Below are 144,179 nucleotides of genomic sequence, written 5' to 3'. Positions count from 1 at the left end.
CCCGCTGCCTAATCCTAACCTCTCCCCACCCACAGCCTAAACCTAACCCCCCACCTGATGCCTAAACCTAACCCTTCCTCCCCTGCAGCCTAACTACCCCCCCTCCATCCCTGCTGCTTAAACCTAACCCTCCCTCCCTCCCTCCCTCCCTCCCTCCCTCGCAGCCTAACCACCCCCGGGGGTGCCTAACCCTAACCCACCCTACCCGCAGCCTAACGCTAACCTCCCCCCACACGCAGCCTAAACCTAACCCAGCGCCTGATGCCTAAACCTAACCCCCCGCCCGATGCCAAAACCTAACCATCCCTCCCCCGCAGCCTAACCACCCCCAGGGGTGCCTAACCCTAACCCACCCTACCCGCAGCCTAACCCTAACCTCCCCCCACCCACAGCCTAAACTTAACCCCCCGCCTGATCCTAAACCTAATCCCCCTGCCTAAACCTAACCCTCCCTTCCCCGCAGCCTAACCACCCCCGGGGGTGCCTAACCCTAAGCTCCCCCCACCCACAGCCTAAACTTAACCCCCCTGTCTAATGCCTAAACCTAGCCCTCCCACCTGATGCCTAAACCTAACCCTCCCTCCCACGCAGCCTAACCCTAACCTCCCCCACCTGCAGCCTAACCCTAACCCCCCACCTGATGCCTAAACCTAACCCCCCCCGCCTGATGGCTAAACCTAACCCTTCCTCCCCCGCAGCCTAACCACCACCCCCCCGTGCCTGATGCCTAAACCTAACCCCCCTTGCCCAGTCCTAAACCTATGATCGTGGGGATACGGGCGTCGGTATCCTTGCCCATTTGGAGTTCCAACGTCGGGATTCTGAAGAGTGTCGGGATCCCAGTCTCAGTATTCTGACTGCCGTAAACCCGACAGCCGGCATCTTTACCGCATCTCCTAATAGGTAATGCCTATGTCCCAACATTTGGAGCATGTGTCCGCAGCTCTCCTCCCAGGGCAGCTATTCAGGGATCACCCACTGCGTGTAGACGAAGAGGAAGAGATGAAAAATCATTGTTAGTGGATGAACAAGCAGAGAGACAAACTGCAAACTGTGGTGTGGTTGTGTAGAGAGAAAAAGCTCTCTATATAAATATGTTACTCTAACTACTGAGGACACGGAAAATACCTAAAATAAGGACAATTATCCCAAAGGGCCAATTGTTTTTATACAATACACACATTGGGGGGAATAAGTTCTTTCTTATAGTAATTAGTGGGTACCTTCAGAAAAGAAATTTGACAAGTAAATAATAAAAGCTATAAATTGCTAACATTAGGGGTCCAGTATCGGACTGGGGCATGAAAGGCCCATCGGAGGGATGCTGTTGTAGGGGCCCATGCTTAAGGGTGTGGCCAGCCACCACAGAGGTTTGGCTAACCATTACAGAGTACATATTCTGTTCCTCTTGGTAACTATATAATAAACCATATTCTTGTGAAGTATAATGTAACATAAGTATAATGCATAATTCAAGTGAACTAGAATAGAGTCTGAAACCTGATCCCTAGAGGAGGAGTGGGGCCCACAGGCAGTGGGGCCCACCGGTGGTGTCCCCTGTTCCCCTGTGGGCCAGTCCGACCCTGTAGGGGTCAATCCAATTAGGTACGAGTTACCATTGCTGCAACGTTTCAACAGCATCCAAACTCACACCCTTCGTGGCCAGATTCAGCCTATGGGGCTACCGGAAAGTGCGGCTGTAAGAGAAGCTCACACCTAATTAAAGTGACCCCTTAGTTGTTAAATGTGATAAAATAGTAAAATATAATGGTGTAATTATGGGCCTGATTCAGTTGTGGTTGTTGAAGCGATCGCTGCTGCAATCTTGCAATTCACAATTGCATTGTGAGTCTGAGCAGTCGTAGGCTGAGCAAGTCTCCTAGACACAGGGGGCTCTCCAGCAGCAAGTATGGTAACTTACCTCCTGCATGCTATTCTCCAGTCATTAATTCCTCTGCGACCCCTCCCGTCTTCTTCAACTGACACTTTGCAGATCTCTTTGCCGGTCACCCGACACTCTGCAAATCTCTTTGCCAGAACTTTGCCAAATGATGATCTAAATAACCAGAATTTCCTGGTCAGACATACTATGTATATAATTATACTACAGGTTGAGTATCCCATATCCAAATATTCCGAAATACGGAATATTCCGAAATACAGAATTTTTTGAGCGAGAGTGAGATAGTGAAACCTTTGTTTTTTGATGGCTTAATGTACACAAACTTTATTTACTACAAAAAGTTATTAAAAATATTGTATTAAATGACCTTCAGGCTGTGTGTATAAGATGTACATGAAACATAAATGAATTGTGTGAATGTACACACACTTTGTTTAATGCACAAAGTTATTAAAAATATTGGCTAAAATTACCTTCAGGCTGTGTGTATAAGGTGTTTATGAAACATAAATGCATTCTGTGCTTAGGCTTAGGTCCCATCACCATGATATCTCATTATGGTATGCAATTATTCCAAAATACGGAAAAATCCGATATCCAAAATACTTCTGGTCCCAAGCATTTTGGATAAGGGATACTCAACCTGTACTACATTTTGTTACTACTTTCATTTTTATTCATTTGCAATTTATCTATTTTATTGACTTTTTATCCAAAACCCAAGATCCTTTCTCATAGAGATCCAAGTTATCTGCTCCAGGTCTTCCCTAGTGCTAGGACCATGTTAGTATCATAAACTGGGCCTAATTCAGACCTGATTGCAGCAGCAAATTTGTTCTCTAATGGACAAAACCATGTGCACTGCAGGTGGGGCAGATGTAACATGTGCAGAGAGAGTATGGTAACTTACCTCCTTCATGTTATACTCCAGTCGTTGCTACCTCTGCGACCACTCCCGTCGTCTTCAAATGACACTTTGCAGATCTCTTTGCCGGTCACCCGACACTCTGCAAATCTCTTTGCCAAATGATCTAAAAAACACAAAAGACTATTATTAAGCACAGTACTAGTCTAAGTACAATAAAATGTCCATGAGTCAACCAGTTTCCCAATTTTCCTTAAACCAAACAAGATACTTTCAAAGTTATCAATATCCCATTTATCTATTTTATTAACTTTTTCATCCCAAAGCCATGATCCTGCCTCATAGAGACCCAGGTTATCTGCATCCCCTGTATGTGTACTTATCCTCCATACTGCCCTCTTTATTCCTGTAACGCTACATTTTTATTCCTAAATATGTTGTTCCTTCTCCTTTTTATGTGTCCTTGTACCTGTATTCCCTGTTCTGTCTATCTTGTCTTGCCTTTCAGCTGACTATACTGCACTCTGTCTTCCTTACCCCTCTCCATCATACCCTGCTATGTAGGACTCACCTCCTCCTACCTGTCTTCCTGCATGGAAACTGGAAACGTCAGCAGCTGTAGACAGAATGTTACAGGAAGAAGCATTGTGATGTCACGGGCTAGTAATGTCACAGGCTAGGTGTGATGTCACAGTAACCAGCAGCAAAGCTACAGAGTTACAGCTATCTTACATATTCATTTTCTACATCAATTACAACTGGATATACATGAGTTTCTAGTTTAAAAAAAATGAGACTAGTGTAGAAAATGAAGTATAAGGCAATGTTGTACAGAGAGCCTCAATATATAGGTAAAGGGAAAACATAAGTGACAGGAATTTCTAGACTAAATCACCACTTATATTTTTATAAGGAAATAAATCTCTTTATCTAAGAGACCGTTGTGTATGTGTGTGTGTGTGTGTGTGTGTGTGTGTGTATATATATCTATATATATCTATATATATATCTATATATCTATATATATATATAGAGAGAGAAGGAGAGAGAGAGAGAGAGAGAGAGAGAGAGAGAGAGAGAGAGAGATAGCTATACAAACTATACTATCCCATTAAACCAGGAAACTCACAAATTATACAGTTTCCGTGGCTGGCTGACCTCAAGTCTGCATTTCACCTGGTTTAATCAGCCACAGAACCTGTGTAACGCATGAACATATAAAGAGGAGAAGAAATAAGAGTTGTCTTTTTTGTGGCGCACTAGAAATGTATTATTCAATACCAGCATATATAAAACTGAATCTAAACAAGAGAGCGCAGGCAGACTTCGCTGAAATATCACAATTTTAATATACACAGTGATCACATATTATGGTATACATAATTAATACTAGATTAAAGCCAATAAAAATCAATAAAATCCGCACTAAAACTTCATATAATTCCACACAATTTAGTGCACTGGTAACCTGATATGATGATGATGTATGGATTAATATGTCCTGAAAGTTGGCAGCTGATATTTAGATGCTGAAAGTCTGGATATTATCCATAAAGCAAACTGATATTTGAAATTGCTTTGTTCAGGTTAAAGTCAGATGAATATAAAACAAGTGCACTGTTGATTATAGATTAGACCTCTATTACCCCAAGTCAACACCGCACCAGTTCTGCTCTGTTTAATGTAGCAGCATATTGTGGTGATATCGCTTACCACTTCCTCAGTGTATAGGTGTAACACTGACAGGTGCTCGGGTGCCGCTAGCTCCGGCGGCTGAGTCCGATGCTCTCTCCTTACTGCAGCGTATCAGACCAGTGATCGCTCGCCGCTTCTACGGATCATCTGGCAGTGCTGTAATTATCCAAGATACCGCTGATCCGAGGCGATGAGCTGGCAGCCACGGTCCCCGTATTGCAAAAGGGACCAGTGCAGGTGGCTTTGCTCGGGCAGATTTAACCCGACAGTGGAGTAGAGCTGGAACGGGTGAAAGGCCGTAAGAAGTTAAGGTGGTCAAATGAAAAGTAGTCGGATCCTGAAACAGCCCTGACGCGTTTCTCGACCGGCACAGTCTGGTCGTTTCCTCAGAGGGTTATCAAGATCCCATCCTACTGGTTCCTCACATTTAAAGGACTCCTGGGATGGTCATTATTACAGGCACCTGGAAAGCACCTGTTTGGCTCATTAATAGACGTGTGTGCAGGCGGAGTCATAATCAGCTCCACAGACAAACAAGCATATCTATACATACTCATTCCTAACTGAATAGATAAACAATTAAATAGAATAAAATACCATAAAATAGAATTTACTTATAATTATTATTCTGATATAGTTCTCTAATATATTTCTTTCTTCTTATTACTAGCGGAGCGGGAGACAGCAGTATAACACTCTTAGTACATTTATTATAACAAATCCATATTCATAAATTAAATTAAACATACATATAATGGATAAGTCAATACAACTGAAACAGTCACTAGTCAAATATATTCTTGTCAATGCGATATGACTGTTCCAGTAATAGATCAGACATATTTATATGTATAATATTGGTAGGACTCTCTAAGCCTTATATCTATAGGGGAGATATTCCCACTCGAATTTATCTGACCATAAAGATATCGCACCTTATAGGGCACAAATAAAGAGGAATCCATATGCACTCCATATAGATAAAACTAGAAAAATTAGAATGCACATAGAAAAAAATATACATTCCTATTTGCTACATCTAGACAATTGGATAGGTAAATACAGATAACATTACCTTAATGGCACAGAGATTGATAGGGAAAAAAAAAACATAAAAAATTGATACTGAATCGGGGGAATGGACGAACCCACCCCAAGAGGGCAGAGAGATATATTTAAACTCAACCTGACAAAATTTGTTGTGATAATTCTTTTAATATCCTTTGCAGCTGTATTGTACTGCGTAATAAACGCTATTTGTCTATCATTAGGTTCTTGTTTCTTAACTACCGGATGGACCAATGTATTCCTAGATTTAAATTGGGTCTCTACGAGGGCTTTATCCAAAATCTGTGCAGGATATCCCTGCCTTCTAAATGCATTATACATACTTTCTACTTGATTCTTAAAGGCCTCCTCAGTGGAACAGTTCCGTCGTAACCGTTGGAACTGTCCTTTAGGTATATTTAGTTTCCATGGTTTATAGTGACTGCTAGTAAAGTGTAGATAATTGTTACAATCCACATCTTTGATGTATGTGGTAGTGACTAGTCTACCATCCTGAATAGTGACAGTGATATCAAGAAAATTGATAGATACTTTACTAAAAGTGTTAGTGAATTTTAAACCAATTGTGTTTGAGTTAAGAAGACCAGTGAGATGTGAAAAAGGTGAAACATCCTCATCCCAAATAAAAAACAAGTCATCTATGTATCTGCCATAGAGGACCAGGCCCGCACCGAGACCCCCACCCCAGATGAGGCGCTCTTCAAAACACCCCAAAAAGAGGTTGGCAAAGCTCGGTGCGAATCTGGTCCCCATGGCAGTACCCTTGATTTGTGAATAAAACTGTGAATCAAATGAAAAATAATTGTGCTCCAAAATAAACCTCATAGCTGACAAAATAAAAGTGCGAAGAGAAACATTAACCTCTGTGTCATAATATAGATAATGATTAACCGCCAAAAGACCCAAATCATGTGCTATATTAGTGTAGAGGGATTCCACATTGTATGTCAAAAGTATGTAGGAATCCTTCCAAAGTATATCATCCAGTTTTTGAAGGAAATGTGTCGTATCTCTAATGTAAGAAGGCAGGGCCTGAACATATTTTTGTAGGTGTGCATCTATATATGCAGATAGATTAGATGTCAGGGATCCCACCCCTGATATAATGGGACGCCCTGGTGGAGATACTAGAGACTTGTGTACCTTCGGCAGATGGTAGTATATGGGGACAACCGGGTATTTAACCATCAGAAACAAATACGTTTCTTTGTTAATAATCCTCTCATCTAGTGCCATTTCTAATAGGGACTTTAATTCACCCTGATAGACGCTTGTGGGATCTTTCGAAATTTTCTTATAAAAGGTGCTATCATTAAGTTGTCAATGCGCCTCAAAGAGATAATCACCAATGTTCTGGATCACCAGGCCGCCACCCTTATCGGCTTGCTTGATTATCATCATATATCATATATCACCTACAAAAATATGTTCAGGCCCTGCCTTCTTACATTAGAGATACGACACATTTCCTTCAAAAACTGGATGATATACTTTGGAAGGATTCCTACATACTTTTGACATACGATGTGGAATCCCTCTACACTAATATAGCACATGATTTGGGTCTTTTGGCGGTTAATCATTATCTATATTATGACACAGAGGTTAATGTTTCTCTTCGCACTTTTATTTTGTCAGCTATGAGGTTTATTTTGGAGCACAATTATTTTTCATTTGATTCACAGTTTTATTCACAAATCAAGGGTACTGCCATGGGGACCAGATTCGCACCGAGCTTTGCCAACCTCTTTTTGGGGTGTTTTGAAGAGCGCCTCATCTGGGGTGGGGGTCTCGGTGCGGGCCTGGTCCTCTATGGCAGATACATAGATGACTTGTTTTTTATTTGGGATGAGGATGTTTCACCTTTTTCACATCTCACTGGTCTTCTTAACTCAAACACAATTGGTTTAAAATTCACTAACACTTTTAGTAAAGTATCTATCAATTTTCTTGATATCACTGTCACTATTCAGGATGGTAGACTAGTCACTTCCACATACATCAAAGATGTGGATTGTAACAATTATCTACACTTTACTAGCAGTCACTATAAACCATGGAAACTAAATATACCTAAAGGACAGTTCCAACGGTTACGACGGAACTGTTCCACTGAGGAGGCCTTTAAGAATCAAGTAGAAAGTATGTATAATGCATTCAGAAGGCAGGGATATCCTGCACAGATTTTGGATAAAGCCCTCGTAGAGACCCAATTTAAATCTAGGAATACATTGGTCCATCCGGTAGTTAAGAAACAAGAACCTAATGATAGACAAATAGCGTTTATTACGCAGTACAATACAGCTGCAAAGGATATTAAAAGAATTATCACAAAAATTCTGCCATTCTGAAATCAGATAAACTTCTAGAGACAACATTAACCGGAAAAAATCTGGTGGTGTTTAGAAAAGCTGATTCATTGAAGCAAAAACTAGCACCAAGTTTATTTAAAAGAAAATCTAAAGAAATGGGAGAAAATATTTTGAGATTACCACCTAAACCCAATGGATTCTTTAAATGTGGTAAGGACAGATGTGTAACCTGTCTTTTTGCAGAAAATAAGTGTACAAAGATCAAATCCTTCAGTAGATCAGAAGAGTTTGAGATAAAAGGTTTTATGAACTGTAGGACCAACTTTGTGATATATGTCATTCAATGCAAGTGCGGCATACAGTATGTTGGCCGCACTATTCGCCCCCCTCCATGAAAGGTTTATGGAACATAAGAGGAACATCACAAAGAATATTAAAACCCATAGTCTGTCCAGTCATGTTTCTTGGTGTCAGAACGGTGCTGTTAATGGTTTGACCATTAGAGCAGTAGAACACGTAAAAGTAACCATGAGGGGAGGCGATAGATATAGAAAACTTTGTATGCGCGAAGCATTTTTGATTTTTCAATTACACACATTGAGTCCACACGGTTTTAACGACACGGTGGAACTCAATGCTATCTAATTAGCCTCTCCTTCTACACTAATTTTGATAGGCAATGTGAGTGGTGGGGGAAGGTTTTGTCCCCAATTATGGGGTAAAGTATAGTTATCCCCATGAATTGCCCTCTATAACTCTGTACTTGGTTGTCTGTTTGTCCCTCTGTGGGTGTCGGGGGAGTGGACGATTTACCCATCCCATTTTGGCAGGTTGAGTTTAAATATATCTCTCTGCCCTCTTGGGGTGGGTTCGTCCATTCCCCCGATTCAGTATCAATTTTTTATGTTTTTTTCCCCCCTATTAATTAGTGATGTGCACCGGCAATTTTTCGGGTTTTGTGTTTTGGTTTTGGGTTCGGTTCCGCGGCCGTGTTTTGGGTTCGAACGCGTTTTGGCAAAACCTCACCGAATTTTTTTTGTCGGATTCGGGTGTGTTTTGGATTCGGGTGTTTTTTTTCAAAAAACCCTAAAAAACTGCTTAAATCATAGAATTTGGGGGTCATTTTGATCCCATAGTATTATTAACCTCAATAACCATAATTTCCACTCATTTTCAGTCTATTCTGAATACCTCACACCTCACAATATTATTTTTAGTCCTAAAATTTGCACCGAGGTCGCTGGATGGCTAAGCTAAGCAACACAAGTGGCCGACACAAACACCTGGCCCATCTAGGAGTGGTACTGCAGTGTCAGACAGGATGGCCCTTCAATAAAATACTCCCCAAACAGCACATGACGCAAAGAAAAAAAGAGGCGCAATGAGGTAGCTGTGTGACTAAGCTAAGCGACCCTAGTGGCCGACACAAACACCTGGCCCATCTAGGAGTGGCACTGCAGTGTCACGCAGGATGGCCCTTCAAAAAAATACTCCCCAAACAGCACATGACGCAAAGTAAAAAAGAGGCGCAATGAGGTAGCTGTGTGACTAAGCTAAGCGACCCTAGTGGCCGACACAAACACCTGGCCCATCTAGGAGTGGCACTGCAGTGTCACGCAGGATAGCCCTTCAAAAAAATACTCCCCAAACAGCACATGACGCAAAGAAAAAAAGAGGCGCAATGAGGTAGCTGTGTGACTAAGCTCTGCGACCCTAATGGCCGACACAAACACCTGGCCCATCTAGGAGTGGAACTGCAGTGTCACGCAGGATGGCCCTTCAAAAAAATACTCCCCAAACAGCACATGACGCAAAGTAAAAAAGAGGCGCAATGAGGTAGCTGTGTGACTAAGCTAAGCGACCCTAGTGGCCGACACAAACACCTGGCCCATCTAGGAGTGGCACTGCAGTGTCACGCAGGATGGCCCTTCAAAAAAATACTCCCCAAACAGCACATGACGCAAAGAAAAAAAGAGGCGCAATGAGGTAGCTGTGTGACTAAGCTCAGCGACCCAAGTGGCCGACACAAACACCTGGCCCATCTAGGAGTGGCACTGCAGTGTCAGACAGGATGGCCCTTCAAAAAAATACTCCCCAAACAGCACATGACCCTTCCAAAAAACACTCCCCAAACAGCACATGACGCAAAGAAAAATGAAAGAAAAAAAGAGGTGCAAGATGGAATTGTCCTTGGGCCCTCCCACCCACCCTTATGTTGTATAAACAGGACATGCACACTTTAACAAACCCATCATTTCAGCGACAGGGTCTGCCACACGACTGTGACTGAAATGACTGGTTGGTTTGGGCCCCCACCAAAAAAGAAGCAATCAATCTCTCCTTGCACAAACTGGCTCTACAGAGGCAAGATGTCCACCTCATCATCATCGTCCGATTCATCACCCCTTTCACTGTGTACAGCCCCCTCCTCACAGATTATTAATTCGTCCCCACTGGAATCCACCATCTCAGGTCCCCGTGTACTTTCTGGAGGCAATTGCTGCTGGTGAATGTCTCCACGGAGGAATTGATTATAATTCATTTTAAAGAACATCATCTTCTCCACATTTTCTGGAAGTAACCTCGTACGGGGATTGCTGACAAGGTGAGCGGCGGCACTAAACACTCTTTCGGAGTACACACTGGAGGAAGGGCAACTTAGGTAGAATAAAGCCAGTTTGTGCAAGGGCCTCCAAATTGCCTCTTTTTCCTGCCAGTATACGTACGGACTGTCTGACGTGCCTACTTGGATGCGGTCACTCATATAATCCTCCACCATTCTTTCAATGGTGAAAGAATCATATGCAGTGACAGTAGACGACATGTCAGTAATCGTTGGCAGATCCTTCAGTCCGGACCAGATGTCAGCACTCGCTCCAGACTGCCCTGCATCACCGCCAGCGGGTGGGCTCGGAATTCTGAGCCTTTTCCTCGCACCCCCAGTTGCGGGAGAATGTGAAGGAGGAGCTGTTGACGGGTCACGTTCCGCTTGACTTGACAATTTTCTCACCAGCAGGTCTTTGAACCCCTGCAGACTTGTGTCTGCCGGAAAGAGAGATACAAGGTAGGTTTTAAATCTAGGATCGAGCACGGTGGCCAAAATGTAGTGCTCTGATTTCAACAGATTGACCACCCGTGAATCCTGGTTAAGCGAATGAAGGGCTCCATCCACAAGTCCCACATGCCTAGCGGAATCGCTCTGTTTTAGCTCCTCCTTCAATGTCTCCAGCTTCTTCTGCAAAAGCCTGATGAGGGGAATGACCTGACTCAGGCTGGCAGTGTCTGAACTGACTTCACGTGTGGCAAGTTCAAAAGGTTGCAGAACCTTGCACAACGTTGAAATCATTCTCCACTGCGCTTGAGACAGGTGCATTCCACCTCCTTTGCCTATATCGTGGGCAGATTTATAGGCTTGAATGGCCTTTTGCTGCTCCTCCATCCTCTGAAGCATATAGAGGGTTGAATTCCACCTCGTTACCACCTCTTGCTTCAGATGATGGCAGGGCAGGTTCGGGCGTTTTTGGTGGTGCTCCAGTCATCTGTACGCGGTGCCTGTACGCCGAAAGTGGCCCGCAATTCTTCTGGCCACCGACAGCATCTCTTGCACGCCCCTGTCGTTTTTGAAATAATTCTGCACCACCAAATTCAAGGTATGTGCAAAACATGGGACGTGCTGGAATTTGCCCAGATGAAATGCACGCACAATATTGCTGGCGTTGTCCGATGCCACAAATTGGAGAGTCCAATTGGGGTAAGCCATTCTGCGATGATCTTCCTCAGTTGCCGTAAGAGGTTTTCAGCTGTGTGCGTATTCTGGAAAGCGGTGATACAAAGCGTAGCCTGCCTAGTAACGAGTTGGCGTTTGCGAGATGCTGCTACTGGTGCCGCCGCTGCTGTTCTTGCAGCGGGAGGCAATACATCTACCCAGTGGGCTGTCACAGTCATGTAGTCCTGAGTCTGCCCTGCTCCACTTGTCCACATGTCCGTGGTTAAGTGGACATTGGGTACAACTGCATTTTTTAGGACACTGGTGACTCTTTTTCTGACATCTGTGTACATTCTCGGTATCGCCTGCCTAGAGAAATGGAACCTAGATGGTATTTGGTACCGGGGACACAGTACCTCAATCAAGTCTATAGTTGGCTCTGAAGTAACGATGGATACCGGAACCACGTTTCTCACCGCCCAGGCTGCCAAGGCCTCAGTTATCCGCTTTGCAGCAGGATGACTGCTGTGATATTTCATCTTCCTCGCAAAGGACTGTTGGACAGTCAATTGCTTACTGGAAGTAGTACAAGTGGTCTTCCGACTTCCCCTCTGGGATGACCATCGACTCCTAGCAGCAACAACAGCAGCACCAGCAGCAGTAGGCGTTACACTCAAGGATGCATCGGAGGAATCCCAGGCAGGAGAGGACTCGTCAGACTTGCCAGTGACATGGCCTGCAGGACTATTGGCTTTCCTGGGTAAGGAGGAAATTGACACTGAGGGAGTTGGTGGTGTGGTTTGCGGGAGCTTGGTTACAAGAGGAAGAGGTTACAAGAGGAAGGTGGACTGCTTCCGCTGTCGCCCAAAGTTTTTGAACTTGTCACTGACTTATGATGAATGCGCTGCAGGTGACGTATAAGGGAGGATGTTCCGAGGTGGTTAACGTCCTTACCCCTACTTATTACAGCTTGACAAAGGCAACACACGGCTTGACACCTGTTGTCCGCATTTGTGTTGAAATAATTCCACACCGAAGAGCTGATTTTTTTTGTATTTTGACCAGGCATGTCAATGGCCATATTCATCCCACGGACAACAGGTGTCTCCCCGGGTGCCTGACTTAAACAAACCACCTCACCATCATAATCCTCCTTGTCAATTTCCTCCCCAGCGCCAGCAACACCCATATCCTCATCCTGGTGTACTTCAACACTGACATCTTCAATTTGACTATCAGGAACTGGACTGCGGGTGCTCCTTCCAGCACTTGTAGGGGTCGTGCAAATGGTGGAAGGCACAAGCTCTTCCCGTCCAGTGTTGGGAAGGTCAGGCATCGCAACCGACACAATTGGACTCTCCTTGGGGATTTGTGATTTCGAAGAACGCACAGTTCTTTGCTGTGCTTTTGCCACCTTAAGTCTTTTCTTTTTTCTAGCGAGAGGATGAGTGCTTCCATCCTCATGTGAAGCTGAACCACTAGCCATGAACATAGGCCAGGGCCTCAGCCGTTCCTTGCCACTCCGTGTCGTAAATGGCATATTGGCAAATTTACGCTTCTCCTCAGACGCTTTTAATTTTAATTTTTGGGTCATTTTTTTACTGATCTTTTGTGTTTTGGATTTTACATGCTCTGTACTATGACATTGAGCATCGGCCTTGGCAGACGACGTTGATGGCATTTCATCATCTCGGCCATGACTAGTGGCAGCAGCTTCAGCACGAGGTGGAAGAGGATCTTGATCTTTCCCTATTTTTTTAACCTCCACATTTTTGTTCTCCATATTTTAATGCGCACAACTAAAAGCCACCACAGGTATACAATGTAGATGGATGGATAGTATAGTATTATATTACTTATGGAGGACGAGTGACGACACAGGGGTAGGTACAGCCGTGGCCTACTGTACTGCTATATATATATAATATACTGTATAATATAATAACGGACCTGGTGGACACTGTCAGCAGACTGCTAAACTAGTATGAAGAAAAAAAAGCCACCACAGGTATACAATGTAGATGGATGGATAGTATAGTATTATATTACTTATGGAGGACGAGTGACGACACAGAGGTAGGTACAGCCGTGGCCTACCGTACTGCTATATATATATATATAATATACTGTATAATAATAACGGACCTGGTGGACACTGTCAGCAGACTGCTAAACTAGTATGAAGAAAAAAAAAGCCACGACAGGTATACAATGTAGATGGATGGATAGTATAGTATTATATTACATATGGACGACGAGTGACGACACAGAGGTAGGTACAGCCGTGGCCTACCGTACTGCTATATATATATATATAATATACTGTATAACAATAACGGACCTGGTGGACACTGTCAGCAGACTGTTAAACTAGTATGAAGAAAAAAAAAGCCACCACAGGTATACAATGTAGATGGATGGATAGTATAGTATTATATTACTTATGGACGACGAGTGACGACACAGAGGTAGGTACAGCCGTGGCCTACCGTACTGCTATATATATATAATATACTGTATAATATAATAACGGACATGGTGGACACTGTCAGCAGACTGCTAAACTAGTATGAAGAAAAAAAAGCCACCACAGGTATACAATGTAGATGGATGGATAGTATAGTATTATATTACTTATGGAGGACGAGTGACGACACAGAGGTAGGTACAGCCGTGGCCTACCGTACTGCTATATATATATATATATATATATATATATATATATATAATATACTGTATAATAATAATGGACCTGGTGGACACTGTCAGCAGACTGCTAAACTAGTATGAAGAAAAAAAAAGCCACCACAGGTATATAATGTAGATGGATGGATAGTATAGTATTATATTACTTATGGACGATGAGTGACGACACAGAGGTAGGTACAGCCGTGGCCTACCATACTGCTATATATATATAATATACTGTATAATATAATAACGAACCTGGTGGACACTGTCAGCAGACTGCTAAACTAGTATGAAGAAAAAAAAAGCCACCACAGGTATACAATGTAGATGGATGGATAGTATAGTATTATATTACTTATGGAGGACGAGTGACGACACAGAGGTAGGTACAGCCGTGGCCTACCGTACTGCTATATATATATATATATATAATATACTGTATAATAATAACGGACCTGGTGGACACTGTCAGCAGACTGCTAAACTAGTATGAAGAAAAAAAAAGCCACCACAGGTATACAATGTAGATGGATGGATAGTATAGTATTATATTACTTATGGACGACGAGTGACGACACAGAGGTAGGTACAGCCGTGGCCTACCATACTGCTATATATATATAATATACTGTATAATATAATAACGAACCTGGTGGACACTGTCAGCAGACTGCTAAACTAGTATGAAGAAAAAAAAAGCCACCACAGGTATACAATGTAGATGGATGGATAGTATAGTATTATATTACTTATGGACGACGACTGACGACACAGAGGTAGGTACAGCCGTGGCCTACCGTACTGCTATATATATATATAATATACTGTATAATAATAACGGACCTGGTGGACACTGTCAGCAGACTGCCAAACTAGTATGAAGAAAAAAAAAGCCACCACAGGAGTGTTTTTCAGGCAGACAAACGTATACTGGACTGGTGGTCACTGTCAGCAAAACTGTGCACTGTACTCCTGCTATAACTGCTCCCCAGTCCCCACAATTAGGCAGTGTGAGTAGTGCACTCAGCACAGATATATCATGCAGCAGTGCAGCACACTGAACACAGATATGGTGGAGCGTTTTTTTCAGGCAGAGAAACAACGGATTAAACTCACTGGTGGTATTATAATCAAAACCCTGCACTGTACTCCCTAACAGCTGCTCCCCGTCCCCAATCCTCCCCACAATTATAACTTAGTCACTCTTTTCTACTATAACGGAGAGGACCCAGCCACGTCCTCTCCCTATCAATCTCAATGCACGTGTGAAAATGGCGGCGACGCGCGGCTGCTTATATAGAATCCGAATCTCGCGAGAATCCGACAGCGGGATGATGACGTTCGGGCGCGCTCGGGTTAGCCGAGCAAGGCGGGACGGTTCGAACCTGCCTCGGACCCGTGTAAAAAGGGTGAAGTTCGGGGGGGTTCGGTTTCCGAGAAACCGAACCCGCTCATCACTAGTATATATATCTATATATCTATATATCTATATATATATATATATATATATCTATATATATACACAGTATATCTATATATATAGAGAGAGAGAGAGAAGGAGAGAGAGAGAGAGAGAGAGAGATAGCTATACTAACTATACTATCCCATTAAACCAGGAAACTCACAAATTATACAGTTTCCGTGGCTGGCTGACCTCAAGTCTGCATTTCACCTGGTTTAATCAGCCACAGAACCTGTGTAACGCATGAGCATATAAAGAGGAGAAGAAATAAGAGTTGTCTTTTTTGTTGCGCACTAGAAATGTATTATTCAATACCAGCATATATAAAACTGTAAGGCAGGCCCGCAAGGTGACATTCACAGGGAATAGGTGATGACATCCACTCGACTTGTTCACACCCGCTAGATGTGTTGGAAAGAGGTTGAGTGGACAGTGAGAGTGGCTGTGCCCTGTGGCACCATGTGGCACCATTGTACCGACAGCCGGACTGCTGAGAACAGAACCTGGAGGGTACATAACTTTTTGGTTTTCACTTCATCTCATGATACTCCACCCAAAGCTACTCTTTTGATTATCCTATCAACTAGGACAACAATGAAGGTGACTCCATAACATTTCTTCCATTGTTTTTCCATGTCACAGAAACATTGCATGTGTGTTACAGGTGACCATCCTAATCATCTCTCCTTCACTTCACAATAATGTCATTGTTAGTGATACATTATTTGGATCAAGCATCAAAAGGAAACTTAGGTATAAGAGTCTGGCCGGCATATCACTTATTGCATGACGACCTTGTGCCTGCGCTGTACTGTATGTAGACGGAGCATTTGGTTTTGCTAATGACTTACATAGATTCCATAAGAGGGCATGCCGACAGAGCATATTGTTGAATGTTGTTAACATGTATGATCTTAAACTCAATCTATAAATGTTCTGTTGCGAGACTTCCAATATACTCAGAATATTGCTACTGTGACAGATGATATATACTAGCTGGAGTACCCAGCGTTGCCCCAGATTTTAAGAATGTCTGTTTACAAAAATAAATGGAAATATTAAACACACAGTATAAATAACATTGTAGATAGCTGAATACCCATGCTTTGGTACGGGATGAGGATGGTAAATTAGATTGATAGTTTGTTAATTTACGTTGATTGGAGATCTAGTACATATCCTCCAACATTTTACACATAAAAATCGGTTCAAAGTAGGAAAAGGGGCCTGGTCACGTGTAAAGGGGGCGTGGTCACGCCCCTTTTCCTATACTTTCAATGGAAGTTTGGAGAGCCAAAAATCGGTACAGACCATAAAAAAAGGTACTGTACCTGCCAAAAAGATACAGTTGGAGGGTATAATGGCATATCTTGCTTCCCTGATGTACTTTGTGTAGTGGCCGCACCCCTTTTTGGTCCCCCAAGGGACCCTGCTCTTCCCACTATACAACTCTCAGTCTGTAGCTTCCTGCTGCCTCCATTCCCCACCTCACATCATGTCACTGGCCCTGTCACATGCAGCCCTGTCATCACTGAGATATCATGCATGTCCTGATACATACCCTCCAACATTTTACACATAAAGATTGGTACAAATTTGAAAAGGGGGCGTGGTCACGAGTAAGGGATACCCCTTTTCCTATACTTTCAATGGAAGTTTAGAGAGTCAAAAATTGGTACAGATCATAAAAAAAGGTACTGTACCTGCCAAAAAGGTACAGTTGGAGGGTATGTTGATATAGTGTGTGCTGCTGGCCCACTTCTATGGGTGCTAGTGGTGTGTTACCCTCACAGTGTTTGTTCCCAGAGTGTAAGGGTGTGTACACACGGTGAGATAAATCTGTAAGATTTTGACTATATAGTCAAAATCTTATGAAAAGTTAGTGCATATCTCATGGTGCTAGGCAGCTTGCGATACAGATTCGATCCCGATGTGCGCTCCCGTGGGGTCGGTATCGTAAGGCTAGATAGACTGTGCAGGCAAGTCAATCTTGACTACCTAGTGTACTATCTAGTATAAAGTATAGTCAAAATTGGCACTTAGTCAAAATCGTACATAGACAAAATCTCAAGCACAGATAGTCAAAATCTGTCCTATCTGTGCTATCTGGGCTCTGGGGGATTTCAAGGGAAATCACATACATGCAAGATAGGGGCAGTGTGCGCCGTAGGCGTGTAAAAAATATATAGGGTGTGGCTCACGGGGAAGGGGCGTGGCCCCAAAATAATACCAATTCATACTACGGTGCACAGTAGTCTCCATTATTCAAATTACGCTGCACAATAGCGCCACTACACCGGGTAGAGCCCCTTTTACACATTACAGCAGACAGTCCCCCTTTTTACACATTACGGCAGACAGCGTCCCCTTTTTACACATTATGGCAGACAGCGTCCCCTTTTTACACATTACGGCAGACGGTGTCCCCCTTTTTCAGAATAGATAGAGAAATAGAAAGAGAGAGAGAGATACTTACCATCGCTCCTCGTGCTGGCAGATCCCTCGGTGCAGGCAGGGGAGAAGGAGGAGGAGGGAGGGGGATGGGAGCCGCAGCAGCGCTATGGAATTGGTAGAGGCGCTGCTGCAGCAGTCCCCTCTCCTTCCGTATTGGCTGCCCGCCACCGCTGTGTATGCTGGGATGAAGGAACCGCATCCCAGAATTCACAGCAGCGCCGGGCAGCCAATATGGAAGGAGAGGGGACTGCTGCAGCGGCGCTACTACCAATTGCATAGCGCTGCTGCGGCTCCCGTCTCCCTCCCTCGTCCTCCTTCTCCGCTGCCTTTGGTGCTGCAGCTCTCCTCCCCTGTGCGGCGCACCCAGCAGAGGCGGCACGTAATGAGTCAATTGACTCAGTACATGCCGCTGGCCATTGCGCCCTCAGGGCAACTGCGCTGTGTGCCAGGCACACCTGGCACACACGTAGTTACGGCCCTGCGTGTGAGTAAAGTGTAGTCTGTGTGTGAGAGCAATGTGTAGTGTCTGTGTGTGAGAGCAATGTGTAGTGTATGTGTGTGTGAGCAAGGTGTAGTGTGTGTGAGCAAGGTGTAGTGTGTGTGTGTGTGTAACTTACCTTTACTTGCAGGATGTGGCTAGGGGAGGAACCCTGTATGCTTTCTTGTCCCACAGGCTGGGGCAGAGTGGAGGAGGCTGGGCTGCTGGGGAAATGAAGGTGAGGAAAGCTGCTGGGTCATCCGAGGCCAGGCACACCGCTAGCAGAGCAGGTATCACAGCGGGTGCCTGGCAATTAGGCCTCCGGTGGTTGCGGCAGCTGCTGGTCTTGGTGGGTGGACGGAGACAGCATTTCCCCATCCCTGCAGCCTGCTCTGTCTCCATTACAGCCAGCGCGGCCGCGGCACTGCTAGATACTGAGCCGCGCTGTGTGACACACAGCAGACACTGCCCAGCGCAGCCCCAGTGCTCACCTGCTCCAGACGAAGCTGCTACCAGCTGCCCCTCCCAGCAGCTGAACCCGCAGACAGGTGTGCCCGCGCGCGCAGCGAATCACACTTCTCCTGCACAGTGGGGGACTCGCCAGTGCTGCCTGCCACTATGGAAGTTATGAAACACAGCAGGGGAGCCAAGCGTGGGGTCAGTGCACAATGTGCCACCATCACAAGTGCGCTGTGGGCAAAGCACACTTAGAACACACGTGGTTATGGCCCTGTCATGTACTGTACTAGATAAGTGACAAGATGATTGGGTGGTTTGGACATCTGCACTTTATCTCTCTCCAAGGCTTGATACATCTCCCCAAGAGTGCTGTATATAAAATATATGTCTGGCTGCTATACAGCAGGCCAGGAGCACCAGCAGGACAGTAGAGTAACAGTCATATCAGTAATAATTTGCATACCCTGTGAAATTAGCATTCAGTAAAGACGGGAGACTCAGTCAATGAATACACAAAACATTTTTTAGTTTATGTGAAAATATAAAAAGTTTATTAAGTGGAATATTTAATAAATAATATTTGCGAGACATCTCCAAAAACAGTCTGTTTTGGGGGCTGCCCACAAATATTAACCAGCCCCTGAATGTATGTATTGGGGACTGCAATGGATATTTGAGATATCTATTGCGTTCCTCCTATTTTGAACACAAAAGCAGCCACCAAAAGTTTCTACGGCAGATGGTAAACTGTGAAACTCACCAAGCTCCAGAATGCAAAGCATTTCTGAGCTTGGCCCGGCAGCTAATGCCATTTCTAAATGGCTTTTGTAGCCTGTGGGCTACATTATGCAATAATTCCCAGGAGAAGGATCCTTGGGATCCCTCTTCATTACTGTCTGCTCTCACATACGCAGTCTGACGATTGCACATGTGAACTAGCGCAGCCGGGGTCTAAACCCAGAAGTAAAGTGATCGCATTAGCAATTATTTTACTTCTTATACATTGCAGGGATGGGCATGAGATTGGTACTCATTATGGTATAAAAGCTACACCTCTGGACTCACAAAGAGTCATCCTTCAGCACTCAGGAGAGGAAAACCCCCTTGGGGGGAAACCTCTGGGGAACCATGGCCTCAGGATCGCCCTTCCCTCTGGGCATTAAGAGGTGTACTAATAGAGGGGTCAGTATGCTATCCCAGCGCATGGGATCCCGGTGGTTGTCATACCGATGCCGGGATTCTAGTACAGAAAAGACCGACAGGGGTGAGTAAGGGGTGTTCTCCCCTCTCCCCAACCCCCTAACCCTGCCTATCCGCAATCTAACCCTATCCTTCCCCCTTTCTGCCTAACCCTCCCGCAGAGGTGCATAATCCTAACCTCCGTCCCTGCTGCCTAAACCTAACCGTCCCTTCCCCGCAGCCTAACCACTCCCGGGGGTGCCTAACCCACCCTACCCACAGCCTAACACTAACTTACCCCCACCTGCAGCCTAACCCTATCCTTCCCCCACCCGCAGCCTAAACCTAACCCTCCACCGGATTCCTAAACCTAACCCTCCCTTCCCCGCAGCCTAACCACCCCCGGGTTTGCCTAAGCCTAACCAACCTTACCCGCTGCCTAATCCTAACCTCTCCCCACCCACAGCCTAAACCTAACCGCCCACCTGATGCCTAAACCTAACCCTCCCTCCCCTGCAGCCTAACTACCCCCCCTCCATCCCTGCTGCTTAAACCTAACCCTCCCTCCCTCGCAGCCTAACCACCCCCGGGGGTGCCTAACCCTAACCCACCCTATCCGCAGCCTAACGCTAGCCTCCCCCCACACGCAGCCTAAACCTAACCCAGCGCCTGATGCCTAAACCTAACCCCCCGCCCGATGCCAAAACCTAACCATCCCTCCCCCGCAGCCTAACCACCCCCAGGGGTGCCTAACCCTAAGCCACCCTACCCGCAACCTAACCCTAACCTCCCCCCACCCACAGCCTAAACTTAACCCCCCGCCTGATCCTAAACCTAATCCCCCTGCCTAAACCTAACCCTCCCTTCCCCGCAGCCTAACCACCCCCGCGGGTGCCTAACCCTAAGCTCCCCCCACCCACAGCCTAAACTTAACCCCCCTGTCTAATGCCTAAACCTAACCCTCCCACCTGATGCCTAAACCTAACCCTCCCTCCCACGCAGCCTAACCACCCCCAGGGGTGCCTAACCCACCCTATCCTCAGCCTAACCCTAACCTCCCCCACCTGCAGCCTAACCCTAACCCCCCGCCTGATGCCTAAACCTAACCCCCCCCGCCTGATGGCTAAACCTAACCCTTCCTCCCCCGCAGCCTAACCACCACCCCCCCGTGCCTGATGCCTAAATCTAACCCCCCTTGCCCAGTCCTGAACCTATGATCGTGGGGATACGGGCGTCGGTATCCTTGCCCATTTGGAGTTCCAACGTCGGGATTCTGAAGAGTGTCGGGATCCCAGTCTCAGTATTCTGACTGCCGTAAACCCGACAGCCGGCATCTTTACCGCATCTCCTAATAGGTAATGCCTATGTCCCAACATTTGGAGCATGTGTCCGCAGCTCTCCTCCCAGGGCAGCTATTCAGGGATCACCAACTGCGTGTAGACGAAGAGGAAGAGATGAAAAATCATTGTTAGAGGATGAACAAGCAGAGAGACAAACTGCAAACTGTGGTGTGGTTGTGTAGAGAGAAAAATCTCTCTATATAAATATGTTACTCTAACTACTGAGGACACGGAAAATACCTAAAATAAGGACAATTATCCCAAAGGGCCAATTGTTTTTATACAATACACACATTGGGGGGAATAAGTTCTTTCTTATAGTAATTAGTGGGTACCTTCAGAAAAGAAATTTGACAAGTAAATAATAAAAGCTATAAGTTGCTAACATTAGGGGTCCAGTATCGGACTGGGGCATGAAGGGCCCATCGGAGGGATGCTGTTGTAGGGGCCCATGCTTAAGGGTGTGGCCAGCCACCACAGAGGTTTGGCTAACCATTACAGAGTACATGTTCTGTTCCTCTTGGTAACTATATAATAAACCATATTCTTGTGAAGTATAATGTAACATAAGTATAATGCAGAATTCAAGTGAACTAGAATAGAGCCTGAAACCTGATCCCTAGAGGAGGAGGGGGGCCCACAGGCAGTGGGGCCCACCGGTGGTGTCCCCTGTTCCCCTGTGGGCCAGTCCGACCCTGTAGGGGTCAATCCAATTAGGTACGAGTTACCATTGCTGCGACGTTTCAACAGCATCCAAACTCACCGCCCTTCGTGGCCAGATTCAGCCTATGGGGCTACCGGAAAGTGCGGCTGTAAGAGAAGCTCACACCTAATTAAAGTGACCCCTTAGTTGTTAAATGTGATAAAATAGTAAAATATAATGGTGTAATTATGGGCCTGATTCAGTTGTGGTTGTTGAAGCGATCGCTGCTGCAATCTTGCAATTCACAATTGCATTGTGAGTCTGAGCAGTCGTAGGCTGAGCAAGTCTCCTAGACACAGGGGGCTCTCCAGCAGCAAGTATGGTAACTTACCTCCTGCATGCTATTCTCCAGTCACTAATTCCTCTGCGACCCCTCCCGTCGTCTTCAACTGACACTTTGCAGATCTCTTTGCCGGTCACCCGACACTCTGCAAATCTCTTTGCCAGAACTTTGCCAAATGATGATCTAAATAACCAGAATTTCCTGGTCAGACATACTATGTGTATAATTATACTACAGGTTGAGTATCCCATATCCAAATATTCCGAAATACGGAATATTCCGAAATACAGAATTTTTTGAGCGAGAGTGAGATAGTGAAACCTTTGTTTTTTGATGGCTTAATGTACACAAACTTTATTTACTACAAAAAGTTATTAAAAATATTGTATTAAATTGCCCCACTTCACACGTTCCCCACATTTGCTGATCTGCGATCCCGTTTCTCCCTCCCGCGCTCAGCCTTTTACCAATTCCTACAGATACGTCACTTTTTCACCTCTACCCCTAGACCATCATCCATGGGAGGTAAATCGAGCTTTGAATCTTTGTGTTTTACCTCTCGATCGACCAAGGGCTTGCTCTCAGCTATATATCAAATCTTGTTGGCTCACAATTTGCCCCTGAAGGAACCACACGAGACAGCTTGGGAACGGGAGGTGGGGGAATCTCTGACACCTGAAGACTGGTCTGATATCAAGCAAGAAATTTCCACGAGCTCCATATCAGTTCGAATTAAAGAAAACGCCTACAAGTTATACTACCGCTGGTACCTGGTGCCTTTGCGTCTCCGCTCAATCTATCCCTCCTGCTCGGATGGATGTTGGCGTCTATGTGGTCAACGCGGAACCCTGCTGCACATTTGGTGGAATTGCCCGCGGATTAGGGGATATTGGACTAGGGTCCATAAACTTATTTTTAACATCCTTGGCCTAGCGATTCCGATATCACCTTTCTACTCCCTGCTCTCTCGTCCAATTCCACACACTCCCCGCCAACAACAGAAGCTAGCTAAGCATATTCTAAATACGGCTAAATGTCAAATTGCGGCCAACTGGAAATATATATCACCCCCTACTGTTCCTGCTACCATAAACGCTATATGGCAAACCTATAGACTAGAACATATTACTGCGGTACTTCGTGACACCCCAGACAACTTCATTGCCACGTGGTCTCCCTGGACGACATATTTTGGTGCTGAACCTCCGTTAGCTACTATATAATATATAGTATAATATAATATCCTATTCAATTTGTATCACCCTGACGCACTGTTCCAGCGGTTGGGACCGACCGGCTATCCCCCCCCCCCTCTATTTCTCTCCCCCTCTTTCGCTCTTTTTCCTATTGCTAGAATTTACTTATTATTCCTCTCTTGTAGTTTGTATTGTTTCATAGAGAGGTATTCCTCTGCCCTTAGCTACGGTTTTTACTTTAGGCGCATTGCCATTTGCCACCCTTTCGTGGTTCTTCATGCATGGGCATACCTATTTGTGTGGCCTACCGCGCTCCCGCTCTCATTTCCATGCAGATATACTGTTACTGTTATTTAGCGACTGAGTGCGATATGTGCCATTGTTTGTTGTCTGTACTCCCTGCTTTACGAATATCTTTTTAAATGTTAAAAATCAATAAAAACTTTTTCTCAAAAAAAAAATAAAAAAATATTGTATTAAATGACCTTCAGGCTGTGTGTATAAGATGTACATGAAACATAAATGAATTGTGTGAATGTACACACACTTTGTTTAATGCACAAAGTTATTAAAAATATTGGCTAAAATGACCTTCAGGCTGTGTGTATAAGGTGTTTATGAAACATAAATGCATTCTGTGCTTAGGCTTAGGTCCCATCACCATGATATCTCATTATGGTATGCAATTATTCCAAAATACGGAAAAATCCGATATCCAAAATACTTCTGGTCCCAAGCATTTTGGATAAGGGATACTCAACCTGTACTACATTTTGTTACTACTTTCATTTTTATTCATTTGCAATTTATCTATTTTATTGACTTTTTATCCAAAACCCAAGATCCTTTCTCATAGAGATCCAAGTTATCTGCTCCAGGTCTTCCCTAGTGCTAGGACCATGTTAGTATCATAAACTGGGCCTAATTCAGACCTGATTGCAGCAGCAAATTTGTTCTCTAATGGACAAAACCATGTGCACTGCAGGTGGGGCAGATGTAACATGTGCAGAGAGAGTATGGTAACTTACCTCCTTCATGTTATACTCCAGTCGTTGCTACCTCTGCGACCACTCCCGTCGTCTTCAAATGACACTTTGCAGATCTCTTTGCCGGTCACCCGACACTCTGCAAATCTCTTTGCCAAATGATCTAAAAAACACAAAAGACTATTATTAAGCATAGTACTAGTTTAAGTACAATAAAATGTCCATGAGTCAACCAGTTTCCCAATTTTCCTTAAACCAAACAAGATACTTTCAAAGTTATCAATATCCCATTTATCTATTTTATTAACTTTTTCATCCCAAAGCCATGATCCTGCCTCATAGAGACCCAGGTTATCTGCATTCCCTGTATGTGTGCTTATCCTCCATACTGCCCTCTTTATTCCTGTAACGCTACATTTTTATTCCTAAATATGTTGTTCCTTCTCCTTTTTATGTGTCCTTGTACCTGTATTCCCTGTTCTGTCTATCTTGTCTTGCCTTTCAGCTGACTATACTGCACTCTGTCTTCCTTACCCCTCTCCATCTTACCCTGCTATGTAGGACTCACCTCCTCCTACCTGTCTTCCTGCATGGAAACTGGAAACGTCAGCAGCTGTAGATAGAATGTTACAGGAAGAAGCATTGTGATGTCACGGGCTAGTAATGTCACAGGCTAGGTGTGATGTCACAGTAACCAGCAGCAAAGCTACAGAGTTACAGCTATCTTACATATTCATTTTCTACATCAATTACAACTGGATATACATGAGTTTCTAGTTTAAAAAAAATGAGACTAGTGTAGAAAATGAAGTATAAGGCAATGTTGTACAGAGAGCCTCAATATATAGGTAAAGGGAAAACATAAGTGACAGGAATTTCTAGACTAAATCACCACTTATATTTTTATAAGGAAATAAACCTCTTTATCTAAGAGACCGTTGTGTGTGTGTGTGTGTGTGTGTATATATATCTATATATCTATATATATATATCTATATCTATATATATATAGAGAGAAAGAGAAGGAGAGAGAGAGAGAGAGAGAGAGAGAGAGAGAGAGAGAGAGAGAGAGAGATAGCTATACTAACTATACTATCCCATTAAACCAGGAAACTCACAAATTATACAGTTTCCGTGGCTGGCTGACCTCAAGTCTGCATTTCACCTGGTTTAATCAGCCACAGAACCTGTGTAACGCATGAGCATATAAACTAAAGAGGAGAAGAAATAAGAGTTGTCTTTTTTGTGGCGCACTGGAAATGTATTATTCAATACCAGCATATATAAAACTGTAAGGCAGGCCCGCAAGGTGACATTCACAGGGAATAGGTGATGACATCCACTCGACTTGTTCACACCCGCTAGATGTGTTGGAAAGAGGTTGAGTGGACAGTGAGAGTGGCTGTGCCCTGTGGCACCATGTGGCACCATTGTACCGACAGCCGGACTGCTGAGAACAGAACCTGGAGGGTACATAACTTTTTGGTTTTCACTTCATCTCATGATACTCCACCCAAAGCTACTCCTCTGATTATCCTATCAACTAGGACAACAATGAAGGTGACTCCATAACATTTCTTCCATTGTTTTTCCATGTCACAGAAACATTGCATGTGTGTTACAGGTGACCATCCTAATCATCTCTCCTTCACTTCACAGTAATGTCATTGTTAGTGATACATTATTTGGATCAAGCTTCAAAAGGAAACTTAGGTATAAGAGTCTGGCCGGCATATCACTTATTGCATGACGACCTTGTGCCTGCGCTGTACTGTATGTAGACGGAGCATTTGGTTTTGCTAATGACTTACATAGATTCCATAAGAGGGCATGCCGACAGAGCATATTGTTGAATGTTAACATGTATGATCTTAAACTCCATCTATAAATGTTCTGTTGCGAGACTTCCAATATACTCAGAATATTGCTACTGTGACAGATGATATATACTAGCTGGAGTACCCGGCATTGCCCCAGATTTTAAGAATGTCTGTTTACAAAAATAAATGGAAATATTAAACACACAGTATAAATAACATTGTAGATAGCTGAATACCCATGCTTTGGTACGGGATGAGGATGGTAAATTAGATTGATAGTTTGTTAATTTACGTTGATTGGAGATCTAGTACATATTATCCTCCAACATTTTACACATAAAAATCGGTTCAAAGTAGGAAAAGGGGCCTGGTCACGTGTAAAGGGGGCGTGGTCACGCCACTTTTCCTATACTTTCAATGGAAGTTTGGAGAGCCAAAAATCGGTACAGACCATAAAAAAAGGTACATGCAGCCCTGTCATCACTGAGATATCATGCATGTCCTGATACATACCCTCCAACATTTTACACATAAAGATTGGTACAAATTTGAAAAGGGGGCGTGGTCACGGGTAAGGGATACCCCTTTTCCTGTACTTTCAATGGAAGTTTAGAGAGTCAAAAATTGGTACAGATCATAAAAAAAGGTACTGTACCTGCCAAAAAGGTACAGTTGGAGGGTATGTTGATATAGTGTGTGCTGCTGGCCCACTTCTATGGGTGCTAGTGGTGTGTTACCCTCACAGTGTTTGTTCCCAGAGTGTAAGGGTGTGTACACACGGTGAGATAAATCTGTAAGATTTTGACTATATAGTCAAAATCTTATGAAAAGTTAGTGCATATCTCATGGTGCTAGGCAGCTTGCGATACAGATTCGATCCCGATGCGCGCTCCCGTGGGGTCGGTATCGTAAGGCTAGATAGACTGTGCAGGCAAGTCAATCTTGACTATCTAGTGTACTATCTAGTATAAAGTATAGTCAAAATTGGCACTTAGTCAAAATCGTACATGGGCCCTCATTCCGAGTCGTTCGCTCGGTATTTTTCATCGCATCGCAATGAAAATCCGCTTAGTACGCATGCGCAATATTCGCACTGCGACTGCGCCAAGTAATTTAACAATGAAGATAGTATTTTTACTCACGGCTTTTTCATCGCTCCGGCGATCGTAATGTGATTGACAGGAAATGGGTGTTACTGGGCGGAAACACGGCGTTTTATGGGCGTGTGGTTGAAAACGCTACCGTTTCCGGAAAAAACGCAGGAGTGGCTGGAGAAACGGGGGAGTGTCTGGGCGAACGCTGGGTGTGTTTGTGACGTCAAACCAGGAACGACAAGCACTGAACTGATCGCACAGGCAGAGTAAGGTTGAAGTTACTCAGAAACTGCTCAGTAGTTTGTAATCGCAATATTGCGATTACATCGGTCGCAATTTTAAGAAGCTAAGATACACTCCCAGTAGGCGTAGGCTTAGCGTGTGTAACTCTGCTAAATTCGCCTTGCGACCGATCAACTCGGAATGAGGGCCATAGACAAAATCTCAAGCACAGATAGTCAAAATCTGTCCTATCTGTGCTATCTGGGCTCTGGGGGAGTTCAAGGGAAATCGCATACATGCAAGATAGGGGCAGTGTGCGCCGGGCGCGTAAAAAAATATATAGGGGTGTGGCTTCACGGGGAAGGGGCGTGGCCCCAAAATAATACAAATTCATACTACGGTGCACAGTAGTCTCCATTATTCAAATTACGCTGCACAATTGCGCCACTACACCGGGTAGAGCCCCTTTTACACATTACAGCAGACAGTCCCCCTTTTTTACACATTACGGCAGACATCGTCCCCTTTTTACACATTATGGCAGACAGCATCCCCTTTTTTCACATTACGGCAGACAGTGTCCCCCTTTTTCAGAATAGATAGAGAAATAGAAAGAGAGAGAGAGATACTTACCATCGCTCCTCGTGCTGGCAGATCCCTCGGTGCAGGCAGGGGAGAAGGAGGAGGAGGGAGGGGGACGGGAGCCGCAGCAGCGCTATGGAATTGGTAGAGGCGCCGCTGCAGCAGTCCCCTCTCCTTCCGTATTGGCTGCCCGCCACCGCTGTGTATGCTGGGATGAAGGAACCGCATCCCAGCATTCACAGCAGCGCCGGGCAGCCAATATGGAAGGAGAGGGGACTGCTGCAGTGGCGCCTCTACCAATTACATAGCGCTGCTGCGGCTCCCGTCTCCCTCCCTCGTCCTCCTTCTCCGCTGCCTTTGGTGCTGCAGCTCTCCTCCCCAGTGCGGCGCACCCAGCAGAGGCGGCACGGAATGAGTCAATTGACTCAGTACATGCCGCTGGCCATTGCGCCCTCAGGGCAACTGCGCTGTGTGCCAGGCACACCTAGCACACACGTAGTTACGGCCCTGCGTGTGAGTAAAGTGTAGTGTGTGTGTGAGAGCAATGTGTAGTGTCTGTGTGTGAGAGCAATGTGTAGTGTATGTGTGTGTGAGCAAGGTGTAGTGTGTGTGAGCAAGGTGTAGTGTGTGTGTGTGTGTAACTTACCTTTACTTGCAGGATGTGGCTAGGGGAGGAACCCTGTATGCTTTCTTGTCCCACAGGCTGGGGCAGAGTGGAGGAGGCTGGGCTGCTGGGGAAATGAAGGTGAGGAAAGCTGCTGGGTCATCCGAGGCCAGGCACACCGCTAGCAGAGCAGGTATCACAGCGGGTGCTTGGCAATTAGGCCTCCGGTGGTTGCGGCAGCTGCTGGTCTTGGTGGGTGGACGGAGACAGCATTTCCCCATCCCTGCAGCCCGCTCTGTCTCCATTACAGCCAGCGCGGCCGCGGCACTGCTAGATACTGAGCCGCGCTGTGTGACACACAGCAGACACTGCCCAGCGCAGCCCCAGTGCTCACCTGCTCCAGACGGAGCTGCTACCAGCTGCCCCTCCCAGCAGCTGAACCCGCAGACAGGTGTGCCCGCGCGCGCAGCGAATCACACTTCTCCTGCACAGTGGGGGACTCGCCAGTGCTGCCTGCCACTATGGAAGTTATGAAACACAGCAGGGGAGCCAAGCGGGGGGTCAGTGCACAATGTGCCACCATCACAAGTGCGCTGTGTGCAAAGCACACTTAGCACACACGTGGTTATGGCCCTGTCATGTACTGTACTAGATAAGTGACAAGATGATTGGGTGGTTTGGACATCTGCACTTTATCTCTCTCCAAGGCTTGATACATCTCCCCAAGAGTGCTGTATATAAAATATATGTCTGGCTGCTATACAGCAGGCCAGGAGCACCAGCAGGACAGTAGAGTAACAGTCATATCAGTAATAATTTGCAGATCCTGTGAAATTAGCATTCAGTAAAGACGGGAGACTCAGTCAATGAATACGCAAAACATTTTTTAGTTTATGTGAAAATATAAAAAGTTTATTAAGTGGAATATTTAATAAATAATATTTGCGAGACATCTCCAAAAACAGTCTGTTTTGGGGGCTGCCCACAAATATTAACCAGCCCCTGAATGTATGTATTGGGGACTGCAATGGATATTTGAGATATCTATTGCGTTCCTCCTATTTTGAACACAAAAGCAGCCACCAAAAGTTTCTACGGCAGATGGTAAACTGTGAAACTCACCAAGCTCCAGAATGCAAAGCATTTCTGAGCTTGGCCCAGCAGCTAATGCCATTTCTAAATGGCTTTTGTAGCCTGTGGGCTACATTATGCAATAATTCCCAGGAGAAGGATCCTTGGGATCCCTCTTCATTACTGTCTGCTCTCACATACGCAGTCTGACGATTGCACATGTGAACTAGCGCAGCCGGGGTCTAAACCCAGAAGTAAAGTGATCGCATTAGCAATTATTTTACTTCTTATACATTGCAGGGATGGGCATGAGATTGGTACTCATTATGGTATAAAAGCTACACCTCTGGACTCACAAAGAGTCATCCTTCAGCACTCAGGAGAGGAAAACCCCCTTGGGGGGAAACCTCTGGGGAACCATGGCCTCAGGATCGCCCTTCCCTCTGGGCATTAAGAGGTGTACTAATAGAGGGGTCAGTATGCTATCCCAGCGCATGGGATCCCGGTGGTTGTCATACCGATGCCGGGATTCTAGTAGAGATGTGCACTTGAAATTTTTCGGGTTTTGTGTTTTGGTTTTGGGTTCGGTTCCGCGGCCGTGTTTTGGGTTCGACCGCGTTTTGGCAAAACCTCACCGAATTTTTTTTGTCGGAATCGGGTGTGTTTTGGATTCGGGTGTTTTTTTCAAAAAACACTAAAAGACAGCTTAAATCATAGAATTTGGGGGTCATTTTGATCCCAAAGTATTATTAACCTCAAAAACCATAATTTCCACTCATTTTCAGTCTATTCTGAATACCTCACACCTCACAATATTATTTTTAGTCCTAAAATTTGCACCGAGGTCGCTGGATGACTAAGCTAAGCGACCCTAGTGGCCGACACAAACACCGGGCCCATCTAGGAGTGGCACTGCAGTGTCACGCAGGATGGCCCTTCCAAAAAACACTCCCCAAACAGCACATGACGCAAAGAAAAAAAGAGGCGCAATGAGGTAGCTGTGTGAGTAAGATAAGCGACCCTAGTGGCCGACACAAACACCGGGCCCATCTAGGAGTGGCACTGCAGTATCACGCAGGATGGCCCTTCCAAAAAACACTCCCCAAACAGCACATGACGCAAAGAAAAGAAGAGGCGCAATGAGGTAGCTGTGTGAGTAAGATAAGCGACCCTAGTGGCCGACACAAACACCGGGCCCATCTAGGAGTGTCACTGCAGTGTCACGCAGGATGGCCCTTCCAAAAAACACTCCCCAAACAGCACATGACGCAAAGAAAAATTAAAGAAAAAAGAGGTGCAAGATGGAATTGTCCTTGGGCCCTCCCACCCACCCTTATGTTGTATAAACAGGACATGCACACTTTAACCAACCCATCATTTCAGTGACAGGGTCTGCCACACGACTGTGACTGAAATGACGGGTTGGTTTGGACCCCCACCAAAAAAGAAGCAATTAATCTCTCCTTGCACAAACTGGCTCTACAGAGGCAAGATGTCCACCTCATCATCATCCTCCGATATATCACCGTGTACATCCCCCTCCTCACAGATTATCAATTCGTCCCCACTGGAATCCACCATCTCAGCTCCCTGTGTACTTTGTGGAGGCAATTGCTGCTGGTCAATGTCTCCACGGAGGAATTGATTATAATTCATTTTAATGAACATCATCTTCTCCACATTTTCTGGAAGTAACCTCGTACGCCGATTGCTGACAAGGTGAGCGGCGGCACTAAACACTCTTTCGGAGTACACACTTGTGGGAGGGCAACTTAGGTAGAATAAAGCCAGTTTGTGCAAGGGCCTCCAAATTGCCTCTTTTTCCTGCCAGTATAAGTACGGACTGTGTGACGTGCCTACTTGGATGCGGTCACTCATATAATCCTCCACCATTCTTTCAATGGGGAGAGAATCATATGCAGTGACAGTAGACGACATGTCCGTAATCGTTGACAGGTCCTTCAGTCCGGACCAGATGTCAACATCAGCAGTCGCTCCAGACTGCCCTGCATCACCGCCAGCGGGTGGGCTCGGAATTCTGAGCCTTTTCCTCGCACCCCCAGTTGCGGGAGAATGTGAAGGAGGAGATGTTGACAGGTCGCGTTCCGCTTGACTTGACAATTTTCTCACCAGCAGGTCTTTGAACCCCAGCAGACTTGTGTCTGCCGGAAAGAGAGATCCAAGGTAGGTTTTAAATCTAGGATCGAGCACGGTGGCCAAAATGTAGTGCTCTGATTTCAACAGATTGACCACCCGTGAATCCTTGTTAAGCGAATTAAGGGCTCCATCCACAAGTCCCACATGCCTAGCGGAATCGCTCCGTGTTAGCTCCTCCTTCAATGTCTCCAGCTTCTTCTGCAAAAGCCTGATGAGGGGAATGACCTGACTCAGGCTGGCAGTGTCTGAACTGACTTCACGTGTGGCAAGTTCAAAGGGCAGCAGAACCTTGCACAACGTTGAAATCATTCTCCACTGCGCTTGAGACAGGTGCATTCCACCTCCTATATCGTGCTGAATTGTATAGGCTTGAATGGCCTTTTGCTGCTCCTCCAACCTCTGAAGCATATATGGGGTTGAATTCCACCTCGTTACCACTTCTTGCTTCAGATGATGGCAGGGCAGGTTCAGGCGTTTTTGGTGTTGCTCCAGTCTTCTGTACGTGGTGCCTGTACGCCGAAAGTGTCCCGCAATTCTTCTGGCCACCGACAGCATCTCTTGCACGCCCCTCTCGTTTTTTTAAAAATTCTGCACCACCAAATTCAAGGTATGTGCAAAACATGGGACGTGCTGGAATTTGCCCATATTTAATGCACACACAATATTGCTGGCGTTGTCCGATGCCACAAATCCACAGGAGAGTCCAATTGGGGTAAGCCATTCCGCGATGATCTTCCTCAGTTGCCGTAAGAGGTTTTCAGCTGTGTGCGTATTCTGGAAACCGGTGATACAAAGCGTAGCCTGCCTAGGAAAGAGTTGGCGTTTGCGAGATGCTGCTACTGGTGCCGCCGCTGCTGTTCTTGCGGCGGGAGTCCATACATCTACCCAGTGGGCTGTCACAGTCATATAGTCCTGACCCTGCCCTGCTCCACTTGTCCACATGTCCGTGGTTAAGTGGACATTGGGTACAGTTGCATTTTTTAGGACACTGGTGACTCTTTTTCTGAGGTCTGTGTACATTTTCGGTATCGCCTGCCTAGAGAAATGGAACCTAGATGGTATTTGGTACCGGGGACACAGTACCTCCAACAAGTCTCTAGTTGGCTCTGCAGTAATGATGGATACCGGAACCACGTTTCTCACCACCCAGGCTGCCAAGGCCTCAGTTATCCGCTTTGCAGCAGGATGACTGCTGTGATATTTCATCTTCCTCGCAAAGGACTGTTGGACAGTCAATTGCTTGGTGGAAGTAGTAAAAGTGGTCTTACGATTTCCCCTCTGGGATGACCATCGACTCCCAGCAGCAACAACAGCAGCGCCAGCAGCAGTAGGCGTTACACGCAAGGATGCATCGGAGGAATCCCAGGCAGGAGAGGAATCGTCAGAATTGCCAGTGACATGGCCTGCAGGACTATTGGCATTCCTGGGGAAGGAGGAAATTGACACTGAGGGAGTTGGTGGGGTGGTTTGCGTGAGCTTGGTTACAAGAGGAAGGGATTTACTGGTCAGTGGACTGCTTCCGCTGTCGCCCAAAGTTTTTGAACTTGTCACTGACTTATTATGAATGCGCTGCAGGTGACGTATAAGGGAGGATGTTCCGAGGTGGTTAACGTCCTTACCCCTACTTATTACAGCTTGACAAAGGCAACACACGGCTTGACAAATGTTGTCCGCATTTCTGTTGAAATACTTCCACACCGAAGAGCTGATTTTTTTGGTATTTTCACCAGGCATGTCAACGGCCATTTTCCTCCCACGGACAACAGGTGTCTCCCCGGGTGCCTGACTTAAACAAACCACCTCACCATCAGAATCCTCCTTGTCAATTTCCTCCCCAGCGCCAGCAACACCCATATCCTCCTCATCCTGGTGTACTTCAACACTGACATCTTCAATCTGACTATCAGGAACTGGACTGCGGGTGCTCCTTCCAGCACTTGTAGGGGGCGTGCAAATGGTGGAAGGCGCATGCTCTTCACGTCCAGTGTTGGGAAGGTCAGGCATCGCAACCGACACAATTGGACTCTCCTTGTGGATTTGGGATTTCGAAGAACGCACAGTTCTTTGCGGTGCTTTTGCCAGCTTGAGTCTTTTCATTTTTCTAGCGAGAGGCTGAGTGCTTCCATCCTCATGTGAAGCTGAACCACTAGCCATGAACATAGGCCAGGGCCTCAGCCGTTCCTTGCCACTCCGTGTGGTAAATGGCATATTGGCAAGTTTACGCTTCTCCTCCGACAATTTTATTTTAGATTTTGGAGTCCTTTTTTTACTGATATTTGGTGTTTTGGATTTTACATGCTCTGTACTATGACATTGGGCATCGGCCTTGGCAGACGACGTTGCTGGCATTTCATCGTCTCGGCCATGACTAGTGGCAGCAGCTTCAGCACGAGGTGGAAGTGGATCTTGATCTTTCCCTAATTTTGGAACCTCAACATTTTTGTTCTCCATATTTTAATAGGCACAACTAAAAGGCACCTCAGGTAAACAATGGAGATGGATGGATACTAGTATACTTATGGATGGACGAGCGACTGCCGACACAGAGGTAGCTACAGCCGTGGACTACCGTACTGTGTCTGCTGCTAATATAGACTGGATGATAATGAGATGAAATCAATATATATATATATATATAATATCACACTAGTACTGCAGCCGGACAGGTAGATATATTTATTATGTAATGACTGATGACGGACCTGCTGGACACTGTCAGCTCAGCAGCACCGCAGACTGCTACAGTAAGCTACTATAGTAGTATGTATAAAGAAGAAAGAAAAAAAAAAAAAAAACACGGGTAGGTGGTATACAATTATGGATGGACGAGCGACTGCCGACACAGAGGTAGCTACAGCCGTGGACTACCGTACTGTGTCTGCTGCTAATATAGACTGGATGATAATGAGATGAAATCAATATATATATATATATAATATCACACTAGTACTGCAGCCGGACAGGTAGATATATTTATTATGTAATGACTGATGACGGACCTGCTGGACACTGTCAGCTCAGCAGCACCGCAGACTGCTACAGTAAGCTACTATAGTAGTATGTATAAAGAAGAAAGAAAAAAAAAAACCACGGGTAGGTGGTATACAATTATGGATGGACGAGCGACTGCCGACACAGAGGTAGCTACAGCCGTGGACTACCGTACTGTGTCTGCTGCTAATATAGACTGGATGATAATGAGATGAAATCAATATATACATATATAATATCACACTAGTACTGCAGCCGGACAGGTAGATATATTTATTATGTAATGACTGATGACGGACCTGCTGGACACTGTCAGCTCAGCAGCACCGCAGACTGCTACAGTAAGCTACTATAGTAGTATGTATAAAGAAGAAAGAAGAAAAAAAAAACCACGGGTAGGTGGTATACAATTATGGATGGACGAGCGACTGCCGACACAGAGGTAGCTACAGCCGTGGACTACCGTACTGTGTCTGCTGCTAATATAGACTGGATGATAATGAGATGAAATCAATATATATATATATAATATCACACTAGTACTGCAGCCGGACAGGTAGATATATTTATTATGTAATGACTGATGACGGACCTGCTGGACACTGTCAGCTCAGCAGCACCGCAGACTGCTACAGTAAGCTACTATAGTAGTATGTATAAAGAAGAAAGAAAAAAAAAAAACCACGGCTAGGTGGTATACAATTATTGATGGACGAGCGACTGCCGACACAGAGGTATCTACAGCCGTGGACTACCGTACTGTGTCTGCTGCTAATATAGACTGGATGATAATGAGATGAAATCAATATATATATATATATAATATCACACTAGTACTGCAGCCGGACAGGTAGATATATTTATTATGTAATGACTGATGACGGACCTGCTGGACACTGTCAGCTCAGCAGCACCGCACACTGCTACAGTAAGCTACTATAGTAGCATGTATAAAGAAGAAAGAAAAAAAAAAAACCACGGGTAGGTGGTATACAATTATGGATGGACGAGCGACTGCCGACACAGAGGTAGCTACAGCCGTGGACTACCGTACTGTGTCTGCTGCTAATATAGACTGGATGATAATGAGATGAAATCAATATATATATATATATATAATATCACTAGTACTGCAGCCGGACAGGTATATATATTTATTATGTAATGACTGATGACGGACCTGCTGGACACTGTCAGCTCAGCAGCACCGCAGACTGCTACAGTAAGCTACTATAGTAGTATGTATAAAGAAGAAAGAAAAAAAAAACCCACGGGTAGGTGGTATACAATATTATATATATATTATATACAATTATATATATATATATATATTAAACTGGTAGTGATTATTAAACTGGTGGTCAGGTCACTGGTCACACTATCAGCAACTTGCAAGTAGTACTCCTAAGCAGACAATCACAATATATATTATACTGGTGGTCAGTGTGGTCACAATGGCAGTGTGGCACTCTGGCAGCAAAAGTGTGCACTGTACGTTATATGTACTCCTGAGTCCTGCTCTCAGACTCTAACTGCTCCCCACTGTCAGTGTCTCCCCCACAAGTCAGATATACATTATACAGTCACACTATCTATCTATCACTTCAGCAAGTAGTAGTACTCCTCCTAATGCTCCCCAAAATTACTACTGTGTCTCTCTCTACTCTAGTCTCACTCTCTTCTCTAAAACGGAGAGGACGCCAGCCACGTCCTCTCCCTATGAATCTCAATGCACGTGTGAAAATGGCGGCGACGCGCGGCTCCTTATATAGAATCCGAGTCTCGCGATAGAATCCGAGCCTCGCGAGAATCCGACAGCGGGATGATGACGTTCGGGCGCGCTCGGGTTAACCGAGCAAGGCGGGAAGATCCGAGTCGCTCGGCCCCGTGTAAAAAAAAATGAAGTTCGGGCGGGTTCGGATTCCGAGGAACCGAACCCGCTCATCTCTAGATTCTAGTACAGAAAAGACCGACAGGGGTGAGTAAGGGGTGTTCTCCCCTCTCCCCAACCCCCTAACCCTGCCTATCCGCAATCTAACCCTAACCTCCCCCCTTTCTGCCTAACCCTCCCGTAGAGGTGCATAATCCTAACCTCCGTCCCTGCTGCCTAAACCTAACCGTCCCTTCCCCGCAGCCTAACCACTCCCAGGGGTGCCTAACCCACCCTACCCACAGCCTAACACTAACTTACCCCCACCTGCAGCCTAACCCTATCCTCCCCCGACCCGCAGCCTAAACCTAACCCTCCACCGGATTCCTAAACCTAACCCTCCCTTCCCCGCAGCCTAACCACCCCCGGGTTTGCCTAAGCCTAACCAACCTTACCCGCTGCCTAATCCTAACCTCTCCCCACCCACAGCCTAAACCTAACCCCCCACCTGATGCCTAAACCTAACCCTCCCTCCCCTGCAGCCTAACTACCCCCCCTCCATCCCTGCTGCTTAAACCTAACCCTCCCTCCCTCGCAGCCTAACCTGCCCCGAGGGTGCCTAACCCTAACCCACCCTACCCGCAGCCTAACGCTAGCCTCCCCCCACACGCAGCCTAAACCTAACCCAGCGCCTGATGCCTAAACCTAACCCCCCGCCCGATGCCAAAACCTAACCATCCCTCCCCCGCAGCCTAACCACCCCCAGGGGTGCCTAACCCTAACCCACCCTACCCGCAGCCTAACCCTAACCTCCCCCCACCCACAGCCTAAACTTAACACCCCGCCTGATCCTTAACCTAATCCCCCTGCCTAAACCTAACCCTCCCTTCCCCGCAGCCTAACCACCCCCGGGGGTGCCTAACCCTAAGCTCCCCCCCCACAGCCTAAACTTAACCCCCCTGTCTAATGCCTAAACCTAACCCTCCCACCTGATGCCTAAACCTAACCTTCCCTCCCACGCAGCCTAACCACCCCCAGGGGTGCCTAACCCACCCTATCCTCAGCCTAACCCTAACCTCCCCCACCTGCAGCCTAACCCTAACCCCCCGCCTGATGCCTAAACCTAACCCCCCCGCCTGATGGCTAAACCTAACCCTTCCTCCCCCGCAGCCTAACCACCACCCCCCGTGCCTGATGCCTAAACCTAACCCCCCTTGCCCAGTCCTAAACCTATGATCGTGGGGATACGGGCGTCGGTATCCTTGCCCATTTGGAGTTCCAACGTCGGGATTCTGAAGAGTGTCGGATCCCAGTCTCAGTATTCTGACTGCCGTAAACCCGACAGCCGGCATCTTTACCGCATCTCCTAATAGGTAATGCCTATGTCCCAACATTTGGAGCATGTGTCCGCAGCTCTCCTCCCAGGGCAGCTATTCAGGGATCACCCACTGCGTGTAGACGAAGAGGAAGAGATGAAAAATCATTGTTAGTGGATGAACAAGCAGAGAGACAAACTGCAAACTGTGGTGTGGTTGTGTAGAGAGAAAAATCTCTCTATATAAATATGTTACTCTAACTACTGAGGACACGGAAAATACCTAAAATAAGGACAATTATCCCAAAGGGCCAATTGTTTTTATACAATACACACATTGGGGGGAATAAGTTCTTTCTTCTAGTAATTAGTGGGTACCTTCAGAAAAGAAATTTGACAAGTAAATAATAAAAGCTATAAATTGCTAACATTAGGGGTCCAGTATCGGACTGGGGCATGAAGGGCCCATCGGAGGGATGCTGTTGTAGGGGCCCATGCTTAAGGGTGTGGCCAGCCACCACAGAGGTTTGGCTAACCATTACAGAGTACATGTTCTGTTCCTCTTGGTAACTATATAATAAACCATATTCTTGTGAAGTATCATGTAACATAAGTATAATGCATAATTCAAGTGAACTAGAATAGAATAGAATAGAATAGAACCTGATCCCTAGAGGAGGAGGGGGGCCCACAGGCAGTGGGGCCCACCGGTGGTGTCCCCTGTTCCCCTGTGGGCCAGTCCGACCCTGTAGGGGTCAATCCAATTAGGTACGAGTTACCATTGCTGCAACGTTTCAACAGCATCCAAACTCACACCCTTCATGGCCAGATTCAGCCTATGGGGCTACCGGAAAGTGCGGCTGTAAGAGAAGCTCACACCTAATTAAAGTGACCCCTTAGTTGTTAAATGTGATAAAATAGTAAAATATAATGGTGTAATTATGGGCCTGATTCAGTTGTGGTTGTTGAAGCGATCGCTGCTGCAATCTTGCAATTCACAATTGCATTGTGAGTCTGAGCAGTCGTAGGCTGAGCAAGTCTCCTAGACACAGGGGGCTCTCCAGCAGCAAGTATGGTAACTTACCTCCTGCATGCTATTCTCCAGTCACTAATTCCTCTGCGACCCCTCCCGTCGTCTTCAACTGACACTTTGCAGATCTCTTTGCCGGTCACCCGTCACTCTGCAAATCTCTTTGCCAGAACTTTGCCAAATGATGATCTAAATAACCAGAATTTCCTGGTCAGACATACTATGTGTATAATTATACTACAGGTTGAGTATCCCATATCCAAATATTCCGAAATACGGAATATTCCGAAATACAGAATTTTTTGAGCGAGAGTGAGATAGTGAAACCTTTGTTTTTTGATGGCTTAATGTACACAAACTTTATTTACTACAAAAAGTTATTAAAAATATTGTATTAAATGACCTTCAGGCTGTGTGTATAAGATGTACATGAAACATAAATGAATTGTGTGAATGTACACACACTTTTCTTTAATGCACAAAGTTATTAAAAATATTGGCTAAAATGACCTTCAGGCTGTGTGTATAAGGTGTTTATGAAACATAAATGCATTCTGTGCTTAGGCTTAGGTCCCATCACCATGATATCTCATTATGGTATGCAATTATTCCAAAATACGGAAAAATCCGATATCCAAAATACTTCTGGTCCCAAGCATTTTGGATAAGGGATACTCAACCTGTACTACATTTTGTTACTACTTTCAATTTTATTCATTTGCAATGTATCTATTTAATTGACTTTTTATCCAAAACCCAAGATCCTTTCTCGTAGAGATCCAAGTTATCTGCTCCAGGTCTTCCCTAGTGCTAGGACCATGTTAGTATCATAAACTGGGCCTAATTCTGACCTGATTGCAGCAGCAAATTTGTTCTCTAATGGACAAAACCATGTGCACTGCAGGTGGGGCAGATGTAACATGTGCAGAGAGAGTATGGTAACTTACCTCCTTCATGTTATACTCCAGTCGTTGCTACCTCTGCGACCACTCCCGTCGTCGTCAAATGACACTTTGCAGATCTCTTTGCCGGTCACCCGACACTCTGCAAATCTCTTTGCCAAATGATCTAAAAAACACAAAAGACTATTATTAAGCATAGTACTAGTGTAAGTACAATAAAATGTCCATGAGTCAACCAGTTTCCCAATTTTCCTTAAACCAAACAAGATACTTTCAAAGTTATCAATATCCCATTTATCTATTTTATTAACTTTTTCATCCCAAAGCCATGATCCTGCCTCATAGAGACCCAGGTTATCTGCATCCCCTGTATGTGTGCTTATCCTCCATACTGCCCTCTTTATTACTGTAACGCTACATTTTTATTCCTAAATATGTTGTTCCTTCTCCTTTTTATGTGTCCTTGTACCTGTATTCCCTGTTCTGTCTATCTTGTCTTGCCTTTCAGCTGACTATACTGCACTCTGTCTTCCTTACCCCTCTCCATCATACCCTGCTATGTAGGACTCACCTCCTCCTACCTGTCTTCCTGCATGGAAACTGGAAACGTCAGCAGCTGTAGATAGAATGTTACAGGAAGAAGCATTGTGATGTCACAGGCTAGTAATGTCACAGGCTAGGTGTGATGTCACAGTAACCAGCAGCAAAGCTACAGAGTTACAGCTATCTTACATATTAATTTTCTGCATCAATTACAACTGGATATACATGAGTTTCTAGTTTTAAAAAAATGAGACTAGTGTAGAAAATGAAGTATAAGGCAATGTTGTACAGAGAGCCTCAATATATAGGTAAAGGGAAAACATAAGTGACAGGAATTTCTAGACTAAATCACCACTTATATTTTTATAAGGAAATAAACCTCTTTATCTAAGAGACCGTTGTGTGTGTGTGTGTGTGTGTGTGTATATATATATTAGTGATGTGCACCGGCAATTTTCCGGGTTTTGTGTTTTGGTTTTGGGTTCGGTTCCGCGGCCGTGTTTTGGGTTCGAACGCGTTTTGGCAAAACCTCACCGAATTTTTTTTGTCGGATTCGGGTGTGTTTTGGATTCGGGTGTTTTTTTCAAAAAACCCTAAAAAACAGCTTAAATCATAGAATTCGGGGGTCATTTTGATCCCATAGTATTATTAACCTCATTAACCATAATTTCCACTCATTTTCAGTCTATTCTGAACACCTCACACCTCACAATATTATTTTTAGTCCTAAAATTTGCACCGAGGTCGCTGGATGGCTAAGCTAAGCGACACAAGTGGCCGACACAAATACCTGGCCCGTCTAGGAGTGGCACTGCAGTGTCAGACAGGATGGCCCTTCAAAAAAATACTCCCCAAACAGCACATGATGCAAAGAAAAAAAGAGGCGCAATGAGGTAGCTGTGTGACTAAGCTAAGCGACCCTAGTGGCCGACACAAACACCTGGCCCATCTAGGAGTGGCACTGCAGTGTCACGCAGGATGGCCCTTCAAAAAAATACTCCCCAAATAGCACATGACGCAAAGTAAAAAAGAGGCGCAATGAGGTAGCTGTGTGACTAAGCTAAGCGACCCTAGTGGCTAACACAAACACCTGGCCCATCCAGGAGTGGCACTGCAGTGTCATGCAGGATGGCCCTTCAAAAAAATACTCCCCAAACAGCACATGACGCAAAGAAAAAAAGAGGCGCAATGAGGTAGCTGTGTGACTAAGCTCAGCGACCCAAGTGGCCGACACAAACACCTGGCCCATCTAGTAGTGGCACTGCAATGTCAGACAGTTTGGCCCTTCAAAAAAATACTCCCCAAACAGCACATGACCCTTCAAAAAAATACTCCCCAAACAGCACATGACGCAAAGAAAAATGAAAGAAAAAAGAGGTGCAAGATGGAATTGTCCTTGGGCCCTCCCACCCACCCTTATGTTGTATAAACAGGACATGCACACTTTAACAAACCCATCATTTCAGCGACAGGGTCTGCCACACGACTGTGACTGAAATGACTGGTTGGTTTGGGCCCCCACCAAAAAAGAAGCAATCAATCTCTCCTTGCACAAACTGGCTCTACAGAGGCAAGATTTCCACCTCATCATCATCGTCCGATTCATCACCCCTTTCACTGTGTACAGCCCCCTCCTCACAGATTATTAATTCGTCCCCACTGGAATCCACCATCTCAGGTCCCCGTGTACTTTCTGGAGGCAATTGCTGCTGGTGAATGTCTCCACGAAGGAATTGATTATAATTCATTTTAATGAACATCATCTTCTCCACATTTTCTGGAAGTAACCTCGTACGCCGATTGCTGACAAGGTGAGCGGCGGCACTAAACACTCTTTCGGAGTACACACTGGAGGGAGGGCAACTTAGGTAGAATAAAGCCAGTTTGTGCAAGGGCCTCCAAATTGCCTCTTTTTCCAGCCAGTATACGTACGGACTGTCTGACGTGCCTACTTGGATGCGGTCACTCATATAATCCTCCACCATTCTTTCAATGGTGACAGAATCATATGCAGTGACAGTAGACGACATGTCAGTAATCGTTGGCAGATCCTTCAGTCCGGACCAGATGTCAGCACTCGCTCCAGACTGCCCTGCATCACTGCCAGCGGGTGGGCTCGGAATTCGTAGCCTTTTCCTCGCACCCCCAGTTGCGGGAGAATGTGAAGGAGGAGCTGTTGACGGGTCACGTTCCGCTTGACTTGACAATTTTCTCACCAGCAGGTCTTTGAACCCCTGCAGACTTGTGTCTGCCGGAAAGAGAGATACAAGGTAGGTTTTAAATCTAGGATCGAGCACGGTGGCCAAAATGTAGTGCTCTGATTTCAACAGATTGACCACCCGTGAATCCTGGTTAAGCGAATGAAGGGCTCCATCCACAAGTCCCACATGCCTAGCGGAATCGCTCTGTTTTAGCTCCTCCTTCAATGTCTCCAGCTTCTTCTGCAAAAGCCTGATGAGGAGAATGACCTGACTTAGGCTGGCAGTGTCTGAACTGACTTCACGTGTGGCAAGTTCAAAAGGTTGCAGAACCTTGCACAACGTTGAAATCATTCTCCACTGCGCTTGAGTCAGGTGCATTCCACCTCCTTTGCCTATATCGTGGGCAGATGTATAGGCTTGAATGGCCTTTTGCTGCTCCTCCATCCTCTGAAGCATATAGAGGGTTGAATTCCACCTCGTTACCACCTCTTGCTTCAGATGATGGCAGGGCAGGTTCAGGCGTTTTTGGTGGTGCTCCAGTCTTCTGTACGCGGTGCCTGTACGCCGAAAGTGGCCCGCAATTCTTCTGGCCACCGACAGCATCTCTTGCACGCCCATGTCGTTTTTTAAATAATTCTGCACCACCAAATTCAAGTTATGTGCAAAACATGGGACGTGCTGGAATTTGCCCAGATGTAATGCACGCACAATATTGCTGGCGATGTCCGATGCCACAAATCCCCCGGAGAGTCAAATTGGGGTAAGCCATTCTGCGATGATCTTCCTCAGTTGCCGTAAGAGGTTTTCAGCTGTGTGCGTATTCTGGAAAGCGGTTATACAAAGCGTAGCCTGCCTAGGAACGAGTTGGCGTTTGCGAGATGCTGCTACTGGTGCCGCCGCTGCTGTTCTTGCAGCGGGAGGCAATACATCTACCCAGTGGGCTGTCACAGTCATGTAGTCCTGAGTCTGCCCTGCTCCACTTGTCCACATGTCCGTGGTTAAGTGGACATTGGGTACAACTGCATTTTTTAGGACACTGGTGACTCTTTTTCTGACATCTGTGTACATTCTCGGTATCGCCTGCCTAGAGAAATGGAACCTAGATGGTATTTGGTACCGGGGACACAGTACCTCAATCAAGTCTATAGTTGGCTCTGAAGTAACGATGGATACCGGAACCACGTTTCTCACCGCCCAGGCTGCCAAGGCCTCAGTTATCCGCTTTGCAGCAGGATGACTGCTGTGATATTTCATCTTCCTCGCAAAGGACTGTTGGACAGTCAATTGCTTACTGGAAGTAGTACAAGTGGTCTTCCGACTTCCCCTCTGGGATGACCATCGACTCCCAGCAGCAACAACAGCAGCGCCAGCAGCAGTAGGCGTTACACTCAAGGATGCATCGGAGGAATCCCAGGCAGGAGAGGACTCGTCAGACTTGCCAGTGACATGGCCTGCAGGACTATTGGCTTTCCTGGGTAAGGAGGAAATTGACACTGAGGGAGTTGGTGGTGTGGTTTGCGGGAGCTTGGTTACAAGAGGAAGGGATTTACTGGTCAGTGGACTGCTTCCGCTGTCGCCCAAAGTTTTTGAACTTGTCACTGACTTATGATGAATGCGCTGCAGGTGACGTATAAGGGAAGATGTTCCGAGGTGGTTAACGTCCTTACCCCTACTTATTACAGCTTGACAAAGGCAACACACGGCTTGACACCTGTTGTTCGCATTTGTGTTGAAATAATTCCACACCGAAGAGCTGATTTTTTTTGTATTTTGACCAGGCATGTCAATGGCCATATTCGTCCCACGGACAACAGGTGTCTCCCCGGGTGCCTGACTTAAACAAACCACCTCACCATCAGAATCCTCCTTGTCAATTTCCTCCCCAGCGCCAGCAACACCCATATCCTCATCCTGGTGTACTTCAACACTGACATCTTCAATTTGACTATCAGGAACTGGACTGCGGGTGCTCCTTCCAGCACTTGTAGGGGTCGTGCAAATGGTGGAAGGCGCAAGCTCTTCCCGTCCAGTGTTGGGAAGGTCAGGCATCGCAACCGACACAATTGGACTCTCCTTGGGGATTTGTGATTTCGAAGAACGCACAGTTTTTTGCTGTGCTTTTGCCATCTTAAGTCTTTTCTTTTTTCTAGCGAGAGGATGAGTGCTTCCATCCTCATGTGAAGCTGAACCACTAGCCATGAACATAGGCCAGGGCCTCAGCCGTTCCTTGCCACTCCGTGTCGTAAATGGCATATTGGCAAGTTTACGCTTCTCCTCAGACGCTTTTAATTTTGATTTTTGGGTAATTTTTCTACTGATCTTTTGTGTTTTGGATTTTACATGCTCTGTACTATGACATTGAGCATCGGCCTTGGCAGATGACGTTGATGGCATTTCATCGTCTCGGCCATGACTAGTGGCAGCAGCTTCAGCACGAGGTGGAAGTGGATCTTGATCTTTCCCTATTTTTTTAACCTCCACATTTTTGTTCTCCATATTTTAATGCGCACAACTAAAAGCCACCACAGGTATACAATGTAGATGGATGGATAGTATAGTATTATATTACTTATGGAGGACGAGTGACGACACAGAGGTAGGTACAGCCGTGGCCTACCGTACTGCTATATATATATATAATATACTGTATAATATAATAAAGGACCTGGTGGACACTGTCAGCAGACTGCTAAACTAGTATGAAGAAAAAAAAAGCCACCACAGGTATACAATGTAGATGGATGGATAGTATAGTATTATATTACTTATGGAGGACGAGTGACGACACAGAGGTAGGTACAGCCGTGGCCTACCGTACTGCTATATATATATATATATATATATATATAATATACTGTATAATAATAACGGACCTGGTGGACACTGTCAGCAGACTGCTAAACTAGTATGAAGAAAAAAAAAGCCACCACAGTTATACAATGTAGATGGATGGATAGTATAGTATTATATTACTTATGGACGACGAGTGACGACACAGAGGTAGGTACAGCCGTGGCCTACCATACTGCTATATATATATAATATACTGTATAATATAATAACGGACCTGGTGGACACTGTCAGCAGACTGCTAAACTAGTATGAAGAAAAAAAAAGCCACCACAGGTATACAATGTAGATGGATGGATAGTATAGTATTATATTACTTATGGACGACGAGTGACGACACAGAGGTAGGTACAGCCGTGGCCTTCCGTACTGCTATATATATATAATATACTGTATAATATAATAACGGACCTGGTGAACACTGTCAGCAGACTGCTAAACTAGTATGAAGAAAAAAAAAGCCAAAACAGGTATACAATGTAGATGGATGGATAGTATAGTATTATATTACTTATGGAGGACGAGTGACGACACAGAGGTAGGTACAGCCGTGGCCTACCGTACTGCTATATATATATAAAATATACTGTATAATAATAACGGACCTGGTGGACACTGTCAGCAGACTGCTAAACTAGTATGAAGAAAAAAAAAAGCCACCACAGGTATACAATGTAGATGGATGGATAGTATAGTATTATATTACTTATGGAGGACGAGTGACGACACAGATGTAGGTACAGCCGTGGCCTACCCTACTGCTATATATATATATATATAATATACTGTATAATAATAACGGACCTGGTGGACACTGTCAGCAGACTGCTAAACTAGTATGAAGAAAAAAAAAGCCACCACAGGTATACAATGTAGATGGATGGATAGTATAGTATTATATTACTTATGGACGACGAGTGACGACACAGAGGTAGGTACAGCCGTGGCCTTCCGTACTGCTATATATATATAATATACTGTATAATATAATAACGGACCTGGTGAACACTGTCAGCAGACTGCTAAACTAGTATGAAGAAAAAAAAAGCCACCACAGGTATACAATGTAGATGGATGGATAGTATAGTATTATATTACTTATGGACGACGAGTGACGACACAGAGGTAGGTACAGCCGTGGCCTTCCGTACTGCTATATATATATATAATATACTGTATAATATAATAACGGACCTGGTGAACACTGTCAGCAGACTGCTAAACTAGTATGAAGAAAAAAAAAGCCATCACAAGTATACAATGTAGATGGATGGATAGTATAGTATTATATTACTTATGGAGGACGAGTGACGACACAGAGGTAGGTACAGCCGTGGCCTACCGTACTGCTATATATATATATATATATATATATAATATACTGTATAATAATAACGGACCTGGTGGACACTGTCAGCAGACTGCTAAACTAGTATGAAGAAAAAAAAAGCCACCACAGGTATACAATGTAGATGGATGGATAGTATAGTATTATATTACTTATGGACGACGACTGACGACACAGAGGTAGGTACAGCCGTGGCCTACCGTACTGCTATATATATATATAATATACTGTATAATAATAACGGACCTGGTGGACACTGTCAGCAGACTGCTAAACTAGTATGAAAAAAAAAAAGCCACCACAGGAGTGTTTTTCAGGCAGACAAACGTATACTGGACTGGTGGTCACTGTCAGCAAAACTGTGCACTGTACTCCTGCTATAACTGCTCCCCAGTCCCCACAATTAGGCAGTGTGAGCAGTGCACTCAGCACAGATATATCTTGCAGCAGTGCAGCACACTGAGCACAGATATGGTGGAGCGTTTTTTTCAGGCAGAGAAACAACGGATTAAACTCACTGGTGGTATTATAATCAAAACCCTGCACTGTACTCCCTAACAGCTGCTCCCCGTCCCCAATCCTCCCCACAATTATAACTAAGTCACTCTTTTCTACTATAACGGAGAGGACGCCAGCCACGTCCTCTCCCTATCAATCTTAATGCATGTGTGAAAATGGCGGCGACGCGCGGCTGCTTATATAGAATCCGAATCTCGCGAGAATCCGACAGCGGGATGATGACGTTCGGGCGCGCTCGGGTTTGCCGAGCAAGGCGGGACGGTTCGAACCTGCCTCGGACCCGTGTAAAAAGGGTGAAGTTCGGGGGGGTTCGGTTTCCGAGAAACCGAACCCGCTCATCACTAGTATATATATATATCTATATATATATATCTATATATATATATATATATCTATATATATCTATATATATATATATATATATATATAGAGAGAAGGAGAGAGAGAGAGAGAGAGAGAGAGAGAGAGAGAGAGATAGCTATACTAACTATACTATCCCGTTAAACCAGGAAACTCACAAATTATACAGTTTCCGTGGCTGGCTGACCTCAAGTCTGCATTTCACCTGGTTTAATCAGCCACAGAACCTGTGTAACGCATGAGCATATAAAGAGGAGAAGAAATAAGAGTTGTCTTTTTTGTGGCGCACTAGAAATGTATTATTCAATACCAGCATATATAAAACTGTAAGGCAGGCCCGCAAGGTGACATTCATTTCACAGGGAATAGGTGATGACATCCACTCGACTTGTTCACACCCGCTAGATGTGTTGGAAAGAGGTTGAGTGGACAGTGAGAGTGGCTGTGCCCTGTGAAACCATGTGGCACCATTGTACCGACAGCCGGACTGCTGAGAACAGAACCTGGAGGGTACATAACTTTTTGGTTTTCACTTCATCTCATGATACTCCACCCAAAGCTACTCCTCTGATTATCCTATCAACTAGGACAACAATGAAGGTGACTCCATAACATTTCTTCCATTGTTTTTCCATGTCACAGAAACATTGCATGTGTGTTACAGGTGACCATCCTAATCATCTCTCCTTCACTTCACAGTAATGTCATTGTTAGTGATACATTATTTGGATCAAGCTTCAAAAGGAAACTTAGGTATAAGAGTCTGGCCGGCATATCACTTATTGCATGACGACCTTGTGCCTGCGCTGTACTGTATGTAGACGGAGCATTTGGTTTTGCTAATGACTTACATAGATTCCATAAGAGGGCATGCCGACAGAGCATATTGTTGAATGTTAACATGTATGATCTTAAACTCCATCTATAAATGTTCTGTTGCGAGACTTCCAATATACTCAGAATATTGCTACTGTGACAGATGATATATACTAGCTGGAGTACCCAGCGTTGCCCCAGATTTTAAGAATGTCTGTTTACAAAAATAAATGGAAATATTAAACACACAGTATAAATAACATTGTAGATAGCTGAATACCCATGCTTTGGTACGGGATGAGGATGGTAAATTAGATTGATAGTTTGTTAATTTACGTTGATTGGAGATCTAGTACATATCCTCCAACATTTTACACATAAAAATCGGTTCAAAGTAGGAAAAGGGGCCTGGTCACGTGTAAAGGGGGCATGGTCACGCCCCTTTTCCTATACTTTCAATGGAAGTTTGGAGAGCCAAAAATCGGTACAGACCATAAAAAAGGTACTGTACCTGCCAAAAAGATACAGTTGGAGGGTATATAGGCATATGTTGCTTCCCTGATGTACTAGTGTAGTGGCCGCACCCCTTTTTGGTCCCCCAAGGGACCCTGCTCTTCCCACTATACAACTCTCAGTCTGTAGCTTCCTGCTGCCTCCATTCCCCACCTCACATCATGTCACTGGCCCTGTCACATGCAGCCCTGTCATCACTGAGATATCATGCATGTCCTGATGCATACCCTCCAACATTTTACACATAAAGATTGGTACACATTTGAAAAGGGGGCGTGGTCACGGGTAAGGGATACCCCTTTTCCTATACTTTCAATGGAAGTTTAGAGAGTCAAAAATTGGTACAGATCATAAAAAAAGGTACTGTACCTGCCAAAAAGGTACAGTTGGAGGGTATGTTGATATAGTGTGTGCTGCTGGCCCACTTCTATGGGTGCTAGTGGTGTGTTACCCTCACAGTGTTTGTTCTCAGCATATGTGTAGCAAGTTTGGTGTAAATTGCTCCAGGCATTCCAGAGTTATGCTGACTGCTGAAAAACTCTGTGCTGCTGCCTCACCCCTAGGGATGCTAGGGGTGTCTTACCCCCACAGTGTTTGTTCCCAGCTCACAAGTCATATGTGAACCAAGTTTATTGTAAATTGGTCCAGGCATTCGCGGGTTATGCTGTCTCCTGACATACTCTGTGCTGCTGTCCCACCCCTAAGGGCGTCTAACCCCCACAGAGTTTGCAGATTGTAAGTCAGATGTGTACCAAGTTTGGTGTCAATTGCTCCAGGCCTTCCACAGTTATGCTGTCTGCTGACATACTATGTGCTGCTGTCCCACCCCCAGGGGTGCTAGGGGTGTCTGACCCCGACAGTGTTTGTTTCCACAGTAAAAGTCATATGTGTACCAAGTTTGCTGTAAATTGCTGCAGGCATTCCAGAGTTATGCTGTCTGCTGAAATACTCAGTGCTGCTGTCTCATCCCTAGGGGTGCTAGGGGTGTCTTCCTCCCACAGTGTTTGTTCCCAGATTGTGGGACCAAGTTTTGAGTGTACCAAGTTTTGAGTACATTGCTCCATCAATTCTGGAGTTATGCTGTCTCCTGATATACTCTGTGCTGCTGTCTGCCCCCTGAGGGGTGCTAGGGATTTCTAATTGTATTAGTTGCCTCCACCGTATTTTAATACGCTCGTATGTAAAATTTCACGATCGGCGCTTGTAAACTGTAGATTTGTATAGAAAGACAGAAGGACGGATTTTTGCTTTTATATAGTAGATACACTTAGAGTTACTTTGATATGTGACTGTCATACTTGGCAACATTTTATAACAAGTTCCAGGGATGCTTGGTGGCTGAGCCCAGTGCATGGTGGAATGTCATGTGCGGATCTGTCTAGGAGGACCTTGGTGCACTACAACTGCCATCGTGTCATGTTTACTTGACTTCATTATAATGTGATGATTTGTTTTTAATTAATTACTCATGTTCCATACATTTTCATTTATACCACTTAATGTGCACATAACACAGTGTTTATAGGGCCTAATTCAGACCTGATCGCTCGCTAGCATTTTTTGCAGCGCTGCCATCAGGTCAGAACTGCGCATGCGTATGCACCGAAATGCGCAGGCATGTTGCACAGATACAAAGCAGTTCGTTGCTCTGCGATGGGTTTGTGCAAAGAATCCATTCGCATGGGTGATCGCAAGGAGATTGACAGGAAGAAGGCGTTTGTGGATATCAACTGACCGTTTTCTGGGAGTGGTTGGAAAAACGCAGGCGTTCCCAAGTGTTTGCAGAGCGGGTGTTTGACGTGAATTCTGGTCCCGGACAGGTTGAAGTGATCGCAGCAGCTGAGTAAGTCCTGGGCTACTCAGAAACTGCACAAAATCTTTTTGTACCGCTCGGCTGCACATGCGATCGCACACTTGCACAGCTAAAATACACTCCCCGGTAGGCGGCGACTATGTGAACGCAGGACTGCAAAAAACAGCTAGCGAGCGATCAGGTCTGAATTGGCCCCATACTGTAGATCCTCCAGAAACCCCATGGGGCTGTTTTTCTGGTCCATGTCAGGTTTGGCCATCCAAGTGTGAGGTCAAATTGATGAATAATCCTGGGCCGCAGCTCCAGAGGCGGGATGGGCCTACGTGTGGCCAGCTGTACAGTGGAGACATCGGATAACAGGCCATGTCCTCTCATGCTTTACTGTGTTTACTTGCAAAATTGGTGGTGGTGGGTGTTTGGGGCTCGTTGCAAATACTGGAGTCTATTTACTAAGCCTTGGAGAGAGATAAAGTGGACAGAGATAAGTACCAGCCAATCAGCTGCTAATTGTCATATTATAGGCTGGGTTTGAAAAATGACAGGAGCTGATTGGCTGGTACTTTATATCCATCCACTTTATCTCTCTCCAATGCTTAGTACATAGACCCCATTGTATGCAGTGGATGTGGGGGTGATGAAATGGTTAAAAAATAGATACTTTTTTACTGGTGAGCTACAGGGCCCAGATATCACACACTTACCAAGTTCTTGGCTGCCAGTTGGGAGGGGTATGATGCAACCATGTGGGTAGTGCAGGGGCATGACAGCAGAATCGCATCATCAAGGCACAGTATATAAAGCCACGATTACATCATTGTAAAGCGGGGGAAGGGGCCATGATGATGGGATTCAGCAGGAATAGCGTCATCAGCTCGCCTGGACAGGTCACTTCACACGGGAAGTGGGCATCAGCGTGTGGAACTGAGGCGTTACTGAAGATATGACAACACCTTGGTGACTGCTATCCTGGAGTCTCCAAGACATTGTGGGAGAATAGGTAAGTACCATATGCTCTATCATGCGCTGGGATCGTGTAACCGGCGGTTGGGATCCCAGCGGTCAGTATCCTGATGCCATAGGTGCAGGGAGTGCAGCTGCTATGGGGCCCAGAGCTGAGAGGGGCCACCTTCCTTGTCACAGTTACATGTGTTATATACAGGGTGTAGCTACCATAGGTGCAGGGAGTGCAGCTGCTATGGGGCCCAGAGCTGAGAGGGGCCACCTTCCCTGTCACAGTTACATGTGTTATATACAGGGTGTAGCTACCATAGGTGTAGGGAGTGCAGATGCTATGGGACCCAGAGCTGAGAGGGGCCACCATCCCTGTCACAGTTACATGTGTTATATACAGGGTGTAGCTACCATAGGTGTAGGGAGTGCAGATGTTATGGGACCCAGAGCTGAGAGGGGCCACCTTCCCTGTCACAGTTACATGTGTTATATACAGGGTGTAGCTACCATAGGTGCAGGGAGTGCAGCTGCTATGGGGCCCAGAGCTGAGAGGGGCCACCTTCCCTGTCACAGTTACATGTGTTATATACAGGGTGTAGCTTAGAGATGAGCGGGTTCGGTTTCTCTGAATCCGAACCCGCCAGAACTTCATGTTTTTTTTCACGGGTCCGAGCGACTCGGATCTTCCCGCCTTGCTCGGTTAACCCGAGCGCGCCCGAACGTCATCATGACGCTGTCGGATTCTCGCGAGGCTCGGATTCTATCGCGAGACTCGGATTCTATATAAGGAGCCGCGCGTCGCCGCCATTTTCACACGTGCATTGAGATTGATAGGGAGAGGACGTGGCTGGCGTCCTCTCCGTTTAGACACTTGATTTACTAATTTTGGGGAGCATTAGGAGTACTCAGTAGTGTACAGTGCAGAGTTTTGCTGATAGTGACCAGTGACCACCACTTTTATTTATAATCCGTTCTCTGCCTGAAAAAAGCGATACACAGCACACAGTGACTCAGTCACATACATACCATATCTGTGTGCACTGCTCAGGCTCAGGCCAGTGTGCTGCATCATCTATATATATTATATATCTGTCTGACTGCTCAGCTCACACAGCTTATAATTGTGGGGGAGACTGGGGAGCACTACTGCAGTGCCAGTTATAGGTTATAGCAGGAGCCAGGAGTACATAATATTATATTAAAATTAAACAGTGCACACTTTTGCTGCAGGAGTGCCACTGCCAGTGTGACTAGTGACCAGTGACCTGACCACCAGTATATAATATTAGTAGTATACTATCTCTTTATCAACCAGTCTATATTAGCAGCAGACACAGTACAGTGCGGTAGTTCACGGCTGTGGCTACCTCTGTGTCGGCACTCGGCAGCCCGTCCATAATTGTATATACCAGTGACCTAACCGTGGTTTTTTTTTCTTTCTTTATACATACATACTAGTTACGAGTATACTATCTCTTTATCAACCAGTCTATATATTAGCAGCAGACACAGTACAGTGCGGTAGTTCACGGCTGTGGCTACCTCTGTGTCGGCACTCGGCAGCCCGTCCATAATTGTATATACCAGTGACCTAACCGTGGTTTTTTTTTCTTTCTTTATACATACATACTAGTTACGAGTATACTATCTCTTTATCAACCAGTCTATATATTAGCAGCAGACACAGTACAGTGCGGTAGTTCACGGCTGTGGCTACCTCTGTGTCGGCACTCGGCAGCCCGTCCATAATTGTATATACCACCTAACCGTGGTTTTTTTTTTCTTTCTTTATACATACATACTAGTTACGAGTATACTATCTCTTTATCAACCAGTCTATATATTAGCAGCAGACACAGTACAGTGCGGTAGTTCACGGCTGTGGCTACCTCTGTGTCGGCACTCGGCAGCCCGTCCATAATTGTATATACCACCTAACCGTGGTTTTTTTTTCTGTCTTTATACATACATACTAGTTACGAGTATACTATCTCTTTATCAACCAGTCTATATATTAGCAGCAGACACAGTACAGTGCGGTAGTTCACGGCTGTGGCTACCTCTGTGTCGGCACTCGGCAGCCCGTCCATAATTGTATATACCACCTAACCGTGGTTTTTTTTTCTTTCTTTATACATACATACTAGTTACGAGTATACTATCTCTTTATCAACCAGTCTATATATTAGCAGCAGACACAGTACAGTGCGGTAGTTCACGGCTGTGGCTACCTCTGTGTCGGCACTCGGCAGCCCGTCCATAATTGTATATACCACCTAACCGTGGTTTTTTTTTCTTTCTTTATACATACATACTAGTTACGAGTATACTATCTCTTTATCAACCAGTCTATATATTAGCAGCAGACACAGTACAGTGCGGTAGTTCACGGCTGTGGCTACCTCTGTGTCGGCACTCGGCAGCCCGTCCATAATTGTATATACCACCTAACCGTGGTTTTTTTTTCTTTCTTTATACATACATACTAGTTACGAGTATACTATCTCTTTATCAACCAGTCTATATATTAGCAGCAGACACAGTACAGTGCGGTAGTTCACGGCTGTGGCTACCTCTGTGTCGGCACTCGGCAGCCCGTCCATAATTGTATACTAGTATCCAATCCATCCATCTCCATTGTTTACCTGAGGTGCCTTTTAGTTGTGCCTATTAAAATATGGAGAACAAAAATGTTGAGGTTCCAAAATTAGGGAAAGATCAAGATCCACTTCCACCTCGTGCTGAAGCTGCTGCCACTAGTCATGGCCGAGACGATGAAATGCCAGCAACGTCGTCTGCCAAGGCCGATGCCCAATGTCATAGTACAGAGCATGTCAAATCCAAAACACCAAATATCAGTAAAAAGCCTCTTTTTTTCTTTGCGTCATGTGCTGTTTGGGGAGGGTTTTTTGGAAGGGACATCCTGCGTGACACTGCAGTGCCACTCCTAGATGGGCCCGGTGTTTGTGTCGGCCACTAGGGTCGCTAATCTTACTCACACAGCTACCTCATTGCGCCTCTTTTTTTCTTTGCGTCATGTGCTGTTTGGGGAGGGTTTTTTGGAGGGGCCATCCTGCGTGACACTGCAGTGCCACTCCTAGATGGGCCCAGTGTTTGTGTCGGCCACTAGGGTCGCTAATCTTACTCACACAGCTACATCATTGCGCCTCTTTTTTTCTTTGCGTCATGTGCTGTTTGGGGAGGGTTTTTTGGAAGGGCCATCCTGCGTGACACTGCAGTGCCACTCCTAGATGGGCCCGGTGTTTGTGTCGGCCACTAGGGTCGCTAATCTTACTCACACAGCTACCTCATTGCGCCTCTTTTTTTCTTTGCGTCATGTGCTGTTTGGGGAGGGTTTTTTGGAAGGGCCATCCTGCGTGACACTGCAGTGCCACTCCTAGATGGGCCCGGTGTTTGTGTCGGCCACTAGGGTCGCTAATCTTACTCACACAGCTACCTCATTGCGCCTCTTTTTTTCTTTGCGTCATGTGCTGTTTGGGGAGGGTTTTTTGGAAGGGACATCCTGCGTGACACTGCAGTGCCACTCCTAGATGGGCCCGGTGTTTGTGTCGGCCACTAGGGTCGCTTATCTTACTCACACAGCGACCTCAGTGCAAATTTTAGGACTAAAAATAATATTGTGAGGTGTGAGGTATTCAGAATAGACTGAAAATGAGTGTAAATTATGGTTTTTGAGGTTAATAATACTTTGGGATCAAAATGACCCCCAAATTCTATGATTTAAGCTGTTTTTTAGTGTTTTTGGAAAAAAACACCCGAATCCAAAACACACCCGAATCCGACAAAAATAATTCGGTGAGGTTTTGCCAAAACGCGTTCGAACCCAAAACACGGCCGCGGAACCGAACCCAAAACCAAAACACAAAACCCGAAAAATTTCAGGCGCTCATCTCTAGTGTAGCTACCATAGGTGCAGGGAGTGCAGCTGCTATGGGGCCCAGAGCTGAGAGGGCCACCTTCCCTGTCACAATTACATGTGTTATATACAGGGTGTAGCTACCATAGGTGCAGGGAGTGCAGCTGCTATGGGGCCCAGTGCTGAGAGGGGCCACCTTCCCTGTCACCAGTGGCGCACACAGGGGTGGTTTCCGAGTACCTGGAAACCCCCCCTGATGAGCCAGACTTTTTATTTTTGAGCCGGAGACAGCAGTGTCTCCGTCTCAGTAAAAGTTACGATCTGCTCCTGCAGCAGAGAGCTACGTACAGTAGCTCTCTGCCTAGAGAATGTCGGGGCGGCCATGGGGGTGGGTGGGGGGAAAGGTGCTTGCTGTGCATGATCAGCGACAGCCACAGCAGCTCCTCACAGTGACTGCCGCCAGTCTGCTCCTGCCTCCCAGACCCTAGTGCCTGGTATGTATAACATATACAGTATGTATACTGTATATGAAGTTTGCGTGTTTGTATGTATTTGTAGGCATGACGTATTTATTTAAGTATGTGTGTTTGTTTGTGTATGTATATATGTATGTTTGTGTACGTATGTATGAATTTGTGTGCTATATATATATATATATATACACACACACACACACACACACACACACACACACACACACACACACACACACACACACACACACAGAAACCCCCCTGACTAAATCCTGCGTTTGCCCCTGGTCACAGTTACATGTGTTATATACAGGGTGTAGCTACCATAGGTGAGGGAGTGCAGCTGCTATGGGGCCCAGTGCTGAGAGGGGCCACCTTCCCTGTCACAGTAACATGTGTTATATACAAGGGTGTAGCTACCATAGGTGCGGGGAGTGTAGCTGCTATGCAGAGCTGAGAGAGGCAACATTCACTGTCACAATTACATGTGTTATATACAGGGTGTAGCTACCATAGGTGAGGGAGTGCAGCTGCTATGGGGCTCACAGCTGAGAGGGGCCACCTTCCCTGTCACAGTTACATGTGCTATATACAAGGGTGTAGCTACTATAGGTGCAGGGAGTGCAGCTACCAGGGGCAGATTGGCCCACCAGGCAGGGACATGCAGTCAGGGGAGGCAGGGGAGGCAGTGCTTCCCCTGTCATTAATTAGTAAAAGAATACATAGAAGATACTTATGACACATATTCTATGTCATAAGTATCTTCCTTATGTAATGCCATATTTTTTTTTGGGGGGAAATTACTTTGGGAGGCACTGATAGCAGTGCCTCCCATACAGAATAGGAATGGGGAGAGAACGGGGGGCGGAGCCTATTGAAAATCAGTGGCAAAGCGGCACTGAAAAAAGTGCCTCGCTGACAGGGACACCACCCCCATGTCAGCGAGGCAGCTGTGATTGGACTGCGGATCCAGCACTGGATCCACTGTCCAATCACCAAGACGCGGCGGGAGGCGGAAGTTGGGACGGGAGCAGCGGTGGGTCTGCAGTGACTGCTGCTCTCCGCTGTCATGCTCTGCTGGCTCCGTCCCCTCCTCCTGCACACAGGCACCAGACGTCGCTCCTGTGGGCAGCTGTCACCTGCCAGAGTCCGGCGGCTCCGTCCTCCCCTCCTGCTGACAGCCACTTGTCCTCTGTGCGGCTCTCCCCGTCCTTCTCCGGTGGCTCCGTCCCCCCCTCCCGCACACAGGCACCAGACGTCTCTCCTCTGGGCGGCTGTCACCTGGCAGAGTCCGGCGGCTTCGTTATCCCCTCCCGCTGACAGCCACTCCACTTGTCCTCTGTGCGACTCTCTCTGGCGGCTCCGTCCGCACACAACAGCAGACAGGTTTTTTTTTGGTCTATCTCTCTCTCTCTCTCTCTCTCTCTCTCTCTCTCTCTCTCTCTCTCTCTCTCCTTTCCCTCCTCCTGTGGATTGAAGCATTTATGTGTAACTTACTTATTTTCCAGGTATTGGAATCTACTGGACAAGTGGACGTGACCGGCGTGGGATGTAGGTAATTAATCTCTCTCATTTTCACAGGTCCCCCTATTGGGTTCTACAGGAAAAGCGGACGTGACCGGCGTGGGATTTAGGTAAGTATGTGTGAGTGTGTACGTGTGTTATAATAAAATTTTACTTTCACGGTGTGTGTGTTGTGTTTTTTTTTGGGTATTTTTTGTTGTTGTAGAACTACATGTACCAGTGGACCCGTTATTTCCCCGCATGCTGGTACTTGAGGTTCTCCAAGTACCAGCAAGCGGGGGTGGCTTGCTGGCCCTTGTATTTCCACAACAACAGAAAAATATTCTTTTTTACACACATGGCTATCAGGCCGGCACCCACCGCCCAGGGGTGCTGGGGACAGCCTCTGGCTTCACCCCTGGCCCTTGGGTGCCTGGAGGGGAGGACCCCCTTGATTTAAGGGGTCCCCATTCCTCCAGGGAACCCCGGCTAGGGGTGACTAGTTGGGGGGGGTAATGCCACGGACGCAGGGACCTACGTAAATGTGTCCCCGGTTGTGGCATTATGTCCCTGGCTAGTGGAGCCCGGTGCTGGTTTTAAAAATACAGGGGACCCCTAGATCTTTTGTCCCCCGTATTTTTGGAACCAGAACCGGACTAAGAGCCCGATGCTGGTTGTCTAAATACGGGGAACCCATGTCCAATTTTTCCCCGAGTATTTAAACAACCAGGACCGGCTCAAAGAGCCCGAGGCTGGTTATACTTAGGAGGGGGGACCTCACGCATTTTTTTTTTACATCTAGTTACTGGAAGCTCTGGATAACAAAATTGCATTCATGTTCTCCTCCCACTCCCTTCCCAGTCAGAAACACTAATTTTTATTTTTTTATGATGAGCAGGCAGGCAGGCAGCGGGCATTGGCGGCATCGGACTGAGATGCAAATTAGTGGCGGAGGGCTGGGTCAGTTGATGGTGGCCGAGTTTGTAAGCCATTGGCGGTGGCAGCATGCATCGGCTCAGAGGCAGTAGCGGGCATTGGCTCGGCAGCGGTAGTGGTCATCGCCAGGATTCGACGGACATTATGGTAGTGCCTCACCAGCCACTGACCTCACCGCACGCCACTGCTACCAGGACACCATGACAGATTTTGATGAGCCGGTCCCATATCCCCCTCAGCCAGGCCGATTTACACTCAGGCTGGGCTGGCTCACACTGCTTCCACTACTTGTGGTTCATTGGAACACAATATGGAAGTTAGGCTAGCGGACACTTCCAGGTGCCGCTAGCCGTGAAAAGTGGTGATACTGTTCTACCAATTGGTGACCTGAAGAAAGTTAACCAGCCCAGCAGCATCCTCTCCCTGACCCCGGCCAAAGGTCTCTTCAATGAGCCCGGCCCAGGAGCAGCAGCAAAGTGATGGTCGGAGCCGGGTTCACTACACCCACTGCCACCCCAGCTCCAGCACTCTCACTGAACTGGCCGGAGCGGCGACTGAGCACTGAAGGGGACCCGGCAGAGAGGTTATTTTTAATTACATTATTTGCATTATTATGTTAGTGTAATGGTTAGGGCATCCCTGGTCACAGTGTATGGTTTGGGGACTGGACAGGAGCAGGATGTACCTTGTTCTCAGGATGCCAGCTGATCAGGCTGCAGTCACAGCCAGCCCTGGGACAATCTCTAATGCAACGTCCTTGAGCCCTATAGCTGCCCAATGTCTGTCCATGATGATGGGCCTATTTATGCGGTGTCTACGTATGTAATGCGGTGGCTATGTATGTAATGCGGTGGCTATGTATGTAATGTGGTGCTAGTCATATAATGTGGTGTTATACGTGTAGTGCGGTGCTGTACCTGTAATGTTGTGTTATTCGTGTTATGTGGTGGTATTTGTGTAAAGCAGTGCTATACGTGTAGTACTATACATGTAATGCAGTGCTATTTGTATAATGTGGTGCTATTCATGTAATAATGTGGTGGCTATGTATGTAATATGGTGGCTATGTATGTAATCAGGGGCGGATTGACCACTGGGACAGATTCTGCTGCGTTGGTCCCCTGTGTCTGTGTTTCACTACTTGTGTGTGCTCCCTCCCTGTACTGTGCTGTATGTAGTGTGTGCTCCCTCCCTGTACTGTGCTGTATGTAGTGTGTGCTCCCTCCCTGTACTGTGCTGTATGTAGTGTGTGCTCCCGCCCTGTACTGTGCTGTATGTAGTGTGTGCTCCCTCCCTGTACTGTGCTGTATGTAGTGTGTGCTCCCTCCCTGTACTGTGCTGTATGTAGTGTGTGCTCCCTCCCTGTACTGTGCTGTATGTAGTGTGTGCTCCCTCCCTGTACTGTGCTGTAAGTAGTGTGTGCTCCCTCCCTGTACTGTGCTGTATGTAGTGTGTGCTCCCCCTCCCTGTACTATGCTGTATGTAGTTTGTGCTCCCTCCCTGTACTGTGCTGTACGTAGTGTGTGCTCCCTCCCTGTACTGTATGTAGTGTGTGCTCCCTCCCTGTACTGTGCTGTATGTAGTGTGTGCTCCCCCTCCCTGTACTATGCTGTATGTAGTTTGTGCTCCCTCCCTGTACTGTGCTGTACGTAGTGTGTGCTCCCTCCCTGTACTGTATGTAGTGTGTGCTCCCTCCCTGTACTGTGCTGTATGTAGTGTGTGCTCCCGCCCTGTACTGTGCTGTATGTAGCGTGTGCTCCCTCCCCGTACTGTGCTGTATGTAGTGTGTGCTCCCTCCCTGTACTGTGCTGTATGTAGTGTGTGCTCCCGCCCTGTACTGTGCTGTATGTAGCGTGTGCTCCCTCCCCGTACTGTGCTGTATGTAGTGTGTGCTCCCTCCCTGTACTGTGCTGTATGTAGTGTGTGCTCCCTCCCTGTACTGTGCTGTATGTAGTTTTTGCTCCCTCCCTGTACTGTGCTGTATGTAGCGTGTGCCCCCCCCCCCTTACTGTGCTGCATGTAGTGTGTGCTCCCTCCCTGTACTGTGCTGTATGTAGTGTGTGCTCCATCCCTGTACTGTGCTGTATGTAGTGTGTGCTCCCTCCCTGTACTGTGCTGTATGTAGTTTTTGCTCCCTCCCTGTACTGTGCTGTATGTAGTGTGTGCTCCCTCCCTGTACTGTGCTGTATGTAGTGTGCATCCTCCCTGTACTGTGCTGTATGTAGTGTGTGCTCCCTCCCTGTACTGTATGTAGTGTGTGCTCCCTCTCTGTACTGTGCTGTATGTAGTGTGTGCTCCCTCCCTGTACTGTGCTGTATGTAGTGTGTGCTCCCGCCCTGTACTGTGCTGTATGTAGTGTGTGCTCCCTCCCTGTACTGTGCTGTATGTAGTGTGTGCTCCCTCCCTGTACTGTATGTAGTGTGTGCTCCCTCCCTGTACTGTGCTGTATGTAGTGTGTGCTCCCTCCCTGTACTGTGCTGTAAGTAGTGTGTGCTCCCTCCCTGTACTGTGCTGTATGTATTGTGTGCTCCCCCTCCCTGTACTATGCTGTATGTAGTTTGTGCTCCCTCCCTGTACTGTGCTGTACGTAGTGTGTGCTCCCTCCCTGTACTGTATGTAGTGTGTGCTCCCTCCCTGTACTGTGCTGTATGTAGTTTTTGCTCCCTCCCTGTACTGTGCTGTATGTAGTATGTCCCCCCTCCCTGTACTGTGCTGTATGTAGTGTGTGCTCCCTCCCTGTACTGTGCTGTATGTAGTGTGTGCTCCCTCCCTGTACTGTGCTGTATATAGTGTGTGCTCCCTCCCTGTACTGTGCTGTATGTAGTGTGTGCTCCCCCTCCCTGTACTGTGCTGTATGTAGTGTGTGCTCCCTCCCTGTACTGTGCTGTATGTAGTGTGTGCTCCCTCCCTGTACTGTGCTGTATGTAGTATGTGCTCCCTCCCTGTACTGTGCTGTATGTAGTTTTTGCTCCCTCCCTGTACTGTGCTGTATGTAGCGTGTGCCCCCCCCCTTACTGTGCTGCATGTAGTGTGTGCTCCCTCCCTGTACTGTGCTGTATGTAGTGTGTGCTCCATCCCTGTACTGTGCTGTATGTAGTGTGTGCTCCCTCCCTGTACTGTGCTGTATGTAGTTTTTGCTCCCTCCCTGTACAGTGCTGTATGTAGTGTGTGCTCCCTCCCTGTACTGTGCTGTATGTAGTGTGCATCCTCCCTGTACTGTGCTGTATGTAGTGTGTGCTCCCTCCCTGTACTGTATGTAGTGTGTGCTCCCTCTCTGTACTGTGCTGTATGTAGTGTGTGCTCCCTCCCTGTACTGTGCTGTATGTAGTGTGTGCTCCCGCCCTGTACTGTGCTGTATGTAGTGTGTGCTCCCTCCCTGTACTGTGCTGTATGTAGTGTGTGCTCCCTCCCTGTACTGTATGTAGTGTGTGCTCCCTCCCTGTACTGTGCTGTATGTAGTGTGTGCTCCCTCCCTGTACTGTGCTGTAAGTAGTGTGTGCTCCCTCCCTGTACTGTGCTGTATGTATTGTGTGCTCCCCCTCCCTGTACTATGCTGTATGTAGTTTGTGCTCCCTCCCTGTACTGTGCTGTATGTAGTGTGTGCTCCCTCCCTGTACTGTATGTAGTGTGTGCTCCCTCCCTGTACTGTGCTGTATGTAGTTTTTGCTCCCTCCCTGTACTGTGCTGTATGTAGTATGTCCCCCCTCCCTGTACTGTGCTGTATGTAGTGTGTGCTCCCTCCCTGTACTGTGCTGTATGTAGTGTGTGCTCCCTCCCTGTACTGTGCTGTATATAGTGTGTGCTCCCTCCCTGTACTGTGCTGTATGTAGTGTGTGCTCCCCCTCCCTGTACTGTGCTGTATGTAGTGTGTGCTCCCTCCCTGTACTGTGCTGTATGTAGTGTGTGCTCCCTCCCTGTACTGTGCTGTATATAGTGTGTGCTCTTTCCCTGTACTGTGCTGTATATAGTGTGTGCTCCCTCCCTGTACTGTGCTGTATGTAGTGTGTGCTCCCCTCTCTGTATTGTGCTGGATGTAGTGTGTGCTCCCCTCTCTGTACTGTGCTGGATGTAGTGTGTGCTCCCTCCCTGTACTATGCTGTATGTAGTGTGTGATCCCTCCCTGTACTATGTTGTATGTAGTGTGTGCTCCCTTCCTGTACTGTGCTGTATGTAGTGTGTGCTCCCTCTGTGTACTGTGCTGTATGTAGTGTGTGCTCCGTCCCTGTACTGTACTGTATGTAGTGTGTGCTCCCGCTCCCTGTACTGTATATAGTGTGTGCTCCCTCCCTGTACTGTGCTGTATGTAGTGTGTGCTTCCCCTGCCTGTACTGTGCTGTATGTAGTGTGTTCCCTCCCTGTACTGTGCTGTATGTAGTGTGTGCTCTCTCCCTGTACTGTGCTGTATGTAGTGTGTGCTCCCCCTCCCTGTACTGTGCTGTATGTAGTGTGTGCTCCCTCCCTGTACTGTGCTGTATGTAGTGTGTGCTCCCTCCCTGTACTGTACTGTGCTGTATGTAGTGTGTGCTCCCTCCCTGTACTGTGCTGTATGTAGTGTGTGCTCCCTCCCTGTACTGTACTGTATGTAGTGTGTGCTCCCTCCCTGTACTGTGCTGTATGTAGTGTGTGCTCCCTCCCTGTACTGTATGTAGTGTGTGCTCCCCCTCCCTGTACTGTGCTGTGCTGTATGTAGTGTGTGCTCCCTCCCTGTACTGTGCTGTATGTAGTATGTGCTCCCTCCCTGTACTGTGCTGTATGTAGTTTTTGCTCCCTCCCTGTACTGTGCTGTATGTAGCGTGTGCCCCCCCCCCCTTACTGTGCTGCATGTAGTGTGTGCTCCCTCCCTGTACTGTGCTGTATGTAGTGTGTGCTCCATCCCTGTACTGTGCTGTATGTAGTGTGTGCTCCCTCCCTGTACTGTGCTGTATGTAGTTTTTGCTCCCTCCCTGTACTGTGCTGTATGTAGTGTGTGCTCCCTCCCTGTACTGTGCTGTATGTAGTGTGCATCCTCACTGTGCTGTATGTAGTGTGTGCTCCCTCCCTGTACTGTATGTAGTGTGTGCTCCCTCTCTGTACTGTGCTGTATGTAGTGTGTGCTCCCTCCCTGTACTGTGCTGTATGTAGTGTGTGCTCCCGCCCTGTACTGTGCTGTATGTAGTGTGTGCTCCCTCCCTGTACTGTGCTGTATGTAGTGTGTGCTCCCTCCCTGTACTGTATGTAGTGTGTGCTCCCTCCCTGTACTGTGCTGTATGTAGTGTGTGCTCCCTCCCTGTACTGTGCTGTAAGTAGTGTGTGCTCCCTCCTTGTACTGTGCTGTATGTATTGTGTGCTCCCCCTCCCTGTACTATGCTGTATGTAGTTTGTGCTCCCTCCCTGTACTGTGCTGTACGTAGTGTGTGCTCCCTCCCTGTACTGTATGTAGTGTGTGCTCCCTCCCTGTACTGTGCTGTATGTAGTTTTTGCTCCCTCCCTGTACTGTGCTGTATGTAGTATGTCCCCCCTCCCTGTACTGTGCTGTATGTAGTGTGTGCTCCCTCCCTGTACTGTGCTGTATGTAGTGTGTGCTCCCTCCCTGTACTGTGCTGTATATAGTGTGTGCTCCCTCCATGTACTGTGCTGTATGTAGTGTGTGCTCCCCCTCCCTGTACTGTGCTGTATGTAGTAGAGATGAGCGCCTGAAATTTTTCGGGTTTTGTGTTTTGGTTTTGGGTTCGGTTCCGCGGCCGTGTTTTGGGTTCGAACGCGTTTTGGCAAAACCTCACCGAATTTTTTTTGTCGGATTCGGGTGTGTTTTGGATTCGGGTGTTTTTTTCAAAAAACACTAAAAAACAGCTTAAATCATAGAATTTGGGGGTCATTTTGATCCCAAAGTATTATTAACCTCAAAAACCATAATTTACACTCATTTTCAGTCTATTCTGAATACCTCACACCTCACAATATTATTTTTAGTCCTAAAATTTGCACCGAGGTCGCTGTGTGAGTAAGATAAGCGACCCTAGTGGCCGACACAAACACCGGGCCCATCTAGGAGTGGCACTGCAGTGTCACGCAGGATGTCCCTTCCAAAAAACCCTCCCCAAACAGCACATGACGCAAAGAAAAAAAGAGGCGCAATGAGGTAGCTGTGTGAGTAAGATTAGCGACCCTAGTGGCCGACACAAACACCGGGCCCATCTAGGAGTGGCACTGCAGTGTCACGCAGGATGGCCCTTCCAAAAAACCCTCCCCAAACAGCACATGACGCAAAGAAAAAAAGAGGCGCAATGAGGTAGCTGTGTGAGTAAGATTAGCGACCCTAGTGGCCGACACAAACACCGGGCCCATCTAGGAGTGGCACTGCAGTGTCACGCAGGATGTCCCTTCCAAAAAACCCTCCCCAAACAGCACATGACGCAAAGAAAAAAAGAGGCGCAATGAGGTAGCTGTGCGAGTAAGATTAGCGACCCTAGTGGCCGACACAAACACCGGGCCCATCTAGGAGTGGCACTGCAGTGTCACGCAGGATGTCCCTTCCAAAAAACCCTCCCCAATCAGCACATGATGCAAAGAAAAAGAAAAGAAAAAAGAGGTGCAAGATGGAATTGTCCTTGGGCCCTCCCACCCACCCTTATGTTGTATAAACAAAACAGGACATGCACACTTTAACCAACCCATCATTTCAGCGACAGGGTCTGCCACACGACTGTGACTGATATGACGGGTTGGTTTGGACCCCCCCCAAAAAAGAAGCAATTAATCTCTCCTTGCACAAACTGGCTCTACAGAGGCAAGATGTCCACCTCATCTTCACCCTCCGATATATCACCGTGTACATCCCCCTCCTCACAGATTATCAATTCGTCCCCACTGGAATCCACCATCTCAGCTCCCTGTGTACTTTGTGGAGGCAATTGCTGCTGGTCAATGTCTCCGCGGAGGAATTGATTATAATTAATTTTAATGAACATCATCTTCTCCACATTTTCTGGATGTAACCTCGTACGCCGATTGCTGACAAGGTGAGCGGCGGCACTAAACACTCTTTCGGAGTACACACTTGTGGGAGGGCAACTTAGGTAGAATAAAGCCAGTTTGTGCAAGGGCCTCCAAATTGCCTCTTTTTCCTGCCAGTATAAGTACGGACTGTGTGACGTGCCTACTTGGATGCGGTCACTCATATAATCCTCCACCATTCTATCAATGTTGAGAGAATCATATGCAGTGACAGTAGACGACATGTCCGTAATCGTTGTCAGGTCCTTCAGTCCGGACCAGATGTCAGCATCAGCAGTCGCTCCAGACTGCCCTGCATCACCGCCAGCGGGTGGGCTCGGAATTCTGAGCCTTTTCCTCGCACCCCCAGTTGCGGGAGAATGTGAAGGAGGAGATGTTGACAGGTCGCGTTCCGCTTGACTTGACAATTTTGTCACCAGCAGGTCTTTCAACCCCAGCAGACCTGTGTCTGCCGGAAAGAGAGATCCAAGGTAGGCTTTAAATCTAGGATCGAGCACGGTGGCCAAAATGTAGTGCTCTGATTTCAACAGATTGACCACCCGTGAATCCTTGTTAAGCGAATTAAGGGCTGCATCCACAAGTCCCACATGCCTAGCGGAATCGCTCCCTTTTAGCTCCTTCTTCAATGCCTCCAGCTTCTTCTGCAAAAGCCTGATGAGGGGAATGACCTGACTCAGGCTGGCAGTGTCTGAACTGACTTCACGTGTGGCAAGTTCAAAGGGCATCAGAACCTTGCACAACGTTGAAATCATTCTCCACTGCGCTTGAGACAGGTGCATTCCACCTCCTATATCGTGCTCAATTGTATAGGCTTGAATGGCCTTTTGCTGCTCCTCCAACCTCTGAAGCATATAGAGGGTTGAATTCCACCTCGTTACCACTTCTTGCTTCAGATGATGGCAGGGCAGGTTCAGTAGTTTTTGGTGGTGCTCCAGTCTTCTGTACGTGGTGCCTGTACGCCGAAAGTGTCCCGCAATTTTTCTGGCCACCGACAGCATCTCTTGCACGCCCCTGTCGTTTTTTAAAAAATTCTGCACCACCAAATTCAAGGTATGTGCAAAACATGGGACGTGCTGGAATTTGCCCATATTTAATGCACACACAATATTGCTGGCGTTGTCCGATGCCACAAATCCACAGGAGAGTCCAATTGGGGTAAGCCATTCCGCGATGATCTTCCTCAGTTGCCGTAAGAGGTTTTCAGCTGTGTGCGTATTCTGGAAAGCGGTGATACAAAGCGTAGCCTGCCTAGGAAAGAGTTGGCGTTTGCGAGATGCTGCTACTGGTGCCGCCGCTGCTGTTCTTGCGGCGGGAGTCCATACATCTACCCAGTGGGCTGTCACAGTCATATAGTCCTGACCCTGCCCTGCTCCACTTGTCCACATGTCCGTGGTTAAGTGGACATTGGGTACAACTGCATTTTTTAGGACACTGGTGAGTCTTTTTCTGACGTCCGTGTACATTCTCGGTATCACCTGCCTAGAGAAGTGGAACCTAGATGGTATTTGGTAACGGGGGCACACTGCCTCAATAAATTGTCTAGTTCCCTGTGAACTAACGGCGGATACCGGACGCACGTCTAACACCAACATAGTTGTCAAGGACTCAGTTATCCGCTTTGCAGTAGGATGACTGCTGTGATATTTCATCTTCCTCGCAAAGGACTGTTGAACAGTCAATTGCTTACTGGAAGTAGTACAAGTGGGCTTACGACTTCCCCTCTGGGATGACCATCGACTCCCAGCGGCAACAACAGCAGCGCCAGCAGCAGTAGGCGTTACACGCAAGGATGCATCGGAGGAATCCCAGGCAGGAGAGGACTCGTCAGAATTGCCAGTGACATGGCCTGCAGGACTATTGGCATTCCTGGGGAAGGAGGAAATTGACACTGAGGGAGTTGGTGGGGTGGTTTGTGTGAGCTTGGTTACAAGAGGAAGGGATTTACTGGTCAGTGGACTGCTTCCGCTGTCACCCAAAGTTTTTGAACTTGTCACTGACTTATTATGAATGCGCTGCAGGTGACGTATAAGGGAGGATGTTCCGAGGTGGTTAACGTCCTTACCCCTACTTATTACAGCTTGACAAAGGGAACACACAGCTTGACACCTGTTGTCCGCATTTCTGGTGAAATACCTCCACACCGAAGAGCTGATTTTTTTGGTATTTTCACCAGGCATGTCAACGGCCATATTCCTCCCACGGACAACAGGTGTCTCCCCGGGTGCCTGACTTAAACAAACCACCTCACCATCAGAATCCTCCTGGTCAATTTCCTCCCCAGCGCCAGCAACACCCATATCCTCCTCATCCTGGTGTACTTCAACACTGACATCTTCAATCTGACTATCAGGAACTGGACTGCGGGTGCTCCTTCCAGCACTTGCAGGGGGCGTGCAAATGGTGGAAGGCGCATGCTCTTCACGTCCAGTGTTGGGAAGGTCAGGCATCGCAACCGACACAATTGGACTCTCCTTGTGGATTTGGGATTTCGAAGAATGCACAGTTCTTTGCTGTGCTGCTTTTGCCAGCTTGAGTCTTTTCATTTTTCTAGCGAGAGGCTGAGTGCTTCCATCCTCATGTGAAGCTGAACCACTAGCCATGAACATAGGCCAGGGCCTCAGCCGTTCCTTGCCACTCCGTGTGGTAAATGGCATATTGGCAAGTTTACGCTTCTCCTCCGACAATTTTATTTTAGGTTTTGGAGTCCTTTTTTTACTGATATTTGGTGTTTTGGATTTGACATGCTCTGTACTATGACATTGGGCATCGGCCTTGGCAGACGACGTTGCTGGCATTTCATCGTCTCGGCCATGACTAGTGGCAGCAGCTTCAGCACGAGGTGGAAGTGGATCTTGATCTTTCCCTAATTTTGGAACCTCAACATTTTTGTTCTCCATATTTTAATAGGCACAACTAAAAGGCACCTCAGGTAAACAATGGAGATGGATGGATTGGATACTAGTATACAATTATGGACGGGCTGCCGAGTGCCGACACAGAGGTAGCCACAGCCGTGAACTACCGCACTGTACTGTGTCTGCTGCTAATATATAGACTGGTTGATAAAGAGATAGTATACTCGTAACTAGTATGTATGTATAAAGAAAGAAAAAAAAACCACGGTTAGGTGGTATATACAATTATGGACGGGCTGCCGAGTGCCGACACAGAGGTAGCCACAGCCGTGAACTACCGCACTGTACTGTGTCTGCTGCTAATATATAGACTGGTTGATAAAGAGATAGTATACTCGTAACTAGTATGTATGTATAAAGAAAGAAAAAAAAACCACGGTTAGGTGGTATATACAATTATGGACGGGCTGCCGAGTGCCGACACAGAGGTAGCCACAGCCGTGAACTACCGCACTGTACTGTGTCTGCTGCTAATATATAGACTGGTTGATAAAGAGATAGTATACTCGTAACTAGTATGTATGTATAAAGAAAGAAAAAAAAACCACGGTTAGGTGGTATATACAATTATGGACGGGCTGCCGAGTGCCGACACAGAGGTAGCCACAGCCGTGAACTACCGCACTGTACTGTGTCTGCTGCTAATATATAGACTGGTTGATAAAGAGATAGTATACTCGTAACTAGTATGTATGTATAAAGAAAGAAAAAAAAACCACGGTTAGGTGGTATATACAATTATGGACGGGCTGCCGAGTGCCGACACAGAGGTAGCCACAGCCGTGAACTACCGCACTGTACTGTGTCTGCTGCTAATATATAGACTGGTTGATAAAGAGATAGTATACTCGTAACTAGTATGTATGTATAAAGAAAGAAAAAAAAACCACGGTTAGGTGGTATATACAATTATGGACGGGCTGCCGAGTGCCGACACAGAGGTAGCCACAGCCGTGAACTACCGCACTGTACTGTGTCTGCTGCTAATATAGACTGGTTGATAAAGAGATAGTATACTCGTAACTAGTATGTATGTATAAAGAAAGAAAAAAAAACCACGGTTAGGTGGTATATACAATTATGGACGGGCTGCCGAGTGCCGACACAGAGGTAGCCACAGCCGTGAACTACCGCACTGTACTGTGTCTGCTGCTAATATAGACTGGTTGTTGATAAAGAGATAGTATACTACTAATATTATATATACTGGTGGTCAGGTCACTGGTCACTAGTCACACTGGCAGTGGCACTCCTGCAGCAAAAGTGTGCACTGTTTAATTTTAATATAATATTATGTACTCCTGGCTCCTGCTATAACCTATAACTGGCACTGCAGTAGTGCTCCCCAGTCTCCCCCACAATTATAAGCTGTGTGAGCTGAGCAGTCAGACAGATATATAATATATATAGATGATGCAGCACACTGGCCTGAGCCTGAGCAGTGCACACAGATATGGTATGTGACTGACTGAGTCACTGTGTGTATCGCTTTTTTCAGGCAGAGAACGGATATATTAAATAAACTGCACTGTGTGTCTGGTGGTCACTCACTATATAATATATTATGTACTCCTGGCTCCTGCTATAACCTATAACTGGCACTGCAGTAGTGCTCCCCAGTCTCCCCCACAATTATAAGCTGTGTGAGCTGAGCAGTCAGACAGATATATATAATATTATATATAGTTAATAGATGATGCAGCACACTGGCCTGAGCCTGAGCAGTGCACACAGATATGGTATGTGACTGAGTCACTGTGTGCTGTGTATCGCTTTTTTCAGGCAGAGAACGGATTATAAAGTAAACTGCACTGTCCTCACTAGTAAACTCTCTCCACTCAGTCTCTACACTTCTACAGTAACAGTACTCCTCCTAGTCAGCTCCAGTAAATCTCTCTCAGTCTCTTATAATCTAAATGGAGAGGACGCCAGCCACGTCCTCTCCCTATCAATCTCAATGCACGTGTGAAAATGGCGGCGACGCGCGGCTCCTTATATAGAATCCGAGTCTCGCGATAGAATCCGAGCCTCGCGAGAATCCGACAGCGTCATGATGACGTTCGGGCGCGCTCGGGTTAACCGAGCAAGGCGGGAAGATCCGAGTCGCTCGGACCCGTGAAAAAAAACATGAAGTTCTGGCGGGTTCGGATTCAGAGAAACCGAACCCGCTCATCTCTAGTATGTAGTGTGTGCTCCCTCCCTGTACTGTGCTGTATGCAGTGTGTGCTCCCTCCCTGTACTGTGCTGTATATAGTGTGTGCTCTTTCCCTGTACTGTGCTGTATATAGTGTGTGCTCCCTCCCTGTACTGTGCTGTATGTAGTGTGTGCTCCCCTCTCTGTATTGTGCTGGATGTAGTGTGTGCTCCCCTCTCTGTACTGTGCTGGATGTAGTGTGTGCTCCCTCCCTGTACTATGCTGTATGTAGTGTGTGATCCCTCCCTGTACTATGTTGTATGTAGTGTGTGCTCCCTTCCTGTACTGTGCTGTATGTAGTGTGTGCTCCCTCTGTGTACTGTGCTGTATGTAGTGTGTGCTCCGTCCCTGTACTGTACTGTATGTAGTGTGTGCTCCCGCTCCCTGTACTGTATATAGTGTGTGCTCCCTCCCTGTACTGTGCTGTATGTAGTGTGTGCTTCCCCTGCCTGTACTGTGCTGTATGTAGTGTGTTCCCTCCCTGTACTGTGCTGTATGTAGTGTGTGCTCTCTCCCTGTACTGTGCTGTATGTAGTGTGTGCTCCCCCTCCCTGTACTGTGCTGTATGTAGTGTGTGCTCCCTCCCTGTACTGTGCTGTATGTAGTGTGTGCTCCCTCCCTGTACTGTACTGTGCTGTATGTAGTGTGTGCTCCCTCCCTGTACTGTGCTGTATGTAGCGTGTGCTCCCTCCCTGTACTGTACTGTGCTGTATGTAGCGTGTGCTCCCTCCCTGTACTGTACTGTGCTGTATGTAGTGTGTGCTCCCTCCCTGTACTGTATGTAGTGTGTGCTCCCTCTTTGTACTGTGCTGTATGTAGTGTGTGCTCCCTCCCTGTACTGTGCTGTATGTAGTGTGTGCTCCCTCCCTGTACTGTACTGTATGTAGTGTGTGCTCCCTCCCTGTACTGTGCTGTATGTAGTGTGTGCTCCCTCCCTGTACTGTATGTAGTGTGTGCTCCCCCTCCCTGTACTGTGCTGTGCTGTATGTAGTGTGTGCTCCCTCCCTGTACTGTGCTGTATGTAGTGTGTGCTCCCTCCCTTTACTGTGCTGTATGTAGTGTGTGCTCTCTCCCTGTACTGTACTGTGCTGTATGTAGTGTGTGCTCCCTCCCTGTACTGTGCTGTATGTAGTGTGTGCTCTCTCCCTGTACTGTGCTGTATGTAGTGTGTGCTCCCCTCTCTGTACTGTGCTGTATGTAGTGTGTGCTCCCTCCCTGTACTGTATGTAGTGTGTGCTCCCCCTCCCTGTACTGTGCTGTGCTGTATGTAGTGTGTGCTCCCTCCCTGTACTGTGCTGTATGTAGTGTGTGCTCCCTCCCTTTACTGTGTTGTATGTAGTGTGTGCTCTCTCCCTGTACTGTACTGTGCTGTATGTAGTGTGTGCTCCCTCCCTGTACTGTGCTGTATGTAGTGTGTGCTCTCTCCGTGTACTGTGCTGTATGTAGTGTGTGCTCCCCTCTCTGTATTGTGCTGGATGTAGTGTGTGCTCCCTCCCTGTACTTTGAAACATATAAGGTTAAAAAAAGGGGTTTGTAGAATGAAAAATCAATAAAATCAGAAGTAGATTAAAGGCATGACTGCAGTGTCAGTAGACACTGACAGTGGGCATATCAGTCCTTGTATATTCAGACGTACAGATGTGCATCAGGGAAGGGTATTGTAGCAGCATACGGGGTCATTCCGAGTTGATCGCTCGCTGCCGATTTTCACAGCACTGGTATAAAAACGGCAAAACTGCGCATGCATATGCGCTGCAATGCACATGTGTATGCGCGGCAATGCGCACACGCGTTGTACGGGTACAAAGAGTATCGTTGTTGTGCAATGCTTTTTGCAACGAATCCATTCGCACAGCCGATCGCAAGGAGATTGACAGGATGAGGACGTTTGTGGGTGGCAACTGACCGTTTTGTGGGAGTGTTAGTGAAAACGCAGGCGTGTCTAGGCATTTGCTGGGCGGGTATCTGACGTCAATTCCGGGACCTCCGTCACTAAAAAATACACTCCCCCCGTGGGTGGCGACAATGCATTTGCATGGCTGCTAAAAGTAGCTAGCGAGCGATCAACTCGGAATGAGGGCCACAGTCACAGGTAAACATTAGCATAACGTAAAGCAAAGGAGGCCCCAACTGTGTCTATCTCAGAATCAGGACCTCTGATGAGTAACCCTGCCCTCTTGACAGGCCCCTCCCCCTCAACAGACTCTGCCCCCATTAGGGCTACTTCCATAAATTTCCCGGGCTGGTGTTCGATCCCAATCTGCCCCTGTTAATGACTCTGAGCATGGACGGGTTTTAAGATGATTTGTAATAGGATTTGACATTTGAAGACTTTTGTAGTGATCAATGAACTTTTTACTCAGCTTAGTTCAACGGGGTTAAAGTTGAATCTGTCTGTGGGCAACTGTGGCAAGAGTAGTTTGCCAGACATATTGAAAATGTTAATCCAGTGGGTTCAGTATGAATTACCGGTGGCCGGTATACTGACAGCCGGCATCACGGCCACCAGTATGCTGGCAGCGGGGCGAACACTAGAAAGCCCCTTTTGGGCTCGCTGCGCTTGCCACACTGCGCTCGCCATGCTGCGGGCACGGTGGCTCGCTGCGTGGACCCCCGCAGAGGGAGAATAGCCTGTGTCGCTGGTATTCTAGCAGCAGCATTTCACCGCTAGTCGGGATTCTGGCATTGACAGTGGGACCTCGGGGTTCCCGACTAGCGGTATTTTAACTGCTTCCCAATCCATCATGGTTCTCCCTCTGTCCCCAGTAGTAGCAGTATATCTGTATAAATTATATGTGTATAATATGTGTTTAAAATGTTATTGTTACATGTTATTTTTAATATCACCAGGTGTGTTCTTTGGGCGTTGCTAGATTCCCTATGTCCATAAAAAATGTATCATAACCTGGCAATATATGGATTTTGGCATCATGCCAACTAGGGGTGCCCTGGGAATTGCACAGGTCACCGACAAACCCCACCCCCCAAAAACCCCCCACATAAATTGGCGCAGCATGACCAACGTTAAAGTCTGTCTAATTAAATAATAAGTGTTTTTTCTCTGAATGATCAGAGGAGAGGCAATCACGAGACTGCCTGTCGGGATCCCGGCGGTCACAATGCCGATTCTAGAATCCCGACAGGCTGACGCTGGAATACCGGTGCCACAGACTTTTCTCACACCACACCCATAGAGGTGGAATAGATCATGTGGGGAGCGCAGTGAGCCACTGTGTCTGCAGCGTGACGAGCACAACGAGCCTGCAAGGGGCTTTCTAGCGCTCGCCGTGCTGCTGGATAAATCCGAACTTGCGTTAAATTAGGCATTAAGAATGAGTAAATTTTAACCCGCACATCTCTAGTTAGAAGCAGCTAAACCAACATGGAGTTTTAGCTGCAATGAACTACATTAATATGAGGTACTTTAGTAATACAATTTATGAATGAAGTAGTGTGCCCCACATGGGTTTAGCAGCTTCTAAAGAATCTGAGTGACTTATCCCACACTCTGAATAGAAATGCATAGCTGTTACCGGCGGCCATGATCCCAACAGCTGGAACCTCGCCGCATTGTTTGGGAGGTGTTGTTCAATATTAGTTAATTGGGTTAAGCAGGTGTACTCTATTTGCACTGATTATGTAGCTTTATAAGGACCTATGTTTGAACAGTATGTTGTAGCTGACTCCATGATGAAGGTGTGACAACCGAAACGGGCCGTTGGGATGGCTGTTATGATGTATTATGGACTCTTTTCAGCGAACTTTGATGAGTACCAATAACAATTTTTTTCAAAAGGCCTGATAATGCTGCTTAAATATTAAATGCTTTTTTCATTTTTGCTACTTGGTGGTGTGCTGGTCTCCTTATGTATGACCCTGCTGGGTAAACATTAGGAACGATTGTATTATTAGGAATTGACACGGCACCCCTGGATTTCATTTAAGTGTGTGCGCTTCATTTCTGGACTTTATTTTTACCATATGACTTGGTTTCATGAATTGCACCACAAGGTTTAGTTTAGTATATTGTTATATATTTTTTTTTGTTTGTGCCTAACTATTGGTGTTTTTACTACACCAACTTTTCCCATATTAGCTGCTATGGATTCTGATTTTTGGCGACCTTACCGGCACCAAACGGTTCTTGGATAAAGATATATCTAAGATACTTTTTAAAGATACAGAACAACTGGCTCTTGATGCGGATAGCCCTAATGATATATATTCTGATCTATTAAAATTAAATAAACGTCTTGTGGAACTAGAACTTCATGGTTTGACACTTTCGCAATACCACAAAGATAAATTAATTCCACGTGGCTTCCGCATCAAGAACCAACCAACTATTGGTCGCAACAATAAAGAATTTTGCCGACAATGGTGCCTTATCTTAAACCAATGCAGCTTTGATTTGATGATATTAGTCATACAGCAAGTGAATACTGAAATGGATAGTCTTAAATTGGAAATTAGTTCTTGTGAGGAAAGTGGATCTGACATATTGAGGAAGGACGGTAATACTGAATGGTTCACTAAACTGAATGATAATATATCCAAATTTAAAAATGAGCTAATTGCTTTAAAAAAAAAATCAAATATAGAAAAGTCAAAGAGGACTACAAAGATTCACGAGTCTATTACTGGCTCTTGAATCAAAGTACCAGAAGGGTTTGGAGAGGTGGACAACCTAACAAATATAGACGAAACCAGACTTTTACTGACATAGAGTCCCATACATCACACAGTGACTCAGATCAGTCGTCTTCATCCAAAAAGTCTTTTTTAAGTGAACCAACATCCACACGCAACAAAAACCATATAGAACGAGACCTTGCAGACGAGGGGGGGCCAAACATAAGAAGGGGCCCAGACAGGTTACCAAAGACACTGAAGAAATAGTTGTCTTCAATCTTTCAGACTATGTCCTTAGTGGGCCTGAACAGTCAGTGCTAACTAAGGGATTATCTTTTGTACAGACTTTCCAACAAACGGATTTCCAATGGGAGACCGAATTATATAGATTTCATAGACAACTTAGACTCAAGGACTTTTTTTCTAAACAAGGCAACACAACTAATACCACTAAACACTTACCCTTTTCAATAAAAAGTACTTTTGACGCACCCAGTAATAATTCCGCAATAGAAACATTTATACGTTTAGTTAAGAGAGATACAATACCCAAGATTAGGAGTAAGAAAAAACTCTTTCAGAATTTACACACTGATGAAATTAAGGCAATACAGTCCCTAAAGAATAATCAACAAATTATAATACGTCCCGCAGATAAAGGCGGAGGTATTGTTGTCCTTAACAAAAGTGATTATATCAGGGAGGTGGACAGACAATTGTCCATCCAATCATGTTATAAAAAACTGTCCTTCGATCCCACGGGTCTCTACAAAAGGGAAATCGACACCATCATTGACCTTGGTTTTTCTAATGGGTGGATAGATGAACACACTAGAAACTTTATGACACAAGACTTTCCCAAAATTCCCCTCCTATATATTTTACCAAAGATACATAAGTCTCTCAATTCTCCGCCTGGTAGACCGATAATATCGGCTCTAGGTTCTTTGTGCCAAACTCTCTCACAGTTTTGTGATTATTTTTTACAACCCGTGGTATTAGAAAATCCTTATCATCTTAAAGACACCACTGACTTTTTGTTGAAATTGAAACAGTTTGGTGTTCCTTCAGAAAACTGTCTTTTGGTTTCTTTAGATATAACCAGCTTGTATACAAATATCACTCATACTGAAGGCATCAATGCTGTGCGTCGAGTAGTGACAGCCAGTTCCAACTACAAGGGTCCACCCGTTGATTATTTGATTTTGCTTATGGAGATTATTCTACATAAAAATTATTTTTTGTTTAATAATGCATTCTATTTACAACTCCAAGGAACCGCTATGGGTTCAAACATGGCGCCTTCATATGCCAACATATTTATGTATGATTTTGAAACAACGTACATTGTGTCAGATCCTCTTTTCTCTAAATTTATTAGTTGTTATTTTCATTATATAGATGATTTGTTTTTTGTTTGGTCAGGGACAGCAGTAGATTTAGATATTTTTGTGGAGCAATTGAACCATAAAGTCGACAACATTTCCTTTACATGTAGGAGTAGTGCCACTAGTATAGAATTTCTGGATGTTCTAGTATCCATTGATAACAACATTTTTCATACAGAACTCTTTAAAAAACCCACGGACAAAAACACACTGCTTCTTGCAGACAGCTTTCACCCTCGGCCCTTGAAAAAAGGACTTCCATACTCACAACTTGTTAGAGTTGTGAGAACTACGTCCGATCCTTCTAAATTAGAAGCAGCTCTTCAAAAAATGGGCGACAATTTCATCCAGCGGGGTTACAGCAGAAACGAAGTTGCAGAAGCAATTGATCAATGCTTGTTATTGAAACAAGAAGATCTGCTGGTTTCACGGCGTGATGATGCCACTTCCACAAGATTGGTTTTTCCGACAACATACTGCATTACTTCTGGTCTCATCAGAAAGACCATTACTAAACACTGGCACATATTGCAAGCAGACCCGATCCTTGGACCAAGTTGCAAGAATCCGCCTCTCTTTAGCTATAAGAGAAGCCGCAATTTAAAGGAACGTATTACCTTCTCTGACATTAGTCCTGGTGTATACACTAATTCGCATTGGCTTTCCTTGCAAAAAGGAGCCTATAAGTGTACAGGCTGTGCCAATTGCAGATTTCTTTTATTAGGAAAGACCTTCAAACACCCAATTACTAATAGCAACTACACGTTAAGACATCGCCTGACCTGTGAATCTCGCTACGTGGTATATATCATTCTTTGTCCATGTAACAAACTTTATGTGGGTAAAACCATCCGCATGCTAAAGGAACGAATATCCATGCATAGGAGTTCAATCAAAAAGGCCTTCAATGTTTTAGATTCTAGCACACCACCGGTAGCCAGACATTTTGTCACCTGCGGACATACATTGTCGGATTTTAGATGTATGCCTATTGACCACATTCCCCCATTGCGTAGGGGAGGAGATAGACATCGCATACTTCTACAACGTGAATGTGAATGGATATATAAACTCAACTCTATTGCTCCCACTGGTCTAAATGAAGAATTAATTATGACTCCATTCCTTTAATTTTTCTTGCTGTGATTATTAACATCAAACAGAGAGATTAAGTCATGCTGTTATTGTTGACAATCTTTTTTCTTCTTTGGAATTTTTATGGAAACATTACCATTATTATTCACTAATATTTATGTTAATTTGTGATTGATGACATCATGCCGTTGCATCAACATTTTTCTAACACAAGTTGAATATTATGTTTTTTCAAAATTTTTATAAGTTTGCAGTTTGTGCAAACACTTGCCAACAACTATAATAACCTTTTTACCCTTTTTTTGGTTACAAAAATGCTGACGCCCAGGCAGTATTATTTATTATTTATATTTTTATTTATTATTTTTTTATTTTTCATTTTATTCACTGTATTTGCACTTTTGTTATTATAATTTAATTTCAATTAGATTTGTTCCACCTGTAACATGCAACGAGCCCTGTGTTTTGAGCCTGTGCACAGTGACATTGCCCATGACCTGAGGCTGGTCTATAGCCTGGCGGAAGTTGACTGTCGCGGTTACGCGACGTCACTTCCGGTAGAGCGGCACCGATGCGAGTGTCCAGGATAACTTTTCCTGGCGCCTGGGTTCCGCTTCTTGCGGATGTTGATAGTCGCGGTCGCGTGACGTCACTTCCTGCACGGCGGAACCAGTGACAACGGTGTTGGGAATTTTGTCCTGTTCTTTAGGTTCCACTCTGGCTCGCCGCATTGTTTGGGAGGTGTTGTTCAATATTAGTTAATTGGGTTAAGCAGGTGTACTCTATTTGCACTGATTATGTAGCTTTATAAGGACCTATGTTTGAACAGTATGTTGTAGCTGACCCCATGATGAAGGTGTGACAACCGAAACGGGCCGTTGGGATGGCTGTTATGATGTATTATAGACTCTTTTCAGCGAACTTTGATGAGTACCAATAACAATTTTTTTCAAAAGGCCCGATAATGCTGCTTAAATATTAAATGCTTTTTTCATTTTTGCTACTTGGTGGTGTGCTGGTCTCCTTATGTATGACCCTGCTGGGTAAACATTAGGAACAATTGTATTATTAGGAATTGACACGGCACCCCTGGATTTCATTTAAGTGTGTGCGCTTCATTTCTGGACTTTGTCTTTTTTATATATATATATATATATATATATATATATATATATAAAAACACCTTTTCCACGCGCTTCAATCAGAAGCACCTCACAGCAATCCCCCTGTAAGCGGAAACAACAAAACAATATGGAAATGTGAATCAGAGAGCACTATGACTCCACACTATTGTCCAAGGAGGAGTTCATACACAAATTAAAAGCCCAATGTCCAAATATTTCAGTGTTCCCCGAAGAGACTTGATTGAAACCCCAATCTGGTACTGTTGTTAGATGGATTATTTTTAGCCACCAATGGGTATTTCACCTGAAAAATACACTCACACCAAAATTGACACCCAAAAACATGGCACAATGGCCTAATATTAATCAAACATCCAAATTTTATTCATAACATTCAGAAAAGATGATACATAAAAAGATGATACCTAAGAAAATTTGGTCTTATATCATAAAAAGGTCGCTATCGCTGGGGGCATACACACGGCAGATCCGTGCTTAATATCTAAGCAATCTAGTCAGATTGCTTAGATTTTAAATACGGATCTCTCCGTGTGTACACCCCTTTACACACGAACAGATGTTATGGAATGCCACCAATCACCCTAGGGGTGTTCTTAATGTAAAGAATGGGTCCAATCACCTGAAAACCTACGCGTTTCATCCTTTCATAGGACTTCTCCAGGGGTAAAATCTTTAAAAGAGAAAAATTAATGTGTGGGTGTCAAGGACTTTATTAATTCGCTAGACGTGGAGGATAAGAATTATTTTGGTGGAGGATAATAATTATTATATATACAGTGCATCCAGAAAGTATTCACAGCACTTCACTTTCCACATTTTGTTATGTTACAGCCTTATTCCAAAATGGAATAAGTTAATTTTTTCCCCTCAAAATTTTACACACAATACCCCATAATGACAAAGTGAAAGAAGTTTTTTTTGAGATTTTTTCTAATTTATTAAAAATAAAAAAAACTAAGAAATCACATGTACATAAGTATTCACAGCCTTTGCCATAAAGCTCAAAATTGGTCTCAGGTGCATCCTGTTTCCACTGATCATCCTTGAGATGTTCCTACAGCTTAACTGAAGTCCACCTGTGGTAAATTCAGTTGATTGGACATGATTTGGAAAGGCATACACCTGTCTATATAAGGTCCCACACTTGACAGTGCATGCCTGAGAACAAACCAAGCATGAAGTCAAAGGAATTGTCTGTAGACCTCCGAGACAGGATTGTCTTGAGGCACAAATCTGGGGAAGGGTACAGAAAAATATCTGCTGCTTTGAAGGTCCCAATGAGCACATTGGCCTCCATCATCCATAAATGGAATAAGTTTGGCACCACCAGGACTCTTCCTAGAGCTGGCCGGCCGTATATTTTCATACAATATGCTGGCACTCCTCCAAAGTATAGTAACTGCTCCCATATAGTACTACAAAACAAAAGGGGGATGGAAAATCACAACAGTGGCATATATCTGAGGTCAGCTTTTCAGAGGACTCTAATCGTCTGGATATATGCCATTGTTATGATTCATGACAGCTTCTCTTATGAGTGCCGTTCGCCCCCTCTGGATTATATATATATATATATATATATATATATATATATATATATATATATGTACAAAAGTCCCGGCACTCCTCCTTGAGATAATAGATGCTGCGGTGCCCTCCCAGAGGTAATACTCCTCAATGCATATGGAAAGAACAGAGGCGGCACTCACGCAGGCTTTTGCAGGTGTAGAAAAGTCAGTTTAATGTACCAACATATTTCGGGGACTAACCCCGTCCTAAGGGCCCTGAGGACGGGGTTAGTCCCCGAAACATGTCGGTACATTAAATTGACTTTTCTACACCTGCAAAAGCCTGCGTGAGTGCCGCCTCTGTTCTTTCTCTCTCTCTCTATATATATATATATATATATATATATATACTGCTCAAAAAAATAAAGGGAACACTAAAATAACACATCCTAGATCTGAATGAATGACATATTCTTATTAAATACTTTGTTCTTTACATAGTTGAATGTGCTGACAACAAAATCACACAAAAATTATCAATGGAAATCAAATTTATTAACCAATGGAGGTCTGGATTTGGAGTCACCCTCAAAATTAAAGTGGAAAAACACACTACAGGCTGATCAAACTTTGATGTAATGTCCTTAAAACAAGTCAAAATGAGGCTCAGTAGTGTGTGTGGCCTCCAAGTGCCTGTATGACCTCCCTACAACCCACACAAGTGGCTCAGGTAGTGCAGCTCATCCAGGATGGCACATCAATGCGAGCTGTGGCAAGAAGGTTTGCTGTGTCTGTCAGTGTAGTGTCCAGAGCATGGAGGCGCTACCAGGAGACAGGCCAGTACATCAGGAGACGTGGAGGAGGCTGTAGGAGGGCAACAACCCAGCAGCAGGACCACTACCTCCGCCTTTGTGCAAGGAGGAACAGGAGGAGCACTGCCAGAGCCCTGCAAAATGACCTCCAGCAAGCCACAGATGTGCATGTGTCTACTCAAACGATCAGAAACAGACTCCATGAGAGTGGTATGAGGGCCCGACGCGCACAGGTGGGGGTTGTGCTTACAGCCCAACACCGTGCAGGACGTTTGGCATTTGCCAGAGAACACCAAAATTCGCAAATTCGCCACTGGCGCCCTGTGCTCTTCACAGATGAAAGCAGGTTCTCACTGAGCACATGTGACAGACGTGACAGAGTCTGGAGACGCCAAGGAAAACGTTCTGCTGCCTGCAACATCCTCCAGCATGACCGGTTTGGCAGTGGGTCAGTAATGGTGCGGTTGGCCCGGGGTTCCTCCTAATGCAAGACAATGCTAGACCTCGTGTGGCTGGAGTGTGTCAGCAGTTCCTGCAAGACGAAGGCATTGATGCTATGGACTGGCCCGCCCGTTACCCAGACCTGAATCTAATTGAGCACATCTGGGACATCATGTCTCGCTCCATCCACCAATGCCACGTTGCACCACAGGCTGTCCAGGAGTTGGCGGATGCTTTAGTCCAGGTCTGGGAGGAGATCCCTCAGGAGACCATCCGCCACCTCATCAGGAGCATGCCCAGGCGTTGTAGGGATCTCATACAGGCACGAGGAGGCCACAGACACTACTGAGCTTCATTTTGACTTGTTTTAAGGACATTACATCAAAGTTGGATCAGCCCATAGTGTGTTTTTCCACTTTAATTTTGAGGGTGACTCCAAATCCAGACCTCCATGGGTTAATAAATGTGATTTCCATTGATAATTTTTGTGTGATTTTGTTGTCAGCACATTCAACTATGTAAAGAACAAAGTATTTAATAAGAATATTTCATTCATTCAGATCTAGGATGTGTTATTTTAGTGTTCCCTTTATTTTTTTTGAGCAGTGTATATATATATATATTTATATATATATATATTGTTGAAGGGGTCTGGGAACACAAAATCCTAAAATATTTATAGGAAGAGGTGAGGAGGGTGAGAGGAAAAAGACATATATGCAGTTAGGTTTTGGCCGCATAGTATGGTGCACGTGGCATTACTGTGCGGGGCTTAATATGGTGGAATTTCTTTTTCCCTGTGGTGGCCAAGATCTGTTGGTGCAGGGTCAAAAACTGGGGTGTAAGGTAGTCTTTTCCTACGAGGCCATGCCCATTTTAGCAAGGTCACGCCTCCTTGCCAGGAGCACGTGTACAAATTTGTCTTTTTTATATCTATGTTTTTTTTTTGGCATTTTTAATTGCAATGTGGGGGGGAGGGGCGCACATTTTTAAATCTCGCACTGGGAGCCTCATTGTCTAGAAACCTGATTCCAGTATAGTGCCAGATACACATAATGACCCCTGTAGAGTATTAGATACACATAGTGACCCCAGTAGTGCAGTGCCAGATACTCATACACCCCCAGTAGTGCAGTGCCAGATACGCATATGCCCCCAAAAGTGCCAGACAGGGGCTTATCTACCCATTGGCCAGGATGGCACTCGCCAGGGTGGGCAGCAAAGGAGGGGCGATGCCTGGTGGAGCCATGCTGCGCCGGGGGAGGATTTTTAGAGGCAGTACCTGTGTGTGCCTCCCCCCGCAGTGACGCCCGGCAACATGTACAGCTGGCACCGGTGTCTGCCACGGCACTGCACTAAAATCAAGAAATGCTACATAAACTACATCTCCCAGCAGCCCTTGAGAGCCCAGGAGCTCCCGACAGTAAGGGCTACTGGGAGCTGTAGTTTATGTAGATTTCCTTGATTTTAGGGCCGTGCTGGACACCGGCGCGAGGAACTGTGGTTGCCGCTGTTGGCAGCTCTACATGGTGCTGGTCACCGCTGTGAGTGAGGCACTGCCTGGGGGAGCCTTCTGATTTGCCCCCCGCTGTCTGCACCGCACTGTACATCTCCAGGTCCGCGTGGCACTGTCCGCTTCCCGTACTATGCTGTCCTGCTAGTAACTTTGTCCAGAGAGCTGGTGAGTGACACACACACACACACGCACGCACACACACACACACACACACGCACGCACGCACACACACACACACACACACACACACACACACACACACACACACACACACACACACACTCTCTCTCTCTCTCTCTCCTAAGGGTCTCCACCTTGTGCAGTGTGTATAGGGGGCTCAGCAGCGGGAGCAGTCAAGCCTGGCACACATGATATGCCCCCACAGTGTCAGATACACATGATATGCCATCACAGTGCCAGATACACATGTTATGCCTCCAGTAGTGCTGCTCACCCCCGGGGCTCTTCTGCCACTGCCAGGCTTGACTGCTCCCACTGCTGAGGTCCAATGCTTGTTGCTGTGTCCGAGGGGAGGAGAGCACAGCGCACATCTCTCCTGCCCCTCAGCCTGGTCTCCGGCCATGGGTATGTGAAAAAATCAGTCAATCAGGAGTCGGTCTGCGAGCTCTGCTTGGTTGACAAACCGGTGACTGATTTGAAAGGACAGACGGCTGATGGCTGTCCTTAGGTATCTGGCGCCCACCGTAGCCACTCCTAAAGAATGTGCCTCGAGCCGGCCCTGCTTAGAAGACACACGGGTAAGAAAATATGAATTCAGGTACCAATATATATTGAATATATCCTTCAATCCTTATGGGATTTACATTCTAATTTCACACTCCTGTAAATAACATCCCACACTTAAATGAAACAAAATTTACAGCTACAAATATATCACTACCTTCTAAACACATTCTAATACTGAAGTATAAGCCCTGGACTCTTACGTGTTTTTAGCATTTAGACATGTCACAATAATGGTGGTGCACATACTGTACTGTAATGGTTGAGATCCTCATTTTAGACTGCTTTATTTGCAACTTCCACAAATTCAGGCATGCAGGGCATTATTATAGAGACTTCCAGTTGTATTGGATTATCTTTATCTACAGTTTGTTTGTTTGTTGAGTTATGATGTAGTTATTATACTTTCACATTGCCTAGAAAAGATTAATGTCATCTCGTAAAATCCAGTTCTGTGACAGGCTGCAGGTTTAGCCAAGTATAAGTGTCATCCACTTACCTTCTGCTCCTTTTCTTGAATACACTAAATATATGTTTCTACTGTGTAATATTCTACCCCTTACCCTGCAGTAACTCAAAGTACAGTAGTAGCATCTCCCAACTTGAAAGAAGGAGTCGGGACATCTCACGCACTGTGGCATGTGCTCCCGATAAGCGGTGTGGCCTCGGCAAATGGGGTGTGGCTTCATGGGAATGCTGCAATTACGAGCCACGCCCCCATTTTTTGTCACTGTGGGAGTATGCCCAACGCTCTATGAGCTTCTGGCATGCCACCAGTCCCTCTGTCTCCCATGATTAGGCACTGGGAGGTGTTCAGTCATACATTCCAGTCTCCTCAGCAGAGCCGCTTTGCCTTCAGACTCTCCCTGTCCTGTCAGTGCTGACTTTACCAGGAGGTGGTGCAGGGGGATACTGTTCTGTCAAGAGTCGCACAGCCTGGCTGCATCCCTCACTTCCTGGCAGCAGGGATCACTGCCTGGCAGCGGATCTCCTCTCCACTCACCGGGAAGCTACCTCCTCTATCCCCTCACCGTATTTAGAGGAGCTGAAAGGAATCTACCTGCCCAATCAATTTCCTCAGACCAACTGTCCATGGTCTCGGCCTCAGGTCTATTTATAGTTCCTCTTGGGTTGTCATGGAAACCTTCAGATCACCCAACAGCCGTTACGGACACACCCACATTAACCCTTCACTGGTTATTAATTCTAAATTAACCATTAAATGCATTTACACATATATAATTATTATTTACAACATTAAAATCCATTTACTTTACATATAACAGATATAATTACCACCAAAAGGGGGTTACACTAAGGAGAGGCCATGACTTTGGGGCTCATTCATCTTTGTACTAAGCGGCTGTGCTAAATATGCTAATGCTGCAGGAGGCTTCTTATGTAAATAGACACCTCCAGCTGGCTTCTGTGATCCGAGGACGCAGCATCTGATCATCTGCGTGACCATCGGTCATCTGAGTAACCCTTAGGATACTTGGGATGGCTGGGAAATTCACGCTGCTAAAGACAGTGTAGCTGCATCCAAGGACGCACCCACTGGCCTCAGTATGCCCACAAGATAGGGCTGACACCCAGGGCCATCTTAACGTATAGGTACACTGGACAGCTGCTCAGGGCCCCACAATACCATGGGCCTTCGAGCAGGGAGGGGTGTTGGTCACACAATCAGAGTGGCGAGGTAGCAGTCTGATTGGTGGATGGCGGGAGCTATCTAAAAATCAGAGTGCTGACAGCTATTTACTGTATGTAAGCATGTGGAGAGACAGTGGTAGGGGCATGTTTTTAATTGGTTCCCGTGAATGGGTGTGTAGGGTCCTTAGGGCATTGCTTTGCCCAGGGCCCATAATGCTGTTATGACGGCCCTGCGGACGCCCCGTTTTCTGCAATGCTGCCTGTTGCCCTTTCGCTGCCCCCATACAACAGTGTTTGGGGTACTATGAGCGACATCACAGCCTTGAATTTGTACATTCGCTGTGCAGCTTCTGCACATATGCAAATCCAAAACATTGGAGACATACCTAAACATTGGGTTTGCATACACCTCTGAATAAAGCCCTTTGTCAGAAAGTTTTACAGATTTGGGCGTAGCTTGTGTACACTGTGGGCTTGTTTTGCATGAATAAACGTTTAGATGGGAATGTAAAGTTAAAAAATTTAAGTTCAAAATACTAGGCCCTAATTTATCATCTAAACTCTGGCAGAATTATTGCACAAGTTCTGATCTGAACCTTCAAATTTGAAACGTAACCTTGCCACAAGCTCTAACCCAAGGCTAACTATCACCTAGCTTCTTTTCTAATGATATCCTCTAATGGTCTCTGCTCTAGCTCCTTAAATGCTAAAAACGTAAATACCCCTCGTACAGACCTGTGCTATTGGAAATAGTGTTTGTTCTTATTAACCACTTAACTGACTATTTATTTCGCCGAAAACCGCTCCGAAATTGTTTTATTTTTTTTATGAGTGAATTAAGTAAAGAACATGACTTTAACCCTATCCCAAATGATTTAAGCTTAAAAAAAAAAAAAAAAAAAAAAAAAGATTTTTTAAAAAAAAATAACCCCCAAACATCGAAACATCGATTGGGAACATCGCGACCATCGACTATCGCGGCTTTCATTTTGAAAGCCGGGACAGCCTGCAAGTATGCAAGGGTGGGGGGGGGGTGTCTGGGGGTGGCTTGGGAGGATTCAGTTACACTCACCAGCAGCTGCCATGGTCTGCAACCGCTGGAGGGAGGGGGGTTTCCTGCCGTGCTGACCGATCAGCAGCACGGCAGACACAGGGGGGAGTGCAGGGAGGCAGAGGGACAGCAGCAGCGGAGCGAAGTTTCTCTTCCCTGCCGCTGCTAACATTCTCTGACTGGTCGCATCCCGTGCGATCAGGTCAGATAGAGCACTTGCAGGCATGGTCGCATCTGATGCGACCATGCCAGGCAAGTGGGAACACTTGATACAATCTAAATTGAAGATAATGTTGCAAGTTTCACCTCTTTTGCAAAAGTATTGGAGGACTCTGATGGGATTTTTTGGCCCGATCTCACTAATGTCTTAAATAGCCCTAGCAATATGACAGTCTCGTTAATATTTACATTTAAGAAAAAAAATCAATTAGAGAAGTAACTGATTGACAGGGTGGTTAACGTTGTCTGTTACTGTATTTATTTAACCAGAAGCTTTAACTGATACGAGATAACACTATATGTGGACTCTTGCTTATAAGGTAAGACTGAATTAAATTTAGCACTGTTGATTGGAGTTTTGGTACCTACAGTATATAAATATATTAAGACCTCTAGTATGTTAATATATTAACAAGTTAATTTTAATATAGTAACATTCTGATACTTCATTATCATCTTTCGCTCTATGTGTTGTACAATTTTAGGTAGACTTTATTTTACTCATTTAGAAAAAATAGTGTTTTACTGTACATATGGATTTTTTTTATGAATAATATGCAGCTGTAATATTATGAAATAAAATTAGCTGGTGTTTGTTATTAATGACAAACATCAACTTTGAAGGACATTTCTTTAAAATCGTATCTGTAATTTCACAGGCCAAAGCAATCACTATGCATTTGGGAGATGCAGTAGTCAGTATTGTATTAAGACAAGATCATGTTAAGGTGTGTACACACGGTGAGATAAATCCTTTCAATTTTGACTATATAGTCAAAATCGGAAGGAAAGTTGGTGCAAATCAGAAGGTGTTATGCCGCTTGCGATACCGATTCGATCCCGATGCGCGGTCCTGCGGGGTCAGTATCACAAGGCTAGATAGACTGTGCAGGCAAGTCAATCTTGACTATGGGGGTAATTCCAAGTTGATCGCAGCAGGAATTTTGTTAGCAGTTGGGCAAAACCATGTGCACTGCAGGGGAGGCAGATATAACAAGTGCAGAAAGAGTTAGATTTGGGTGGGTTATTTTGTTTCTGTGCAGGGTAAATACTGGCTGCTTTATTTTTACACTGCAAATTAGATTGCAGATTGAACACACCCCACCCAAATCTAACTCTCTCTGCACATGTTAAATCTGCCTCCCCTGCAGTGCACATGGTTTTGCCCAACTGCTAACAAAATTCCTACTGCGATCAACATGGAATTACCCCCTATGTGTACTATCTCAGGGCCGGCTCCAGGCATGTTCGACTAGAGCGGCCGCGCGGGGCGCCACTCTTACAGGGCGCCGCACGCTGCGGCCGCCATTTTCCTGCCTGGAGCCAGCCTCTGTGTGTCCGACTCCGACTCCCGGCCGCTTGTGTGCGCGCTATGCAGCGCGCTGTGCGGCGCCGGCGTCTGACGTTGGACGCCGGCGCCGCGCAGCGTGCATAGCGCGCACACAGTTTTGTTCCTCCGTCCGCGGCCCGCCCACAGCAGTATTCCCGGCTCCCAGCAGCACCGCAGTGTCAGTGACAGACAGGTAAGTTAAAATCTGTCTGGCACTGTGTGGGGCCGTTTATTTTTCTGGCACTGTGGGGGCATTATTTTTCTGGCACTGTGGGGGCATATCTGCACTGTGGGGGCATTATTTTTCTGGCACTGTGGGGGCATTGTTTTTCTGGCACTGTGGGGGCATATCTGCACTGTGGGGGCATTATTTTTCTGGCACTGTGGGGGCATTGTTTTTCTGGCACTGTGGGGGCATATCTGCACTGTGGGGGCATTATTTTTCTGGCACGGGGGCATATCTGCACTGTGGGGGCATTATTTTTCTGGCACTGTGGGGGCATATCTGCACTGTGGGGGCATTATGTTTCTGGCACTGTGGGGGCATTATTTTTCTGGCACTGTGGGGGCATATCTGCACTGTGGGGGCATTATTTTTCTGGCACTGTGGGGGCATTATTTTTCTGGCACTGTGGGGGCATATCTGCACTGTGGGCATTATTTTTCTGGCACTGTGGGGGCATATCTGCACTGTGGGGGCATTATTTTTCTGGCACTGTGGGGGCATATCTGCACTGTGGGGGCATTATTTTTCTGGCACTGTGGGGGCATATCTGCACTGTGGGGGCATTATTTTTCTGGCACTGTGGGGGCATATCTGCACTGTGGGGGCATTAATTTTCTGGCACTGTGGGGGCATATCTGCACTGTGGGGGCATTTATGTTTCTGGCACTGGGGGCATTTATGTATCTGGCACTGTGGGGGCATATCTGCACTGTGGGGGCTTTTATGTTTTGTGGCACGGCGGGCATTTATTTATCTGGCACTGTGGGGGCATTTATGTTTTGTGGCACTGGGGGCATTTATGTATCTGGCAGTTATGTATCTGGCACTGTGGGGTCATTGATGCATCTGGCACTGTGGGGGCACTTATGTATCTGGCATTGTGTGGTCATTTATGTATCTGGCATTGTGGGGGCATTTATGTATCTGGCACTGGGGGCATATCTGCACTGTGTGGCCATTTATGTATCTGGCACTGCTGGGGGGCATGTCACGTGTAGCTGGCACTGCTGGGGGGTATGTCACGTGTAGCTGGCATTGCTGGGGGGCATGTCACGTGTAGCTGGCACTGCTGGGGGGCATATCATGTAGTGTATCTACTAGGCATCTGTGGCTAGGCAATGTGTCTATCGTGCGCTGCCTGGCGCAAAGTGTCTATCGTGCGCTGCCTGGCGCAAAGTGTCTATCGTGCTCTGCCTGGCGCAAAGTGTCTATCGTGCTCTGCCTGGCGCAAAGTGTCTAACGTGCTCTGCCTGGCGCAAAGTGTGTAGGAGGTTCTACCTGGTGCAATGTGTATTAGCTGCACTACTATGTGGTGTAATGCGAATTGCCACTACTCTGTGGTCATGCACCTTCCCCACGAAGCAACGGCCCTAAATTTTTGCTGCGCGCCTTCGGCGCGCACTGTCCCTGCTTCAGCATGTGGGTGGAGGAGCACCAAGTATTACAGTATGTACATCATTTTGCCCTCCTTACTTAAAAATGTGCCCTCCTTGTGATCAGCACCCTGCCCTAAAACGTGAACACTATCATGTGTAGCTGGCACTGCTGGGGGTCTATTGTGTGTAGCTGGCACTGTTGAGGGGCATGTCATGTGTAGCTGGCACTGCTGCGGGGCATGTCATGTGTAGCTGGCACTACACTGGAGACATTGTGTGTAAGGAACACTACTGTGGCTGTTCTGCATAAGGCTGCTAATTGTGTGCATAGAGGGGGTGTGAAAAAATATATTTATTTATAGTTTAATAATATGAAGTTACGAGGCCACACCCACTTTCCCAGGAGGCCACGCCCACTTTTCACGAAGCGCGCGCGCCTTCGGCGCGCGCATAGGGGTTAGGGGGCGCTTTTACATTTTCTCGCACAGGGTGCTAGTAGGCCTGGAGCCGGCCCTGTACTATCTGGTACAAAGTATGGTCAAAATTGGCACTTAGTCAAAATCGTACATAGAGAAAATCGAAAGTACAGGTAGTCAAAATCGGTGCTTCTGGGCTCTGGAGGAGTTCAAGGGAAATCGCAAAGTCAAAATCAGGCATAGCAAGGATCTCACCGTATGTATGCACCTTTACAGCTATAAATTGGCACTTCACTTGGAGTCTTCTGGCAATAGTGGGAGAGGGCAGCAAGGCAAAAGGTATACATATTTGTCTTGCTTTCTTGAGACATGTGCCAGAAATACACTGTGCTTATTATATATTGATTGAAGGGCTCCATATGAAGACTTCAGCCACAACTAAATTTGCTTGACACAAATCTCTCTCTCTCTCTCTCTATATATATATATATATATATATATACAGGTTGAGTATCCCATATCCAAATATTCCGAAATACGGAATATTCCGAAATACAGACTTTTTTGACTGAGAGTGAGATAGTGAAACCTTTGTTTTTTGATGACTCAATGTACACAAACTTTGTTTAATACACAAAGTTATTAAAAATATTGTATTAAATGGCCTTCAGGCTGTGTGTATAAGGTGTATATGAAACATAAATGAATTGTGTGAATGTACATACGCTTTGTTTAATGTACAAAGTTATAAAAAATATTGGCAAAAATGACCTTCAGGCTGTGTGTATAAGGTGTATATGTAACATAAATGCAGTCTGTGCTTAGACTTAGGTCCCATCGCCATGATATCTCATTATGGTATGCAATTATTCCAAAATACGGAAAAATCCGATATCCAAAATACCTCTGGTCCCAAGCATTTTGGATAAGGGATACTCAACCTGTATATATATATATATATATATATATATATATATATATATATATATAAGTCAAATACCACTGACTCATCAGAAAATCTCCTGCACCATAATGACAGGACCTTGACATTTGTACAGCAGCTTCCACCCACAAAGGGTTTAAAAGGAGTGAGATGATTATTGGGAATTTCTCCCTCACAGAGGATAGCTAAGACAGCCCACCCAGCTGGAGCTATACAGAATGCTTGGTGCCAGCGATACCAAGTCGCAAAGGGGGGAGGGCACAATGCTCTGTTTCTGGATTGAAATGTATATTTCAGATTAAGTACTTAACCAACCTATTTCCAGTCATGAGAGGATAGTTGCTCAATTATCAGAGGTTAACCTGTAACTTGAACTAAACATTGCCGAACCTCTCAGAGAGCAATAGGAGGAAAGGAGAGATAGATATACTGGGCCAGATGCATCATTGCTTGGAAAGTGATAAATGGTGAGTTAAAAAATGCCAGCCAATCAGCTCCTAACTGCCATTTTTTCAAACCCAGCCTATGACATGGCAGTTAGGACCCAATTGGCTGGTACTTTTTCAATCACCATTTTATCACTCTCCAAGCGATAATGCATCTAGCCCTTGACTCTTAAATGCATTAAAGGAAAGCTTGATAGTCAGCAACTGCTTATCTGCTTTGTAAAGGGTACCAACAGCTCTTCCAGTGACCTTACGTGTTATAAGAAAATCTTTACCTTTTTACCTCAAAGGAGGAGCCCTAAGGAGAGCGAGAAGATAAGCAAGGAGACCTAGGGCCCTTTGGAATAGAGTCAGCATATCCTTGCAAACCTTCCATATGTAACATACAGTGGGCGGAGCTTGGGCTGTCGTCCCCGCATTTACAGCACCGAGCAGGGCAGCATCAGAGGTGGTACGGGACAGAGAAAGAGGCTGATTATTCTCCTCAGCGCCAGCCTTTTGACAGCATCAATATGGGGAAGGCCCGTCTGGAGGTGCGGCCTGACAAAGATATATGTAAAAAATTATTAAAAGCAGTATTAAATTTGTTTAAATACCAGCACTTTTCATCTCTGTGTAATTATACTTGAAATTCCATAGCTACACACGGGTATTCAGCTAGTTTAATATATAATTATTTTTCTAGCAGTAGGCAGCAAAAAAGTTTGCAACAATTTGTCTACTCATTGTATTAACTTTGTGCTGTGATTTTGTTTTATAATAGTGTGGCATGGTACCGTACATAAATTTTATAGTAATAATAAGTGGTGGCAATGGGTGTACCCCAGTTAATTTAATTTACATAATATAAATATATTGCGACATATGTAGATACAGATAAATGTTATGCCCCTTGTAAGATACAAACATGTGGGAACTGCTTGATGTAAGCGATGGCAGAATCTTAGGGTCTGATTTCGGGTCGAACGCAAAAGTGCAAGTAGGTGCATCTACTGGGCGATGCCCGTCTGCAACTTTATGGAAATGTCACCGCACACACCTTCCCTTGTGGACAACCATGAGGCCGAATGTGTTAGGACATACTGCGTGCTCTGCAAGGGTCTGACTGGGGATTCCGCACAGGATTGTCAGTTTGCAATAAAGGACGATGCTTAAACCAACATTTCCGTAACAGTCTAATCGACCAAATGGTCTTGTCCTAGTTTCTCGTGTTGGTGGTGCTCCCCAGAGTCACAGGGTTAGTTGTTAGGGACATGGGGTTCTCTACATTTATGTGGAAAAATAAAGAAGACTCTTGCTTAAATCAGATACTGTAACTGTGTACTCTACAATACTCCCTTAGAACAATCCCTGCTACTAGTTACAGAGAGATGTTCTATAGGTTATTTTATAGAAGCTATTTATCCCCCAACCGTTTCTCCTTATTGGCATTGATAACTCGCCAGATTGCCCAAAATGTGCCCATTTAGAAGCATACTTATACCACAGTCTATGGCACTATTTCCTAAACTCGCTCCTCAAGGCAACCTAACAATACAGGTTTTAAGGATATCCATGCATGTGCACAGGTGGTATAAGAAAACTGAGGTACTAATTAAGTAATCTGTGCTTTAGCATAGATACCTTTAAATCTGGACTGTTAGGGTACCTTGAAGACTGAGTTTGGGAACCACTGGTCTATGTTATTGGTTAATTATCTGCCTCTAACTCCAGAATGGGAAATATCTGGACATCTCCCAGGGACTACTAGAATATCTCCATGATGTAAAAAACTATTACTAATCATCTCGGCCATTGCAAAAGAAATGCCTTCTTCAACAATGGATTCAGTGTACCCCTCTTTCTTTATCTGTGTTTCAAGATAAATTATTCTACATCTTCAAAATGGATTTGGTGGAATCCTCTCTTCATAAGGAACAAAAAACTAAACAATTCTATGTACACATTTCACACTTTACACAACAAACTCAGACAAAAACAACATTGTTTTAAAACCACAATAGGTATAAAACCAGAAATTTCCTGAACGATCCCCCAATTGCCTACACTTAAATGGTGATGATGGCTCTGGGCCTGGACACACATAACTAAGCCCCTGTTCTTTTTTTATCCCCACTGAAACTCTTCCCTCATTTTTCCCACTTTTGCTTTTTTCTCCCCTTTTTTCTTCTTTTCTTCTTCTTTATTTGAATCAATACATCATCTTATAAATGGTGAATAAAAATTGCAGTCATCCTTTTTGTGTATCTAAATTATTATTTTATACTCAAGATGTGCGGGTCCGGATTTACATGGTTTTAAATGGATCTCAAAACAGCATCTTATTGGCTCTGGGATTTTACGTGTTTTGGATAGCCAATAAGAAAAATCTAGATAAATCCAAACTCGCATTAATTTTGGCATTAAGAACTAAGTAACTCTGAACCCGCACATCTCTACTTTATACCCATACATATAGATCTGTTGTAAACATAATGATTCCTAGATTTATTGTTCTGTGAGGTTGCATTTTCTGTTTCCTGTTACAGTGAATACTTTCAATTTCTATGTTCAGTATTAAACTGTAAGTAAGTCATACTTATGTACAAAACCCAGAACATATACACCACATGCTGTTGTATCTTTAATTGTAACTTTGTTTCAATAAAATAATTTTTTTATTTATTCAAAATGTTACTTTGATACATCTGCCGATGCCAGCATGATTGTAGACTATTACATTTACCCCATTGTATATCTGGAGTAGTCTGTGGTGTGCAAAGATACTGTAGGTTCAAATTATTTTCACCACCAATTTGGGGCTTTCTCAGTGGGTCTCTTTGTAACAAGCACTGTGAGTGTGGGTGTTCTCTCTGAGAGACAAGACATCTGTAAGAGCAGAGATGTCACTTCCCAAAGTTCCACGGGGCTCATTTGCGCTCGCCACGCTGTCGGTATGCCGGCGGTCGGGCTCCCGGCGCCGGTATGCTGGTCGCCAGGAGCCCGGCCGTCGGCATACCATACTACACCCAGCAGGGGGTGGTCTTCAGGTTGCCGAATGTTGGGATCCCGGCGCACTGTATACCGGCGCCGGAATCCCGACACCCAGCATACCAACAGATATTCTCCCTCGTAGGGGTCTACGACCCCCCTGGACGGAGAATAAATAGCGTGGCGTGCGTAGCGCGCCACTGTGCCCGCAGCGTGGTGAGCGCAGCAAGCCCGCAAGGGGCTAATTTGCGCTCGCCACGCTGTCGGTATGCCGGCGGTCGGGCTCCTGGCGTCGGTATGCTGGTTGCCGGGAGCCCGGCCACCGGCATACCATACTACACCCTTAGCAGGGGATTGAAGGCAGCTAACCACCTCCTCTTCTTTCCTCCCTTGGTGACATGTTCATTCTTGTGTTCACTGGTCCTCTGTGAATATGTTGGTCATGTACTCTAATCAATGCAACCTATTGGCTGACACAGGCACCCACTGAAACTGTATAACCATAGATACCGAAAGTGTCTTGTTTTTCTATCAATGCTTGTCATAGAGACCGATAGTCTTGTGTTCTTCTATTAATGGTTGTGCGTGGTGACAATAGCATATTCAGAATAAGGGAGTGAGCACAAAGTAATTACAAATACAAATCACTGTTTGTTTTACAGTCAAAGGATAGTAAATCCTAATAAATTACCAAAATGGCTGCTACCACAGAACATGGAGTTCCAGAATCTGCTCCAGAATTTGTGCAGATGAATAACCTGGCTTGCAAGACTGTTGGAGGAAAGGTATACATTTTAAAGAATATTTTAGCTGTAACAACCTTATGATGAGACATCCAAATGAGATAAAAGAAAGTAGTAAACAAAATGTCTCTACTACCTACTTATTACACTGGAAAAATATTATAGACTCTGTAGATCGTACAGAGCTTTATCATAATGCTGGCAACACAAATTGATATAGTCCAACTAAAATAAAACTAGATGGAGAATATGCAAACGGATGGACCTGTCCAATCTGGTAGAACACTGTAGCTAAGTTGGAAATTCATTCCAGTACTTGGCTGCTTGAATGACAAGATATTATTATTATTACCAGTTATTTATATAGCGCACACATATTCCGCAGCGCTTTACAGAGAATATTTGCCCATTCACATCAGTCCCTGCCCCAGTGGAGCTTGCAATCTAAATTCTCTACCACATGTACACTCAGACACAGTCACTAGGGTTAATTTTGTTGGGAGCCAATTAACCTACTAGTATATTTTTTAGATTGTGGGAGGAAACCGGAGAACCCAGAGTTAACCCACGCAAGTACGGGGAGAATATACAAACTCCGCACAGTTAGGGCCATGGTAGGAATCAAACCTATGACCTCAGTGATGTGAGGCAGTAATGCTAACCATTACACCATCTGTTCTGCATACAATAATAATAATAATGCAGATATGCATGTGAATGGTATTTTTATATCTCATGATTTAATAAGAGATAAGTAAAATCATAGTAATTATTTTGCATATTCAGTTTTGTAGAGATCAGGCCATTTTACAGAGGTGTGAAGCTCTGGTAATTCAACTGTGATGTTTGTTATAGTTCCACAAAAAGTGATAATCAGTCTTTGTGCCAATCTTTGTTTCAATAGCAGAAGTCCATGTGATTTTCACTCATATGCTCCATTCCGTCTCAGAATGAGCAATGGTTCATTTAAAAAGACAACACAAAAAAGGATAACTGATTAGTGTTGTTATCATTGATAAATTAGATTGTAGAGTAGAAAATCTGGAAGATGCAGGCTTATCACCAAGGAGACCACCTACATGCTGTGATCAGAGTTCACGGACTCACCAAAAACACACCTGTACTAGGGGGGTGATTCAGACCTGATCGCTGGGCTGCTAATTTTGCTGCCCTGCGTTCAGATAGTCGCCGCACAAGGGGAGTGTATATTCACCCCGTGCAAGTGTGCGATCGCATGTGTACGCCGAGCTGAAAAAATCCCTCAGTCAGCGTACAGCTGCAAATCCGTTCACACCACACTCACCATCGATTGTTTTTACCACTGTGTGCAGTCTGTGCACAGCCTAGGACTTACTCTTACACTGCGATGAGAACAGGCTGATCGGGTCCGGAGCTGACGTCACACACCCTCCCTGAAAACGTTTGGGAATGCCTGCGTTTTCCCTGACACTCCCAGAAAACAGTCAGTTACCACCCACAATCGTCCTCTTCCTGTCAATCAGCTTGCAAATGGCTGTGCAATTGAAATTTTCGCACCAGCTAGTCGCTGTTTGGCGATGTCTGTTGTTGTTTGAGATGCGCACGCGCATTGCGGTGCATATGCATGTGCAATCTATCGATCAGGTTTGAATTGGACCCTAGGTGTGATTATAAATGAATGCTCACATATGTGCTTACATTAACACATTTTTGCAAAAACACATAAAGGTATCTTTGACCAGGTAATCAGTGTGCAGGCATATCACAAAATAAAAATGTTAGCTGATGCTCACACTTTCTCTTACTTGAAAGCAGCTGGAATGTGCATATAAATGTTTATTTTATCCCGTGTGGATCGGTATTCTCACCAAACATATAGATAAAAAACAGAAACTTCTCACAGTGTAGAAATTTAAAACATTTTAATATATAAAAACTAAGGATATGGAATGGCCTCTGTACCAGATATTGTGGACATACGGCAGCAATGCAGATGGAACCTGGGTATTTGTGCGGCTGCAAGATGTACAGGTGATGATGTAAAAGAGGCAATCCTATGGTAATAGGCGTGCGCAGCTAATTTTATTAGGCGGTGCACAGCAGGTGGGGCGTGTCTAGCACTATTTTACATTCTTGCAGTAAAATCTCACGGCTTAATCTAATTGCTCCCTAGTTCCTAATAATAAAGTAGATATAATACATCCCAGAGAAATAAAATGAAACTTAATGGTGTGACCGCCAGCTGATACTGACTGCCGCTATGGCATAACCCCGAGCCCTAGCTGCCGCTGCAACATATCGCTGCTTACACTTCCCCAGCCTATCCCTGACCCAGTGGCGGAACTACAGAGTGGTGGGCCAAGGTGCACATGCATTCGCCCCCCCCCCCCACACCGCACGCCTTGCACCCCGAGCAACTACAGCCTGATTTTGAGTTTTCTGCTCTGAAAAGTATGGGAGATTTAGGGGACCAAACATTTGAGTTTTAATATAACACAAGTAAACTTTAAAATGTACACTTATGCCATCACATCCACATCTGCCTCTTTCTATGGCATCAGTCCCCCCCCGCAGGACACCAGCACTTTTACACATGTCCCCATGCTAACCAGCAACTGACAGTAGTGCAACTTATTCACATTTTGCCATACAGTTTGAGCCGAAATTCACATTATGCCACACGGTATGAGCCAGAATTCACAATACACCAGACTGTATGAGCTGAAATTCACGTTACGTCACACGGTATGAGCCGAAATTCACATTACGTCATACGGTATGAGCCGAAATTCACATTATGTCACACGGTATGAGCCAAAATTCACATTATATCCCAAAATTCACATTATGTCACACGGTATGAGCCGAAATTCACATTATGTCACATGGTATGAGCCGAAATTCACATTATATCCCAAAATTCACATTATGTCACACAGTATGAGCCGAAATTCACATTATGTCACAAGGAATGAGCCAAAATTCACATTACAGCACACAGTATGAGCCGAAATTCACATTATGTCACACGGTATGAGCTAAAATTCACATTACATCACACGGTATGAGCCAAAATTCACATTACGTCACACGGTATGAGCCAAAATTCCAACAAAAATCGGGACAAATTCGAAAAGGGGGCGTGGCCACGGCTAACAGCATGGTCACGCCCCTTTTCCTATACTTTCAATGGAAGTTTGGAGAGCCCAAAATCGGAACAGACATACCCTCCAACTGTACCTTTTTGGCAGGTACAGTACCATTTTTTATGATCTGTACCGATTTTTGGCTCTCCAAACTTCCATTGAAAGTATAGGAAAAGGGTCCCTTTTCGAATTTGTACCAATTTTTATGTGCAAAATGTTGGAGGGTATGTACAGACCATAAAATAAAGGTACTGTACCTGCCAAAAAGGTATAGTTGGAGGGTATGCCACTGCATATGCAGCAAGTCTCTGCACTGTAGATAGGGGGGAAAAATCCTTTTATTGCAGCGTCCTACGTCCTGCTGCCAGTCCGCCTGCCCCCTCCGGCATCAACAATCCCCACTCCCTAGCCACTGCGCAGGTGGAACAAAAGCTGCTGCGGCCACCGGCATAGATGTGTATGAAAGCGGCGCAGTGGAAGGCTTTCATAGCCCTCCCTGTGCCGCATACTCAGCCCTGCATATATACACTGCTCAAAAAAATAAAGGGAACACTAAAATAACACATCCTAGATCTGAATGAATGAAATATTCTTATTAAATACTTTGTTCTTTACATAGTTGAATGTGCTGACAACAAAATCACACAAAAATTATAAATGGAAATCAAATTTATTAACCCATGGATGTCTGGATTTGGAGTCACACTCAACATTGAAGTGGAAAAACACACTACAGGCTGATCCAACTTTGATGTAATGTCCTTAAAACAAGTCAAAATGAGGCTCAGTAGTGTGTGTGGCCTCCACGTGCATGTATGACCTCCCTACAATGCCTGGGCATGCTCCTGATGAGGTGGCGGATGGTCTCCTGAGGGATCTCCTCCCAGACCTAGACTAAAGCATCCGCCAACTCCTGGACAGTTTGTGGTGCAATGTGGCGTTGGTGGATGGAGCGAGACATGATGTCCCAGATGTGCGCAATTGGATTCAGGTCCGGGGAACGGGCGGGCCAGTCAATAGCATCAATGCCTTCATCTTGCAGGAACTGCTGACACACTCCAGCCACATGAGGTCTAGCATTGTCTTGCATTAGGAGGAACCCAGGGCCAACCGCACCAGCATATGGTCTCACAAAGGGTCTGAGGATCTCATCTCGGTACCTATTGGCAGTCAGGCTACCTCTGGCGAGCACATAAAGGGCTGTGCGGCCCCCCAAAGAAATGCCACCCCACACCATTACTGACCCACTGTCAAACCGGTCATGCTGGAGGATGTTGCAGGCAGCAGAACGTTCTCCTTGGCATCTCCAGACTATGTCACGTCTGTCACATGTGCTCAGCGAGAACCTGCTTTCATCTGTGAAGAGCACAGGGCGCCAGTGGCGAATTTGCCAATCTTGGTGTTCTCTGGCAAATGCCAAACGCCCTGCACGGTGTTGGGCTATAAGCACAACCCCCACCTGTGGACGTCTGGCCCTCATACCATGGAGTCTGTTTCTGATCGTTTGAGTAGACACATGCACATTTGTGGCTTGCTGGAGGTCATTTTGCAGGGCTCTGGCAGTGCTCCTCCTGTTCCTCCTTGCACAAAGGCGGAGGTAGCGGTCCTGCTGCTGGGTTGTTGCCCTCCTATGGTCTCCTCCACGTCTCCTGATGTACTGGCCTGTCTTCTGGTAGCGCCTCCATGCTCTGGACACTATGCTGTCAGACACAGCAAACCTTCGTGCCACAGCTCGCATTGATGTGCCATCCTGGATGAGCTGCACTACCTGAGCCACTTGTGTGGGTTGTAGACTCCGTCTCATGCTACCACTAGAGTGAAAGCACCGCCAGCTTTCAAAAGTGACCAAAACATCAGCCAGAAAGTATAGGAGCTGAGAAGTGGTCTGTGGTCACCACCTGCAGAACAACTCCTTTATTGGGGGAGTCTTGCTAATTGCCTATAATTCCCACCTGTTGTCTATTCCATTTGCACAACAGCATGTGAAATTGATTGTCAATCAGTGCTGCTTCCTAAGTGGACAGTTTGATTTCACAGAAGTGTGATTGACTTGGAGTTGCATTGTGTTGTTTAAGTGTTCCCTTTATTTTTTTGAGCAGGGTGTATATATATATATATATATATATATATATAAAAGCTGAGCCAAGCATTCAGTAGTTTACTGAGTGCACCTATAGACTATAAGTGCATTCACAAAAGCTACTGAATGCTTGGACCAGCTAGTATACAGTATATATGTGAAAAATAATGTAACACTGAGTCTCACTCTCTGATGAAGTCAGTGCTCAGCCGAGTGTGTCCTTAGCTCCGGCAGCAGCTCCGAGTCCTCCTGGGCTGTGGCGTTCGCAGAGCGCACAGTTGATTGAGAGCGCGGACGGGTGGGGAGGGAGGGTGCGCGGTGTGACATCAACATGTCACATCGCACGTCAGTGCCCCCCCCGTGCGGCAGTATATGCTGCATATCGTTCAAAGCGGGCGGCGGGCGCAGCGGTGGGGGAGGCGCAGTGCGTCAATGAGCTGCACTGGGTCGGCGGCGGCTCGAAGGCCGGGGCGATGCTCACTGACTGCTGCAGCAGACGTGGCATGTGGGTGGTGCCGGATATTAGGGGGTGCTCGTGCGCACCAGGCACCCCCTGTGCGCACGCCTTTGCCATGGTCACTTCTCCGACATGTTTCAACACAACAGGTGTCTTTTTGATTTAAAGATGTTTTATTGAAAGATGTCAAATAAATCAAATCAAAAGCCTAATAACGTTATTAATGTTAGAAAGGATTAAAACATGGTTAATCAATCTTTCTAATACATAATTCAATCTTTTTTCTTTAACAAAAAAAGTTTTAAACAAAAAAGTTTTTTTTCTTTTGTTTTGTTTTTTAAAACATGTTTTTTCCCCAACCGTGGAATCAATAAAGATACAGAGAAGAGTTATGTAATTCCCAAAACTGGTGGCTGATGGAACCGCACATCTTATTAATACTAATCACTTTCCTTCTCATTTGGGTTGCATCCATGTCATTGAACCTGTGGTGATTCTGTGCCAGCATAGTGTCCATTACAGTCGCCAATGAGCTCATTAGTACACTTAGAACAGGTGGAGATGCACCGTGATTGGTCTCCATCTGCCTCTTCCTGCATCAGTGTATTTAGCAGAGCACAGCTATACATTTAGCACCTGTCACGATAAAACATACAGACAAAAACATGCTAAATTCCATGTAAATATCCTGAAATTGAAGGTTATTGGTTTTGTAACATCTCCACAAATCTGAGCTAATTGCCATAATGTAACTATAATAGAATGGATCACAAATTGCATTACCTTAACTCATTTCTTATCCTGCTCTTAGAAAAACAGCCTATGACCCAGGGCCAGCTCTACCATTTGGCAGAGGTGGTCTTCAGTATGCCGACTGTCGGGATCCCGGCGCACAGTATACCGGCGCCGGAATCCCGACAGCCGACATACCAACACTTTTTCTCCCTCATGGGGGTCCACGACCCCCCTGGAGGGAGAATAAAATAGCGTGGCGTGCGTAGCGCAGCAAGCCCGCAAGGGGCTCATTTGCGCTGGTCATGCTGTCGGTATGCCAGCGGTCGGGCTCCCGGCGCCGGTATGCTGGTCACCGGGAGCCCGGCCGCCGGCATACTATACTACACCCTTTGGCAGATTTAGGCAGCTGTCTAGGGTACCAGGATCTTGGGGCAGCAAAAAATTAAGATGTCTCTGGAAGTCTTTGGTGGTCTTAATGCTGGCGGTAGCTATGGAACTTACAAGATGCCAACTCTGCACTGTCACCCAAGGGGCAAGCAAGTGGGTATTAGTAATGGTTGGGGGCAGTAGAGAAAATTTTTGCCTAGGGTGCCGAAAAACCTTGCACCAGCTCTACTCTGGCCACAGGGGTTCCTGTCTATAGACAGATAGTTAAAAGATAGACAGTCATTAGTTAGACACTATATGGCCGACAGTCAAAAGTCAGACAAGGTCAAAAGTCAGACAGTCAAAAGTCAGACAGTCAAAAGTCAGACAGGGTCAAAAGTCAGACAGTCAAAAGTCAGACAGGGTCAAAAGTCAGACAGGGTCAAAAGTCAGACAGTCAAAAGTCAGACGCAAAAAAAATGTTAGATTTTTCTGTTTTTTACAACTTTTGCCTCATTTACTATCCATGTCACACAAACTATTACCTTTTAGTAAAGTTGTGGTGAGCGAAGCGGAGCGGAATGAGACACCGAGCCCGAAGCGTAGCGAGCGGACAAATTTCACCAATTTTGGGTTAAAAATGTTTAAAAACACAAAAAAAATTATTTTTTGTGTGTCTGACTTATGACACTGTCTGACTTTTGACTGTCTGACTTTTGACCCTGTCTGACTTTTGACTGTCTAACTTTTGACCCTGTCTGACTTTTGACTGTCTGACATTTGACTGTCTGACTTTTGACCCTGTCTGACTTTTGACTGTCTGACTTTTGACCCTGTCTGACATTTGACTGTCGACCATATAGTGTCTAACTAATGACTGTCTATCTTTTAACTGTCTATGAGCTATACCACACCCGGCCACAGCTGGTGAGGGGTTGGATATGAAATCCCGGCGTATGGGATGCCAGCTGTCAATATCCCAACATCAGATTACACAGGAAGGTGTCAATGCACTTTAGTGACTGAAAACACAGTGAATATTAGATAGATGTCTGTTTTCACTCATAAAACCAGGAGACTTGCTAATAATGTAAACGTTTACTGATACAATAACATCACACTTAATATTGTTACAGTTGTCTAAAATAATGTCATAAAATGTAGCAGCTCTAAACTGTCACAAAACAGTCAGTATATATTGCAATATCAGTTCAATTGGAATTATGTTCAGCCTATAATATATGCAAAAATAGCCTGTTAGCTTAAAAAGGTCAATTGGGTCTTCTACTTGCCGCTAGTGCCACAAGATAGATTTTGTTTGCTACAGCACAAATATAAAGGAACAATGTCTCCAATTTACTCTAACACTGGCGTCCCAGTGCAGAGTCAGTCCTCCTTCAGTGTTATTACCCGACTAATCGGGATTATATTTACCCCCTTCTGGAAGTGTCCTCTAATTAAGCACTATGGCACAAGTGCAAAGCTGGATCCTTCAAAGGATCCAGCTGGTGGGCAGCGTATAAGCACACAACGGGAGGCAGTGGAGATCGTAGCTGGTGGCCGGCGCAATAGCGAGCGCAGTCCAAAGGCCGCCGTGCACGGACGTGCCATAGATACAACAGGTGTCCGCGGCGTTCAGCACACACCACGAGCGGCAGTGACCCAGTGCAATTGCAGGCGGCACAGACTCCAGACCAGACAGCGGCTTGATAATGCAACGAATAATAGATCGACAGGTGATGACGTCTTTGCCTAGGGTGCCGAAAAACCTTGCACCAGCTCTACTCTGGCCACAGCTGGTGAGGGGTTGGATATGAAATCCCGGCGTATGGGATGCCAGCTGTCAATATCCCAACATCAGGCAGCAGGGCGAGCGCTTGCTTCTTGTGGACACCCATGAGTGGGAATAGCCCTGGCGAGGCTGTTGTCATTCTCGGCTGTCGGGATTCCGGCATCGGGATCCTGAACGCTGGGATCCCAACTGCCGAGATATTAACCACATCCCCCGGTGAGTGCTCTGCACTCTATCCAATCAGGTACGGTGTCGGTAAGGTAACCTGCAGGTAGATATCACATTGAGCAGCCCTATTAATGTGGTCACCATTACTAAGTGAACCCAAGTATGGACTTTTGTTTTCTATATTAGCACCTTTAATTCTACCCAAACACAACTATCATTTGTTTTGTGTAAAGTTCTTCTTTGATGCACGCTGTAATAATGTTGAAATCAATCCCTGGCAGGGCTGGACAGGCCCACAAGGGTACAGGGAAACCCCTCCCCCGTTAGGCCTCCTTGCCTGCCCCCTCCCCCCCCTTCTTCTCTAAAAAACAGGTTCCAGACTGTGCACCTGAATTCTACATTATATCAGGAGCGGAACTGCTGGAGACAATGGAGTCAGTGGCAGTCGGGCTCCAGCCATGATGGGGGCACTTTCTCCATTGTCCCCCAGCTGTTCCATGCCCTTCCCACTATAATATACAGATGAGCCACCTTAGCAGTGACTGGCAGTGTATACAACCCGGGGCCCTACTTATGGCCGCGGCCCACGCTGCACTATTATCCACCCCTTAAGTGACCCATCCTGACAGCCCTGGCCTGCTGCCGCCACCGCTAGCTACAACACTGCCAGCAGTGGGGTGAGCCAGGCTCCTTCTCGCTTCGCCACAGACAGCTGAGCAGCGCTACAGCTGCTGGCCTCCATGCTCCACTCCCTCCGGACTGAGTACTGGCTTCCGATGCTGCTGCCTCGTCTCCCAGTCCACAAGTGAAGTGATCCAGGAGCCAGCTGCTGTAAGTGCCTCGTGGGAAACAAAGAGTAAGTGGCGGAGGAAAGCGATTATGACCGTGACAGTGGGGGAGCAGAGAGGCACTGGTATGGGATGGGAGAACGGCGCAGGATGCAGGGCTGGGAAGTGGCTGAGCGTTTGGCCTGTTGTTAGGTACTGTACCTGAGTGTCAGGTAACTGCCCACAACGCACGCTGCTGTCACGGCTCACAGGGTCCATTTACTAAGCCTGGCCCTGTCTTCCATCTCTCCTTTTCTGTCACCTCTGTGCTGGACCTATCATCTCTCTCTACTGACCCTTATATTCTGTCCCTGTCCCCTCTGTCCTGTCCCAGTCACCCCTGTGCTGACCCTGTCTCTCCTGTCCCTGCCACCCTGTCCTGTCCCTGTCACCCCTGTCTTGTCCCTGTCACCCCTGTCCTGACCCTGTTAAACCTCACGCCTATCCCTTTCGTTCTGTCCTTGTTCTGCCCCTGTCACCTCTATTTGGTCCTTGTCAGCTCTGTCCTGCCCCTCTCTCCTGTGTCCTGTGTTCTTTACTATCCCTGTCACCCCTGTCCTGTCCCTTTACCCTCGGTCACCTATGTCCTGGCCATGTCATCTCTCTCTTTTCCTTGTCACACCTGTCTTGGTTCTCTTTCTTGCCCTGTCATTTCTGTTCTTTCCCACTGTACTGTCCCTATCATCTCTGTATTGGCCCTGTCACCCTTCTCTCCTGTCCCCTTTGGTCTGTCCTGGCCCTGTCACCCCTGTTCTGCGCCTGTCCCCTCTGTCTTAGTCTGTCGTGGTCCCACTGGACTGTCCCTTTCATCTCAGTACTGGCCCTGTCACCCCTGTCCTGCCACTGTCCCTCTTCTTCCTGTCGCCTTTGTCCTATCCACAAATTATACTGTATATAATTTTCCCTTTTTTTCCGAGGGGTAGGGGCATCAAACTCTAACTTGCCTCCGGGCGTTGGGGATGAACTTACGCCACTGCATTATATACATAAGTTACCTTATACTGCACAATAATATTGACTCTTTTTTACAGTGCATTGCTGTTATTAATCTGGTACATTATCATGCATGCACTACAGTATTTGCTATATATATTTATTAAGGGGGGGTTCAGTATGGTATGCCGGCGGGCCGGCTCCCGGCGACCAGCATACCGGCGCCGGGAGCCCGACCGCCGGCTTACCGACAGTGTGGCGAGCGCAAATGAGCCCCTTGCGGGCTCACTGCGCTCGCCACGCTGCGGGCACGGTGGCGCACTACATGCGCCACGCTATTTAATTCTCCCTTCAGGGGGGTCGTGGACCCCCACGAGGGAGAATAAGTGTCGGTATGCCAGCTGTCGGGATTCCGGCGCCGGTATACTGTGCGCCGGGATCCCGTCAGTTGGCATACTGAAGACCACCCATTAAGGGGCCCAGAACATGTACTGTCTAATCATGGTTAGCCAAGCATCTGCACTGGCTGACCTCCCACCTCTGGAAACTGGCCACACCCCTAGACATGGGCCCCTACAACCGCATCCCCACCGGTGGGCCTTTCATGCCCCAGTCCGACACTGATCCCTGGGAACACTTTATAAGTTCTGTTTTTATTAAATCAGGTTTAAATGGTTTAGTACATTTTTACTCTCTCTATTGAATTAGCTGAGCAATCACAGTTCTCTCCTGCAACATCTGTAAACATGTTGTTACAACAGTCCAAACTTTTTCATCCAATGGACTGAAAACAGCCAGCTCAGGAAAGGTCAGTTAAACATTAATGTTCCGCACTTGTAAATATTACCCATGTTCCCTACAGTCTTACAGGTACATTCTTCCAGTCTGCACAATTTATATTAGAATGTAGATTATCAATGATTAAAGACCGAATAGTGCCATTAGACCTGTAGCTCCTCTATTACCAAGAAGACGTTTAACTAATACACCAGTGTAGAAAATTCATTGAGGTGCATTTGTTAATACACTAATACAAAATCATAATATCTATCTGAAAGGTGATAGCTAACTCTCCAAACTGCATTTCCAGGATGCAGGACAATTCTGACCTTATCTTTGCAGGTGCTGTTTGCAACAGATGACTGGTTTGCTGCTGCAGAAAATCTTTTAAGCGTAAGTTTATAATACTAAAGATTGTTTACATGGTAACGAAGATGTAATTACTGGGATAGGAGGGGTAGCAAAAGTAGCAGTTTCTTAGGAACATGGAAGCTTAGAGGTCCCCATGTTGCTGCTCCGGCTGAGCCCTAACATCTTGAGTGCAGCTCTCAGAGGAGGATAGTGTGGTGTACAGATACAGTACAGATCCAACAGTGTGTTCCTTGCTGGGTGATCGCAGACACTGCAAGGGGTTTAATGATCCAGCGGAGCCGGACTTTAATATTAAAATTTGCTCCGAAAAAAAGTGATTTTCGCAAAGTTTCCACGAAGTGCATCATCTGCCAAAGCTTTTTTGTACACCCAGATGTGCATAGAAGCATAGAAGGAGGCACAGAATGCTTTTACTGGGCTGTTTTCAAAGACAGGGAAGGGGGTACACATTTTGAAAAGGCTTGGGAACAAGTAGTTCAGCAAGTCTGATTAATCTGAATTTCGGGCACTTAAAATCCCTTTATCAAGGAATAATGAAACAAGCATAATAGGCTTAAACTACTACTATTATTATCGTCATCATCATCATCATCATCATTAACATTTGCTTGTATAATGCTATCGTATTATGTTATGCTTTATAATTGGGAACAAATCAGTAATAGAACTAATATTACAGTAATAAAACAAGGCTGGGTAATAACAGACAGACAGACTGTACATTGCTTGCAATCTATAGAAGCCCCCCCCCCCCCCCCTCCAGTGATTAGAAAGTTGTTTACCCAAAATATTTAAGTAAATATAGAAATCTTTTGATCTTTTTTATGGTGTGCTAGTTCTACACTTTTCTTTATGGCTCAGAGATGGACCTGTCACTTGTACAAACTGACCTTAGGGGGTATATTTACTAAAGTGCAGATTTTTAGAAGTTGAGATTTTGGCCATAGCAACCAATCAGTTCTACTTATCCCTGATCTAGCACCTTCTAGAAGACAATAGATAGAATCTATTTGGTTTCTGTGGGCAACTTCTCCACTTCTAAAAACCCGCACTTTAGTAAATATAATGGCAGGAGTTATAGCTCACTATACTATACACTCACAGTCACTCAAATTTTGTGTTATTTTAAAGACCTTTAATGCTAGGTTTAAAATTATGTGCAGCCAGTTGATAACAATAAAGAGAATAAAAAAGAAATACAAAAACAAGTAACAGCTGGACTGATACGGGAGCGCCTAGTCGTGTTACAGTCTCCTGCGATTGCTTCAATTGCTTCCAACAGTCACAAAGGAATTTAACATTTAGGGCGGTATTCAAGTCTTTCCGCTCCCTTCCACACCTGTTCTGTTTCTGCTGGCGGGTATGGTATCATTATTTCAGCTCGCTACCCCTGGTGTAGAGAGGCGCCGAACCCTTTACGCAACTAAACCTAAATACTATGGGCGCGATATGCGCGATAACGAGGATCACTTTAGAAAGGAGATTAGGCGTGATATATCACTTGAATACCGCCTGTAGAGTGACCCACTGGAAGATATGCAGCTGGTCCCAGAACTTGTCTCATGTATAATACTTTTACTTGACAGAAACATGATCCAGAATTCAAAACTGGTCTCTTTACAGAGTATGGGAAATGGATGGATGGGTGGGAGACTAGGAGGAAGAGAATTCCAGGTGAGAAACATATCAGCCAATTTATTAAAATCTTGCAAAGATAAATATCAATAAGCTACAGATGCATCCTCATTCACCTATACTAAATGTACCATATGACGCAAGACGCATGGTGCAACTTAGACGTTCTACCACGGGAAACAATTTCTGGACTCCCGAAGGGGACAGTCAGACATCATTATGTATATATAAGTTATGATATAATGTTCTACAGAACTTTATGAAAAAGTCACATAATAATGCAACAATCCTCCATCATTTGCTCACAGTGACTTCCTTCAGGTGATCAGTAAACTTAAAGTAAAATTATATACAAAATAAGAAAATGTTTTTTTGTAATTTACAGAATTGCTCCATCCACAGAATTCTTACCTTCTGGCAATCTCATATAATGTTAATATGATAGCTGAAGATTGTTACAAGTTACCAGTGGATCCTTCAAATAATGCATCTTGTAATTTATGAATGACACCTGTAGAACACATCAGAAATGCCACTTGTATATATTTCACTGAGAAAAGTGTAACAAGACAATGTATTTCCCCCTAGGTCACGATTGGTGTTTAATTGAGCTGGGAATACCAGGGATAATTCTGGGACTTGATGTGGACACGCATTTCTTCACTGGAAACTATGCTCCACGCATTTCAGTCCAGGCGGCAAGCTTACAAGGTATCTATTGCTTTTAGAAAATGACATCAAATGTGTTTGCGATAATTGTTTTATGGCAATGATATTTACAGCAGTGTTTAGCCAAACTTATAGTAAGTTGTCTCGTCGGAAGTAGATTGACATAATGCACTCTGCTTTAACAAGTTGTGCATCTATTTGTTATTTAAATAAACCACTGTATTCATAAAAAACACTTACAACTAGCTCTGCTTTCACCGTGGAACTATTTCCACTGGGCTGCCAGTGGGTGGTTGTATGTGAATGTTGCATTGGATGGAATACTGGAGAATGGGAAAGGTTATGGAAGGGGGAGGCAGTCAATTGGCCGCCTTTCAGGATCGTGGCAGTCAGAGTATCGATGCCGGTATCCCGACACCAGCTGAAATACCGGCGGTCGAAGTTCTGACCGCCGGCTGGTTACCACTCTTGGATGGTGGTCCACGCCACTACCCGGAGGGGAATAGAAACTTGTGGTGACTGAAGGTCGCTACTGGGCCCTAAGTGTAGCAAGTGCAGCGAGCCCATGAGGGGGCACGCTGCACTCGCCACCGGAATCCCGGCTGTCAGGCTCCCGGCATCGGTCTCCTGACCGCCGGGATCTCGTACTGATCCCATGGAAGGACCTGCTACCAATATAACATACAGTTTGGCTGTAGGATGGATGGTGAAACATAGTTTCATGTTTAAGTTGAGTAAAAAATCTGCATCATTAAAGCATTCTCAGGAATCTGGCCTGCAACATTATTACCATTATCTGGAATATAAGCCTTAGTACGCACATTGGATGGGTCTATACAATAGGGAACGATGCACAATCTCTAAATTCAGTGTGATTTGCAGTGCGCCCAAAACCCATACATACAGTAGACTGAATTCATGCATTGTACTGCGCATCCCAACGAGGCTGCAAACTAAAATGCATGAAATAGTGGGCGATGTGGGGCGCTAGAGTGAGATGTAAGGTGCCATTGTCAGTGTTTAAACAACATCACAAAGACACAATGTCAGATTCCCCCTACATCACTCCTAATTGAATTGACCCCTTACAATTGATTGTTTTGTATGCTAAATTTAGTATTTTTTTTAAATTATTATTATTATTATTATTATTATTATTATTATTATCCTAAGAAAGTAACAGGAAGATGTTTTGTGTGTGACTTTTCTCAATCGTATCACCTCTCCTAAGAAAAGCCAGCATTCTCTCCACGGGGAAACAGATTGGGAACTGCTGCATCAGAGAAAGACTTTAATGCTGTGGAACAGGTATAGACAATAAGAGAAGCGGTATAATAAAATGTTAAGATGTATACACATGTACTAATATCATTGTGACTCTATAAACATTGGTCTTTAAGCAGTGAATTACACGGTCGAGTCACATTATAATGACCACCAGCTGATAGCCAGAGTAACTGCACAGACAGCAGCTAGATGGGCTGGGAGTGACTCAATAAGGTGCTGGTAGGTTGGCACATGTACATTTTTGCTGGTGAGCTGCCCCACTGTAGGGTGTCACGCACCTTCGTAGCTGACGTTTACCTCTCACATCAATGGCACGTGGTGCTCTGCAGATTCCACATCGGTTATTCACAATGGTGCCATTTGTCCAGTCAAGATACACCTTCACCACAGCAGCACGCTTACAGTTCACAAACTGCGCTGTTTCAGTAATACTGCCACCCTTGGCCTGAAGCCGATAATCATCCCTTTTTGCAACTCGAATAAATCGCCCCTTTTACCCATGACAGCAACAAGTTATATGTGTGCAGACGGCCTATCACACACCTTATATACCCACCAAGTCAGCGCACGACACGTGATTCATGGTGGTCATAACAATGTGACTCGACCACGTATAATGACAGACAAAACAAACAGTTAGTGTAGATGCGATTTGCCAATAATATTACTTCAAAGAGAAAACTAACAAAATGAATATCTCCTTTGACACTGCTTAATGCCCATGAGTATCTGACAAGAAACTTACCTTTCACAAATTGTAAATGTAAGTTCCTGATGGCATTGCATGTATGTATATGGTGGAGCTGTGGGATTGGAACTCTCGAACATTGCTTATATGCAGCATAAGCAGATGGATAATTCCACCATCCAGAAAGTGCTACCAATGGCTCTGGAAGTAAATAAAAGCCTGGGGTCCCAGGAACTTGCCTTATCTCACGTCCTGGCCATGAATGAATATATTAAATGTAAAAACTGGCATAAAAGGTGAAAAAATAACGTAGAGCTATTAAACCAAAAAGATTCAGATACCAAAAAATCTGGAGTGAAATTCAAAAAGTTCATAGTTGTGTGTTGTCTTGTGTGGGACCATCCTGAAGACATATAGCTGAAACTGTAATGCTTATGCTGGCCTCCTCCAGTCACAACACAGTCTTCAAATTGGCAGGATGATGTGATGGATAAGACTACAGCAAAATATTGAGTATGTTTTAACTAGTAATATCCAGAAACCAAACTTTTCTTTACATGTCTACTATGACATACGTGATCCTGATACGTGATCTGGTACTTACTTGTTCATGGTGCACTAAGCTTCAGTATACCACCTAAAGAAGAAGATATTATTATCTCGGACATGGGAGCCTTGATGTCCTGCACCTTGGTTGAAAGAGAAAATTATCCCAAATAAAGTTATCCTGGGGATTCTATTTAAAGAACATATTTTAGTTTCTCAGAATGTAATACTTACACTTCCTTCTTCCTTCTATATAGCTGCATTCAGAAAAGTGGGACTACCTTCTAGAAATGACAGAGCTAAAGCCAGGATACCCTGATTGCTGTCACAATTACTTTCAAGTCACTTCAAGAGAAAGATGGACACACATACGACTAAATATCTACCCAGGTATCTGTATAATTGGTGATACACGATGCTAGCAAAAAGCACTAAACAACATCAATATCAGTTCCAAAGACAGAAATGAAGGCTACATAGGGTATAGGTGTCTATTTACAGTATCATGCTAATTTTGTTACAAACTTGCCACAATTACCCCAGCAAAAAATGTATCTTTATCTGGAAATTATCATTCTTCATGTAATGTTTCAGGACAACGCCTCTGAAAACTGTTGTCCCGGCATGATGGATTGTGCTGTGTAATATGGATCAAATCCACCTTCACCAGGGGTGTAAGTACATTCCAGTCGCCCGGAGGCAAGTTGGAGTTTGGTGCCCTCAGTACAGTACAATATATATACATACACTAGGTGACCCATCGCGCCCTACGGGTGCTCTTCACACCGTCGCAAGAGACTATGCCCCCTTAACTCCTGCACGCCTTTCTGGTGTTCAATATTTGTATTATATGGAGTATTACCTGCATTCCTAGTTTTGTTAGTGGTTAAATATTGCACGACGAAAGGGAGTACGTTGGTGAAGGGGGTGCAGCCCTTTGCGATGGGGAGAGGTCAGGAGAGTGAGGTCCGCGGATGGGGGTCTGGATGGGCTGCAGGTGGGGGAGGGATGGGGGTGCTGCAGGTGGTGGAGGGGCAAGTGCGGGGCTGTTGCGGATGGGGAGGGGTTCCGGAGGTGCTGCGGGTAGGGAAGGGGTGGGTGCGGGGGTGCCGCGGGTGGTGTAGGAGATCCGGAGGTGTAGCAGGCGGGGGTGCCGCAGGTGGGGGAGGGGCAGGTATGTAGTGTGTGTGTGTTTGTTTGTGGGGGTGGGGTAACACTGAATGTCACAGCCATCTGAGCTGGCAGTAATAGAGAGTAGTGGTGGTGTGTGGGGACACTGAATGACACAGCCACATAGGCTGGTAGTAGTGTGTGTGTGGGGGGAGGATTAACTGAATGACACAGCCACCTGGGCTGGCAGTAATGGAGAGAATGTGTGTGTGTGTGTGTGTGTGTGTGTGGGGTAATACTGAATGTCACAGCCACCTGAGCTGGCAGCCCTCCAGTGAAGGGCTGTGGAGTATGGAGACACCTCACAGATGCCTTGCCATCATATAGTAAGAGTAGGGTGGTAACATAAAATGACAGTTGTAGACATGTCCACAAATGCCGGCGTTAGGTGACACCTCAAGTTCCGCCCTCCCTGGCTTCTGGGTCTGGCAGTGATGAGGCAATGTCATCACCGGCTGCCCCAGATGTCTTACTCCGTACCCTGGTGCCAGAGCATAGAGTTCTGGGCCTGTACGGGTGACAGGGAACTGCCGGTCACTTTCATACAGCGGCGGACTTGGGGTGATTCCCGCAACCTGACATCCTCACGCCCCTCCTCCACCCTGCCCATTCCGTACCCCGGCCCCTGCACATCGGCCTTATCCGGATCCTTCCGTCCAGCCGCGGTGTCCTGGAGCTGAGGAGAGAGCAGCAACACCGGACGGTAAGAGTGACAGGGCCTGGAGAAGGGGGGCAGCAGCCAGTCATGCGGCGCGGGCACGGCCATTGGCGACTGTGGGGAGTACTGACACCTTTGGTGCAGTCATACTTCATGGTGTCCTTTGACACGTGGGTGAACACTGACACGAATGGAGGGGCTGAGTTCCAGGGACGTGGAGGGGAAGGGACATGAGCTGAGAGGCGGCAACATCTGCAGCTGCAGCCTGATTACCTAATCTCCTATTTGCCCAACTCTGTGACTCTGACTCCGCCCATCGCTGAGACTCCATCCAGCGTTAGCCACACAGTCACAGAGTGACTGATCTGGGCAATTATATAGGAGATTATATGTATAAACACACATGACTTACAGAATTATATAGATAGCACTCACAGCCGTTCTACGGGGAACGGAGCCTGCAGTAAATTAGCAGGGCTCCAACTACGCTGTGTGACAACAGCTGGTGGGTCGAGTCAGACTCATGCAATTCAGCTGCCCGCAGCATGCAGAATCAGCGTTCACCATGAGGTGCCATCACACAGTCCAGTGGCAGCAGTTGGTGCACCGTGCTTGCTGCAGCACAGGCTGAGCAGTACCAGACAGGAACCATCCTGTCCCCTATTGCAGGTGTTAGCAGGGCTTCTGGGTCAGAGCCGATTAATTCTGCAGCAGCAGTGGGTGCGCCGCAGAGCTCCGTTGGAAGAGTAGCGATCACACTTGGATCCTGCTGTGAACCACTCAGATGCTACTGTACATGCAGGTGCCCCTTTAGGACTTGGAGCCCGGAGGCAGATATCTCCATTGCCTCTGGGAGTTCCACCCCTGACCCCCACTCATCTGCTGAGTGTGTACATGTGCTGGCAGCAGGCTGCTCTTGTGCAAAGTGATAAAGCTGAGAAGAGTTCCAGCCCACCCGGGGGGGATCAAAAGAGAATAGCAGGCTAACGCACTTATACCATGTGGCAATTGCCCTATGATAAATAATACTTATATAATAATCCAAAATCTTAAACTAATGACTTTGTCCTATAGTGTATTGCTGTGCTTAAGTATAAAAAGGTCATTCTATAAAGCACAAAAAAGAAAGAAAATAACTAGACTAGAATATAGAGACTATCTTATGGGATTTGTATAGCTTTAATAATGATGGTAACGGCTCAATTTGTGCACATGTCTGTCTGGTAAGTTCATTTATCTGTCTCTGATGTCCTGTATAAGCAGCAATTGCTCCTACCTATTTTGGGCAGTGGGGCTTCCACTACCCATGCCCAGAGAGGAGGAGGAGATGAAGAAACGGCTTTGTCCAGCCACCACCACAATGGATCTGCAGGCATCGAGACCGGCACATGCACACAAGTGGCGGCTTGACTGTGCATGCACAAAACCCCCAGCTTCTATGGATTGCCTCGGCTGCAGCCCATAGAAGCCGGCTAGGAACCACCTCCCAATGGGACTGCCTGTCCTGTGGGTGACTAGCAGGTAGAACTTCCAATAGGAAGCCACTGCCAGGCAAAGTGAAGCCAGTACAGTCTCAGCTGAGCTCACAGAAGTGGCAGATTTTGCTGGGGGGCTTCAGTCCTACAGCCCATAGGTAAAATCCACCACTGTGTATAAGCACCTGCAAATGTGAGTGATAAACAGCTGCTTTGTGGCCTTCAAAACAAAAGTGCCAATACAATGTGTGAGTGGTGTAGCAGAACAAGGTCCTTTCCTTGACACATTTCAATGATACTGTATTTTCTTGAGAAGGTATGACTCTTTCCTGTTTAGGTGTTTCAGTTAGTGGAGAACCACTGGTTATTTTCTTTCTTTCTTTTTTTTTTTAACACCATCTGAAGTTAGCTTATACAGACAAGCTCCAGAAGTATGGATTTACAGAGCTTATTAAATAGCCCATTGTATTGTCCCCATCCCCAACTATGGTGATGGCTGGGACAAGTGCCGGTGATATGAATGTCGGACATACCTTATGCTTTCTGGCCTTATTAAAAAAATGCATATGGTCCCATAATATTTGTTTAACTTACTGGCATGAGCTGTCAGATATGTACTTAGAGGGGTTTCCAGTTGCCCATAAAACCTTCACCTCCATTATTAGATTAATGTGGTTAAAACATGCAGACTATTAAAGGAGTATAATTGTATTTAACAGGTGGTTTCAACAAAAACTATCTCAGCTGCACCAAAACCAAAATCATGTACAGTATATAGAAAGCTAATATATTTCTCCTGTACTAACCAGTAAATACTAAACATTTATTAAACAGTGTGTATCCAGAAAAAAGTGACCGTGTGAAACAAAATTTACATAGGGCAATCTCTTAAGTGACTTTCAATATATTTACCCATATATGTTATTTTATTAAATATGTAAAGACTTAATAACTCAAGTCATGTGATGGATTCCCTAATGATTTGCTACTGTTTGTTGATTAAAATGTGTTTCTCTTTTGTGTTTACTAGTAATATATTGTGAACTGGTGGATTGTTGCAACTCTGTGGTGTTACTCAGGCCCGCCATCAGGGGGGTTCTGCGGGCACAGATGTCCCGGGCCCGGCCTCTCTGAGAGAGAGGAAGGGGCCCGGGCTGCTCATGCCGCCGTGATGCTCCACCCACTTTTCATTACCGAGTTCTGGCACTGTCAAAGGAGGGGGAGAGGACTCTGCAAGCTTCTATTGTAAAGGTCCCTCCAAAAATGTCCACCGCCTCAGAGGAGACAGTTATTATAGATACTAGAGGAGGCTCCTCTAGTATCTTTAATAACTGTCTTCTCTGAGGCGGTGGCCATTTTGACAGAGACTTTTCAATAGAAAGCGTACTCTCCCCTCTCCTGTGACAATGCCAGATTTCGGTCATGAAAAGGGGGCGGAGCTACACAAAATGGAGAGGGCGGAGCTACACGGGACCAGGCTGCTACAGCTCCTGCCAGCCTGTGATAGGTAAGTTGAGGGAGTGAGTGGGAGAGAGAAAGTGTGTGTGTGTATATTTCTTTTGTATGGTTTTTTATATATATATATATATATATATATATATATATACACACACAAACAGATACATAACCACAGCACTCGCCACCCCAGAAGCGGGGTACATGTGACTGCACTCACCACTCATAGGGTGGGGTGCATGTAGCCCATGACCACATACTCAGTGCTGAAGTTTCTGTTTGTAGATATATATATATATATATATATATATATATATATATATATACACACTCGGAGACTTTCAAACAGCAAAAACATGTATTGGTGCTTTCAATGTTTCGGGGACCACCTCCCCTTCGTTAGGATCCTGACGAAGGGGAGGTGGTCTCCGAAACGTTGAAAGCACCAATACACGTTTTTGCTGTTTGAAAGTCTCCGAGTGCCGCCTCGTTTCTTCATGCATATGGTAGTGGGGTGACCCCCCGGAGCAAGGCACAGAAGCAAGATGGTCCCGGTGGTGGACACTCTGAGTGCCGGAGGTACGGTGGATATATATATATATATATATATATATATACACATATACACACACACACACACATATATTATATATATATATATATATCTATCAAACAACAAAACTCTCCTCCTGCGCTGTTATACCAAAGAATAATGTAATATTAGTAAATACTTTTTAAGAAGGGCTGCCTAGTACCACTAAGTTCCTTGTTAGGAGGAACTGAAGATATAATGCAGTGTAAAAGAGAGGAAAGTGGTGCCCAGAAACAACTTTTACTACTAAAATAGTCCTCTAGAGGTTTCACAAACCGTGTTAATCCAATATCAAAACCTGGGCTGTTTTTTCATAAGAATTTATTAAAAAAGTACAACAACATAGTGTGTCCATCATTATTACATAAGCATTATGATGTAGTATCTCCTATGTTGATCCAATACTGAAATGTAGAAGAATATAAGCAACTTTCTGCTGTATCCTTATTCCTCCTCATTAGATATTCGGAGATAACATCAAGAATAAAATGATAATCCAATGCGTTTCGTCTGTTGACTAGACTTCATCAGGGGTGCGTCTAAAAGTTATAGGACAACATTTCAATACATTATAATTTTACATACAGTAATTAAAAATACAAACAGTCCAAGGGACAGGTATGAGCAAGACATGGTATAACAAAACAAAAAAGGCAAAAAGATCATTGACAATCAACGTACCGTATATACTCGAGTATAAGCCGACTTTTTCAGCACTTTTTTTTGTGCTGAAAAAGCCACCTCGGCTTATACTCGAGTCAGTGCACAGTGACAGGGAGTACAGTGTGAAGGAGGGACACGGAGCGCACAGCTCTCCTGTGTCCCTCCTGTATCTCCGGTGGCAGCGGCGGGTCTATTAAAGGAAGTACCCGTTCGTGACCTCTGATCACGAACTGGCACTTCCTTTAATAGACCCGCCGCGGCTGCCGGAGATGCAGGAGGGACACAGGAGAGCTGTGCGCTCCGTGTCCCTCCTTCAGAAGACAGCGCGGGATCGACGGAGGGGTAAGTAACAGCACTGGGGGAGCATATTTGGCACTTGGGGAGGGAACATATCTGGCAGCAGCATGAGAGGCATATCTGGCAGCAGCATGAGGGGCATATCTGGCAGCAGCATGAGGGCATATCTGGCAGCAGCATGAGGGGCATATCTGGCAGCAGCATGAGAGCATATCTGGCAGCAGCATGAGGGGCATATCTGGCAGCAGCATGAGGGGCATATCTGGCAGTAGCATGAGGGGCACATCTGGCAGCAGCATGAGGGGCACATCTGGCAGCAGCATGAGGGGCACATCTGGCAGCAGCATGAGGGGCACATCTGGCAGCAGCATGAGGGGCACATCTGGCAGCAGCATGAGGGGCACATCTGGCAGCAGCATGAGGGGCATTTCCTGGCAGCAGCATGAGGGGCATATCTGGCAGCAGCATGAGGGGCACATCTGGCAGCAGCACGAGGGCATATCTGGCAGCATGAGGGCATATCTTGCACATCTGGCACTGTGGGGCATATTTGGCAGCATGAGGGCATATCTGGCATATCTGGCACTGTGGGGCATATCTGGCAGTATGAGGGCATATCTGGCACTGTGGGAGCATATCTGGCACTGTGGGGGCATATCTGGCAGTATGAGGGCATATCTGGCACTGTGGGGGCATATCTGGCAGTATGAGGGCATATCTGGCACTGAGGGCTGTGTACGGCTAGAGCTGCATTTCCCACCCTAGGCTTATACTCGAGTCAATAAGTTTTCCCAGGTTTTTGTGGTAAAATTAGGTGTGTCGGTTTATATTTGGGTCAACTTATACTCGAGTATATACGGTAATATATGTGCGGGAAACACAAAGAAGATCAATAAATGACATATTTAACATCTGGCATAGCTTGAGTGGCAAATATGAAGAATAGACCTAGGTCGCTGAGCAAGATAGTACAAACTCTATGTTCAAAGTGTCAGAGGGATGGAATATCAATTCAACCTAATTTAAAACATATTTATTTCATAATTTAATCATCCATCCAAGACATCAATTAACAATTCCTTAAGGATAAATAATGCACCACATACCTCAAGGATCTAATGATTCAAATTTCATACATCTCCAATAGGAAAACATTCATATGAAAGTTGAAATTGGCGACTTCGTATAAAATCATACAGATCAGGAACCTAATGATCCTACACTAATCAAGTTTAAATAAGTATTGTTTTGAATAGAGAATCTTCTCTCTTTCATATATACCCTTCTATTGTAATGGAGCTAAATATACACTAATTAATAATAATTAACTCATTAGGTTCCTGTTCTGTATGATTTTATACGAAGTCGCCAATTTCAACTTTCATATGAATGTTTTCCTATTGGAGATGTATGAAATTTGAATCATTAGATCCTTGAGGTACAGTATGTGGTGCATTATTTATCCTTAAGGAATTGTTAATTGATGTCTTGGATGGATGATTAAATTATGAAATAAATATGTTTTAAATTAGGTTGAATTGATATTCCATCCCTCTGACACTTTGAACATAGAGTTTGTACTATCTTGCTCAGCGACTTAGGTCTATTCTTCATATTTGCCACTCAAGCTATGCCAGATGTTAAATATGTCATTTATTGATCTTAATTGTGTTTCCCGCCCATATCTTACGTTGATTGTCAATGATCTTTTTGCTTTTTTTGTTTTGTTATACCATGTCTTGCTCATACCTGTCCCTTGGACTGTTTGTATTTTTAATTACTGTATGTAAAATTATAATGTATTGAAATGTTGTCCTATAACTTTTAGACGCACCCCTGATGAAGTCTAGTCAATAGACGAAACGCATTGGATTATCGTTTTATTCTTGATGTTATCTCCGTATATCTAATGAGGAGGAATAAGGATACATCAGAAAGTTGCTTATATTCTTCTACATTTCAGTATTGGATCAACATAGGTGATACTACATCATAATGCTTATGTAATAATGATGGACACACAATATGTTGTTGTACTTTTTTAATAAATTCTTATATATAAAAAAAACAGTCCAGGTTTTGATATTGGATTAACATGGTTTGTGAAACCTCTAGAGGACTATTTTAGTAGTAGAAGTTGTTTTAATTTCTGGGCGCCATTTTCCTCTCTTTTACACTGCATATATATATATATATATATATATATATTTTTTTTTTTTAGGAGGGGGGACCCTGCCTATTTTGCGAGTCCCAGGCCCCAGAATTTCTGATGGCGGCTCTGGTGTTACTTACCCACACCAAAGGTTTATAAGTTTGAGGTTTTATATGTTTTTTACCTCTTGATGAAACTGTAATCAGTGCTATTGGACTAGAATTGTATTCATATGTTGGTTTAAGGAATAACTTACAGTTCAGTTGTAGTGTGTCCAGTTCACTGCCTTGTGTGGTACCAATTGTGTGTCAGTGTTGTCACATAGAAGTTCTATAGGTTCAACTTTTCAAACCTTATGTTAAGAGGTGAATGTCTGTGACAAAGGGGCAGATTTATTAAGCCTGGTGAAGCAATAAAGTGGAAAATGATAACGCACCAGCCAGTCAGCTCCTAACTGTCATTTTTCAAACCCAGCCTGTAACATGGCAATTAGGAGCTGGTTGGCACCTTCCACTTTATCACTTCACCAGGCTTAATAAATCTGCCCCAAAGTCCTGGTTGCCTGGTAGATGTGTCCTGGGAGCAGATGTAAGCTCTGAGTTGTTTCTGTTTGCACAATTCTTCTGCTATAATTATTACACTGTTATGTGCTTTCTTTTATGCAGCAGATGTAGAGGTAATTCACAGGGTAGTAATGGTTGTTAGTAGTTGCCACTAGTTTCCAAAACATTTCATCTGTAAAACACAGACTTCTTCTTAGAAAGAAAAAACTGTATTTACTGTGGCTCTGTAATAGTATTAAATGCAACTAACACTTGTGTACTGTATTTAAATAGATGGAGGAATAGCCCGCTTTAAAGTCTATGGCATTGGACAAAGAGACTGGTCTTTGTGTGGCCCAAATGACTTGGAAGACCTACTGTCAATGGGCAATGGAAGTGTGTGCCTTGGATTCAGTGATGCACATTATGGACATCCGCGAAATCTCATAGGTATCTAAAGAAACATCAAATAATTCATATAATTTTCTATTAAAATGAGTAGTAATTCTAAAGCGGAGTACAATTTTTTTTACTAGATAACGAGATTTATGGTAGACTTACCATGGTTAAATCTCTTTCTGCGAGGTAGACTGGGTTCCACAGGGAATACATCGGGGTGTAGAGATGGATCTTGATCCAGAGCCACCAACAGGATAAAGCTTTAGACTGTCCCAGGATGCATTGCGAGGCCTCCTCTATAACCCCACCTCCAGGCACTGTGAGCTCAGTTTTGTTAACCAGTCCAATGCAGAAGCAGGTAAAAGAAAAGGCAGCTGTTAGTCACATAGAACCACATTCTCTTGACAGGAGAAGGGACTAGCGTCTAATGCCATACAAACCCAAAGAAGCTAAGTGCATCAGGGTGAACGCCCTGTGGAACCCAGTGTACCATGGAAAGTCTACCATAAATCTCCTTTTCTGCAGTGGGGTACACTGTGTTCCACAGGGAATACATCAGAGATGTCCTAAAGGAGTTCCTCAAGGGAGGGCACGCACCTTAGTGGGTATAAGAACCCAGTGTCCAAAGGAAGTATCCTGGAAGGCGGAAGTATCAAAGGCATAGAACCTAATAAACGTGTTCACTGAGGACCACGTAGCCACCTTGCACAATTGTTCTGCGGACACGCCACGACTGGCTGCCCAAGAGGGTCCAACAGACCGAGTAGAATAGGCTTTAATAGCAGCAGGAGCTGGGAGTCCAGCCTGAACATAAGCTTGTGCAATCACATTTCTAATCCTTCTGGCCAAGGTTTGCTTATTTGCAGACCAGCCACGTTTGTGGAAACCAAACAGTACGAAGAGGGTATCTGACCTCCTGATAGATGCAGTCCTCGCCACATATAAAGCCCGTACCACATCCAAAGACCGTTCTTTGGAGGACAAGTCGGAAGAGATGAAGGCTGCAACCACAATCTCTTGATTAAGGTGAAAAGATGACACCACCTTAGAGAAATAACCAGGTTCTAAGAACTGCTCAGTCACGATGAAATATCAAAAATGATGGACGACAGGACAAAGCGCCTAAGTCTGACACCCGTTTAGCAGAGGCAATAACCAGCAGAAACTTGACCTTGGCTGTGAGCCATTTAAGGTTCACTGACTGAAGAGGTTCAAATGGATACTCTTGCAGGGCATTCAGGACAATAGACAAATCCCATGCTCAGTGACAGACGAACCTCCGGAGTCAAGGAGATCATTTGAGACCTGATCCGATGAGGCAGGCCATCCCACTTGGAAAGGATTAACCTCTGCAGAGGGTGGGTATGAAACTGAGCGTAATTACCATGTCAAAAGCTGACACCATGAGGCCTAGTACTTGCATCGCCAAGTGTATCGACACTCTTGGGAGAGAGAAAGTATCTGATCCTGTCCTGAAGTTTCCGGACTTTCTCTGGAGACAGAAACAGTCTTTGGCTGTGTGTGTTCAGCAGTGCCCCCCGGTGCACCATGCTCCGAGCAGGGACCAGGGAGGACTTCTTCCAGTTGACTAGCCACCTGTGGGATTGTAGGAAGCGTACCATCAGTTGCAAATGACTGAGGAGGACCTCTTGGGAGTTTGCCAGGATCAGCAAGTCATCCAGATACGGCAGGATCCTGATTTCCTGACGACGTAGATGAGCCGTCATCACGGCCATAACCTTGGTGAAGATCCGAGGGGCCATGGCCAGTCCAAACGGCAGAGCCTGGAACTGATAGTGAAGGTTGCCAATAACAAACCGCAGATACTGCTGATGCGATATGGCAATAGGTATACGCAGATAAGCATCTTGTATATCCAGAGATATCATATAATTCCCCGGGTTCCATGGTCGGTATAATCGAGCGCAGCGTTTCCATATGGAACTTGGACACTCTCACAAATTTGTTCAGTGATTTGAGGTTGAGTAAAGGCCGGGAAGACCCATTGGGTTTTGGGACTAGAAACAGGGTCGAGTAGTATCCTCCACCTCTCTGGGATGGGGTACCGGCACTACCACTCCTGTATCCAGGAGACAACGCACAACGGATCATTCAATGGATCCGAAGGAATAACCGTTGTGCAGAACTGGCGAGGGGGACGTCTCTTGAAAGAGACTGCGTACCCGCGAGAGATGACTTCTCGCACCCATGCGTCTGAATTGGTCTTTAACCAGACCTGGGTGAACTGCAGAAGTCGGCCTCCCACCCTGGTATCCCCCAGGGGGAGGCCCGACCCATCATGCAGCAGGCTTGTCTTGTTTGGAAGCAGGCTGACGGGCAGACCAGGATTGTTTTGCTTTGGGCTTAGTGGTTTTGGGAGCACAAACTTGTCCCGGGTATGCCTGACCTTTTGCTTTCCCTTGAGGTCGAAAGGAACGAAAAGTGGTACTCTTTGCCTTCTGTGCAGAAGGATTAGTATTCGAGAGAAATGCAGTCTTAGCAGCCGCTAAGTCAGTCGCAATCTTATTCAGATCTTCCCCAAACAGGATGTCTTCCTTAAAAGGGAGTACCTCCAAGGTCTTTTTGGAGTCCAGGTCCACCTTCCATGACCTCAACCACAGAATTGGCAAGCCAGGATGGACGTAGTCGACGCTTTGGCCACCATTACACCTGCCTCAGAGGCTGCCTCCTGAATGTAGTGGGAAGCGGTGGTAATATATGAGACAGATAGTGTCTGGCAGGGTCAGATATATCCTGAGGCAGCTCTTCCTCTATTGCCTGAACCCATGCTTCAATTCCTTTTGCGGCCCAGGTGGCTGCTATTGTGGGTCTATGTACAGCACCTGTAAGGGAATACATAGACTTCAGGCATCCCTCCACACGTTTATCTGTCGGTTCCTTCAGTGAAGTGACAGTTGTGACAGGCAGGATAAATGACTCCACAAGACGGGTGACATGGGAATCCACTAGCGGTGAATTTTCCCACTAGTTACACAACGCAACAGGGAGAGGATAACGAGCTAGCATCTTTTTAGACAGGGAGAATTTCTTTCCTGGAGAAGACCAGGGTTCCTGACGTATATGTCTACTAAATGGTCAGAATGCGGTAAGACTACTTTAGCTACCTTCTCACGTTTAAACTTATCAGGTTTCTTAGACGCAGTAGTGGGATCTACATCATCATCGATTTGTAGAATCAGCCTCCACTAGGTCAGGGACATCAACCTGAGTTGTAGATTCCTCATCAGAAGCAGCTGTATCAGTGTCTGACTGGTCAGTATATTCCCTATCCTCATCAGACGAATCATCTGAGATATTAGTGGATTGTGAGGAGGAAGTGGCCCGCTTAGATGACCCCTTGACACCAGAATGACGTGGGGTAAGTTTCTGTCTAAGCAAAGATTGATTTAATTACTGTAACAGGGTAGACAAAGCATCCACCCAAGGCGGATTTACCACCGGGACAGTATATGGCTGCAATGGCACAAGAGGTCCCATAGGGGGCGCAAGGCGTGTGACAAGCGTATTGAGCATAGTTGAGAATGCCGCATAAGGTGGCTCCTGATTGACTGCAGGAGCTTCGGGCTGACTGGGAGATGTATGGCACGTATTACACAGACCATCATGCAAAACTTCCCCCATCAGGCAAATCCTCCTGCATGAGGCAGGAGCATTCGCTGATTTCCCGTTCTTTGTGTTAGACATTATGGTGAGTGTAACGGTAGAGCGTATGAGTATGGTACGGCCAGACAAATATAATACCTGCAAATAAATCTCTTATTTATGTGACAGCATGCACAGTGCATAAACAGAGAATAAACGCGGTATGATGTGACTGGGTATATAGTAGAATACACTTAACTGTAATCATGTGCAGCACTATATATGATACCCTGATGCACCTAGTCCTTTAGGGTATAGAATGCAGTGATAGATATAGCTGTGATACACTGAAATGAAATCCACACAGCACATACAGGCACACACAGTCACAGTGACAATGCAAATAATTATTTTAGTCAGACAATAAAACTGCACTGGACCAGTAAATATATATCTATATCTTTCTATCTATATATATATCTATATATAATAAAAAAATTAAAAATAAAATAAATAAAATAAAATAAATATATATATATATATATATATATATATTTAAACACGAGGAACCACTGCACTCGCCCTTCCCGGGGGTTGGGGTGCGGTGGGCTGTGACCACCGAACTCAAATATACCAAACAGAAAACCCAGCACTCTCCTAAGCAGCTTCATTCACCTTAATACTTTAATATACATCTAAATAAACAGTGGGGTTTTGGTTTATGAATTGTACAATGCATGTAAGCTTGCGGCCCACTCCACGGGACCCCATTTCACCGCAAATCCTACTCTATCACAAACTTTCACATAGATTTTATAGAAACCTGGAAACTGCTGTCTTATAGAGGAAAATGTGCTTATCTGGTTTAAAGCTTACCTGCCACACTTATGGCTTTTAAAAGGTAAGACAGTCACCAACACAAATAATATAAAATATATATATATATATATATATATATAATATATAGGTTGAGAATATCCCATATCCAAAATGCTTGGGACCAGAAGTAATATGAATATCGGATTTTTCCGTGTTTTGGAATAACTGCATACCATAATGAGATATCATGACGATAGGACCCAAGTCTAAGCACAGAATGCATTTATGTGTCATATACACCTTATACACACAGCCTGAAGGTAATTTTAGCCAATATTTTTTATAACTTTGTGCATTAAACAAAGTGTGTCTACATCCACACAATTCATTTATGTTTCAAATGCACCTTATACACACAGCCTGAAGGTCATTAAATACAATATTTTTAATAACTTTGTGAATTAAACAAAGTTTGTGTACATTGAGCCATCAAAAAACAAAGTTTTCACTATCTCAGTCCTACTCAAAAAATTCTGTGTTTCGGAATATTTGGATATGGGATACTCAACCTGTATACATAAATCAATTCATGGTCCAAAACCGGATGTATATATCAGAATACTGGTACAATATATTGTGGTAGAGGTACACTTGTTCTTAACTAACGCTGTCTTAAAATGACATGTAGAATTTTTAAGTGTCTGTAAAATCAAAGCACTGATGAATCAGGTGGATTTACAGAAGGAGACCTTACCCTGCAGTCCCAGAGACCAGTCGCAGCTACTGTGAGAAGATGGCACCCAAAGTCTCCGTCAGGGAGTGAGGGAGAGTGTGAGGCAGCTCCAGGGTGGGAACACCAGCAGTAGATGGCGCCCAGAGCTGGGGGAGGGGATACGGTTCAAGCGCCTTATCTCCTATGCTTGTCCTCACCACCAGGTACTGTGGAGCCTTATTAAACAGGATATTTTACTATCCGACCTGTGCTCTCATGCCCTGATGGATATAATGGGGTCCCTGCTGTGTCTACGCCAGCGTCGCGGTCCGTCTCCTAAGACCATGACCGGAATGCGGTCTTACCTCCTCCCTTAGTAGCAGCCACGTGATCCAGGAGAGCATCTGCGGTGGTGTGCCTAGGAACCGTAGTGCCTTCGCTGCAAGTACCCAGGAACAGATCCAGCGGGTGTATGCGACGCCGCTGGGGAGGTGATGGAGCCACAGCACAGTATGTCACACTGACATATGAAGTGCTGCAGCCCTTGAAGTCTTTTAAAAAGCTTTTTCAGGGCTGCCTAGCGCATCCCCCCTGTTAAGTGACCTGCTTCATCCAGGCACCAACTCTAAACCTGAGCTCACAGTGCCTGGAGGCGGGGTTTTAGAGGAGGCCCCGCAATGAATCCTGGGACAGTCTAAAGCTTTAGAGCCATCCAAGATCCATCTCTACACCCCAATGTATTCCCTGTGGAACACAGTGTACCGCGCTGCAGAAAATCTTTTAGGGTAGGGCTGTGAGTAAAGAGTACTCCTGGCAAACAAGCCACACCAGTTCACATTTGTGAAAACAAAAAAAAACCCCAGTTTTCTCAGCTTCATAGTAGTGTCTTCATCCACTGTATAGCTCCTCATCTATTGATGCCACCACTGACTGAGTACAGAGGATTTGAGAGACTCAGTGGTATGTGTAGTGGCTCTCAGCAGTTATTGTATTAAAAGAAGGACTGCAATGTAAACATTTAAGAGCAAGAACCAAAGATCTCTACATAGTATAAAATAAAGTCCCTGGTACAGTAGATGTCTGTTTGTTTGTTCGGTTAAATCTCAAGAACCATTAGACAGATTTTTATGTGGTTTTCACAATTCTATAGAGCATTTGTCAAGGAAGATTTAGGTGTATGAAACACGAATCTATGACAAAGGGGAGCCAAACAGTGACGATTTTAGTGAAGCAAGTAAAAAAAAAATGGTGCTTTCTTAGCTTACGCTGCCTAAACCAGTAAAGATATAATGGGCCAGATGTCATAAGCCTTGAAAAGTGATAAATTGCACAGTCATAAAGCACCAACCAATCAGCTTCTGTCATTTTTCAAACCCAGCCTGTGACATGGCAGTATAAAGCTGATTGGCTGGTACTTTATTACAGTGAAATGTATCACTTTTCACTTTTATAACAATAATGTACTTTATTTCATACGCTGTAGAGATTGATACTTTTTTCTGGGTTCTCCAGAAAAATTAATATAAGCTCTGTTTACTGATACAGAATTAAAATGTTTCCCTTTTTTGTTGTTGTTCCTGTTTCATTTATGTGAAAGACGATTCTTTTTAGTAATCTTCAAAGACCTCAGTTAAAAAAGCCTCTAGCCGTGAATTCATAATTGCCAGGGCGGGTAGCAGGTAAAATGTAGAATGCACAGAAACTTCCTATAAATGCCAAATTGTTAGCCATCTAAACCGACATTCCATCACTACAACAGTTTGTAAACTTTAAGCTTTGTTTGTGAGCTGATAGTCAATTTATTTGTGCACATAATTAGTAATAAATAGTAATTTTGTGATTTTATTATTAATTTCAAGGATCAGTAGTTACAGATCATCTTCACCTTACAAGGATTAGATAAAGCACGAGCAGAATGGTTCTACCATTGGTAAAATACAGATGCATAAACATTTCTGCCTGGAGCATTTTAAAGTGAATTAATTCTGGAGCTCCCCCCCCCCCCCCAATAAAACAAATATATAGGTGACCATGCACTCCTAAAAAATTGTCCCGTTGCAATTAGATTAATGAAATGTCATTATTTTGATTCATGTCACTTTAAAATAATTTTGTGCTCATTTATAATAAATTATAATGTCATTTAAATGCAGGTTTAGGAAGAGCAGCTGACATGGGTGATGGGTGGGAGACTGCAAGAAGACTAGATAGGCCTCCTATCTTAAAGGTAAGCAAAATGCTTTGCATAACTGTAGGAGACTTAAGGACCTTCAAATTATCCCTCCATAATAGGGAAACTCTGAAAACATTTACTGATTTTAAAACAGAAGCTCTTACCTTGGCTTGGTCTATTTTCATATTTGCTGTCATATAGTTTTAATTGATATTGTGCTTTATTTACTGAGTTAATCTATAAATTAGGTGCATGCTTACTAAAAATTAAATTTGAAAATGTGGAGTTGAATGAAATAATATTGAAAGGTAATTAGTTAGTGATACTCAAGAGGTTAGTTAAGAGGGTCTTGAGAACCCACTCTAACTGGCATAGAGACCTATGTTTTTCATCTCAGTCCATCAGTTTCATCTCAGTCTCAGTCCAGTCCAGCTAAGAATATCGCTCAAGCCAAATGGATAATTATTTTAGAAAAATTCTTATGTACTCTGAATCCTTCATCTTGACCTCACAAGTCATTCTGAAGTCTGTGTGCTGTATTAGGCAAAATATTTCAGAATATTATTGGGGTACAATGGTTAAGATAAAGTGCAGTAGGTAGTGAATAATTTCTATATCCTCAAACAAAAAGTTTTGAGAATGGGCCATGCCTTCTACGAGGCAAAAGAGCTTCAGGCAACACTGTTGAGTGCAGCTCTGGTAGAAGGGCTTATATGTCTAATTTCTGCAAGATTAAATTGTGCCTACAGAATATTTGGGACCTGGCTATACATCAGTATGAGAATGTATGTTCTATTCAGCTGTCACACTTTAGGTGTTTATCCCATAGGCTGATAGAAACGGAATCCTCCAAATCCCAGGAAATGAATGGGCAGTGTTCCGACTTGGCCACCCAGGTTTAATAACACACATAGAAATAGACACTAACCACTTTAAAGGTAAGTTTCTTTTATCATCCTACTATTAAACTCAAGATTTTTTTCATTAATGTTTGAGTAGTTTTCAATAATTCTATACTCATAATATTAATTTGCCAGGGTATCTTTGGGAATTGTATAATAGTGTTTCCTCCAAAAGAGAAGACTACTCCCTGGGGATATACAAGGACTAACAGTTAAGTTTGCGAACTCATCGTGGTATAAGTGCTACATACCCCATTGCTGAATATCACTATGGTCGCCTTCAAAGTACAGTACTTCCCTTGGGAAGCTATGTACCGATGCCACCCTTCAAAACTATATTGGAACTGGTTTTGCCGAATGTTGCAGTTGTATTACTCTTGATGACATCAGCGTCATCAAAATGCCTTCCTTTCAATATTTCCTCTATCTTCTATCTTCGGGAACAGAAAAATGTCTTTGGGAGCTGAGTCTGGTCTATAGGGAGGGTGTTCCAACACAACGAAAAACTCTCTCAAAGACAGTGCCGTGTGAGCATGAGATCCATGAGTTGTTGGTTCTGGTCGTTTACGGCTAACTTTTTAGTAAACTTGGTTGAGTGTATGTACAGTTGATACAAACTCATAATGAACAATCCCTCTAATACAAAAAAAAAGTTATCAACATTGTTTTGACTCTGATTTGGACTGACAGAACTTTTTAGATCATGGAGAATTGGCAATCCTCCATTGTGCACACTTTGCCGCTTCGTTTCAGGGTCGTATTGGTAGACCCATGTTTCATCACCTGTGATGACATGACGCATAATGTCACCTTGCCTTTCTAGAAGGTCTTGGCAAATTTTGACTCTTCTTTGATTTTGTTCTTCGGTGAGATCCTTTGGGACCATTTTTGCACACACTTTCCTCATGTCAAAATCCTCAGTTAAGATTTTCCTGTTTCTCTGTAAATGTTTATTTGCTCTGCTATGTCCTGACAGTCATCCGACGATTTTCACACAATATGATGAAGTTTTGCAATGTGTTCTTCAGTTCTGCTCAGTGCTGCCGTCCTGATCTCTCATTGTCAGTGACACTTCTCCTCCCACAGAAAAACGTTTCAGCCACTTGTAAACTGCTGTTTTCTTCATAGCATTAAAAACTTGTACTAACAGCTTTATGATTTCGCTTCCACTCTAGCTAAGTTTAACAAGAAACGTAATGATCGATGGTTGCTTTAATTCAAGCTCCGACATTCTCGTGACACCACACCAAAACACACACAGACAATAAAAGATGCCACTCAGGAAGAGACTGTGGTAGATCAACAATGACACAGCTGTGAAACACTGTTATGCCAATGTCATCAAACCATACTGAGGTTTCTGTCTAGTGCTGGCACAGCAAGCACATGGTGGCGAGTTTGCAAACTTAATTATCAGACCTTGTATTATTTTAAATGCGGTGCAGCAGTGAACATGAGGCCAGGAATCATAAGAGTCAAATGACAGCCCGGCTCCATATGAGGGCCCACACTTTGTACCATGCACCATCATTTTTCCAACATAACCAACTTGCTCATGTTTGACTTGCAACAAGCTGGGAATGTTATCAGGGAGAAAAGAGAATTCTGAGGTACTATAAACAAGCATGAAGACCGTCTTTGGTATTCTGTGGGAACTTTTGTTTTTGTGTTTCTTTCTGTAATGTATACCAACAAGATTCTGGGCATTTTATGTAGATTATGGAGAACTAAACAGTGCAATCTCTATGACAGGTAATGCACCAAATTCGTGTAAAATTGAATGGTGTGTCCTGACACCTCGAGAAGAAGACGAGAAAATCAAAGATATATTAGATGTGAATCTGAATAACAACTGGAAAACACTTCTCCCTGTCACACAGGTATTTATAAATATCAGATAAACCAAGTAAGATAATCAGAGTTTTAGACCAGAGGGCAACAATTAAAATGAAATCTTGAAAACGACTTTGACACTTCTGACGTAAACATTTATACACTGCTTTCACTGATACACATTATAAGTATTATCAACCTTTATTTATAATGCACTGACATATAATGCAGCAATGTATATAAAGGGGATCAGGACACAAATATATTACTTATAACGTCATGAAATAGAAGGATAAGATAACCCTGATTGTGTTAGGAATCTAAGAATAGATTTATAATAATAAAAAAAGTATATATTTCTGTAAGACACATGATGAGTGTTAGGCAGAGTGAATGATGGCCTGTCAAAGGGCCAGATTCAATTAGCCACAGAAGCCACAGGAATGGGTAATTACAGCTCATGTCAAATTGAATCCAGCCCCAGGGTATCACAATTGGGGATATATTCAATTTGAACTGAGTTTCCATTGACAGCTTGAGTTGCAAACTTTCTGGCCAGTTACAGTAGGCATAATTCATGGTACCCTAGAACTTAAAATGATGACTAAAGGGTCCCAGCAGGTGGACTTTAAGTGATCTTATCATTTGGGAGTGTGTACCTGATTGAGTCTGAACCTGAGTTGGTAACTTTTTGACTTTGTTTGCGTTAACCTGATTACTATAAAATTAAATGTACAGTATCTGAGCTCCCAGATTGAATCTGGTGTGAGAGAAGAAGCAGCTTATAGTCATAATGAAATCAAAAGATTCCTCAGGCAGGATGGTGGTGATGTTGAACTGTCTGTAAGTCAAGCAATGTGGGCTGTGTGCAGTAATGGAACTGCAATGGTTGCAGGGTATGTGGAGCTACAAGGTCTGGAAATGAAGGAGTTTAAGTGTGTTGCTCCAGAATGCCGTGGTGTTTGTATACATCATTCTGAGGCATCAATTAGATGCTAGTTTAGGAAGTCAGAACAGAGAGCTCATTACAAAGCTGTCATCTGTCACATCCTATGAACACAGGTCGACCAGAGCTATACCAGGGAGATAATGTGCCCTAGGCCAGCTCGCCCCAGACCTATGTGATGTTGTGATCAGGGGTGCTTCCAGGAAGCTGAGATCCTGGTATGCGACAGGCATCCTGCAATCTATATACAGGGCAGCAGTGGTGCCACCCCTTCATTTTTGTGCCCTGGGTGGCTGCATGGCTCGCTCTCCCCTAGTTGTAGCCCTGAGCATGACACAACAGTACTTGAAAGAAAAGGACCAAACTCCTGATTCACATAGCATATGACTTACCAGGAGTGAGGTTCCACAGGACCTGGTACTTGGGGTTTGTACAGCCTTCCTGTATAGTTCCTAATCTGTAGTCCCTCCCAGTAGGCAGTAACAATGTACTATTAAACATGTTCTTAGAAGTTCCAGCTCTCAGTCATTTGTCAGGACTACAGACTATAAGACTAACAACGGATAATAATAAAATAGTGGGTATATACTAATATATGTGCTTCACTGTTTGGTCTCTTGCATTGGATTAGGGTCCTGATTCATATTTGTAAGTAAAGCAAAAAAGCAAGCAACTGGGCAAAACAATGTTGTACTGCAGGTGGGGCAGATGTAACATGTGTAGAGAAATGTAAATTTGGGTGGGGTGTGTTCAAACTGATATCTATGTAGCAGCAGATCACAGAAGAGAGCAGGAGGTGTCTCCTTACACCAGACACCTCCTGTTGCATTAGCATATTAGTTGTACAGTACTGCATAGCCGCTTCCCTGCCGCAGTGCTATACTGTACAACTGTTAATCAGGCCCATTGTTGTGTATAAATGGGATGATAATTGTGGAAGCAATTAACTGGGGAGATGGTTGTTAGATAGACAGTTAAAAGGTCGACAGTCAATAGGTCAACACCATACACCATTGACAGGGATCAAAGGTCAATGGGGCCAAAAGGTCAACAGGACAAAAAGGTAGCCAGGGTCAAAAGGTTAACATAAAAAAGGTTTCTCTTACGTCTTAGGGGATACTGGGAATCCATTTAGTACCATGGGGCAATGTCGGGTCCACTAGGAGCCTTGGGCACTTTAAGAAATTGATTGTGTGCGCTGGCTCCTCCCTCTATGCCCCTCCTACCAGACTCAGCATAGAAAATGTGCCCGGAGGAGCCGGTCACGTCTCTGGAAGCTCCTGAAGAGTTTTCTGCGTTTATTTTATATATTTGTTATTTTCAGGCAGGATTGGAATGCACCAGCCTGCCTGCTTTGTGGGACTCAGGTGGGGGGAGGAACGGCCCAACCTCTCTCATGGTTAATGGTCCCGTTCCCTGATGACAGGACACTAGCTCCTGATGGAACTATTCCTTACCTCAAGGGGAGATTATTTTTACTCCTGCAACATATACAAGACTCTGCAAACTTTATGGTGGAGGCCATAAAAGAAATAAGCTTGCTTAATGCACGCACCACTGCTATGGTAGTGTCAGCACGCAGAGGCTTATGGCTATGCTGCCAATGGACTGCTGACGCGGACTCCAGGAAAGGAGTGGAAGGCTTACCCTTCACAGGAGAGGCCTTATTTTGAGATGAACTAGACAAAGTGATCTCCTAAGCTACTGCGGGTAAGTCCACATATCTTTCTTATGCAACTCCCCCAGCTAGGAAGGCTTACTCCGGTCGAAATTTACAGTCCTGTCAGACTGCCAAGTTTAGGGGCAAACCCAGATATACTTCTACAGCCACCAGAGGCACTAGAGGTAAACCACACAAACCAGCAACTTCCGGCTCACAGGAACATGGCTCAAGCTCTGCATCCTCAAAACCTTCAACATGACGGTTGACTGAGATGCCTGAAAGACTGGCAGGTGGGAGCCTAGCTAAAATTCTTCAGTCACATCTGGACATGTTCGTGCCAGGATCCCTGGGTCATAGATCTTATTTCCCAGGGCTACAGACTGGAGATCCAGGAGCTCCCACCTCACAGATTCTTCAAATCAGGCTTACCAGTTTCACAAGAGGCAAGTATAACTTTACAGGATACCATTCAAAAACTGGTAGAGACTCAGGTCATTGTTCTAGTTCCACCTCATCTGCAAAACAAGGGGTACTATTCCAACTTGTTTGTAAAACCGGATGGTTCGGTAAGACCGATTCTGAACCTCAAGTTGTTGAACCTGTACTTACGAGTGTTGAAATTCAAGATGGAGTCTCTGAGAGCGGTGATGTCAGGTCTGGAGGATGGGGAATTCCTAGTGTCTCTGGATATCAAGGATGCGTACTTTCACATTCCGATCTGGCTGCCTCATCAGGCTTATCTACAGTTTGCACTGCGGGACTGTCACTACCAGTTCCAGGCCCTGTCATTTGGTCACGGCATCGAGGGTGTTCACCAAAGTGATGGCAGAGATGATGTTTCTACTCCGCAAACAGGGAGTGAACATAATTCCATACCTGGACAATCCTCTGATAAAGGCACCGTCCAGGGAGCAGTTGTTGGACAGCATTGGCCTCTCAACCAGACTACTCCTGGATCACGGGTGGATGCTGAACTTACCAAAATCTCACCTGGAACCAACACAGAGGCTTACTTTCCTGGGAATGATACTGGACACAGAGTCTCAGAGAGTGTTCCTTCCCTTGGAGATGGCTATGGTAATCCAGTCGATGGTTCGGGCTGTCCTGAAGCCAACCCGGATCTCGGTGCATCTGTGCATTCGCCTTCTGGAAAAAATGATGGCCTTTTATGAGGCGCTTCAGTACGGATGGTTTCATGTGAGGACCTTCCAGCTGGATCTGTTGGACAAATGGTCCGGATCGCATCTTCACATGCACCAGAGGATCCGTCTGTCACCAAAAGCCAGGATCTCCCTTCTGTGGTGGCTACAGACTTCTCACCTCGTTGAGGGTCGGAGGTTCGGGATTCAGAATTGGATTTTGCTGACCAAAGACGCAAGCCTCAGAGGTTGGGGAGCAGTCACCCAGGGAATGCAGTTTCAAGGAAGATGGTCAATTCAGGAAGTCATCCTTCCAAAAAACATTCTGGAAGTCAGGGATATCTACAACGCCCTTCTGCAGGCCTCATCTCTACTTCTAAATCAGGCCATTCAAGTCCAGTTGGACAATGTGACGGTAGTAACGTACATAAACTGACAGGGCGGAACGAAAAGCAGAGCAGCAATGACAGAGGTGTCAAGAATTCTCCTCTGGGCGGAAGAACACGCCGTGGCATTGTCGACAGTCTTAATTCCAGGAGTAGACAACTGGGAAGCAGACTTCCTCAGCAGACACGACCTGCACTCGGGGGAGTGGGGCCTTCACCTGGAGGCGTTTCAGTGGTTGACACATCGGTGGGGATATCCACATATCGACATGATGGCCTCTCAACTCAACAAGAAGCTCAAGTGGTATTGTTCCAGGTTGAGAGACCCACAAGCAGTGGCGGTAGACGCTCTGACAACTCAGTGGGTCTACCATCTGGTGTGTTTTGTCCACTCCTCTGATCCCAACAATTCTAAAGAGAATGAAAAGGGAAAATGTTCAAGCAATACTCATTGCTCCGGATTGGTCGTGAAGGGCCTGGTATGTGGATCTTCTCGAGATTCTGATAGAAGATCCGTGGGGATCTTCTGCAACAGGGCCTGTTCATCTATCATGACTTACCGTGGCTACGTTTAACGGCATGGAAGTTGAACGACTGATTCTAGCCAGGAGGTGGATTCCTGATAAGGTCATCCCGACTATGATTCAAGAAAGGAAGGGGGTAACGTCTCAACATTACCACCGTATTTGGAAGAAATATGTCTCTTGGTGTGAAAGCAGACAATAATAATTTCACATTTCCTGCTTTTTCTGTAGTCGAGAGTGGATGTGGGCCTACGTCTAGGCTCCATTAAAGTCCAGATTTCTGCATTGTCTATTTACTTTCAGAAACAATTGGCTTCTCTCCCTGAGGTCCAGACGTTCTTGAAGGGTGTTTCACACATCGAACTTCCCTTTGTGCCTCCCACAGCACCTTGTGATCTCAATCTGGTTCTGCACTTCCTCCAATCAGACTGGTTTGAACCGTTACAGGAGGTAGACGTAAAGTACCTTACTTGGAAGACCGTCACACTGCTGGCCTTGGCTTCAGCAAGACGTGTGTCAGAGCTGGGTGTATTGGGGGTAATTCAGACCTGATCGCACGCTAGGTTTTTTTGCTGCTCTGTGATCAGGTCAGAACAGTGCATGCATATGCACCGCAATGCGCAGGCGCATCGTACAAGTACAAAGCGGATCGTTGCCCAGTGATGGATTGTACGAAGAATACGTTCGCACAGCCGATCGCAAGGAGATTGACAGGAAGAAGGCATTTGTGGGTGTCAACTGACCGTTTTCTGGGAGTGTTTGGAAAAATGCAGGCGTGTCCAAGCGTTTGCAGGGCGGGTGTCTGACGTCAATTCCGGTCCCGGACAGGCTGAAGTGATCGCAGCGGCTGAGTAAGTTCTGGGCTGCTCAGAAACTGCACAAAACTTTTTTGTACCGCCAGGCTGCATATGCGATCGCACACTTGCAAAGCAAAAATACACTTCCCTATGGGTGACGACTATCTGCTCGCAGCAGTGCAAAAAAACCCTAGCGAGTGATCAGGTCTGAATTAGGCCCATTGTCTTACAAGGGCCCCTACTTAATTTTCCATGAGGACAGAGCTGAACTCAGGACTCGACAGTAATTTCTTCCTAAGGTGGTGTCCGCTTTTCACATTAACCAACCTCTGCTACTTCAAAGTCTTTGGATGTTGTGAGGGCTTTGAAGGTATATGTAAAGAGGACAGCTCGTCACAGAAAATCGGACTCGCTGTTCAATCTTTTTGATCCCAATAAAATTGGGTGTCCTGCTTCAAAGCAGTCAGTTGCACGCTGGATCAGGCTCACTATTCAGAATGCTTATTCCACGGCAGGCTTGCCGGTTCCAAAATCTGTACAGGCCCACTCTACTAGGTTGGTGGGTTCTTTTTGGTCGGCTGCCCGGGGTGTTTCGGATTTACAGCTCTGCCGAGCAGCTACTTGGTTAGGTTCGAACACGTTTGCAAAGTTCTACAAGTTCGATACTTTGGCCTCTGAGGACCTTCAGTTTGGTCAATCAGTTGTGCAGGAACCGAGTCAGCACTCTCCCACCCGGTTTGGGAGCTTTGGTACTTCCCCATAGTACTAAATGGATTCCCAGTATCCCCTAGGATGTAACAGAAAATAGGATTTTAATTACCTACCGGTAAATCCTTTTCTCGTAGTCCGTAGAGCAGGGGTGGGGAACCTCCGGCCCGCGGGCCGTATACGGCCCGCAAAGCCGTTTGGTCCGGCCCACCAGTTGGTGTCAGTGAGACACGCTGCCGCTCAGTCCGGCGGCAGCGTGTCTCAGCTGTCAGAACAGGGAGACGGAGGAGAGCACGGCTCTCGTGCGGCTGCGGCGGCGTGTATTACTTCAAACCAGCCGCCGGTCCGTGAGCCAATCAGAGCTCGCGGACCGGCAGCCAATCAGGAGCCGCGGCTGCCGGTCCGCGAGCTCTGATTGGCTCTCGAACCGGCGGCTGGTTTGAAGTAGTACACGCCGCCGCAGCCTGACATAGCCGCGCTCTCCTCCCTGCCCTGACCCGACAGCCGTGCTCTCCTCCGTGTCCCAAGGTAAGCAGCACGGAGGGGAGGGGGGAGGGCATCTGCATACCTGGCACTGTGGGGGGCATTTGTATACCTGGCACTGTGGGGGGCATTTGTATACCTGGCACTGTGGGGGCATCTGTATACCTGGCACTGTGGGGGCATCTGCATACCTGGCACTGTGGGGGCATCTGCATACCTGGCACTGTGGGGGCATCTGTATACCTGGCACTGTGAGGGGCATTTGTATACCTGGCACCGTGAGGGGCATTTGTATACCTGGCACTGTGGGGGCATCTGTATACCTGGCACTGTGGGGGCATCTGCATACCTGGCACTGTGGGGGGCATTTGTATACCTGGCACTGTGGGGGCATCTGTATACCTGGCACTGTGGGGGCATCTGTATACCTGGCACTGTGGGGGCATCTGTATACCTGGCACTCTGGGGGCATCTGTATACCTGGCACTGTGGGGGCATCTGTATACCTGGCACTGTGGGGGGCATTTGTATACCTGGCACTGTGAGGGCATTTGTATACCTGGCACTGTGGGGGGGCATTTGTATACCTGGCACTGTGGGGGATTCTGTATACCTGGCACTGTGAGGGCATTTGTATACCTGGCACTGTGGGGGGCATTTGTACACCTGGCACTGTGGGGGCATCTGTATACCTGGCACTGTGGGGGGCATTTGTATACCTGGCACTGTGGGGGCAATTGTGGATCTGGCACCGCACTATTGGGGGCATATGTGTATCACGTCCCATTTTAACTGGCCACACCCATTTTTTGGGCGCGTGCGCGCCTCCGGCGCGCACACACACCACCTCTAAGGTGCAGACCTACTGGGGGGGCAGGGTCATTTTTTAAGTTGAGAATTTTTGTATGGCCCCCGAAGGATTTTATAAATATCCGAATGGCCCTCGGTGGTAAAAAGGTTCCCCACCCCTGCCGTAGAGGATACTGGGCGCCCGCCTGGTGCTTCGTTCTTCCTGCACTGTTACTTGGTTCAGTAATGTTGTTTGGTTCAGCTGTTGCTGTTCCTGGTTTCAAGTTTGGTCAGCATGACTTTCCTCTTGTATGTGTGCGCTGGTTCGTAATCTCACCACTTTTCTTATCTATCCTTCTCTCAAAGTATGTCCGTCTCCACGGGCACAGCTTCCTAGACTGAGTCTGGTAGGAGGGGCTTAGAGGGAGGAGCCAGCGCACACTATCAAATTCTTAAAGTGTCCAAGGCTCCAAGTGGACCCGTCTATACCCCATAGTACTAAATGGTTTCCCAGTATCCCCTACGGACTACGAGAAAATTATTTACCCGTAGAAAATTAAAATCCTATTTTTTCATGGTTTTACAACTACTGCCACAATTAATATCCATGTCACAAACTATTACCTTTAGTTACCATGTGTGGTGAGCAAAGCGAGCCCAGGAAGGGATGCATTTCAACAAATTTGGGTGAGCCCAAAATAACAAACTTTTTCTACCTTTTTCATGTCGACCTTTTGATTGTCGATATTTTGACCCTTTTGACCCTGTCAACCTTTTGACTGTCTACCCTATGGTGTCGGTATACTGACATTTGGCATCCCGTACGGTAGGACCACATACCGATCCCATACAGGACAGTCAGCCCCTCTAATAGGCCCTACACATTAGGCGATATAACTGAACGATATGAACGTTCTCGTTCATTAATGAACAAGAACTCGTTCATATCGTGCAGTGTGTAGGCACCAACGATGAACGATTCGCAGCACCGGGTGGCTTATGTATGCAAGCCAATATGGACAATCTCATCCATATTAGCTTGCACTGCTATGGAGCCCCCGTCACTTCACCCCCCCGCCGCCGAATCGCCCGTCTGTCATCACGGCCGTCGGGCAGCTCAGCGGCGGGTCGCCGAATGTGTAGGGCCCATAAGTGTTTAGCTAGGTATATACCGGTACTTTGAATTTAACTTTACTATAGTAGCTATGTTTTTTTTAAAGAAAACCATAACCTCAATGTTTTCTATAGGGAAATATAATAAAAATAAATAAAATTTGTGAAATAAAATTAAGAGGATGGATCACTTTTGGACATCTAACTATAACATAACCAGCCTCCCCATGTACACAAGTCCATTTTCTTCCCTGGGACAGGTGTTGCGTGCTCCATGATACTACGATTAGTCCAGTCCTCTTTAATGTAAATCTATGGAGCTGTAATGAAAAGGACAGTAGAGATAATGAGAAAGATGCATCAAACCTCCTAAAGAGGATACGTGAGAAGCTGCCGATAGCAATCCTTCTCTTCTACAGTAGCTATTATTTATCAAGTACATTCAATAAAACGATAGGTAGAAGCTGATGGGTTTACTATCCTCCTCATGTCCTCTTTAGATGATTTGATACATCCCCAAAGTCTACCAGCAGAGTGAGAAAGCGGTGCAGTCTGTGTAATGGGGATCTCATGAGGGATTGGGATGGAAGGCTACAGGTTATAATAAACAGGTTGTTTAGTTTTAATTTAAGTAAGTTAGGACTCAAAAAGTCATGAATAAAAGAAGATGATTGGTGAACTTTATTACTTGTGGTTTGAAAAAGCTTTGCATGTATGATAGTTGCCAATACTAATCGCAATGCGAACTTGTAAGTCAACAAATGTTTATAGAATATCACATTTAAAAAAAAATATTATTTTCTTACTTTTAGCTTCATCCCCACAAGAGACATTTTATTGATGGGATCTCTCTATCCCTAAATGAAGTCATAACTCACGTGAAGGTCACCATTGCTCCGGATGGCGGCATAAGTAGAATACGGCTTTGGGGTTTTCCTCGACAACTGCCTACAGACAACTAATTAAGAAAAATCCCCAGTATTAGAAACATAAGCTATATGCTTTCTCATCTTTAACATTTGCATGAAGCAGGTGCAACATTTTATTGATTAGAATAACAATATTTCTTTGCGTAGAAAGACCAGCCTTAATGTACCACTCCTTGCATCATGCCACTGATGGTATACTGGGAGGTACAGGCACTGTACAGGTACTCTATGTGATTATTGTTAGAATCAGTAAACCAGCTACGGTTTGATTTATTAGAGCTTTTTATTAGCAAATGTAGTAGTTACTAAAACATGCTATGTTTCTCTTTAGGATGCTTAGAAATAGATTGCATTACTAATTCATTAGCTATATAAAACTCCTTAATAAAAAAATGTGAACACTTAAAAAATGTCCGGACCAGTAGTAATATTTTGGGGATGTGATCAAAATACAGACAGTTGGGTTCCCCAAAGTCAGAAGACCGACAGCGGGAACTCAACGGTCAGATTCCTGGTGGATCCATGAGGTAAGTACAGGGGTTGGGGTTAGGTTCAGGCACTAGGGGGCGGGTAAGAGTTAGGCTGCGAGGATGAAAGAGGTTAGGGTTAGGCTGCAAGGAGGGTTAGGGTGCGGGGGGGAGGGGTTGGGTTAGGCTGTGGGAGGGGTCAGTTAGGGCTAGGATGTGGGAGAGGGAGGTTAGGGTTGGGCTGTGGGAGGGGTGAGTTAGAGTTAGGATTAGGGGTACGATAAAAAATACTTACCGGGATGTGTCAGGATTCTGGCCATCGAGATCCTGCTGTCAGTCTTCTTACTGCTGGGATTTCGTACCCAACTCAATTGTACATCATACAGTACATGATGGTAAGTAACTCATTAGAGTACATGAAAAGACAAAAGAAAGGGGTTACCACTACTTGGTGCACTGACTACACTATGAATCACAAAAAAAACTATTAAAACATTCAACTGTATTATAGTTCTATTAAAAATGATTAAGTACAGTAACTAATAGCTCGTCTGAGCGATATATTAAAATCTGGGGAATAAGTAACTTGTCTAGTAAAGAAAACTGTGAAGGATACAGTAGGACTAGTGAACATTAAAAAGTTACATGGCAGCACATGAACGAGTGCCACAATTAACAGAATCCTTAGTTCATTTATGTCTTTTACTAGTTAACAGCCTGTCAAAATGATGGAACAACATAACCGTAATGTAAGTGCCGGCGGCTGTGCACCCAAACGGAGTAACACTTGAGGGGAATTCAAATGTTACTAGAGATGAGCGAGTTCGGTTCGTCGAGATCCGAACCCCCCGAAATTCACCTATTTTACACGGGTCCGAGGCAGCCTCGGATCTTCCCGCCTTGCTCGGTTAACCCGAACGTCATCATCCCGCTGTCGGATTCTCGCAAGATTCGTATTCTATATAAAGAGCCGCGTGTCGCCGCCATTTTCACTCGTGCATTGGAGATTGAATGGAGAGGACGTGGCTACGTTCTCTCCCTGAAAAGCTCCATATCTGTGCTCAGTGTGCTGAAAATATCTGTGCTCAGTGTGCTACATTTTGGTGACCAACAGTATATAGTTGTACAGTACATTAGGCCATTGCTGTATCTTGCAGCTCTGTGTCACTGCAAGTATCCATTCCATATCTGTGCTGCATTTTTGTGAGCAGTATATATAGTATTACAGTGCAGCATTTTGGTGACCAACAGTATATAGTTGTACAGTACAGTAGGCCATTGCTGTATCTTGCAGCTCGGTGTCACTGCAAGTATCCATTCCATATCTGTGCTGCAATTTTGTGAGCAGTATATATAGTATTACAGTGCAGCATTTTGGTGACCAACAGTATATAGTTGTACAGTACAGTAGGCAATTGCTGTATCTTGCAGCTCTGTGTCAATGCAAGTATCCATTCCATATCTGTGCTGCATTTTTGTGAGCAGTATATACAGTAGTACAGTGCAGCATTTTGGTGACCAACAGTATATAGTTGTACAGTACAGTAGACCATGCTATTGATATAATAATATTACTGGCATATAATTCCACACATTAAAAAATGGAGAACAAAAATGTGGAGGGTGAAATAGGGAAAGATCAAGATCCACTTCCACCTAGTGCTGAAGCTGCTGCCACCAACGTCGTCTGCCAAGGCCGATGCCCAATGTCATAGTAGAGAGCATGAAAAATCCAAAAAACTAAAGTTCAGTAAAATGAACCAAAAATCTAAATTAAAAGCATCTGAGGAGAAGCGTAAACTTGCCAATATGCCATTTACGACACGGAGTGGCAAGGAACGGCTGATGCCCTGGCCTATGTTCATGGCTAGTTGTTCAGCTTCACATGAGGATGGAAGCACTCATCCTCTCGCTAGAAAACTGAAAACAGTTAAGATGGCAAAAGCACAGCAAAGAACTGTGCGTTCTTCTAAATCACAAATCCCCAAGGAGAGTCCAAATGTGTCGGTTGCAATGCCTGACCTTCCCAACACTGGACGGAAAGAGGTGGCTCCTTCCACCATTTGCACGCCCCCTGGAAGTGCTGGAAGGAGCACCCACAGTCCAGTTCCTGATAGTCAAATTGAAGATGTCACTGTTGAAGTACACCAGGATGAGGATATGGGTGTTGCTGGCGCTGAGGAGGAAATTGATAAGGAGGATTCTGGTGGAGAGGTGGTTTGTTTAAGTCAGGCACCCGGGGAGACACCTGTTGTCCATGGGATGAATATGGCCATTGACATGCCCGGTCAAATTACAAAAAAATCACCTCTTCGGTGTGGAATTATTTTAACAGAAATGCGTACAACAGGTGTCAAGCCATGTGTTGCCTTTGTCAAGCTGTAATAAGTAGGGGTAAGGACGTTAACCACCTAGGAACATTCTCCCTTATAC

At 45.3% G+C, this 144,179-nt stretch overlaps 1 protein-coding gene and 1 long non-coding RNA gene across 2 annotated transcripts; one reads left to right on the top strand and one right to left on the bottom strand.

The window, feature by feature from the left end:
• Positions 1-21,448: 21,448 nt before the first annotated feature.
• On the bottom strand, positions 21,449-25,378 carry LOC134911183 (uncharacterized). The gene is made up of 3 exons (XR_010176390.1): positions 25,349-25,378; positions 24,823-24,943; positions 21,449-21,702 (listed from the first exon to the last, which is right to left on the bottom strand). It is a non-coding gene; the product is annotated as an uncharacterized LOC134911183 (long non-coding RNA).
• Positions 25,379-87,680: 62,302 nt separating this feature from the next.
• On the top strand, positions 87,681-141,689 carry ALLC (allantoicase). Its single transcript, XM_063915465.1, has 12 exons — positions 87,681-87,767; positions 95,817-95,939; positions 107,503-107,553; positions 109,119-109,206; positions 109,756-109,878; positions 111,068-111,144; positions 112,615-112,747; positions 121,656-121,811; positions 129,048-129,121; positions 129,897-130,005; positions 131,722-131,849; positions 141,163-141,689. Exons 2-12 carry the CDS (start codon positions 95,850-95,852, stop codon positions 141,310-141,312), a joined length of 1,179 nt encoding a protein of 392 aa, XP_063771535.1. The 5' UTR covers positions 87,681-87,767; positions 95,817-95,849; the 3' UTR covers positions 141,313-141,689.
• Positions 141,690-144,179: the final 2,490 nt, after the last annotated feature.

This window comes from Pseudophryne corroboree, chromosome 4 (genome assembly GCF_028390025.1).
Source record: "Pseudophryne corroboree isolate aPseCor3 chromosome 4, aPseCor3.hap2, whole genome shotgun sequence".
NCBI classification, from domain to species: domain Eukaryota; kingdom Metazoa; phylum Chordata; class Amphibia; order Anura; family Myobatrachidae; genus Pseudophryne; species Pseudophryne corroboree.
Note: the sequence above shows the minus strand (reverse complement) of the source record. Positions and strands in the feature narration are given on the sequence as shown.

Excerpts from the sequence above, each read along its gene's own strand:
- ALLC (XM_063915465.1), top strand. The coding sequence starts at position 95,850 with ATGGCTGCTACCACAGAACATGGAGTTCCAGAATCTGCTCCAGAATTT. Across the intron at positions 95,940-107,502 it reads GCAAGACTGTTGGAGGAAAG|GTGCTGTTTGCAACAGATGA; the intron begins GTATACATTTTA and ends TTATCTTTGCAG. Across the intron at positions 131,850-141,162 it reads CACTTCTCCCTGTCACACAG|CTTCATCCCCACAAGAGACA; the intron begins GTATTTATAAAT and ends TCTTACTTTTAG.